Raw genomic sequence first — 121,896 nt, 5'->3', positions numbered from 1 at the left:
CGATAGCCAGCCCCAGTGCAGGTGCGCCGCGGCGGGCCGGGCACTGCCTGAGAGGCTGTACCCTCACTGCACTCCGCGCCTTCGCCTCAAGCGCGGTCAGGACTCAGCAGCGCGTCGACCCGGCCGCTCAGACGCCGTCCGACCCGCAGCCCTGCGCCGCTGCGGCCAGTCGAGCCCGGCTAACTTTGAAGGGGGAAAACTGAGTAGCCGGGCTGGAGGGAGGGGGCTCGGGGCCGCGCGGCGCTCCCTCGGCCCCCCGGAGCCCCCGGGTCCCCCGCGAGCCCCCGCCCGGTCCGCCGCAACCTCAGCATTGGAGCCGGCGCGGGTGTCCCCCCCGCGCCGCCGGGCCGCCCTGGGCGAGACTCCTCCGGCGGCCTCCGGGGCCCCGGGGCGCGCGCAACAGGCGGCCCGAGTCGGCGGGAAGCTGGAGCGCCGGCGGCGTCGGCCTCGGAGGGGTGTGGAGAGGCGAGGCCAGGCAGAGCCCCGCGCAGCCATGGAGTCGCTCCTGCTGCCGGTGCTGCTGCTGTTGGCTGTACTGTGGACACAGGCGGCCGCCCTCATTAACCTCAAGTACTCGGTAGAAGAGGAGCAGCGCGCCGGGACGGTGATCGCCAACGTGGCCAAGGACGCGCGCGAGGCGGGCTTTGCACTGGACCCACGGCAGGCCTCTGCCTTTCGTGTGGTGTCCAACTCCGCTCCGCACCTGGTGGACATCAACCCCAGCTCGGGCCTGTTGGTCACCAAGCAGAAGATCGACCGTGACCTGTTGTGCCGCCAGAGCCCCAAGTGCATCATCTCGCTTGAGGTCATGTCCAGCTCAATGGAGATCTGCGTGATTAAGGTGGAGATCAAGGACCTGAATGACAACGCGCCCAGCTTCCCGGCGGCACAGATTGAGCTGGAGATCTCAGAGGCGGCCAGCCCTGGGACGCGCATCCCGCTGGACAGCGCCTATGACCCGGACTCGGGCAGCTTCGGCGTGCAGACGTACGAGCTCACGCCTAACGAGCTATTTGGCCTGGAGATCAAGACGCGCGGCGACGGCTCGCGCTTTGCAGAACTCGTGGTGGAGAAGAGTCTGGACCGGGAGACGCAGTCGCACTACAGCTTTCGCATCACTGCACTCGACGGCGGCGACCCGCCGCACCTGGGCACTGTTGGCCTCAGCATCAAGGTGACCGACTCCAATGACAACAACCCTGTGTTTGGCGAGTCCACCTATTTAGTGACCGTGCCAGAGAACTCACCTCCCAACACGCCTGTCATCCGTCTCAACGCCAGTGACCCAGACGAAGGCACCAATGGCCAGGTGGTCTACTCCTTCTATGGCTACGTCAACGACCGCACTCGAGAACTCTTCCAGATCGACCCGCACAGCGGCCTGGTCACGGTCACTGGTGCCCTAGACTATGAAGAGGGCCATGTGTACGAACTGGATGTGCAGGCCAAGGACCTGGGGCCCAACTCCATCCCGGCACACTGCAAGGTCACCGTCAGCGTTCTGGACACCAATGACAACCCGCCGGTCATCAACCTGCTGTCGGTCAACAGCGAGCTGGTGGAGGTGAGCGAGAGCGCCCCACCGGGCTACGTGATTGCACTGGTGCGGGTGTCTGATCGAGACTCCGGCCTCAATGGGCGCGTGCAGTGCCGTTTGCTGGGCAACGTGCCCTTTCGGCTGCAGGAGTATGAAAGCTTCTCCACTATCCTGGTGGACGGACGGCTGGACCGCGAGCAGCACGACCAGTACAATCTCACGATCCAGGCGCGCGACGGCGGCGTGCCCATGCTGCAGAGCTCCAAGTCCTTTACCGTGCGCATCACCGACGAGAACGACAACCACCCGCACTTCTCCAAGCCCTACTACCAGGTCATTGTGCAGGAGAACAACACTCCCGGTGCCTATCTGCTCTCTGTGTCGGCCCGAGACCCCGACCTGGGTCTCAATGGCAGTGTTTCCTACCAGATCGTGCCGTCGCAGGTGCGGGACATGCCTGTCTTCACCTATGTCTCCATCAACCCCAACTCGGGTGACATCTATGCGCTGCGATCCTTCAACCACGAGCAGACCAAGGCATTTGAATTCAAGGTGCTGGCCAAGGACGGCGGCCTGCCCTCGCTGCAGAGCAACTCCACTGTTCGGGTCATCATCCTCGACGTCAATGACAATACCCCAGTCATCACCGCCCCACCCCTGATCAACGGCACCGCTGAAGTCTACATACCCCGCAACTCGGGCATAGGCTACCTGGTGACCGTTGTCAAAGCAGACGACTACGATGAGGGCGAGAATGGCCGGGTCACCTATGACATGACAGAGGGCGACCGCGGCTTCTTTGAAATAGACCAGGTCAATGGCGAGGTCAGAACCACTCGCACCTTCAGCGAGAGCTCCAAAGCTTCCTACGAGCTTATTGTGGTGGCCCACGACCATGGCAAGACGTCTCTCTCCGCCTCTGCGCTCGTCCTAATCTACCTATCCCCTGCTCTCGACGCCCAAGAGTCGATGGGTTCGGTGAACTTGTCCTTGATTTTCATTATCGCCCTGGGCTCCATTGCTGGCATCCTCTTTGTCACTATGATCTTTGTGGCGATCAAGTGCAAGAGAGACAACAAAGAAATCCGGACCTACAACTGCAGGTAGAGCCAACTTTTCTTTCTTTCCTTCTTTGTCTTGGGTGAATAATGTGTATCTGTGTCTCTGTGTGAAAACCCCAGTGCTTTTGTTTCCTATTTAAATACATGCACCCTACTTACAGCGCTTCTTTTTGGAGGGAGGGGGGAGTTTATGTCAGCCCAAGTTGATCAATTCTTTTGAACTGACAGTTTTCTGGAAGACAATCATTTACTGTTCGAATGGATTCTGTCACATAATGATGATGAGCAGAATAGCAATTATCATTTTAAAATTTGCACAGCTGTCTCCATGAAGTTATGGCAGAATAAAATTAATATGAGAGAGAAAGAAAGATTGATTGATTTTTAGCAGAACCTTGAAGTACCACAACTTGATTTGGGGGCTGTAGTGTTTTGGGGACAGGTACTGAAAGGAAAGGGAGTACTGGCAGCTGCCCTGTCCTGTTGTAGAGAGAACCTCTGAAGAAAGCCTGTGAGTGGGAGTCTAAGGCAGGAAACAAAGTTGGGGGAAGAGAGAACAGAAGTGTGTGGGGAAGCAGGCGATTAGAGTTTTTTAGTGTGTTCTTGGCTTATTTTGTATCCAGTCCCCAAACATCTGGCTATGTGAAGTGAAATTCTACTAGTCATCTATATGTTTTCAAATATCTGGTTATTGGGTAGAGACCAAACATCCCAATGAGGAACAGGACTTTTGCATCCAGATGTTTCACTAAAAGTAGCAATCTTCTGGAGTTGATGGTTCTTTCCTCTAATGTGGAACTCTGCTGTGGCCCTAAGAGCTGGTCCTTACCAGTGGATGTCACTATGGGCTGTGGTGTTACAGTTTCCCTTGAAATGTGTGCAGAATATGTGTGTGGTATGCCTGAGAGAGAGGGAGGTGGGGGAAGGAGGGAGGGAGGGAGGGAGATAGAGAGAGAGAGAGAGAGGGAGGGAGGGGGAATAGAAATGTGGAAACTGAAATGACACGTAGTAATTTTTTTAGAAAAAGATTTCCTGATAAGCACTTTGGAGGGTCTTACTGAAGCCCTTCCTTACAATATCCAATTTAGGATAATACATGTAATTTTTTTTCAGCAGTGTCTCATTGAAACGGTTGAAAAAAAAAGTTGTTTCTTTAGTTTGCTGAAAATGAATGATGCTGCTATTTCCAACCAAGGTGTGTGTGTGCTTTCAACACACCTACACATCCAGTGTGTCTTTTGTGCCATCTGTGCTTGCATGTTAATCAGTCAAAATATGTTCCTGTAGGTCCAATTTGTATTTGACATCAACTGAAATGCACACTTCTGTGAATCAGAGCCCCCTGAATATGTAACAGCCATGCAATTATTGTTTCCCTTTTACTATTCTCTGCGTTACACAAGTTAGTAGACAAATGCTAACCACACATGAATATCAATCAGGTGCCATAAAAGAGCAGCTGCAATGCCTCATAAATGCTTTAATCCTGTTGCTAGTGAAATGGCCATGACTTTTCTTTCCTTCAGCTCCGAGTCATTTCAGATGGGAGAAATGGAAATTAATATTACTCTTACCTTTGAAACCTGTGACTGCCAGTGGCATTTTTTATAGGAGAAAAATGAGGAGTCTATAAAATTTTATTTATATGGAGATAATGATAGAGGGGACTCTTAAGCCATTTCCTCAGCATAAAGTAAATGCATAAGACCCTTTCCTTGATGAAAAGAAATCAGGTTGAAATAAAGATATTGAAGGCTTTGCCACCTCTTGGTGATGTATGACTCAAAGTGAGAGCTCTTTCTGAGAGCTTGCCAGGGAGATCATTAAACAGAGAGGAGAGCATTTGAAATGAAAAGAAAAAAAAAAACAAAAAAAGTGAATCTCAGTGCTCTTCAACTTCACTCATATGTGTATTTTGTAAAGAGCTCTGTTTCCTGCGCTGGTTTGGGATTAATGAAGTACAGTTTAATTAAATAATTGCTCGATACAGAAAGGGCTGTGCAATGAATGCCTCAGCTGAATAATTGGACGGGGCATTGCCAAACTTACCCATCGTGGGTAAACAAAATGATTAGAACTTCTCATTGATTCTAAACGATTAGAAAAGAAAATCAACCCCAGTCCTGGGGTCTTTGGGATTTTATCTGCTCCCAAGCCCCAATAGCATCAGCTTGCCCTCACTGCAAGTCTGCCTGAGCACAGAGAGAAAGGGTGAGGGGAAGGCAACTGCTCAGCTCTAGGAAGATCCCTGGGACATAGCAAGAATGTGCCTCTGGAGATAGGCAATCTCCTGGTCTGATCACTTTTTAGAAACCTAAAGTTTAAGAGCTTGTCTTTCCGTGTATTAAGCAGAGGTTTCTTGTTCTCAGCCTCTGCAGAGCCTCTTCCTGAAATGCATTCATTTATGATACTTGCGAGATGATCTGCACTTGCTGTTTGAATTGGGCTCCCTTTTTGTATTCAGACAATTAGCTTTGTCGAGGGAGAATACAGGCACAGTCTTTCCCTTGTAAAGATCAACCTGTATTATTTATTAACCCTATTGTTTTGCTGATTATTGCTCAGAAATGGAATTTCCAGACAATAAGCTGAATCATTGTGTGCAAAGTAATAAATGACTTTGAGAATCTGGCTACATTTAAATGTATTTCTTTTGACAAGTCTCTTAATGCTTGGTGTCTTTGGTGCGCGTTGCTGGGTCTGTGTCAGTGTTAATTAAATTGAGCTCTTTATGTTCCAGCACAGCTGCTTGTAGGTACACCTGAATGGAGAGGGATGCTGAATGCACTAACCTTTAAATTCCTTTGCAGTAATTGTTTAACCATCATTTGTCTCCTCGGCTGTTTTAAAAAAGGACAAAACAGCAAGTGTCTGCATTGCATCTTGGTTTCTCCCATTAGCAAGGAGCAAGACAAAAAGGCTGAGGAGAAAGTGAGCCTAAGGGGAAAGAGGTAAAAAGTCTTTTCCCCTCGTTCAAATGGGTTTGGCTATCAGATTTCCTGAGGAGAGGTGGGGGGTGGGGTGGGGAGTAGAAGGGAGCAGGGCTAGGGCAGTGGGAACGAGGGTGTGGAGGAGAGGAGCTGAGAATTTGTCAAAGGACAGGGTCTGATTTGCTCCCGTTCAAAATCGATCAGTTCAATCACCAAGGAACCTGATTGAGGGTGTTCGTCACATGGCAATTGCTTGGAGGAACTGGAAAGGGGATTAGTTTTTATTTCTTTCTATCTCCTCTTCTGTTAAATTAGAACTAGCTTCTTATTTCACCCAGGAGTTCCTTTGGCTTCCAGAAAAGCTCCCGATTTGAGCATTTTCATGCTTTCTCTCCCATAGGCTCAACTTTCCCCGTCCCCACACCCTTGTTAAATGGTCACTCACAATGAGGAATTCCAAATCTAAAGTATAGAAACTTTGGGGAGGGGTAGTGGGAGGTTACTATGTTTAATATAAAAACTTTACAGCCCTCAGCTTGGTTTCACACGTAGAAAGCACAGGGAGAAACCTGATGATGTAATGCACCAGAATAAGAAGCTGGAGCGGAGATGGGGTGCAACCCTCTGGGGTGCTTAATGTTTATTAATCGATGCGTGGTTTGGGAGGGCGTTAGCGATACATGCTGCCTTTTCTGTCACATAGAATCGCTGAGTACTCCTATGGGCATCAAAAGAAATCAAGCAAGAAGAAAAAAATCAATAAGAATGACATCCGCCTGGTACCCCGGGATGTGGAGGAGACAGACAAGATGAACGTTGTCAGTTGCTCCTCCCTGACCTCGTCCCTCAACTATTTCGACTACCACCAGCAGACCCTTCCTCTGGGCTGCCGCCGCTCTGAGAGCACTTTCTTGAATGTGGAGAACCAGAATACCCGCAATACCAGCGCCAACCACATCTACCATCACTCTTTCAACAGCCAGGGCCCCCAGCAACCAGACCTGATCATCAACGGTGTGCCTCTGCCCGAGGTGAGTGCAGCTAAGCGGCTCTGTGAGGTCCTCCGAGGCCTCTTTCCCATGCTGCTCGCTGGACCCCATCAGCCTCTATGGTGGCACATTCCCTGGCAGGGGTGGGAGAACTTCTCTGCCTAAGCCCATTTCCAAAGTCAGGGTTTACTACCAGTGCTTCTTGGGGCAGAGGGTAACCCAACATATTGAGCCTTTGTAGGGGTGGATGTTGGGAGTAGGAGCTCAAGGTCTGAGCCTTTGAAATACCTATATGGTATTTTGGCGTAATATGAATTGTACCACCTGTTGCAAATACAGTACGCTTGCCAGCCTGTTGTACCAGTACAACAGTTAAAGTGGCTAGGAATCAACAAGTAGTCTTAAAGATAGATGAGCCCTAGAATGCTCGGGGGCCAGTTTCCTAGTGTGAGAGTGATTCAGCCTTCTGAAGCCCCCTTTTGCTTTTTCTTTGGTCATATACGTGCTTTGCTGAGAATATGGATGGGCCGGTTAAAGGGAGGCAAACAAAAATATAAAAAAGCCACATTGCTGTTTCTTAATAGTTCTTATGGTGACATTTGACAAATGACGAGGTTGAAACTGTCACTAATAATGAAAATTTCAGGAATTAACTATGTATTTGAGTTAGCTCTGTTTCTCTTTACCAGGAATGAATGTTTTCAAATGGAAGCATTTTTTTTTTTTAGACACTACGTGGTCCGGTGTTTGCTGTCTATTGAAATTTTTCAGGGTAGTAGGGTAGTAACATGGATGATGGTAGGTTGGTGGCTGGGTGGAAGGCTATAAATAACAGCTCTTAAGTTAATTTCATTTTTCCTTGAATTGCTTAAGTCCCTCTTTGGTTGGAAATTTAATGCACTGGGAGGCATATGCCCTCTTCCAGGCCACTAATGAAAGGAATACTACATACTTGGAGAGTACTTCACAACCTTTGTCTTCTTTGATCCTTACAGTCAGGTATCTTAATAGGTTGCCTTCAGTAGATGATGAAAGGAGGTCCAGAGATGCTAAGGGACTTGTTCAGACTCACTGGGCAGGGATATCAAGAGAGAGAGAGAGGAAGGACTAGGTTGCAGGGCTCTATAACTCTGGCGAGTGCTGTTTCAGTGACACTTCCCTGCCTCAGAAATAATTCAGCCTAACATACCTGGGCTGGGATGCATATAAAATGGCCTGATAGTATTTATATCAATTTCATAGGGCAAAGGGTTTTAGGATCACTTTTATCGACTGCTCCTCCTAGTTCCTGAAAAATATTTCTCATCAGAATTAATGGGGCCAAAAAGCAGTGCTTTTCCTTAGAAACTGATGATTTTCTTCTAGCAACAGAGACACCAATATTGTCAATCTATAAGTAAGGATTTATTGAAAATCCAGTATTATGCTAGGTAGGCTCCGTTATAATTATGAATGTCAGTGGATACTACTAGGGACTAGACCATAGACTTTCTGGAGGACTACTCATGGACCACCAAGAGTTCAACAACGGAGAGGGAGAGGTAGTGCTATGTAGTGGAATCAGATAGACCATGATTTTGAATCTGGGGGACATGTCTTGCTATGGTATCCCTCTGAATCTCTGTTTCCTCATCTACAAAATGGGTACATCTGTCATGCAAGGTTGGTCCAAGGAATAATATGGCATTATGTAATGTAAGGAGACTGACACATAGGTACCCCCTGAATCGTAGGTCTCTTCACCAGACAATAATTGAAGAGTGACTATTGTAATGGCCTGCATACCTGAGTGTAACTCCCTAGGCACTTATAACCAAAGAGGAATTTAGGCTGGTTCTGTATAGAGAAGATCTACAAAGTGGTGCGGTTACCGTATTCATACTGGACTTTTAAATAATGGAGGTAAAAAATGCCAAGGTTTTGGGTTAGCTGACTGCTGCTGCCAGTGGAGATGGACAAAAGAATTGAATCCTGAGGGCTTGGTGACTATGCAATCAATTCAAAGTAGTAGAGAAACATAAGCCCTGGTGTCTATGGGATGCTTTGAGGGGGCAAGAGATATATGACTATATCTGCATGGTTTACTTGAGATCTTGGTGTTCTTTCTGAGATTCTCCTGTGGACAAAATTAAACAAAGTATTGCTTCAGTTATTTAGAAAAGCCATTGAAAGTCTGAATTCTGATCCTATCTCTGACTCACAAAGCAAGATACTCTCTTATTTAACAAAGTCATGCAGACCTAGCGTCTAGGGCTAGTCAGGGCCAAGACAGCATATATTAGGTATGGTGAGGTTGTGTATTTCTAACATGCAGTCCCGGAGAGTTCAACTGACAAACCCATTCAGAAGGAGAGAGACCCACTCACAGCAGAGCATGAATCAGGCCATTTAAACCTGCATCTGTCACAAAGTCCTGCATGGAGAAAATGACACTTCTTTTCTTCCCATACCAGAGGCCCTTGAACATGGACTAGGTAGAATACTTAGGTACAGTGAAATCTGTAGAGGTGTAGGGATGATTGATTCATACATTCAACTAATATTTGTTGTGTGTCTATTCTTTGTAAGGTTCTGTTGTAGGCTCTGGTGTTAGAGAAATGAAAAAGATGTCCTCTGATCTCAAAGAATGCACATTCTAGTGAGGGAGATAAGCAAATAGGTGATTTGCGGTATGGAGTGATAGATGCTACTATCAGGTACAATGGGATAGTCTCCATTACTAGGATAATAATATCATAATGTATTTCCTACCTTTTCTTTATATTTTTCCTAATTAATTAATTGATCCATCTAAGAAACCAACAATTGTTAAGCAATTATAGCACAGAGTGTTAAGTGCTACCATGTGATACATATAAGATTCTGTGGAAATTTCTGTATTAAATCTTATTATGTCATGTACATTTTTCTCTATATTATTTCATTAAACCATTTTTTATTCATTAACTCAACCCAGGAGCATTTATTGCACACTTAGAACATGCCAGACACTGTATAACTTGCCAAGGATACAAAAATAAAACACTTGATCCTTGACCCCAGGGAGCTTACGGGGAGACAGACAAGTAAATAGGTCATTTCAGTTCAGGAGAACATGTCTTTACTGAGCACATATTACATTCTTACTCACCAGACTGGGACCAAAGGTCACTACGCATTAGGTTCCTTTGCTGGGCTACCTTGTGGACAAACTCACTCCCTTCATTAGCTGCAGCGTCGGTTACAGGGCTTACTGGCAATGGCATTACAGAGGAGTGAGAATTGCTTCCCTCACAGCGCTGCATCACACTTTAAAGTTTATCACCATGGCATTAAATCAAATCACTAAACATTGTTTGAGTGTCCACTGTGTGCTCAACTGTGTGGCAGGTACCATGGGGATCCCAAATAAATATAAGATGTAGCATCTGCCTTCAGAGTTCATAGTTTGGTTGGGGAGCTAAGATCACCCACATGATTTCCCTGTAAGCAACACAAAAGGGTTTCTAACCTCCAGTCACTTTGCAGCCTGCTTAGTACTCTCCTGCTACTCCTTCCCTGGCAGCGCAGCCATCATTTATATGTAGATTTACTGTTGAGCTCTCAAGTTTGGTGCTGATGTGAGGGTAACTTTTGCATCAGTGTGCAGACCTAGCCACATTTGAATATTGTTGGCTCTAGAAACTGAAGGGAACGTGACTTTAAAGGCAGTTAGGTAGGAAAAGGCAAAGGGAATGGAGCACTGAAACATTCAATATTAAAAAACTCAAATTAAAAAATGCCTCACCAAAGAGACTGGATGTTTGGCCATTTCACCCCTCCTGAAGGCAGGAAGAGGTCCCACCCAAGTCTCTATTAATTACCAGCAGAAGAAATGAGTTGCATTGGAACTCAGCCTTTAGAATTATGGAGACCATCTTGCCTGGAATTCTTTTTTTGTTTGTTTTTTTTTTGCGGTACGCGGGCCTCTCACTGTTGTGGCCTCTCCCATTGTGGAGCACAGGCTCCGGACGCGCGGGCTCAGTGGCCATGGCTCACGGGCCTAGCCGCTCCGCGGCACGTGGGATCTTCCCAGACCAGGGCACGAACCCGTGTCCCCTGCATCGGCAGGTGGACTCTCAACCACTGCGCCACTAGGGAAACCCTTGCCTGGAATTCTTTGTCTTCATTTACCTGTCCTCTGATGTTGGTCAGGAGGTCAGCTGTGTGGATTTTGTGGTTTTGTACACAAATTTGATGAGGGAACGTGGAGGATGCTTTTGCTGTTTACAGAAGACTTTTGTAGGATTAGTGATGTCAAGTATCACTTAAATATTTTAAATTGAAGGTGAGATTTGCATTCTTTGGCATCCTGGTTTATTTAGTCCATAGATTTAGTGTATATGTAAGTGAATGTGTGTGTGTGTGTGCACATGCATATGGGTGTATGGGGTGGGGGGATAGTGAAGAGAGGGGAAAGGAGGTTGAAAAAATAGATAATGGAGAAGAAAGTAAGTAGTTTTGCCAGTTTGCTAAGATTTTTCTAAACTTAGTCCAGTTTTTTTTATTATTATTATTTTTTCGATACACGGGCCTCTCACTGTTGTGGCCTCTCCCATTGCGGAGCGCAGGCTCCGGACGCGCAGGCTCAGCGGCCATGGCTCACGGGTCCAGCCGCTCCGCGGCATGTGGGATCTTCCCGGACCGGGGCACGAACCCATGTCCCCTGCATGGGCAGGCGGACTCTCTATCACTGCGCCACCAGGGAAGCCCTAGTCCAGTTTTTTTAGAGCCTCCTCAGTACGGCAAATAATTTTTCTTCCAATCTTATGGAATGGTGGCATGCCTTCTGGGTGTCTCTGTATGCTACAAAGTATTACTACTTTGTACATCAGCATTCCTGCATTACCCTTTTTGTCACCCAGGCCATGGTCATTGTTGAAGGAAGAAAATGAAACTCATTTCTTCTGCTGGTAATGGAGACTTGGGTGGGACCTCTTCCTGCCTTCAGGAGGGGTGAAATGGCCAAACATCCAGTCTCTTTGGTGAGATATTTTTAATTTGAGTTTTTAAATATTGAATGTTTCAGAGCTGACAATTCTAAGAGAGTGATAGTGGGCAAGAGCTTCCAGAATTCTAGTCATAGGGTGCATAGGGATTTAATTTTGGTTTCAGACTCCATCTTGAGCTCTCTCTTTTTATTTTTCCTTCTTTCACTAGCAAACTGTAACATCTTTGATATAAGACATCCTCAGGGTGTGTGCGTGGTCTGCTATGGTCACTCACGGAGCAGTTTCATAAGTAGCAGCGCGGTAGCAGTGGATGAGTTTGCAGGACAAGGATGTATGTGGCAGACCAAATTGAATGCTTCCAATTATCCTACTGAAAGTCTCAGTGCGTGCTATCTTAGTGCAAATAATGAAACTAAAGCATCAGTTAGGCTTTGAAGAAAAATAAGAAAGAAATAGCATGCTTTGGTCCCTAAAAAGAGTTTTAAAAGTTGGGGATTTGCAGTGATCTGAGTGAAACTCTGAGCTAAGGAGCTAGAAAAGCAGCCACAAACCTATCAGGTGTCAGGTTCAGAAGTCACTAGAAAATTAATAGGTACAATGAGGCTGGTTAGGATAGCAAGGTAATGACACAAATCACCCCCTCCAATTAAAACAAACCAACAAACGCTTCAGGAAGCAATTTTATTGTAATTTCCTTGTTTTGACAGGGTCTTGGAACCATCTGAGTCTTATCCCTAAGGGTCAAAAGTACCCCTCAGGCTTCAGAGGGAAGCAATGCAAAACAGTGCAGCCCACATATTTTCAAGGCTCACTCCAGTTTTCTTAAAAATCAAAGGCTCCACTTTTACTGAGAGACAGTCTAGGGCCACCCATTGCCTACATTGCATCTTATTGGCCCGTTTCACATCTAGTCTAAGCAGTGCGTTTCCCATGGGGATCCGCTTGCAAGATGTGTTCCAGAATAAACTGTTCCTCTGTCATCTCCATGCAACTGCTGCAGAACTGAGTTAGTTTACATTAGTATTTGCTAATTTATTATTATCATTCCTTATTGGCAATTAACTGGTTACCTTAGAGATCACCTCTCTCCCCATACACCACTAAAGTTGAGCTCAGCCAGAGAGCTTGCTAATGATCCTGAGATTTCTCTCCCTAGGGAACTGGAGGCAGGACATTTTCCATAGAGGATTCTGAGCCTTTGGAATTCCTCTTATCAGAGGACCACTTGCTTTGGGTCCCAGTCACCCTACCTGGTTTTTCTCTGTCAGTCAGATTTATAAAGTGGGAGGAGCTGCAGACCTCTCCTCCCCTAACCTTGCCCTAGTCTTTGCTGTGGCTTTGGTATACCATGCCCTGAGGCTGAAGCAGTAGGGTTGGGGGATTTCTTGCTCGGAATTGGAAGACTGAAAGAGGATGAAGTCACCTCCTGGCAAAGCTGGAGTCTTTCAATTATGGTGCTGCGGTGGATCTGAGGCGTCTGCTTGGAGTTTGAGATGTTGACCCCTCTGCATGTGTATCTCAGCTTCTAGGGCTTAGGGGAGGCCAAGCTTGGCTGGATCAAGTGTCTCAGATGTGGGTAAATGAAGCCATTTGTACAAAAGGCCTGTGTATAAGAGGCGGGAGGCTGGCTCTGGAGCAGCCATTTTCCCCCACTGAGAGGAGGCTTGATTTCTTGATGTGTGACTGGCTGGCCTTTAATGTGAGCCTCATTTACTTCGAACAATTGATAGGCTTGAAGTGAAAAGTCCCAGAGGATCAGTTGTTTGTAGAGGGAAATGCTCTTCAAGTTACATTTCCTCTTCGGCTGTTGTGTAGTTAGGAGTGGTTTTTGTGTGGGCTGCATAGTGAGGGTCACTCTGCTTCCAGTGGGTGTACCCAGGCTGCTAGTGCCTTCGTATGTCCCCCCAGAAAACCAGGAGGAAAGTACTGCAGCCTGAAACTGGATAACAGCTCTGCCAGCTCTAGGAACTTGGGGTCCCATGAGGAAATCTCATTTGCCATCATTCAGCAGCATTCAGGATACTGGTTAGGACCACACTGCGCCACAGCACTCCTGGAAGAGGTGTCAGAAGGGACCAGTATTTCTACTCTATAATCATGAAAATGGAGTTGCAGAGAAGGCAGATGAGTTGCCCAGGCACACATCATTTGGGGCCAAACTGGGTCCCTTTGGATCGATAGCAGTTCCTCTGTTGCAGTTTCCAAGTGCTTTCTGTCACGTAACAGAAAACTTGACTGGATTCCACAAGAAGACCTGTGGCTATACATTTGGCCCTTAGTTGTGTTCCTGAAAAGTTGTGCAGCAGGAAGTGTTTGTTTTGTAAATTAGACCCCCTGTTAACCACAGTAGTGGCATTCCGTATAGAAACACTGTGGCGGATTCCTTCATAAAGGAAAGAACCCTTGTGTAATGTGAGTAATCAACTCCTTACCGATTTCCTTTGTAAATCTGGATTTTTCACATATCTTGTTTGCTTAAAGTGCAATTCCTCACATTGGCAAGATTTACAAAGCCTTTGAAAGGTGGGCCAATTCATTATTCCCTTGACTTCTCACTGTTTAGCCTTCCTGGTTGAATCTCACTTAATTACAAAATGTAATTATGTAATATCTAAAATACATGGTGTCCAGAGAAGACAGATAATATCTCCCAGATTTAACAAATGTTAACATTTCATATTTGCTCCAGATTTAAAAAAATTAAAGGTTACAGCTATCCTCTTCCCATTCTATTCCTCTCCCTCTATCCATTCTTTGTAAGTCTGTAGCTGGAAGAACAGCAACCCATCAGGAATGTTTTTGGTGCATTTTGTCTTAGCCTCATGAGCTTGCTTCTGAAAGAGATGGCTCTCATTTTGCAGCCCCAGGTCCTAAAAGCTCCCCAAGTTAATATGGGTCTCCTGGATTGAGTAGAGCCTGGGAATTACTTTGGAAAATGAAAACGCTCTCTTAAGCTTGCTTTCAATTCAGCCTTTGGTAGTATATAAAGATGTTAAAAAAATTTCAGCCTTTGGTAGTATATAAAGATGTTAAAAAAATTTCAGCCTTTGGGGAGGGAGAAAATTACTTTTTGGAAAGAAAATAAGTGAGAGTGAGAGTTAGACAGATTGACAGACAGACAGGTGTCAGGGGCAGCTATCTTGAGTTTTAAGCAGACCATTTGGGATTGAAGCAGGCAAGAAGCTTGGTGTGAAGCCTGCATTCTCCTTGAGCTCAGTGTACATGGACTAGCACTGGGGCTTCTCCATGTCAGATGCTTAAGCACTGCCTTGATGTGCATAGTCTTCGGATGCTCCATTAAGTCTCCGAATGCCAGGGTGGCCAGTTTTCAGCTTCTCCCACCGGGCCCCATCTGGCCACTGTTCTGTGGCAAGCTGCTCTCCCTCACTGCCACCAGCACTGGTTTTGGCAGTCTCTGCTTTCTGGATTATTTTTGCTTGTAAATTTGATTTCCAGAGCATGAAGGGCACTTCATCTCAGATTGTGTAGTTTGCTCTTCTGAACAAAATGGATTCCCTGTGTAAGCTGGTGGGAAGATAAGTTCAATACAAAGGCCAGACTCTCCCTTTAGGGGAGTGTGTGTGTGTGTGTGTGTGCGTGTGCGTGTGTGTGTGTGAGAGAGAGAGAGAGAGGGAGAGAGAGAGAGGACATATCTACTTGTCTCACCCACTTATTCTGCCTCTGAGGTGATGGAGCCTTTATGAGCTGGCCTGATTGTATACATATCTATGAGCTTAGCTTCTCAGAGCTCCCCTCCCCACTGTGACACTCTGCTGGTTATCTCCCTGAGGAATGCTTATAAACCTCATCACAGCAGGGTGTGATCCCCCAAATGTGAGGCCAGGGCACCCCAATTTGATATAGCCCAGGGACAGATATCCTGGGGACTATTTTTAATTGAGAGCTCTGAGTAGGAAGCAGTCAAATAAACATTGCTGTGCATACAACCTAGCTTAAGAAAACCTTACAGGGAATCTCAGTTCCTTGGAAATGATTTTCTGAGTCTCAGTTTCTCTTTCTGTCTTTTTTGGGCATAATTCTGTTTAAAGTCTTCCTCTTTAATTCACTTGGCTCAAGGAAATCTGGTTTGGGCTGCCTATGTGTATAGGTACTTTGCTATAAAACCATATCTTTTCTGAGTGAGATGTATGAGTAGGGAGACTAGATCAGACTGCATTCATAGGGATTGACTTAACCTTTAAGCAACTTTTTTTTTTATAACTAAAGATGCCTGTAATCTAGCATTCATATTTGAAGCTTGACATGCTTGAGGGATACAGGGCTCTGGAAATGCAGGGACAAGCAGAGGCATCTGGCTGTAGGTAATGTTGAATGACTTGTTGGAAGACTGATTCCCTTCTCTGTGCTGCCAGGCACAGAGGCCATGGTGAGGACACAGGCATGCTGCCCTCAGAAGACTGTCACTGACTCTGATCTTGCCATCCTGGTCATTTCTTTAATTAGTGCATTTCTGTTTTCTCAAGTATGGACTTTCAAGTGATGGAGTATGCTAATGGCAACATTTGTTCCTAAGACCTTAGGGGAGAGAACAGGATGGCATTAGTATTAAATAATGTCCTTTTCATAGTGAGATTTTGCCTGATTTTTAATTGCAAAACAATTTATGATAGTTATGACTCTTTAGAAACAAATCTCAAATGCTATATATGAAACACCAATTTTCTGTGTGGCTTGTGAGCCTGCTAATGGGATGTGTGTCCTTACATCTCTAGGCCACTCTTTCTAATTTTGCCTCTACTGGTAATTCTTTAGAAACAGAAAAAGGTGTGTGCTTTGTTGCAGCAAGAAACACAATAAGGAAATGCCTGAAATGGAAAGAAAGTTAAACTGCTTTTGCACGAACTCTATGTAGGGGCCTGATAGAGCAAAATCTTATAAAACTGGTAAAGCTTGGTGTTTGTACATCTGATCATCTAGCACTCTCAAGAAGTGATCATGGAAGGTGGAGAGAAACTGAACTGCAAGGGTTCATCCGGAACTGCAAAGGTTTGTGGCTGTGCATGGTGTCATATTTGGAGTCAAATATGTGTGTGACACTTGCAATACCTTGTTTTCCTCACCCTTTGAGCCTAGAAAGCTCCATTGGGACAGTTATCCCTAATGTGTGTGTCACCCCTAGTCACTGTATTCCCAAAGATAATCTAGAAATCTATAATTCTGGGATAGGGGAGGAGGAGGTCACTAGCAAAACAGGTGAAACAGAATTAAAAACCTCATAAAAGAAGAGCTTTAATTTATTGAAATCTATTATTACTTAGGAAAGCAGACTCCAAGACATTGAGAATTCTGAAAAATCCAAACAGATGCCAAACGGCACCAATCCTGGAACAAACATATAAGGAGACTGGGTCAGGGGATCTCCAAGTTCTTTTGCAGTTCTGAGTATAATTTGAATTTTGCAGTATTGGTTTGAAGGGTTTCATATAACTGCATTAAGGTTTGAGTCTATGATGACAATGGCTGCTACAATGGCTACCACAATGGTGGTATTGAGACTAAGGAACTTAGCTATGACAGGTGACACAATAGATACGGCCCTTTAGCTTTTACATGAGGGCAAGATATTCTGTGTCTAATGTGAGTTGTATGTACGTCAAAAGTCAGTAGCCTCCCTATTCAAATGGGTCTCCTTGTCCAATGTGAGTTCTGTCATAAAGGCAGCAATGACCTGGCTTCAGTTGGTCTGTACTTGCTCTAGGGATGAGTAGGAGATACACTTCTCTTGCCTGGCCAGCTAGACCTTTCAGAAGAACACAAATTCACTTAAGTATAAATTATGTTGATTATCATGCTACCGAAAAATTCACAGGGCTGTAAGTCACCAAGACCTCCTTTTTAAGTTAGGTATTCTTGAGAACTGTTTTGTATATCATGATAAATTATCTAACCTTTCATACTTTTGAAGGCCAACATTATGGAAATAAGCAGCTTTTTATTCCATTCTAAGGTCAGTCTAACTAAATTATGCAACTTCTAATGCAATTGCTTGAAGCTTCAACTTTGAAAGTTTTCTCATTTTAATACCTTGCAACAGAGATAAATATTTTTTAGCTACTATTCATGCTTAACAATATATTTCCGTGATTGTCCATTTTTTTGGTAGCATTTGTTGGCATGAGAGGCAGTTCACCATGGCTTTGCTTATTTTGCTGTTTGCTATAGATAATCAGCAAAGAGCCAGAATTCAAAAAAAACATGTATTTTTGTTTTTGCTGTTATTTTTAAATTTCAGGCCATAGGAGGCTAACTGAGCCCTACAGAATCAATATATAGGGGGCACTTGGGGTTTTCCTTGAGAATCAAAAATGAGGTAGATTTTCTTTTAAAGTAGATTTGATTCCAGAATTATTAAACTCAATGCATGTTGGAGGCTGGCGGATTGCATTTAGCAGGATTTGGGGCACTCTCTGTAACAAAGCAATCTACTTCTTTCAGAGAGTTAACTGCTATTTCAGGGGAAGGAGAGGTCAGTAGGGGAGCTTTTGGGAAGCTCTGTTTTACTTTTAAGCCCCCTAAAGAATATTTTTCAGGGGCTCCTTGAAGGCAGGGCCAATTCTGTGCAATTCCTTGTGTACAGTGTCAGGTGTTATTGTGTTTTGTTACTCGTGAGTTATATAGTTTCTGTGGTGGTTATTGTGCCCTGATCTTAAAGGGTATTCATTTACTCTAGGTAAAGCCTGGCCCTCTATGTGGATTACTTCCAGACTTTAGTGAATGGACTTCCTGTTTAATTAGTTAGACTTTTTTTCAAAAAGATATTTTGGTTTGAAAATATTCACCCATTCGTCCATCCACCAAATATTTGTAGATCATTCTTTATTGACCAGCCAGTACTCAGCTCTGAGGGACATAGAGCAAGTATAAGCAGTGCCTACCCTCATAGCTTATATTGTCATTGAGGAGACAAACTGAGAAGTTAAACATTTTAAAAAGTCAATGGGGAAACTAAGGATTATTCACTAAGTGGTGACATGTAATTGATTAACAATTAAAAAAAGTTTTAATTTCCCACTATATGTCAAAATAAATTCCACATGGCTTAAAGAGTTAAAACTTTAAGATGAAAATTCAAATAATACAATTATTAAAAGAAAACAAATAAATATCCATCTAACCTTGAAACTGAATAGGACTTCAGAAGCGTAAAAGCAGTGTAAATGAATGCAAAGAAAAATACCAGCAGCTCTGGCTAAGTAAAATTTAGAAATGTCTGTATGTCCCAAAATATCAAAAGCTAAATAAAAAATAAACTATAAGCCAGGAAATATTTTCAATTTATATAGCAAAGAACCTATATTTATTATTTCTACAAATATTTATAGAGTGCTTACTGTGTGCTTATCACTATTCAAAGTGCTGGGGATGCAACAGTGAACAAAACAAAGTCTCTGTCCCCATTGAGTTTATATTTTTATGGGTACAAATAATAAACAAATAAATATATAATATGTTAGGTGGTGATATGTAGAAAAATAAGGAATGGTAAAGGGCACATGCTCTGCCAGGAATGAAGGTTCTCTGGGAGGTCAGGGAAGACATCTTGGATAAGGGGACATTTAAGCAATGCCCTTCAAATATAAAGAGCTCTTACAAATCAATAAGACAAATACTACAATATAAAATTTATGGGACTTCCCTGGTGGTGCAGTGGTTAAGAATCTGCCTGCCAATGCAGGGGACACGGGTTTGAGCCCTGGTCTGGGAAGATCCCACATGCTGCAGAGCAGTGAAGCCCGTGCGCCACAACTACTGAGCCTGCGCTCTAGAGCCTGTGAGGCACAACTACTGAACCCACGTGCCACAACTACTGAAGCCCATGTGCCTAGAGCCTGTGCTCTGCAACAGGAGAAGCCACCTCAATGAGAAGCCAGTGCACTGCAACGAAGAGTAGCCCCCACTTGCTGCAACTAGAGAAAGACTGTGTGCAGCAACAAAGACCCAACACAGCCAAAAATAAATAAATTAATTAATTAAAAAATTATGCAAAGGACACAAATAGGTAATTCATAAAGAAGCTGTACAAATGACCAGTATATGAAAATATTTCAATCTTAATAACCAAATAATAACAATGGAATGCCATTATTAACTTTTAATTATGGACACTATATATACTTATTAAAAAGTCAAGCAGTACAGGAGTGTACAAAATAGAATTGAAGTCTTCACAACTCTCTTCTCACCCATCCATTACCTCAGGGGAACCACAGACAATAATTTGATGTGCAAGATGTCATTTTTTACTTATCAAATTAGGAAAGATTAAAAAAAATATACCGAGCATTGGCAAGAGTGTGGTTATCATACGTGGAGTATAATTGATAGAACTGAAATTAATATAATCTTTCTTGGGGTGCAATTTGTCGATATTTAAATGTCCTTGAGGGCTTCCCTGGTGGTGCAGTGGTTGAGAGTCCGCCTGCCGATGCAGGGGACACGGGTTCGTGCCCCAGTCCGAGAAGATCCCACATGCTGTGGAGCAGCTAGGCCCGTGAGCCATGGCTGCTGAGCCTGCACGTCCGGAGCCTGTGCTCCGCAACGGGAGAGGCTACAACAGTGAGAGGCCCGCGTACCAAAAAAAAAAAAAAATGTCCTTGAATATGTAGTGTTTCTTCTTCTGGAAGTTATCCTAAGGAAATAACTTTAGATTTGCTTAGAAATTTATGTTCAAGGGTGTCAATCTCAGCATAGATTATAGAAATAAAATATAGGAAATATCCTAAATATCATCAATATGTGAATGACTAAATATATCATGGTACATATATTGCTAGAATTCTATGAAACCATTAATATAATATTTTGAGGAATATTTAGTGACACAGGAAAATGCTCATGTTTTACATTAATTGAAAAAAATAAGTAAACAAAACAGCATGTATAGATTGATTCCAGTTGTTTAAAATACATATGCAGAGAAAATACACTGGAAGGTAAATTACCAAAGTGTTAATAGTTATCTCAAGTTCAGGAAATCAGGTGATTTTTACTTTTTATACTTTTTAAATATACTTTTCTAATTTCCCTATTTTTCTACATTGAACATGTATTATCTTTGACATCGGAAAGCAGTTACTTTAAAAAGTTAACTACTATATTATACAGTAACTATTAAGGAACAAAGAGGTGGCATAAACAGGATTGTAAGTTATTATGAGGAGGGACAGATCAATTATTCTTTTCAATTTCATTTTTCAGTCAGATTATACCTTCTGAATTTTTCTTCTTATTTTTCCTTTTTTGGAGGTCTCTCTCAGATGATAACAGGTATGAAGGTTTATATTTAAAAATAACCCTTTTCTTTACAGTTTACATTTTAAGTGTGAGAAATAATGTTATGAAAAATATATTTTCCTCCTTCATTCTTCTTACCCATATGTATACTCTTGCAAAAGTAGATTTATTTCACCAGTGTTAGACATCTGGTTCACAAAATTTATTTTTAGAATGAGGGATTTTGAAATAGTAACATTTAACTTTAATCCATACAGATTTTTAATACTATAAAAATGGTGTAGACTTTTTCTAAGGGCCAGTTTTCACAAAATATATTTTTCAGTGCCCTCTTCAGGACCAAATAGCCAATTCAAAGGAGAACTTTTTTATACTCCTCAGTATTTGATTTCATGTTTGGGTTTGTTGGCTCTAAGACATAGGATAGCCCTGACAATTTGAAACAATAAAAATGAGGGAGTTGATGAGTTGGTGGTCACTGAGATACTCAAAATTTCAAATTTCAGCCTTGACTAAATGCACTGTTTTTTCCCCCCAAAATTGAATGAGTTCAATCCTTTTAAAGAAATGCTCATTTATTTGATTGCCTCCCCATCTAGTAGCCTAACTTAAACAGCATAAATACTACAAAACCCAGTATCCATTGGGACACCTTTTAAATGATGGCTGTGTAAACTTCTCACATACTAAGTACTGCACTTAGTATGTAAAATGACTATTCAGTGGCCCTGTGTAGATAGCAGAACTATTTAGATATTGTAAAGAAAATTCTCATTACAAACAAACAGATGCTCACCCCACCACCCGCCACCATAGCTAATAGATGAGAATGTCATCTGTACAATGTCACCCTGATTGTAGATGAAGTGTTTGCCAGCTATGGGAAAACATCTGTGGCCTAATTCTGTAGTCTGTCCCTTGGATAAATGGAGACTATGGACTTCAGTAGAACTGTATTTCTTATATGTGCAGTCATTTAACTAGATGAGTTTCTATTCAAATTGTGTTTTTCATGTTATAACATGGAGTATTTGATAGAAATAAATAGCTGTTTCTTTTTTTTTAATAGCTGTTTCTTTTTTGTGAGTGTGGTCACAGGAGGAAGGGCAATTAAAGGAAACACCATTACCTTCCTCTCAGCCCTCCTCTTTTCTATCTTAGATCTTTAATGAAAAAGTCCTCATTTAAAGAAATATTGAGAATGCTTGAAACGATTATGAGGCAACTTAAAAAAGATTCACATTTTTCCTTCATATGGCTTGAAGATGAGGTTGTTTGGATTAGAAAAGAATTCCCAGGAAATTAAAATATTTAATTGAAAGAAGTTAATGTGATAAAGCAGAGTGTTCTACCTGAAAAAATAAAATGTAATACTATGTAAATTCGTATCACCACTAGAGTGTAAATCTCCAGAAGGTGATAAGAAGATTGAAAGCAAGGAATTTTGTTTACTGAATTCTGATCCTATTGGCGGTTGCCTATCTGTGGGGGTTTGGTACTGGCTCTGAAGAAGGCCCTACTAAACACATGCTGCTGCCTAGTATGTGTGTGAAGTTCTGATTCTGAACTTGCCTATGGGCCATGGATAGGTCTAAAGACCTTGAAGTTCTCCCTACCCTCCACTTTCTACACTGTTGTTGCCTAGGGCCCAAGAACAGAATTGATTAGACTTTGTGGCTGAGAAGTTCTTGTTTACTAGTGCAATTATGAGGGAGATTGAGCCATGTAGGGAGATATAGGCACACAAAAGCCCCCTGCCACAAATGGTAATCTCACAGGTTAGTATCTTTAAAGACACATCTGTTAATGTCCTGAGTGAATGTAGAATACTAGCTGACTTTAACTTGACAATTATTAAGAAACCTGTTGCTCTCTGGGGGAAAAGTAGTCTGGGGCCACAGGGCTTGTGGTACCTTTGTTCCCTGACGAAGGATCAAACCCATGCCCCCTGCAGTGGAGGCGCAGAGTCCCAACCACTGGACTGCCAGGGAATTCCCCCAGTGTCTTTTTTATTATTGTTCTTATTGGTTACTCATTACAAAATCAATTCATTTTCATTGTGAAAACAATGGAAAATAACAGAAATATTTGAGGAAGTTGGAAAATCATCCATAATTCTACCACTCAGGGGCAACCACCATTAACTTTCTCTTCAGTGCCTGACACAAAATAAATGCTCAATAAAAGTTAGTGAATTAATGAAAAAACTTCCACGGTTTTACTGTTTTAAAATTGGAATCACTTTAGTTGCGATCATTCTGTTTCTTTTCCCATCTTTACATTATATCATAAGAGTTTTTTTCTATATCAGTAGAAAATATTTATAAGCAAGATTTTTTTAGTGGTTGAATTGTATTCTTTTCTATAGATAGGATTTATTTTACTCAAATAACTTTTAATGTGGATCTTTTAAGTTATTTAAATTTTTGTCATATTATAAATAGCACTGTAATAGATATCTTTATGTATAAATCTCCTTGTTATCTCTGATTGTTTCCTTAGAATAAATTCCCTAGAGGTGAAATTGTTTTATCTGAAGGCTTATATATTTTTAAGACTTTTGATATATATATTTCTCCCAGAAAAGTACCAATGTACAGTCCCACCAACAGTGTATAAGAACCCATTTCACTGTACTCACAAAGCATTATTATAAAATATCATCACCAATCTGATGAAACCATAGGGAACCAGACAGTCTCATACATTGTTGTTGGGTGTATAAATTGGTACCAATCCCATGGAGGACAATTTGACAGCATTCTTCAAACTTGCAAATGATATATTTTGACCCAGCAATTATGTTTTTAGGGTATTCATCCTATAGATATGCTTGACCATGTGCAAAATTATGTAAATACAAGATTATTCGTTAATGTATTATTCGATATAGCAAAAATTAAAACAATATGTATGTCAAGCAATATAACCCTTTCAAAAATGAATGTTTTATGTATTGATAGTGAAAGATCTCTAAATATATTGTTAACAAAAGGAAGATTCAGGAAAATATGTAAGCACACTATCATTTGTGTGAAAAAGGAGAGAAAAAATGTACATTTTATTGTTTTATATATGCATGAAATTGTATGAAACGATAAACAGGAAATTAATTAGAATGGGTACCTGTTGGGAAAATGGCAAATGAGAGTATAGGGCACAGGAATGGGAGGAAAAATTATTAGTTCCATAGATGAAAATGGGTATCTAATTTTAGTTTAAATTTGTATTTCTTTGATTTTTCAAAAAAAAATCTCCCTTATAATTTGTTGCAAAGACTTTTTTTTCAGTGCGTTGTATGACTTTTAACTCTGTTTATGCTTATTTTTTATTTACAGTGTTTTGGAATCATTATATAGAAAAATATATCAGCCTTTTAGTCTGTGATATCTTTTGTTCCTTTTAAGCTATGAAACTTTCTTCCAACCCCGAGATTATATATATACAGTTGTCCCTCAGTATCTGTAGGAGATTGTTTCCGTGGATGCTCAAGTCTCTTTATATGTCACAGTATTTGCATATAACCTACACATCCTCCCGTATACTTTAAATCATCTCTAGGTTATTTATAATACCTAATAAAGTAAATGCCATGTAAATAGTTGCCAACATGTGGCAAATTCAAGCTTTGCTTTTTGGAAATTTCTGGATTTTTTTCAAATATTGTTCATCTGTGGTTGGTCAAATCTGCATATATATATATCACATTTTCCAATATTCTTATGAATTCATTTTTTCATTACATTTTAAATTCATTAGGAATTTATTGTGGCATGTGGTTGGAGGTGACTGTAAAAAAATATTTTTCTAGATGGTTAGTTGGTTGACTTTGTATCATTTATTGTTTATTTCTCCTCCATCTCCACTGCTTTCTGTTGCTTCTTAAAAACATCATATATTAAGTTTTTATATATACTAGGAACTTACCTGAGTTGTTCATTTTTTCCCATTGACCAGTTTCTCTACTTTTGTACTAATACCACACTGATTTAATCACTGATACTTTATAATAAATTTTAATAAATAGTAGGATTTGTTTCTCCTTATTTATCTTTGCAAAAAAAACTTTTAGTTTTTCTGTATTTTTTTCAGATAAACGTTGGAATCATGTTAAATTTAAAAATGATTATGTTGGGATTTTGATTGGAAATAAATTTAGGAAGAACTGATGTACATATAGTGTTTAATACCTTTTTATAGGAACATGATATCTTTTCATTTAGTCATGTTTCATTCCATTGTCATCATTAAATTTATACAGTTCTCCTTACATTTCTTGTTAACCTTATTTCCAGCTACTTTATAGTTTTGCTGTTATTTTGAGGGGGCTCTTTTCCCCATTACATTTTCTTTGTTTTTTTTTAACATCTTTATTGGAGTATAATTGCTTTACAATGGTGTGTTAGTTTCTGCTTTATAACAAAGTGAATCAGCTATACATATACATATATCCCCATATCTCTTCCCTCTTGTCTCTCCCTCCCACCCTCCCTATCCCACTGCTCTAGGTGGTCACAAGGCACCGAGCTGATCTCCCTGTGCTATGCGGCTGCTTTCCACTAGCTATCTATTTTACATTTGGTAGTGTATATATGTCCATGCCACTCTCTCACTTCATCTCAGCTTACCCTTCCCCCTCTTTGTGTCCTCAAGTCCATTCTCTACATCTGCGTCTTTATTCCTGTCCTGCCCCTAGGTTCTTCAGAAGCAATTTTTTTTTAATTCCATATATATATGTTAGCACATGGTATTTGTTTTTCTCTTTCTGACTTACTTCACTCTGTATGACAGACTCAAGGTCCATCCACCTCACTACAAATAACTAAATATCATTCCTTTTTATGGCTGAGTAATATTCCATTATATATATATGTGCCACATCTTCTTTTTTTTTTTTACATCTTTATTGGAGTATAATTGCTTTACAGTGGTGTGTTAGTTTCTGCTTTATAACAAAGTGAATCAGTTATACATATACATATGTTTCCATAGCTCTTCCCTCTTGCATCTCCCTCCCTCCCACCCTCCCTATCCCACCCCTCTAGGTGGTCACAAAACACTGAGCTGATCTCCCTGTGCTATGAGGCTGCTTCCCACTAGCTATCTATTTTATGTTTGGTAGTGGATATATGTCCATGCCACTCTCTCACTTTGTCCGAGCTTAACCTTCCCCCTCCCCTTATCCTCAAGTCCATTGTCTAGTAGGTCTGTGTCTTTATTCCTGTCTTACCCCTAGGTTCTTCATGATATTTTTTTTCTTAGATTCCATATATATGTGTTAGCATACGGTATTTGTCTTTCTCTTTCTGACTTACTTCACTCTGTATGACAGACTCTAGGTCTATCCACCTCATTACAAATAGCTCAATTTCATTTCTTTTTATGCCTGAGTAATTTTCCGCTGTATATATGTGCCACATCTTCTTTATCCATACATCCGATGATGGACACTTAGGTTGTTTCCATCTCCTGGCTATTGTCAATAGAGCTGCAATGAACATTTTGGTACATGACTCTTTTTTTTTTTAATATTGTTACTCATCTTTATTTTCTATGTTTTCAAATAAATGTCATGCCACATGACTTTTTTTTTTTAACATCTTTATTGGGGAATAATTGCTTTACAATGGTGTGCTAGTTTCTGCTTTACAACAAAGTGAATCAGTCATACATAAACATATGTTCCCATATGTCTTCCCTCTTGCGTCTCACTCCCTCCCACACTCCCTATCCCACCCCTCCAGGCTGTCACAAAACACCGAGCCAATATCCCTGTGCCATGCAGCTGCTTCCCACTAGCTATCTACCTTACTACGTTTGTTAGTGTGTATATGTCCATGACTCTCTCTCGCCCTGTCACAGCTCACCCTTCCCCCTCCCCATAACCTCAAGTCCGTTCTCTAGGAGGTCTGCGTCTTTATTCCTGCCTTACCCCTAGGTTCTTCATGACATTTTTTTTCTTAAATTCCATATATATGTGTTAGCATACGGTATTTGTCTTTTTCCTTCCGACTCACTTCACTCCACATGACAGACTCTAGGTCCATCCACCTCATTACAAATAGCTCAATTTCGTTTCTTTTTATGGCTGAGTAATATTCCATTGTATATATGTGCCACATCTTCTTTATCCATTCATCCGATGATGGGCACTTAGGTTGTTTCCATCTCCGGGCTATTGTAAATAGAGCTGCAATGAACATTTTGGTACATGACTCTTTTTGAATTTTGGTTTTCTCAGGGTATATGCCCAGTAGTGGGATTGCTGCGTCATATGGTAGTTCTATTTGTAGTTTTTTAAGGAACCTCCATACTGTTCTCCATAGTGGCTGTACCAATTCACATTCCCACCAGCAGTGCAAGAGTATTCCGTTTTCTCCACACCCTCTCCAGCATTTATTGTTTCTAGATTTTTTGATGATGGCCATTCTGACCGGTGTGAGGTAATATCTCATTGTAGTTTTGATTTGCATTTCTCTAGTGATTAATAATGTTGAGCATTCTTTCATATGTTTGTTGGCAGTCTGTATATCTTCTTTGGAGAAATGTCTATTTAGGTCTTCTACCCATTTTGGGATTGGGTTGTTTGTTTTTTTGTTATTGAGCTGCTTGTAAATTTTGGAGATTAATGCTTTGTCAGTTGCTTCATTTGCAAATATTTTCTCTCATTCTGAGGGTTGTCTTTTGGTCTTGTTTATGGTTTCCTTTGCTGTGCAAAAGCTTTGAAGTTTCTTTAGGTCCCATTTGTTTCTTTTTGTTTTTATTTTCATTTCTCTAGGAGGTGGGTCAAAAAGGATCTTGCTGTGATTTATGTCATATAGTGTTCTGCCTATGTTTTCCTCTAAGAGTTTGATAGTTTCTGGCCTTACATTTAGGTCTTTAATCCATTTTGAGCTTATTTTTGTGTATGGTGTTAGAGAGTGATCTAATCTCATACTTTTACATGTACCTGTCCAGTTTTCCCAGCACCACTTACTGAAGAGGCTGTCCTTTCTCCACTGTACATTCCTGCCTCTTTTATCAAAGATAAAGTGACCATATGTGCGTGGGTTTATCTCTGGGCTTTCTATCCTCCCCATTACATTTCCTAATTGGAAAGCTGGTAGAGTATGTAGGAGAGCTCTTGACATTTGTAGCTATTTTGCAGCTATATTTTGTATCTAGCTTTTTTTTTTTAGACATGGTTTTCACTTGGGTGAAAAGTTCCTTTTGTGGAGACAAAAAGGCAGGGCTTGGACTTATACATCTAGGCATAGAATAGGCAGGATAGTGGAAAGAGCTTGGATTCTGGATGCAGACTATAAGAATTCTAACCACGCTAGTCTTTAGCCAGTGACTTTAAGGGAAGTTACTCTCTGAGCCTCAGCTTCCTCCATTGAAAATGAGAATAATACAACCTACTTCATAGATTTTTGTGAGTATTCAAGTACCTGGCACATAGTAAGCCTTTCATAAATATCAAGTAGCTATTATTATTATCATCATCTCTTTATGCCTAAGAAGGTATCTAATTTGTACCTCTCTATTTGAAAGGAAGCAATCAGAATCTCATGTCCCTAACCATGTACTGTAGAGGGCAACACAATCCAATTTTGAAATTAAGGAAAACTTCCATTTGCCTCTATTTAATTATTACAAATAAATTCCACCCCAGCATACGTTTTTTGCTATTAGTTACATGAAGTCCCTTTTGCATGACAATATTTAGTTTTTTCATTAGCGGCTCCTTCAAGGTTTCTCATTGCTCTTTACTATGATACTCATCTCTAGTTCAACTGTGAAGTTGCAGGAGGTCCTACACGTATCAGAGTTAGCTAGTTGTGCTGGCAGGAGAGCAAAAAGCTCTTCTCTGATGTTATCTCCTTGTATTTTCTTTTCAAAGTCAGTGGATATCAATTTAGGCCTTAATCTGGCATTTTTCAACCTTTCTCCTGCGTGACTCTGTGTTGGGCATCTCCATTAGCTAGGAAGCTCTAGAGATGGCAATTTCATGGACCACTGGCTTGGGGTTGTGACTTGCACTTCAATAAATACTGCCCCAAGCCTTTCTTCTCCTGTGACCTGCTGCTTCCGCAGACCTGGGCTCTGTTTGAGGCCCACTGCTTTTTCTTCTCTCTTTCATGCAAGTGACTTACAAATGAATTTTAAATAGCCAGTTCATGGTGAGGAAATTTTGAGCTCACGTTCCCAGGACTGTGCTCTGTGCCAGACATGCCTTCCTTCCACCCAGGAAACCAGTTCCTGGTGTCTCTTTTTGAGGGATACTTTATACTCTTTTCTCAACTTTTGGGAAGGAAGATAAGGGCCTAGGACAGGGTCTCCAATTCTACTTTGGCCACTTGGGGACCATTTTATACTTTTGGGAGTTTCAGGGAAATGCCAGGAAGTTAGTGGGAGTGGGAGTAGGAAGGGAGAACAAAGCTTGATTCTCTAGTATAATATTTAATGTGAATGAAAAGTGTGAACCTGGCAAACATGGCTTTACTCTGAGTGAATATATTTCACCTGAATGGAAAGTGTGAACCGTGGCAAGCATGGTCTCACTCATTGATTGATGCCAACAAAACAATAGGTAGCTGGGTGCCACTATTTCCTAATCAGGTTGTACGTAGTCCTGATACACTAGTTTGCTTTTTTAAATGACTAGATATTGTTCCCTATAGAGTCAGAAGCTGAGTATCAATCACTTTCTGTTTATTTAAATACAGGCTGATCTTTTTTTCTTTTGTTTTCCTTTCTAGCTTATAGAGTTGTAATCCATGTGCATACAATTAAAATAATATCCACATACAGCTCAGGGTTTCCTGCGAATTTGTAGTGGCTTTTGTGCGTAAGGAAGGTTGTTGCTTTGCTGTAAACCACAGACCCAGCGTAAACCTCAGCTGTGCTGTAGCTATTTTGGACTACAAGTTTCTTGTTGCTTGTGTGTAATTGCCCATATTACATCATCCTAACCATTGTGAACTGTGCAAAATACAAAGCTTATCTGATGATTCATTTCAGGTGGATAGTTCCTTTTAATGTAATTTTAGAAGTGATTCCCTGCACAAAGCAGATTCCCCCCTTTGCTCTTGCTTTCTTGTTCAGGCACAATGTAATTTAATGATTGATAACAATGTAGCAGAGAGAAGTGTATCATATACATTGTGCTCCATAACCTTGACAGTCTACCTAAAACATTCTATGGGATGTAGTTTCTCTTGGTGCAAGAACCAAGGGGGAGAAAAATTCCCTCTACATCAAATCAAGTAAGCATTAACCCCAAATGAAATTTGATTTCCCTATGGCTGAGTGGAAGAGGAAGAAAAAATCTGCTTTCAATGACGACAAGAAGCTTGGATACAAATCACTCACTGGTTTTACCGGGGTTTCAGTTTGTCAGATTATGCTGTCTTTTGTGATGGTAAATGTATGCCATACAGAAGACTTTAAAATGTCTCTGTTGGTGGATTGCATTAACCCATCTTTAAGTCAGGTAGGTGAAATTCCACTAAGCTAAGACCTTCTGGCATTTTCTTACCAATGTTAAACATTTGAAGACTAGGTAATAGGTCATGTATACTCATCTATTAGTAGGAAGGATTTTTTTAAAATAACATTTGTCTTTGGCCATGGACTTTATATACTGCATACAGAGTATAATTTGGTGAAAGGCTGTATAGATAATATTTCAAAGTGGAAAAAAAAGATTTCTTAGAACATAAAAGTCAGAAATAGATCAAATGATTCTAGGCCTTTTTATTGCTGAATAATGGACTATGTAAATACTGTATGTGACTATTAGATCAAATGAGAATACATAGAGTTCAATATTAATTGGTTAAGCATCAGCTGATGGCCTGTTTGCAGGATACAATGAAATTATGTTATCAATATGTTTTATTGATTCCTTGGTTTGCAAAATTAAATAAACATAGCATAAGCACTTGGAGTGGTAAGTTGTAGCAGGGAACAGGATTTTGATTTGGAATTTGAAAACAGAATTAAAGGTAATTGAAGCAGAAAGCAGGCTGTGGCATAAGGGTTCTGCCAGCATTTCTTGATGTAACTAAGTATATCTGGGTGTTTGGGAGGAATAAGAACCAAAGAACAGAGATTTTGGGGGAAGTGTTCCAAAATGCTTTTTAAGGCTTATGTCAATATTAGAAAATCCTTTTCTTGCATAGTTTAGCTTGCTTTGCTATGGATATATTCATTTATTTTATTCTATACTTTTTCCCCAGTGTTTTCTTAGTGTTCTAGATACTGGTTAAAGAGCGGTGACCAAAACTGACATAATCCCTGCCTTTGTGGAGTTGGGAGACAAAAACCCCAATATAAGGTCATAGTGCTATGAAAGAAGGATCATGTTATTATGAAAGAAAATGGGAGAACCTGAGCTAGTCTGGGGGATTAGGGAAGTCATATTTGAGTTGACACTTGAAAGATGAACAAGAGTTGGTGATGCAAAAATGTGTGGAGATGGGGTGATAGTTGAAAGCTGAGAAAAGGAGTAGCTTGTATGAAGACCCTTAGGTGGGAAAGAGCTTGCTGGAGCCGGAGTGAGAGGGCCAGGGAAATCAAAGCAGGTGGGTAAGTGGGAAAACATCACATGCTGTGGCTGGTGAGGTGTGGATCTGGAATGAAACCCTTGGCTGAATTTCAGGAAGTTGTTCTTTCCCCCCAGGTGGTGTGAATCTGAATGCTGACGTCTGGAATCCCACACATAGCGGTTGGCTGAAAAAGGGAAAAGGGGTTGAGGCAGGAGGGTGATGCACAGAGTCTACTGTGAATTCTGCAGAAAACAAATTCATTTCAGAGAAGTAGCCATGGAAAGGATCGATTTTAACGTAGAGAAAGAAGCAGCCTGCAGCCAGATTCAGATGGATGGTTTGTAGTTCAAGCCCACTCTGCTTCATGGCCTTTTGTGTTCATGCTGCATCCACACACATTAGTGAGTGGTGTACTGATGAGCTCTGTGACATAGTGTTTGTGGCACACTGCAGGCTTATCAAGTTACATTTACAACATGAATCAGTAGTGTCGAGGCATTATTTATGATTTTATCTTCTTTCCCGGCTGCTCTTGATAGAGAAGAAGGCAAAGAATTCCTCCTTTTCATCTTCCCTCTGGATAAATAAACAGCAGGCCCCAGAGAAGAAAGAACTCTTTCTTCCCCTATGTCTCGGCTTCTTTTTCTCTCTTCCCTTTCTGTTCCTTCTTCTTTTTCTGTGAAGTTCTGCCCAATAGCCAGTAGAGGGCGCACAAATGCACTAAAATGCAGCCTTTATTCCTCTGGCCACAGTAATTTCATTGTCTTTATCTCTTCATCTTTACATTCCTCAGAGATAGGGATGCATCTTGGCCTTTTCTCTTTTAATATTTTCATCAAGGGTAACCATTTCCCCACCTATTTTGTAAAGGTGGGAAAAAGCTACTGTCTACATTTTTTTAAAAAAAGAGAGAACTGGATTGTATTCCTGAGATCTGGGAGCATATTGTGTGTGTGTGTGTGTGTGTGTGTGTGTGTGTGTGTGTGTGTGCAACTGTGACAGATCTCAGAATTGCTGGTACCCTCTGTGACTCATTTGGGAAGGACTCATTTTGCCAATAACAAGGCAGAATGTCTGGGCTCCTCTTCTTTGCTTTCCCTGGGTTGTTGTCCTCATAGCAGCTGCCCTGCTTCCTGACATGTCTTAATAATGAGGATGATATGGCCAGGGAGAGATTCACCTTCTTCCCCAAATATGACCTCTTCATTGAGTTTGCTCCTTGCTGAAGTCCAAAGAGGATTGTCTCCTTTTAACCGTGTGCTCTGTTCACTCTGCCCAAGGTCAGAGAATCCAGCTGGAGCCTGTCTGCCTCCAACATCACTGGCCGTAGAAAGCAAACCACATATGCCTGTGACAGTTCTGTGTGTGATGTGTGAGAGGCAGAGGAGAGCTAGTTTAAGCTCCTCTGAAGATGTCTTGGCATGGCAGTGCTGACGAAGGTGGAGACTTGTTTGTGTCAATGACATAATCGGAGAAGACATCCACAGCCCAGCTGCAGGGAGTGAGGAGGTGTGCAGCTTAGTACCAACTTCTGACAAAAGCCCACGCACTTCACGTTCATCTGCTCCTAGTGCCAATCTCCTTCTGATGTCTTAACCTGACTTTTGTTCTGCTTTGCTCAAATGATTCTGGTGTCACAAAGAATTGCTTGGCCGGGGGTAGTTATACTGGCTAGCACATTGATACAAGTGCAGGGAGCTTTATAACTAACTAGTTTTGTAATAACTCCACACGAGGAATGAACAAGGTTTAGTTTAGCATGTTCTGCCTATTGTGAAGCACCAGGCACAGTTATAGCTTTCTCATAAATAATAGCGATAGCTCTGAAAGGCCATTTTCCATGTAAATTTTCTGACTGTTAGCGAGTTTGGAAAAGAGCTGTGTTGAAGAACAGGTTATTTAAAAAGCAGAATGATTTCCCAATAAAATGCTTTTCAGCTTTTCCCCTTGGGGCTCTGGGCTGCCCCCCTTGTTTCTAAGATCCACGTGGGTAGATTGCATGTTAGTTTATGAGCCCAGTAGAAGTATTCTTCTTTTCTATACCAGCAAAACACTAATACTTTAAACACAAAGGGCATTTAACACAGTAACTGTTACTGATGGAGTGAGTGGTGCTGCCAGCTTGCTCTCTCTTGGATGGCTTCCGTATAATGGGAGCAAGATTAGGAGTCAGGCCTAGGCTACTACTCCTTGGTTTGTGTGCTATAAATGAACAACTTAAAAAAAAGTGTTTGTATAGTCAGGGTCATTCCTGCCCTTTCTCAATAGACTTGCAATCCTGTGTTGAATACTTATCCGGCTTGGTTTTGTGTCTTTGGAACAAGGGAAACTTCCAGTGACCAGTTTGGTTAATCACTGTGCTTATTCCCTGTTCCCTACTATTCCGTATTGGGTTTCCTTCTACTCCAGTACATTGGATTTCCAATCACATCAAACCCTATTAGGCTGCCATCCATTCATAGTAGATTAGATTCCCTTACACCTCACTGCCTAGCAGGATTTTCCTCCCCACAATGTGGAGAGTATTAGGTTCCCTTACATGGGTCGCTGCTTGTTAAGTTGTGTTTGGTGCTGCGTAGTATTGAATTTTCTTTCCCATCAGCAGTCACTGAGTTGTTAATTACACACTTGCAGATTCATTTCTCTTGAACCTTCTTTAATGTACAGCTCTCCATGAGCTCTGACTGCACACTTCAGTGCCTCAGGCAGCCCTATCTGCTCACGGGTTTGGTTCAATTCAGCTGTGTGGTATTGAACACCTGTGCATCAGTCTGTGCTCGAGGCTGCAGAGTCTACAAAAGTGAGTGGGGAATAATCCTTGCCTTCAAGGAGTTTACAGTCTACTGGGCGGGGCTAGGACAGGGCAGTACATAAGATGAAAAACTATGTGCATGAAGAGTAAGTGTTGGTTTTACCACTTCCCTAATAACAGTTTATATTTGGCCTAATTAAAGCACCTTAGAAGGCAACTTGTTACTTATAATGCCATTATTGCCACCACTCTGTTCCATAATGAAAAAAAAATTATGAAGCACAATTGAGTGAAATATGGACATTTTACCGGGTTCCACTGCAGGTATTGACAGAATTGCGATAAAAGTCTCTTAACACACTCAATCCTGCTTGCATATGTACCTAGTATGATATTAGAACTCATATGATTCTAAGAGATTCCCATCAGGCATAGAGTAATAAAAATTCATATGTAGATTACTCTCTAACAGGCCTTGACATTACATACAGACTAGGGTCTATATCTTTTTCTTTTGACACCCAAATATATACAATTTAATTCATCCCTGGAAGGGAGGGAACCAAAAGGAATGGAAAATGGAGTCAGTTATGGTTTCCCACAAGCATCAGCAAGGGAACAGGTGTTACCAATTGTGATCTTAATGCTCAAGAGTCTCAACCTGGTGGCAAAATCACAATCTGTGTCCCACATTAGTGTAAATATTACCTAATTCCTTCTTCGTGTAGCTCCTCATTCCTTGAACACTCACCACATGCCAGGCACGGTTCCAAGTGCTTCATTGCAGCATCTTAGTAATTGCTCACCATAAATGAACCTTCTCTGCATTTGCTGTCGATAAAAAAATCCAAGTTTACTGGCAACAAAGGGATGTGTTTTGTATCTCTGCCAACTCAACCAGAGCGCTTCATTAACGCCAAATTTCTAATTTGATGTGAACAGTACTTAGAGCACAGTCTGAAGCCTGAAATGACAGTGATCTCAGAAGGAATGCAGTTTAGAAAAAGACCTAGCTAATAAATACAATTATTTGATATAGGAATGAAACAAAAAACAAAACTTTGGTCTAATTTTTTTTCTTTGACACCAAAATATTGTGCCATTTAAAAAAATCCCTGGAAGAGAGGGAAACAAAAGTAAGGCAAAGTAGAAAGAGGAGGCAGGACCAATGTTTTTGCAATTGACTCAATCTTTTCTAACTAGTCAAATTTATAGTGCATCTAAAACCCAGAGTATGATATCTGTATTTCCTATTCTAATTGTGGAGTGTAAAGACATTTTACTAGTATGGAAAAGTGACAGCGACATTCAGAACTCATTTTTCAAAGATGTGTTACTTTTCAAACATGTGGACCATAACAGTGTTTCATTAGAATAATAAAACATTGATCTTTCAACTGAAATGCCTTACCTCCTTACTTGACCAAGGTCATCACCAGTTGTTAAGGGGACTTTTCTGAGGTTTGTCCTTATTGCATAGGGCTTAACATGCACATCTGGACGCAGACTTTATTATCCCTGAACACTGTTCCTGAGGCTTTACTGAGCTCCTACTACGTGTAACACAGCATACCTACCCTCTCAAACCCTCTTACCAGGGTATGTACTTCCATAACTCAACTATTTCATATTTCATCCCCTTTTGAATCCAAGACTGTGACCATCACTTATGGGTTATGGATTCAGAGGAAGAGTCGGTTACAGTGTACCCTGCCATTCTTTGGACAGGTCTTAGTTCATAGTACAGTTACCACTTTCCCCCTGTTGCTCCTTTTTAGCGATAAAGACCATAGAGTCAGTCACTGCCTCAAATTTGGCCACCTCCTTCCACATTAATAGCACAATGGTGAACATTCTGTACATTGCCTGTGACTCACATAATCACCATGCAAAATGCATCATTCATAAATTGTTTAGTGTGACCTTTTGCACAGTAGCACTAATTATTATTATCACAGAAGCCCAGTAAACTAGACGGGTAATTATCAGGGATTTATTTGAATGGACAGCTAAGCTATTCTTGGCAAGTTAGTCAAAGCAGTTGTCATGACAGCCATACAAATATGTCTCATGAATTGCGTTAATTAGGGTAATTAATAACTGTTATTTGGCCCCCTTTTCCCAAGGTATTGCCTATGCATTATCAAAAGGGGAGAGGTAAAATTTTAAAAAAAGTTTGTTTTCTGGAAGGCAAAATCGATTTCCCCCTGTTTCTTCCATAAAGCTTTCTTCTAAGAAAGCTACTTTTTAAATCAATGAAAACCACCCAGCCTCCAAAGGTGGCTCCCCTAGAGAAACCCTTATTTTAGGGAATCTTCTCTTGCTTTTGGAGGTTTCAGAGCCAGCAAGCACAAGCCACACTGGAGAAAAATGTAGTTAAAAAGAGGAGCTTCCCTGAGGCTGCTGCTTTCCTTTTAGTCACCTGTGAGAGCCCCCAAAGGACCATCCCTCTGGCTTCCACTTTTGGCAGAGCCCTGCTTTGTTTTCTTTCTCATCTAGAACTTTCTTGCCTTGCTCTCTAGCCTGTCCATTGTATTGGTTTTCTTATTTTTCCCTCACAAGGAAGTTGCCCCTCTGAGGTTTTCCAAGTTTTAGTTTTGTTGGAGGCCTTTTTTAAATTTAATGCCTTGGGGACTATCTAACATTGCCTGGTGGTGGTTTGTTCTTTTTTCAAAGAAAGGAAAAGGGGCTAGCTCTGAAGAGCTTTCTCCTGGAAGAGTAAGGGGAAAAAGTCCAAGTTTCTTCTCTGTGCATCTCAGCATATTAAGTTGTTTTCCTTATTATAGTGCAAAGAAAAGACAAAGGGAGACGTTAAAAATGAAACCAGTTTTCCCCAATGAGATCATCCTTTCAGAGGATACCATTGTGCGCAACAAGAATTCAAGATTTTTTATAGTGCTTTTGAATAGCAAATCGATTTCCCCCTGTTTTTCCCATAAAACAAGGAGAAGGGATCCAAGGAGGGAAGGGAACTGAGGACATTAATTGGACACTGAATCAATTGAATCACTGAATCAGTTTTTGGGCTTGATCCTTTCTTATATTAACTAACGATAGTCACAACAACCCTTTGAGACTGGAAACAGTATTATCCTATTTCTACAGATGAAGAAACTGAAGTATTTAAAGGTTAAGTAATTTTCCTGAGGTCACATATATATCAGGACTTGAACCCAAGTCTCTCTGATCCAGAGTCCTTTCTTCTGCAGAAAGCTAGCAGAGTTTTCCAGAAAAGCGAGAGGCTTCTAGTAGTTCTAGTACAAATTCCAGATCCCTCTTTGACATCTGGAATTTGCTTCTCTGCCTCTTTGGCAATTGAGACTTCTAGGACAGGGGGCAGCATTCTGGCTGACTCATAAAATTTGAGTTGGGGAACGATTCTAGGAAAAACTTTTAGTAGAGGGCATTAGGCTAATACTTTAGAAATGACCACAGCACTTTCTTCCCATGTCGCAACGGAATCTCATTACCAGGAAAAGGCAGTTTCCTTCTCTATTTTACTTACAACTGCCCTGTTAGGAAAGAAAGGCGTTGTGTTGCCTGAAGTGGCTTGGTGATGCTTGGAAGACATAGGACACATGGGAAATGGAGGTGGGTGGGGTCCTCTAGTAAAACAGGACCATGTTCTGACATCTTAGGAAGCCGAAAACTGACAAAGGGGGCTAGTGTAGGCCCATTTCTCTGGTGTGCCCTTACAAAATTTAGAATGAGTATCACACATTTACTATGAAATTTTTTTGTGTGTGTGTAGCCATTTGCCTAGTCCATAAAGAACATTAATTCATTCAACAAGTAGCTATTGAATACCTACTTCACGCAAGGCAGTGTTTTCAGGGTTCCAGGAAGAGCGGTGAACAAAACAGACAAAAATTCCTAAGATCATGGAGTTTACATTCTAGTAGGGGGAAAGAGATAATAAACAAAATAAATAAGTTAAATATATGATATTTTAGAAGATGGGTGTTATGGAGAAAGACAGAAAAGAGGGACTGTGAGTATTGGAGAAATTTTGCAAATTTAAATAGGGTGGTTAGGTAAGGCTTCAGTGAAACCTATTTTTATTCCTTTTCACTTCACACACAGACTCTTCTCCAGCCAGGCCCATAGTTCATTCATTCATTAGGACCTACCCTACCTACTACCTTTGTATCCTACATGGGATATGCATTTAAGAACAAAACAGATATTTCTCCTACCCTTATGGAGCCCAGAGTATAGTACAGGAGACAGTAAAAAATGGTTACGCAGATAATTACTTGCAATCATGATAAGTGTGATGGAAAGCAGTACAGCGTACTAACATGTACCACACATGGAGGCCAGGACACAGCTACCAACTCTGTGAGGCTAAAGGCCATAGACAAACCACTGAACATTTGATCTCACTGGATTATAGTAGGAAGGACCATGATGACATGATTATAAAACAGCAAGTCTCATTTGATTTTGGTTGTATCTAGGGATCCACAAATTTGTGATTTCAAATGTCTGATTGCCATAATTGCATATAGATACCTTCAGCCTCCATCCTAGATAATTACTAGCATTTGATTTTAAACACACACACACACACACACACACACACATATACGACTGTATTTTTCTGGAAAACAAATTAATGACTGTTTGATGTGGTGAATTTGTGGGGCTACTAGATAAACTAACTTAAAAGGAGGGAAAGCTTTAATGAAGTAATGGCTGACTTTCGGAGCAGAGTGCCTATTTATTTTTTCTTCTCCTTTCATTGTGCCTGCAAAGATTCAAAACCCCCTAAAATGAAAGATTGTAGGATAAAATGCATCCTTTTTATTTTTAAACCATGGAGAGCAAAGTATTTTCATGAAATATTTTATTCTCCTATGAACCAAGGGCTAATATCCTGGAACTGGTACTTTGGCTCCCTAAAAAGACCAACAAGACAAGCCAATTACGGACTCTGAAACATTTTTATTTTCAGTTCCTTGTAATAGCGATTCATTCTCTGCTATGGTACATTAACTGGGAAACAAGTTGAAATGAGAGTTTGGGCACCTTTAGAATAATTAACTATATTTACCAAATTCTTAATAGTGTAGAAAGGCTAGTGGGTGGAGAATAGAATAGCAAAAGGAGACATGAGGGGAATGTGTGTCCAGGAGAGCATGACTTGCAATAAAGTTATGACTTTTAAATTGACATCTGTGGAATATAGTTTAGCTAACTTTTTTTCTTTCCATTTATTCTTCAAGTAGACAACAGTTTGGTTATTTACGCTGATCTCTGCCTTTATGTGCTATGTGGTGTTACTTTTTTTTTTAATGTTCCCTGCATTGTTGGTACAATTTATTCTTTTAATATTTATTTATTTATTTGGCTGCACTGGGTCTTACTTACGGCATGTAGGATCTTCATTGCTGCACGCGGGATCTTCGTTTGCGACATGTGGGATCTTTAGTTGTGGCATGTGGGATCTAGTTTCCTGACCAGGGATTGAACCCAGGTCCCCTGCATTGGGAGCGCAGAGTCTTACCCACTGGACCACCAGGGAAGTCCCTAATTCATTTTTTAAAAATTGAAGCATAGTTGATTTACAATATTGTGTTAGTTTCAGATGTACAGCAAAGTGATTCAGTTATACATATATAATATATATGTATTCTTTTTCAGATTCTTTTCCCTTATAAGTTATTACAAAATATTGAGTATAGTTCCCTGTACTATACAGTAGGTCCTTGTTGGCTAATATTTTATATATAGTAGTGTGTATATGTTAATCCCAAACTCCTAATTTATCCCTTCCCCCTTCCCCTTTGGTAACCATAAGTTTGTTTTCTATGTCTGTGAGTCTGTTTCTGTTTTGTAAATAAGTTCATTTGTATCACATTTTAGATTCCACATATAAGCGATATCATACGATATTTGTCTTTCTCTGTCTGGCTTACTTCACTTAGTATGATAATCTCTATGTCCATGTGGTGTTACTTTGGTGAGCAGGAGTAATTAGCTGTTTACAAGTGAGGAGTGCAACAGGCAAGGCTATGACATTCTTCTCCATGTCGTCAAATCTGGCAGTCTCCAATTGTCCTCTTTATCTAGGTAACCTATTAGCTGGTAACCCTATTAGCTAGCCTGTTCGCTTTCCTTTTCAGGAGAATTTCTTTTGTTTGGGAGTTCTGTTACTTTCCCTTTTGGTCTACTCTTCAGTGGCTCTGCTTGCCTATCTGGTGGTTTTTTTGAAAGTTCCAACCCAATGTCAATCTGGAGTGGGACTGGTAATGCCAAAATGGAAGGAGTCTTCAGGAAGGATAGAAATGTTATGAGGAGAGCAAGTTGAGGTTAAGTGGATTGCTAAAACAGATAGGATCTTAGGCCTCATTAATGAAGTATAGTTTGCCGATTATAGAAAGGATTAGCTCCTCTGAACTCTTTGCTGCTCAGATTACATCTGGAGTATTATGTTCAATCCTGCATCGCCTTATTTTAAGTAGGACACTGACAGACTAGAGTAAGCTTCAAAGAAGGTTAAGAAACTGATCAAGGAAACCACGTCATTTGTGGAACAACATTTCTATTGCTTCATTATGATGGAGGCAAAAAGTCAGTTGCATGAAGCCAACATTATCATTGGTCTGCACTGGGAAAATGTGTTGAAATGCAGATACTGAAACCAAAATGTCACAAAAGTATAAAACATTCTTCTTCCTAATGTTTGAACTTTGAATTAGTTACTTTGAGTAAAAATATATACTGTTTGAACCCAGTACTAGCTAATTGTTCGACCAGCACAACAGCCTTTACGTACTCAGCCTGGAAGATCAGTTCTCAGGTATAAGGCTAAAACCTCATGGATCCTTGGGTGATCATGGGGATTTCCCTTCCTCTTGTAGAGTGCTATATTTAATATTCTCATCATTTAAAAAACACCACTGCCAGAGGCAAGGTCCTAGAAAGGATGGACTGATTGCTAGTATGCTGTTTTCCATCTTGACATCCTTTGCAGCTTTGTAGTGGTGTGCTTTTATTGGAGTTAGGAAGGAGTTAGTATCTTGGAATAACCTTGAATGTTGTTTGTTTTCCTCTTAGGAATATTGAGAAGGTGAGCATGTAGTGGGAAATTTTGAGATTTTCTGGTTTATAGGCTCTTTTTCTAAAAAACACTTCTAATCATCATCATCATCATCGCAAATGGCAGAAGAAATATTAACTTATGAAAAGAAATGTTCAAAAGGCAAATTTTATGAAATGCTTGACCTCCATAGGATCCTCATTATTTTTAGAACACGTAGGGAGAGGTCACTCATACCTTTATTTATTAATTGTCTATCTTCTCATGCCTTATTCATTTATTTTTTAAAGCACAGGGGAGAAAACTTGTGAGGGAAGAGATAAAAGTAATCTTTTGTTTGCACAGAAACACAACGTGTACATGTTGGCTTAAGGCCTGTAGTAGACAGAAAGAGTCTGGCTTGAGAGTCATCCAGAGCAGAGACAGTGTTTGTGAACAAGCCAAGATTTCCCTTGTTTCCTCTTGTGACCTTCCCTCACTTTGAGGTACTGGATGGAATCAGGGCTCCAGGGATGGCACTCAGTTACCTGGTGATAGGGAGGAACTAGGGATCCAGTAGTACCTGGAAGGCAAGAGGTGACCCAAGAACTTTCAGCTTCTTCTGGAAAAAACGCACAATGTCAGGCAATCAGAAGAGGAATGGAAAAAGCATAAAATCCACATTCTTAGATTCCATGAAAGGAGAAAAGAAAGTGCTCACTCTGCTCCCCACCAAATGTGCAAGTTTTATGGTAATCTCTTGTAAGGCTGAGAGCAAGTGGGTCAGCCATGCAAGGAAAGTGAAAGTCTCCACCTGCAGGCTGCTGTAGGAAAGAGCTCCATCTTCTTTCCTACCTCTGACAAGTGGACTAGGGCACCTTTTAAGAGATTATCCAAGCTAGGGTCGACTTGTCTCGGGACTCATCTTTATGCAAAGGCTGCAAAAAAGAATTTGAAGGTCATGAACATCTGACCACTGGTGAAAACCTTTCCTGGCTCAAAAATAAGTCTCTGTGGTTTAATTAGCTACCCCTTTGGACATTGATTTTTTGAGCACTTGTACTGAATTTAACTTGTCTTTCAAACTTGACAGAAGAGCCAACCCAAATCCAGTTGGATTTGTGGCTGTAGGGAAGTTGCTTGCTTTTATTAAGCATGGCTTATGCTCTCTTTCTCTCACACCTGACACTCACACGTAGCTTGCAAAATCAAGAATTAGAGCTAGAGAGAAGAAAACTCTTCCCCCCAAACAAATGATTTCCCTAGTTCCATCCCCCACCTTAGATTGAATGTGTCTGAAAGCAGTTCTGATGTCAAGTGTCACCCAGAGGAAACTTCTTCTCTGTTGCTCTCTCCTCTGTGCTCCCACACATATATACCCTTGTCATAGCACTTACAACATGGCATTATTAATTCTGTCTTTACTTACATGTCCCCAACACTAGAAATGTGGACTCCTTGAGGGCAGGAGTGGAATCTGATACATCTCCATACACTTAGCATCTACTATGGGTCCTGGCACATAGTTTTAATAGTATTTGTTGAATTGAATTAAATTATTTCAGGCCTGAGCTGTGTATTGCTTCCATTTGTTCTAAACAGCAGTCAAGGAGAGCCAGGGAGCATGAGGCAACTCTTTTCAATTGTGGGGAAGGCTCTGAATGATCTTTTTGCTTTTCCCTCTATCCCCCCTCCCCCATTACTCCCATCTACCATTTTTCACTGCTGGGTGCTTATAGTTTGTGCAAAGAAAAGTCTTAAACATAGCGCTGGATTTTCTGTGACTTTTTTGTCTTTTGACCTGGGGCTGATGGCTTTGTCATTTTACTCAGCCTTTATTTAGTACAGTCAAATCTGATTAATTGAGACTAACTTGAGGGAAGGCCAGTCGGAATTATAGATAGAAATGAAATGCAATTTTATTACTTTCAAGTTCATAGAGCAATAAGAAGTAGACTAACAAAGCCCTTGCCAGGAAGTTTTGCCAAGTAGAAGTCCTTGGATCTTCTTTAATGAATAAATAAGAATGATGTGCAATTAACATATTTATTGTTTGTAAATTGCTTCTAAAGTGCTTAAAAACAATTTATTCTCTTGAATGGTTTAAACACTTCCCTTGTAATCTTGTTTACACCATAATTTGCCCAGCAAACGTTTTAAAAAATAGATACAGCAGCCTAGCTCTTCTGATGATCACCAAATGTGAATTAGTGACATCTGAACTACAAAGGTATGACTCCAACACGGTGAAGCAAGTAAGCCTGAGAATGATGCTTTGAGGAAGTGGGCAGAGCAGATTCCTCCTTTCCTGCTTAGTTGTTAGTCACAGAGGCAGGACCTCAGTCCTATGCAGAGATGAGAAAAACTCCCTCACCAGGAAGCAACACTTGCTATCAGTCTAGCCCCCCTCAGTGGTCTAATGCCAGTTTCCACTGAGGCAGTAAAAATGAGCAAATTTACCTTTTCAATAATTTCAGTATGATCAAACAATCCCCAGTGGGCAAAACTAATAGAAGATACTGTATTTTGATTGCAGTTTATCTCTAGCAATTATAGATGAGCAATTTAAGTGGCAACAAAGCAAGTCATTTGCTAGAATGAGGCTGTATTTCATTGAGCTTTATCATTAGACTTTTTTCGGATCACTCAGCTAAAGACAGTCTGTTTCCTTGGGTGGATCATACATCCTCTTTCTGCAGTATCCTGAGGAACAATTACTTTTCTTAATGATAGGACATTGACAAAAAATGATTTACAAACATCATTTGCACTAAATTTTACTTTTCCCTCCCTTTAGAAATTTTGTTGATGGAATTTACAGCATTAGGTTTTACTCTTTGGGGACTTCTTAGAAGAAATAAGAGGAAGGAGCTGGGAAGGTGGAAAGGGATGAGCCCTGGCCTGGGTGCCCAAAGAGATGAGTTCTAAACTTATGTCTGGGTTTCTAATAACCGGCTGTGATGCTTTGAGGGTGGTGGTGAGGTTCCCTGGGCCCATTTCCTTGTCTTAAAAATATTGACTGTGTGTGCGTGTGTGTGTGCATGTGTGTGTGAGAGAGAGAGACAGAGACAAAGAGACAGAGAAACAGAGAGATAGCGAGGGAAGAGAGACAGAGAGAAATTAGATACTCTCTAAGATCTTTTTGAGCTTTAATGCTCTCTGAGTATCTGATTCTGTGACGGTCATGAGGCCAAAAGGGAATTTTTCAAAGCCTAGGGCATAGCATGGTCAGACTGCAATAATGATTTCAAGAACCTTTGCAAATGACCACATTTGGCAGAAAAGCAACTGAGGGCTCTATCATGATCTGAAGAAATAATTAATATTGCATAAAAGGATGTATTTCTTTGTAATTTATGAAAGATAGAACTCAGAAGAGGCTATAGATTGAAAGCAAAAGCAGTGCTGGCCAACTGGGTTTCCATTTCCTACTGTCTATAAAGTTAGACTGGGTGGAAGGTCCCCTGGTCTGGGAAGCAAGAGTCTCAGGTTCTTGCTCTGACTCTGCCAAAAATTGGCTATTGATTTTGGATTCAAAAACTCTCTGGGCCTCATATTTTCCATCTGTTAAAAAGGGAAAATAATACCTTGCCTATGTACTTCTTAAGACTGTTGTGGTTATTGGAAAAGAGCATAGAGAAAGGCTGTGTGAAAAACAGTCACCATACTGAAACAAGGTGCTATTTAAGAAAATAATTTTTTTTAATTGGGCCATTGAGAGACACAGCCCTACAGGTGTTTCTCACTGTATTAGATTGTAAAAACTTGCTTTAAATGTGTAGATTGTATCATGTTCATCATGACGTGTATTATACACTGGTATCTTAATGTTAATAAACATACCATTCTAATTTTGTAGGTTCACAAGTGATTCTTTGGATGAATGAAAGAGATGGGTTTACAGGGGTGGGAGACAGAAGGGTAGTTTTAACTTAAGCCAGTCCTCCCTATAATCTAAATTCTTGAGAAATGTTGAAACAAATACAAGTCTAGGAAGCAGAGTAGCCTTTCTTAAAAGAATTTTGCAAATCCTTACATTTCATCTATGGAAGAGACAAATGAGCTCTTCCTATCTGATGGACAGGTCTAACATCAGCTGTTAGCTGACTAGCAAGTAGTGGGTGAGTACGTGCTCTGTTCCAGGAATGGTGACAGGCACTGAAGATACAGACACTAAAGACGTGGTCCTTGCCTTCAAGGAGTTTCCAGTCTCATGGGGCTGACAAATAGGTAATAAAATGTATTACATGATGTGATAGAGGTAAGTCTACTCCTTATATTTCGTTAGGTCACCAAGAGCATCACATTTCATAACTGGAGAGTCCTGAGTCACAGGCCAACAGTCTCTCTAAGGCAGCACTGTTCAATAGAACTTTAAGGGATGATGGAAATATCTATATCTGTGCTGTTTAATACGCGAGCCACTAGCCACATTTGCCTACTGAGCACTTGAAAGATGGCTACTGTGATTGAGGAACTAAAAATTTAACTTGATTTTTGCTAATTTAAATTAAAGTACTACATATATTTGTGCTATTGGACATGGTATCTATGCCATTGGACAGCACAGCTCTAAGGAATGGTAGAATGAGCCCACAGTAGGCTCCAGGGTGGTCCTGAGTTGAACTCTCTCATTTCTTTGGAACTTAGAAGGCCCTGGTCAAGCTGCTCCAGCCCTTTAACCATGTTTTTCTATCCACACACTACACTAGGTTTTGAATGGCTCCTTTCCAGCTGACTGCTCTGAATTATGCATGCTAATGTGCTTTACTTAATCCTGGGATGAGGTTTTCTTTTTTTCTTCCTTCCTTCCTTCCTTCCTTTCTTCCTTCCTTCCTTCCTTCCTTCCTTCCTTCCTTCCTTCCTTCCTTTCTTTCTTTCTTTCTTTCCTCCTTCCTTCCTTCCCCCCTCCCTCCCTCCCCCTCTTCCTCCCTCCCTCTCTCTCTTTCTTTCTTTCTTTTTTCTTCCTTTCTTTCATCTTCCCTTTCCCTCCCTCCCTCCCTCCCTCCCTTTCTTTCTTTCTTTTTCTTTCTTTCTTTCTTCCTTCCTTCCTTCTTTTTAAAAAGAGATTCCATGACAGTTCAATCATAACAGGGGAAGCAAATGGGGCGAAGGAAAACTAGTTTATAAAGGATTTTAAAGTGTCTCAAATCTTGCCTTTCACATAATTTCAGATGTTATGAGGTCATTTCAACTCTCTTTAGATGAGTTGTCTTTCTCTCTCTCTCTCCACACACACACACACACACACACACACACACACACACACACACACTCCAGCTAAGGTGTTGAATCAGCAATTAGAGAAGTTGGGTTCATGTATATATATTTTTATCTCTCATGCCAGAAAACAAGACTGTTCACTGCATTCTTTCTTTTTCTGATAGTACAGTTAAGGGGAGAATGAGATAAAATATCTTAGTAGGAAACCTCAGAAAAAAACTATTCATGATGTTGAATGGAAATTTAGTTGCAAATAGAAATGAGTATTCAAGAGAGATCAAGTTTATAACCTGATAATCAGATGACCTGTCACTTGTCTGGAAGTTCACTTTTAGAAAGCACCTGCACATTTATTATTTTATTTGATCCTAATAACAACTCTGTAAGATAGTTAGGACAGGTGCTATTTCCATTTTATAGATTAAGAAATTGCAGGTCAGAGAGGTTCAGTGATTTCTGTAAGGTCACACAGCTATTTTTACCTTGAAGGTTCTGTATTTGGAGGGTTTCTAGGACTTTTCTTTGAATAGTCTGTGTTCTTTTCTAAGCTTAAAACAACCTGAAGAAACAATCACCAGGGTGACTTATGGCCCTAACTGAGCTGTGTCGACCAGGAACAAGCATTTTTTAATATGGAGATACAAAAACACAACCCTCTTTCCCTCACAAAAATTATATGTAATCTGCATGTACCTGTATGTGTGTTATGAATGAAGATATGACTGCCCGCACCTGTTTGTACTGGTTGAACCCCAAACAAAATCTTTCTTTGTTATCAAGTAGACAGAAGTATTGGGCAGACCAGGATGAGGAGTGAGTGTGCTAGAAGTGGAGAAAGAGCTGAGAAAACCATAATTCAAAAAGAGTCATGTACCACAATGTTCATTGCAGCTCTATTCACAATAGCCAGGACTTGGAAGCAACCTAAGTGTCCACTGACAGATGAATGGATAAAGAAGATGTGGCACATATATACAATGGAATATTACTCAGCCATAAAAAGCAATGAAATTGAGTTATTTGTAGTGAGGTGGATGGACCTAGAGTCTGTCATACAGAGTGAAGTAAGTCAGAAAGAGAAAAACAAATACCATATGCTAACACATATATATGGAATCTTAAAAAAAAAAAAAGGTTCTGAAGAACCTAGGGGCAGGACAGGAATAAAGACAGAGATGTAGAGAATGGACTTGAGGACACGGGAAGGGGGAAGGGTAAGCGGGGATGAAGTGAGAGAGTGGTAGTGTATATATGGACATATATACACTACCAAGTGTAAAATAGATAGCTAGTGGGAAGCAGCCTCATAGCACAGGGAGATCAGCTCAGTGTTTTGTGACCACCTAGAGGGGTGGGATAGGGAGGGTGGGAGGGAGGGAGATGCAAGAGGGAAGAGATATGGGGACATATGTATATGTATAACTGATTCAGTTTGTTATAAAGCAGAAACTAACACACCATTGTAAAGCAATTATACTCCAGTAAAAATGTTAAAAAAAAAAAGAAACCAACGCAGCCAAAATAAATAAATAAATTTATTTATTTAAAAAAAAGGAGTATTTGGAAGACTGGCCAGGAGAAAGCTGGGGAGGGAGGACACTAAGAACTGTGTGGAGAAAGCAACATAGAAGTTACTTGTACAGGTTGAGTGGTAGGACTCCCAGGCACAGTACAGTGTTATGTTTCTGACAGCATTAAGTTTTTTTTAGACAGTTAATTTTGGAATTGTTCCTGGTTTTTGCTGCTGAGAGTCTGATGGGAGAGGGAAGGTGAGGTGTTCCTCCTCATTATTTCTTAATCTTCCTGCAGGAGGAAATTGCTCTAGTTGTGTTCACTGCCCTTGAACCTGTCATGTTCAAGCAGGCTAGGGTATTTTTTTTTCTCCCAAATAGTACATCCAGTCAGCCAGTCTTAATTACTTCTATTTCATTGCATTTCCAAGAATCCTAATGAGGTGTGGCCTAGTGGTGTGAGTGCAGGACCTGCAGTGAGAAATCTTGAATTCTAGTTGCAGATGTGACACTGCTTCTCTTTAGCAGAGGGCAAGTCTCTTAACGTGTTTTGTCGTGCTGTTAATGGGGTTACTAATATTTATTTAACTTATAGTAGCAGGAGAATTAACTAGTTAATGTTGGTTAAAAGGGAAAAAAAGAAAAAAGGGCAAGTTTTTGTGTATCGTGTTCATTTCCAAATGCTAATTCTTTCAGGATGATATTGACAGGAGGCACCTGCTCTATTGCACTTATCAAGCACCTCCTGGAAGTCTTGCTGGATGGATGAGAAGCAAAATTGTGTGCCATGACCTCTGTAGAAAATGTAGCTACCTTCAGGCCCAGTTTCTAACCTGGGTGTCTGTTTTCTGCCCATCTAAGAATATTCCTCTATCTTATGGTTTCTCAAAGGTTAAGTACATTTTTTTCTCTCTCCTGAAACTCTTTTTAAACTTTCTGAAATTCTTTGTGAAAAATGTTTCATATACATGCAAGGTGCTTTAGTAATTGTTCTGTTGGTGCATTGCATAACTACATTACAGATTTCTGATACTCTGACAATTTCAAACTGCTCATAATATTAGCCACTTTTCAAGGTGTAATCATGGATTTACTGTGCATGGTTGCCAGCATTCTTAACGTCAGATAGTAGCCTTTTGATTAATCTCTGTTTAAAAAATCAGGTCAAATTCCAGCCTACCCTCACCACCCCCACCCTGGCATAAAACAAGATCTGTTAGGATTTGGGAGGACAGGTAGGGGTTTTGAAAGAATGAGTAAACATTTCCATTACTTCCTTGAATCAGTCCTCTTCCTATTGCTTCTCATTGATGCTTCATAAGGTGATGCCGAAGTGTAAGCTCTGTCTTGTCTCCAACACTGATTTGCTGCAATGCTTGTTTTAAGTCACTAGAAATTGGAGGTTACTGTGGATTTCCTTCAGTGCCTAATAATTTCAACAAAACCAAATGCCTTTATTTAAACTCCAGTCATAATTAGAGGGTTGCCAATGTTAAGCAACCAATGGAGTCTGATTTTGAGAAATGTTTATTGTGCCTCATTAAATTTGAAATTAGTACTTAAGATCAGAAATAAATAATCTGTTTATATTTTGGTAGTGGATGCTGTGTGTGCACACCCTTTCCTCTATGCATCCCAGTGAACTGAGACACCCCTGTGTTTGCCATGGTGGTAATCAAAATAGCTACACCAAAAGAGGACTATGGAGGATTTCATTGACGACAAACAAGAAAACGATCTATTGAGTTGCATCTAATTAGAAAACATTAATATTAGAAGCTAACACATTCACTATTTCTAAGATGGTATATAACTCGGTTTTTTTTGTCAGCATGATCACACATTACTGGCTTGAGCAACAAGCCAATACAAGGGAAATGAATTAAGAATGGTATGCCAAAGGCTGTTACTCCTTCACGCTTAAATAAGCTTGTGGAGACAACTGGGTTTTAAGTGATGTATAATATAAATAATGAGATTGGGGCTGGAACTGGATTTGGGGGTGTTGTTTTGGCCCACAGGCACAGGGCCACACACTGCTTTCCCTCCAAATATTATGAAAGTTTTTCGGCTGGCAAGGCTTGCTCAATAGAAATTGTACTCTGCAGGCAGTCAAGGCTCTGTAGCTGCTAAGTAGTAGAGAATTGAGACCAATGAAATAGAATTTAGCAGAAATGTACCAGCTCAGAGTGCTGGACCTTCTCTAAGCCAGGAGGGCTTAAAGATAGGCTGGATTCAGGAGAGCTCATACGGTGGATCCATGGGCCATTGCTTGTGGGACATCTTATATTGGTTTCTAACTGTCAGTTAGACCAGCTTTACCAAATCATAGCTTCTGAAGTTGAAGCTACCCCATAAGTCATCACTAGTCATCTTAGGTCACCTTGTAAAGATGGTTGTAAATGCCTCTAAAGGACAATTGAAATGGTCACCAAGGTTGCAGGGAAGAAAGTGGCTCATTCCTGGATCCTTTGGGCTATGTGACTGGGTCCTCCATCTAGGTCTGGAGAACTTTCTCCAGTTAGTGTGTGCCAAATTTTTCTTTTGTCTATCTGCTACACTATACTCTCCTGACCCACTCACTGAAAGTAGCCAAGAAAGTCATTCAGAGAAAAATAGGTATAAAGCCGGCTAATCACTTCCCTGATGTTTCCATCTTGTGTTTTCTTTCCATCTCGGTAGTAGGTAATGCCAAGAACAGTGTTCCTGGGGATTTTTCTTGTTTTTGTGACTTGTTCTAGCTGAGTCAGTATTTAACGTGGCTGTAGCACTTAACCTGTGTATTTGTTTTCTTGGCTGTTTAAGGGGGAGAGTAACAATTGGCACCTGCTTGTAAAGTACTTTAATATTTGGGGATGAAAGGCACTCTGAGCCTGCAAAATAGCTTTAATGTGTTGTAGTTATGTATTTGGGGATGGTGATTGGTCTTCAGGGTTTGTTCCATTGGTGAATGTGGTTGATAGCTATTTACTTCTCAGGTTGAATTTTGTTTATGTGGGATGAGATAGTATGACTCATGTGATTGGGTTAGTCATTTTATTTAAACTACTTGTATCCACACCGAAGTCTTGTTGATTTTGCATTCCTGTGTAGAATAGGCATTAACTGGTTCCTCAGAGCTTTTTATAAGCAGATATTATTTTAAAGTGCACTGTGCCCCACAGAGGACTTAGAAAATGGTCCCAGAGCCTTATTCAGAAGCCTGTTCTTATCTATATAATGGGGTGGTGCTTAGCCTGGTCATTCAGTAGGCTCTTTGCCTCTGAATTACATGGATTCCTGAAGAAAGCTGCTAGGTTTCTCAAGGAGGCCTTTGTAGTAAAATTTGCACTGGGTTGCTCTTCTAAAGTCACAACTTTGACCCAATAAAAGATGAGGGTGGAGAAAAGTGATTTCCCTAAGCTGCCTTTGTCACCTCTATGTAGTCTGACCACATCAATGGTGCCAGTGGAATTTTAGCAGTGATGACAAAAGGCCACCAAGAGGGGAACTCTTTCAACTTGACTTGGATGTTAACTAAATGGGCTGTGTCTACCACTGATAGCCCTGTCCTGAAAGCCATTGGAATCCTAGAGTTCCCTTCCACATGCAGAAAAGTAGCTGCCACGCTGTCAATCTGTGGCTCAGAAGTCTACAGATAAGGCAAAGCCTTATCACAGAAATTTTATCTACCCCTGGTTTGGAAACAGTATCATGTGTCACTACTGCCATTCCCAGAGATATGGCAGGACTGATGGATGATGGGCAGGAAGCACCTAACTGTGGCATCTTATCCTTGGCAGTTATATCCAGACTACTGTGTATTTATAAGGTCATAGTTGAAAGTGAGGAGAGAAAACAAACTGTAACTACAGAAGACAGTGGGCAGAATAGATACTTTCTGAAGAAACAAGACCACCTTGGACTAATAGAATTGGTCACCTGCTTTAACTGCAATAAGAAGCTTCATTCTAAACCTCTTCCATTTATTCTCTGGTCTTTCATTGATGGATTCATTACATGAGTACTTGCTAAGTGTCCAGCATTGTGGCAGTGACACTTCAAATGAAAGCTTCCAATCCAGTTGGAGGATGAACTGACATGCTACACACTGAAGTAATCATAGAACCTGAGGAAATTCATAACTACATCACACAGTCTGTACACTAAGTGCTGAGAACATGCTAAGCTATGTGGGATGATCAGGGATGTAGACATATTAGAAATGAAGGAAATGAGATATGAGAGAAATAGAGGACTTGTGTTGGATGACTGCTTAGCTAAAGATTTAATTTAGATTTAGTGCTAAATGTAACAAGGAACCACTGAAAGGGTTCTTTGAGGCCTTGCAAAGAGAAATGCTGTGATGAAAATAGTGGGTGAGGAATATTATCCACATAACGTTTTGCAAAATGGGCTAGAGGAAAAGGCAAATGGAACTGAAGAAGTAGTGTCACAAGGTGATGAAAGCTGTTGAAGTAGAGCCAAAAGGACGTATACACATGCTATTTCTAAGAACTTCATAAGTTTTATAACTCATTTGATAGGAGAGGGATGTGGTTTGTACTTGTGATATGGGTTTGTACATGTAACAAATATAAAGGCCAAATCCGCCTATGTGCATCACCTACTACCATCAAGCCACTAGGATGCTACTTAGTTCCATAAAGTTGCAGTGTAATTCCCAAAGTTGCACTCCATAGCCTCTGTACAAGTATATGCATGTGTCTGCAGGTGTATGTGCCTCTGTGTGTGTGTGTTTCATGTTTTTCTGAATGGCTGACATTTTAACCATCCCCAGCAAGAGGTCTATCAATTTGTGACCTCCTTACCGGTACAGCCTATATCTTTTTTTTCATCCTCAGGGTTTGGTGCATGTGTTTTGAATGGATGAATGAATAGATGAATCAGTGCGTGAACAAGACCCATTTTGTTTTAGAATCCTACAATTTGAGGGGGCTCGAAGGGAACATTGGCATCATTTGGGTTATTCTCTTCATTTCCTAGATAGATAAATTAAGGCTTCAAGAGGAATCAAGTGATTTATTCAAGGCCATCAACGAGTCAGTGACAAACATGAGGAGGGAATTCAGGTCACCCCACTACACCACCTTGCTTACTATTGTCAAACCGCGTGTGTGTGTGCATGAGAATTAGTGCTGGTGTGTACATAGGCATGGCTAGTGGAAGTTTATTTAGCTTGTTTTCCAGTTCAGGGTAAATATGAGCTTTCTAGTGATGGCAGCTCTGGGGATGGTGCCTTTTATTCCATCTTTACTAATTCCTCCTCCAGCTTTTGTTGTCTGGATGGATGTCTTTGAATATACATTCTAACTGGAGGCATGTTGACTTTGTTTTTATATAGAATTTACATTTTAATTTTTATGTGTTGAGGATAGTAAGGAGGAAAAAGTCATTTTTCAATTCATTTTCTAAAAACGCCTTTGTGAGGAGATGCCATTTGAACATCTAAAGCAGCAATCGCTTTTAGAAAAAGGTTATGCATCTTATCATTATTGATCAAGAACCAGCATTTAAAAATCATTTTGCTGTGCATCTGATTTAGGATTCCAGTTTTCCTATTTGTTTTGATAAGATGACTGAGTGAAAAATTAAAAAGAATTAGTTAGCAGATCGCAGTTATAATGCTTTTCAGTTTGATGGGACTTTTAAAGTGTAATTTAAAATGGCTGTTCATTTTCAAATGAAAACCTTAAGGTTTGATGAATCTCTTGTTTTCATCTCAGCATCTGTAACCTTCTTTAACTTTGTAGCATGACCTGGGGATTTGTGCCGCTGGGCAAATATTCTAGTCCTGGATATCTGCATTTATTGGGCTTGTTTCTCCTTAGGGCTGAAGTCTCTCCTGGTGATAAATGTGGTGCTGAGAGAGTCGCAGTCACTCTTCCAGAGACTAGGGCACAACTTAGTGAACTGTGAAAGTAATGCAAAATGACAGTTAAAGTAGGGCATTCTGGTACCTTGGGGGCCTGACAAAGTGGAAGTATTTGACTTCAGATGTGCCAGACTCATTAACATAATAACATACTACCCACCCCAAAGTCTCTCTAGAAACCTCCCATATCCAGAAAGGAGCTGCGAGTAGAAAGTAGTTAGCAAAGAAGGCTCCTGAGCAGGTAAAAAAACAAACAACAACAAAACCCAAAACATTACACAGAAGTCCCTATAGTAAAGATCACGTCATTTCCCTCTCAGAAAAACATCTCAGCTCTCTACCCAGAACTTAACTCTCGTTTTCTAGACTGTTCTAATAATTATATAGTTTCCAAGACAGCAGAGTGGAAATATCAAACTTGAAACAGAAGAGGAGCTGCTTTTGATATACTAATAGTACTGAGAAGTAACAATATTGAGTGTTTTATAGCAAGTTGGTGGGAGACATATGTTAAAAATTAAAGGTAAGAACTCAAAAAACACAGTGCTTTGGGGTCAGTGAGTGTACAGGCAAAACCTGCATGGTACAGTGATTTATGTTTAGAAAGGTTCTTCTAAGGAACCAATAAGGAACTGTGTGATAACGTTCAAAAAGAAGGCAGAATGGGTAGGATTTTAAATCAAAGTTTTAGTCCTTAGAGGAGAAAGCACTAAGCTATCTAAAAAACTGTGCTATCCAGGGGCTTCCCAGGCTTCCCTGGTGGCGCAGTGGTTGAGAATCCGCCTGCCAATGCAGGGGACACGGGTTCGTGCCCAGGTCCGGGAGGATCCCACATGCAGCGGAGCAGCTAGGCCTGTGAGCCATGGCCGCGGAGCCTGCGCGTCCGGAGCCTGTGCTCTGCAACGGGAGAGGCCACAACAGTGAGAGGCCCGCGTACTGCAAAAACAAACAAACAAACAAACAAAAAAAACCAAAAAAAACCCCTCTGCTATCCAGAAGTATTTATTCTTTAGGTTTTCAGAAAATCAAGATTTTATTAAACCTAAACAAAGTGAGAAGTCTGCTCTCAGTGAATCCTAGGATAAGGAATTCTAATTAGAGAAGGGATTTGGGAGAAATATATTAAATGATAGGAAAGTGACTCTTATTTACCACTGAGACAGAAAATAAAAGTTTGCTCTAGACCCATTTTTTTTTCTAATGTCAAGATTTAGGTTTTTCAGAAACAAATATTCTTGTCTCTTTGTTGTGTTCCTGTGTTAACTTGGCTGTCTCATTAGAGATGGGGACATTTCCTAGTGAAATTAATGTGACATTTAGAGAAAATTTCCCCTCTCAAATGTTTTTTGTTATTTGCCATTTAGAATACTTAGAGAGGGGATTGGAATAATGTCAAGCAAATTTTGATTAAATAAGGCTAACCAGGAGCCAATACATTCATGCAAAAAAGAAAAGCTCTTCTATTATTTCTTAAAAAGTGTATTTCTGTTGTCATTCTTTATCTTCTATTGAGATCACCTTGGCAGATAATCTGACAAAAGAGATCCATCTTCTAAACAGCTGAGCTTGCCTTAGAAAACACAGCACATCAAGTCAAAGCCTGTGGCCCATCTTTTGCTCAGGAGAGTTCTCCACTCTGGATGTCTGTTAGAATTACCTGGGAAGCTTTTAAAAAAAATACTAATGCCTGGGCCCCATTCCATGCCAATTACCTCAGAATCTCTTGGAGTGGGACCTTCACAACAGTATTAAAAAAAAATTCCCTAGTTGATTCTAATGTGCAGTTAGGGCTGAGAATCACCGGCTTAAGGCATGCAAACTATTCATTAAGAAAAGATTATTTCCTTCTTCAGGGTGGTCTGAGTCTCATTGTTTGCTCTACCTGAAGTGTGAAAAAAATTTACTCTTTCAGTGCACAGTTGGGTTTGAGCACACGCCTTGAATCGGTATGAGCAAGAACACTTGATGTTAGTATACCCTGACCCATAAAAGGCCATCTATGGCCAGTTAGCTCAGTTGTTTGGATTATAGTTCTAATGAGGCCAGAATAGTGTATCCTACCCAATTAGAATAATTCTGTTGCATACGTTGTTTCCATAACGCTAACCAAGCTGCCTCACAAAGAAACCTGATACTGATTAAAGAGGCAAAAGACAATGGATGACTCAGTATAGTACCATCCATTATGGGAAAATCAGTTCTAGTAACCTGCTTCATGAACAGTACTTCTAATTGCATGAGGATGCAGCATGGGCCATCTGTCCATTATGGTTGGTGCTGGTTTGGGGAATGGAGTATTTACATTTGAAGGCCAGGACCCACGAGAATGGGAGGGGGGTTTACTCTTTTAGACTAAGAAAAAGGAGAAAGATAGGAAGGTGATAAGCTTCAATGATACTCTCCTACCTACAGTGGCAGATCATGGCTGGCTTTTCTGCCCAGGTTAACCCATCTGTATATCACAGCAAGGGAAAGAGAATTGTTAAGGTTTCCATAAGCAAGCCTTTTAGACCTGTGTCCTCTTTTAACTCAGTGCCTGTGAGTGGGAATCCTCAAGGTGAGATATATTATTCCATTAGGACCAAGAAGTAGTACAGTCACCAGGGATAAATTTGTATGGTTTTGCTTATTTGCCCAGAGTTCTGGCACCGTGCCTGGAGGTCACATCTCCACAGGGCTCCATATTTGATGCACAGTGCACACAGATTGGACACCCTCATATGCAAGTCTATGTAAAATATTCTACTTGAAAACTGGCTTCTTTAACATGACAATATCTTGGGATGTTGCTCATGCTTTCCCTGCAAAGCCAGTATCCTCTTTTCTTTTACATCTGTTTCTCTATCTATTAACTTTCTTGAAAAAATGATTTAGGAAGTTTGGAGGCTGAGATGGAATGTATGCACGTTACTCTTTTATTGCCCGAATGTGGTCAAATCCCTGCTCCTACTCAGGGATCCAGGTTCTGTAGAAAGCAGAGGATAAGGGTTTCCATCATTCCCACAATGAGTCATGATAAATACACTTGAAATTCCCCTTTGGATTTGTGTTCCATTATGCCTATTTTATAGAGGAGTAAAATGAGACACATAGAAATTAAGTAATTTGTCCCGGTTGTACAAACTAATAATTAAACTCCTGAGTGCTTAATCAATTCCCTGTTTTATTTGGATAGAATGCTTTTGGGGGGGCGGTTAGGAGATTTCCACTTATTAAATTATATATTGTACTGAATATCATAGAAAAGCACATTTACCCAACACCATTTTTGCATTTTATGTTTGTATAAAAATCAGTTCAAGAAGTGTTTGTTGGTTGACTGACTGATGGACAACCTCTTCCAGCATTGTATTCCCCATGCACCTTCAAGTTTGCTTCCTCCTTCTGTAATTATGTTTGCAACAATTTCAGCCTCCATTTTCTTATGAACAAATTAGAAATGAACTAACCCTTTTGATTTTCACTCTCCCAACCCATTCCTTCCAACAGAACAAAAACTTACTTGTGGTTTTCATTAAAGGGGATTTTATCCTTTAGATAAAAGCAGTGTGGGTGGATATTATACAGCTCATCTTCAAATAAGGGGCATGTGGAGGGCATGGGCATGCCTGAGTAAGTACAGGGCAGTGATGGGATTTAGTTTTCTTCTCCATACGTTCTTCCTTCTTTCTCTCACCTACTCGCCACCCCCATCCCCACTTACTCTAGATGCTTAGGGTCCCTATCCTGACTATTGGCTGTTTGGTGCTCATGTGGTAGTTAGATCTGCTATCACCTGTCCTGTTTTCCCCTCTACCAAATTCTGAGCTCCTTGAAACATAAAGCTGCATCTAAGAGCCTAGCGACAGTAGTCATCGGAAAGGAATGTACTATTTTGTTAGCTCGACAGCTATTGTGTTTCCTTTCCCAGGCACTTTCAGTTGAAGTGATTTCAGAAGGCCCTAAGGAATGGTGAGAATGGTGAGAATTTCTGGTAGACTGGCAGGAGAGTGGAGGAGATGTGTTTGGACATTTTTCAGTTTATACAATGGTTCAAGGAGAGTAGTACTTTAGTGTTAGAGGTAAGATCCACTTTACTGGACTTTCAGTTACTTCAGTGTTGACTTTTCCCTGTGTTCCCCCTTCTAAGGCTGCCCCCCCTTCAATCCACCCCCAACCTCTGGATGCTCATCAGCTGTTAGCCCATCTCTTTCATCTGGCAGGTATTCTGCATTTGCTTTTGTAAAACCATTGTTCAGGCAGTCTGCTGTAACCAGATTAGACAGTGGTGTTTTAATGATAGGAACGTGCTATGATAGGTTTGCTTGCAAACTTCATGTTTCACATGAAAGGCTTTGGCACCCCCTGTGGACTGCCCTTCATCCCGTTTTAGGCATAATACTTGTTTGCCTTTATGTCTGTGATAAAACGAAGGCCTTCCTGTATAACCAGTGCTGAGCAAAATGTCTTAAAACAAAGGGAAGTGCAGTTTAAATCCACAGTGATTACCTTGCTTGCATTTCCATATCTATGGAATACATATTTTAACATGTTAATTATCTACTACTAATAAAAATACCTTTGAACTTCCAGTCAATTTGATGGGCACAGAATTGTGTCCACTGGGGAATGGGAAGCAATTAGTTTCTGTAAAGATTTTGGGTCATGCTGTATCTTCCCTAAGTGGTTGCATGGTCAGTAGCCAGGCATATTCTAGGGGATGTTTGTGTCAAGTTCATCTTCATCTGCCTGGGAGAGCTGCCTCCACAGAGCCCCCAGGGCCCCAAGGAGGTGGCAGGCATTTGTCAGGCTGTTGCACCACTATGGCCTTGGTTTCTGATTCATTCATTGCCTCTTGCCCAGTAGAAAAATTCCTCCTAAGCAGGAGAGTTTAGCTCTTTTCATGAGTCATCTCTGTAACCTTTTTAATCTTTTTTTCCCCCCACTGCAGACTGAAAACTATTCTTTTGACTCCAACTACGTGAACAGCCGAGCCCATTTAATCAAAAGGTATGTTGGTTTGCTTGCCTATTTCTACAACTAAGCTTGATTTAATATAAAAAGCAAAAAGATTAAGTATTTTTAATGGTGCCGTTTTCAGATTTTGAAATGAAAATACCCATCTGTTTATTGTAGAAAATTAGGAAAATTCAGAAAAGCATTAAAAAAAACTAAGTAAAAATCACTGGTAATTCCGCCACCTAGAATTACTGTCGACATTTTATCATGTTTATTTACATAACTGTATACAGAAATAATTAACAAAATAAAAAAAATTGGGGTCATATTAAAATACAGCTTTATGTGATGATTAAGAAATCTAATATTAAAATTTTCTCCTGTGGAACTTCTAGTGAATTTCAGCATGGCTGTTATTTTGACAACTTTGAAATCATTTTAAGGCTATTTTAATGACAGATAAACTAATTCCTTATCTTTAAAAAACTTTATAGATGAGAGAGGGAAAGAAAAGGTATTTGCCTAATTCAGTAAATCTTGAAATAGAAGTATTTCAAATGAAGCGTTCAAAGTTGAGATTTGTGTGAATGGTTGGTCATAACTCAGTTATCCATGGAGCCACAACGTATGTGAATACAGAGCTGAATACTGCCAAGGAAGATTTCTATCTGGTGCGGTGGGCACTGAGGTGCCCAAGGCAGGCAAGACAAGGGGTTCAGGGAGTCCTCTAAGGAGAGAACTTGTGCAGAAAAATTGGTACTGACCATTCAGATGATGCCTTTATTACTGTTTGATGCAGATATCCTCTTGAATGGTCCAGTGGTTATTCTGCAGCTAAAATTGAACTCTGTGTGTGATTGTTAAAATAATAGAAATGAAATAGAGAAGCAAGCAGGGTATGTTAGAGCTGCAGTAGAGAAGATCTGAAAATTCTATTATTTGCTGGCTCTAATTCCATAAATTTACATCACCAGAAGTGTAGGATTCGAGGAATAAACTAGTTTGTTGTACAAACAACTTTAATTCAGATCTAATTTAATTCACGATGCTGCAGTAACCCTGAAAACATGCTAGGTTTATCCGTATTGGTCTGGAATCGCTTGTGACCTTAAGTGTCGATCGTTAATTATCTGAAAATGGATAGCCCAGTATTAACAGTCATAGCATTGTTTGGAAGTTTTTGAGGGGTTGGGAGGAATCCATTTTGAATATTTTCTTGGCCTACAGAATAAAAGCAGAAGGGGAGGAATTCAAAATTATCCGACTGATCTATTAGGAGGGAAAAAGCCCTCTTTTTTGTGCACTTATTAGAGTAACCACAGCAGAAATTTGCTTTCTTTCTGCTTCAGAACTGTTATTTCATAGCTCCTTTTTTAAACTTCTGGTAAAAACAGTGACTTACCTTATCCTCATAGATCCCTTGGGCTAGCTCTGGGTACCCGGGGATTCTACGACCAGGTTAAACTAATAGCATAAGCCTGATTTTCATAGCATGGCAGAAAGCTAAGACTCCTGGGGACCCTCACCGTCTTAGGTCAGACCTGAATATCCAATGCACAAGGCAAACTGATGAGATGAAAACTTATGTTCGAACATTTAGCTGTCGGGACACATGTATTTCCACAGCAGCTTTGGGACTCACTTGAACTTCTGATTTTGATTAATTACTTTATATGTTTTTGTTTGCACACACAGACACACAAAAGGCACAACCTGGACTCAATAGGATCTCAGTGGAAAAATCTCCTGATGTTGCCTGAAATCAAAGATAGTGGCTTTTTACCAGGGACAACCTTGATTAAGAGGAAACATCTGAAAGCTCAGGGACACATGCATTTTTGCCAGGTTCTGTTTTTGGAACCCTGAGGGCTTTAGAAAACCACAAAGGCCTTGGAATTTATAGGATCAATTGAATTTAGACAAAGCACAATACCTGGAAAGACACAGGGAATCTTGTGTGCTATGCTTTTTGGGGGGACTAACTATTTTAAATGTAAAATGTGTGGAAAATGTTAAGAGAGTAGTGACTAGGTGATAAAACCACACAAACCATGTTCAAATAGCTCACAGTGATGTTTGAAAGGTGTTTCGCTGTATGTGGTTTCTTGAGGATCCATTTACATGCATGGAAAAAGCTCCTGACCAGGACATTCTGAATCTGATTATCAGTTTTAACTTTATTATCAAGTCCTTGTTTCTTTAAATGCCAATCCAATTTCAGGCCAACCTTGAGAACTTCTTTTCCTATCCATTTTTTCTTCCTCTATTCACTTTCTACCCATCCAAGGATGCTTCTTGGACCCTTCTTTTTAGCATTCTCCAGCAGTTGTTAACTGTCTTACACTCAGACTCCTTTTATTCTCTCATCTGTCTACCTAGGGTAAACCAAAGGAAAGCCAGAGGGCAAGGGGGTTCTCCTAGCACAAATCAAGGTTGAGAAGGGTGAAGAGTAGATCTGGAAGGGTAACGGAAGATATATGGCACATTCGCCCATAATCTTCTGCACTGAGTAATCTAGCAATATATTTCTGTAGTTTTTTTTTTTTTTCAGAACGTCACCTGTAACCTGCAGGTATACCCAAGGTTTATGTCAGAGTCCAGATTAACAAGCCAAGACAGTTAGGATTTTTTTCTGGATAGATTTCCTTCCTGCTATGTTTGTTTCCTTGCTGTCATCTCAGCAAGGAAAGCCAGCAGTGCTACTTTGTCCCTGCTGCAACACTCTTTCCTCATGCCAGTTTTCTGTGCTGCTGTCTGATACCTGCTTCTGCAGTGCTTTTTGAGCAATATCAAGCAGTGCATGTGGCTATAGCTCAAAGAAAATAAAACAGGAAATGAACATGGTACTGAAGCAGTGTGGGGAAAAAAATGAGCATTGGCTCCTAAACCATGCGTAGTGCTTTCCTTTTCCACCCAAATTGTCCTGGGGTTTTGCAGCACCTGGTATGGTGCCTTGTCTATAACAAATGCTGGTACATGTTTATTGAAGGAATGGAGGAAAAAAGTTGAAAAAAACGCCTCAGCATTTTTCCATTGAAAACTAGCATTAAATGTTCCCTTAAACCTGCAATTTCTGTCCTTTTATGTGCATTAGAATCTCCTGGGAGGCTTGTTAAATGCAGAGTCTCTAGCTCCATCCCTGGAGAATCTCCAGTTTTCACAGATTCCCAAGGTGATTGTGATACAGGTGGTCTAGGAACCACTCTGGGATCTTCCTTATGTTTCTTAAATATAGTTTCCCTTCTCTTTTGACTTTCACTCTTTTCTCATTCTCAGAAGGTATTTCCTGGGTATGTGGTGTGACCTACTAGGAAGATAAGACCTGTTTCCTTTCAGATTTTTTTGTCTTTTGGAAAGATTTCTAATATTTTAAAGGGTAAATACGGGTCAGAATGTTATTAATGATCATTCATCAAGAATTTTATGAGTAATTATTGTGTGCAGAATCTTGTTCTAAGTTTTCTCAGACAAACTTGTCCCTCTGTTGGCCACCAGAGCAAGTAATAGAAACATTTGTATTTACAATACCATTGCAAAAAGAACCCTAATTTATTGTCCCACAAAAGTTGGTTTACAAGTCGTTCATCTACCAAGAAGTACACAGGTAATAAAGCAAGTGGAATCAGCATTTTTTATGCCTGGCATAAATTGTTATTTGTTTTGGGTGAGTGGCCGTTTACCAGGCTGTTTTACAATTTGCAGCATCTTACTTACTGTCTTAAACTGCCTTACAGAAATCCATTCATTAAGCCACTAAATGTCCTTACAGGATGAGAGAGAGAAAGTGGTACTTAGAGAGTAAGTGGTACTTAGTTTGTCAGATGGGCAAACTGAGCTTTAAACAAGTTAACTATTCTAAGGTTTGGGGGAGGGGGTTAATACTCCTTGCTTTTTCTTTAGAGAATATATGACTTATTCTCTCCTTACCAGTCCCTTAAGTCCTAGTAGCCAATTCTTCACTATTTTATTATTTCTCTTCTTTCTACCTAAAAAACCAAAAGCTCCGAGGTGGTTTATAATATTTAGATGCATATAAAAACGATGATCAAAAATTTAAAAGACAGATCCAAAACCAATTACAAGAAGCTAAATAGAGATCCCTGACATGTAACTCACTGCAATTAAACATTATATTTTCCTTGAAGCTTTTGAGAAGCCAAGACAGAAAGGTAAGTATACCAGAGCGTGTCATTCTCATTTTTTAATAAAGGAAGGATACACATTTGACAGGAGAATTTTTTTCCTGTCCCTGAATTTTAGAAGAAATTAACATAGTGGACAATGTCTGACTATAGTTTATAGAAGATATAGAAACATTATTTATATATACATTTCCTATATCAATCCTATAAAAAGACTATGGGCATAATATTTAATAGTAACTCAATGAAAGCATTACCATATATGGAAGTAATGATCATATTAAACAATAACCATTTACTGAGCATTTGTGTATACCTGGTACTTCATGTGAACTATCTCATTGAGTCCTCAAAATGGCCTCTTGAAAGAGGTTTTAGCAAATGCATTTTATTATTTTATTTTTTTAAGTTTTTTCTTTTTCTTTCTTTTTTTTTTAAATTGGATTATAATTGATTAACAGTGATGTACTTAGTTCCCCAACAAGGGATTGAACCTGGGCCCTTGGCAGTGAAAGCATGGAATCCTAACCACTGGACCGCCAGGGAATTCCCAGCAAATGCATTTTACAGACAAGGAAGTCTAGGCACCAAGACATTAGCTCTCAGGCCCAGGTTCCCATAGATGAAGTGGCAGATTATGGATTATCACTTGTTCTAATGACTCCAAGTTCAGTGCTCTTTCCACTACAGTCAGGAAATCTAATATGCTACAGGAATAGAGTTTAAAGAACCTAGAGCAGTGGTTCTCACCTGGGAGTGATTTGGCAAAGTCTGGAGACATTTTTGGTTGTAACTTCTGGGAGAGGCACTACTGGCATCTAGTGGGTAGAGGCCAGGGATGCTGCTAAATATCCTACAATGCACAGGACACCCCCCCAACCCACAACAAAGAATTATGCATCCCAAAATATCAATGGTGCCGAGGTTGAGAACCTTGCTCTAAGGAATGGTTAATTGCATTGTTCTTATTCTACACCCCTCACCATCGTATGTCTCAAGCAAGTTTTAGCAACTGCTGAAATGCAGTCAATTCAGGGTTGAATTCTGTGGTTTAAGGTAACAATTTTGCATTGTGGATTAAAGAAATTTTCACATGCTTCAGATAGCAGAAATGCAGGTCAAAAAATTATTTGTTATAAAAATGTAGGAACTAGTAATACTATCCAGGCAGGTTTCCTTTCTCCTGAGGTGCAGGGGTGCATGTGGGCAGGACCAGATTTTTTTCTAAAAAACAAACTTTGAATCTGTTCATGCTGTGTGATTAGTATTTACAGGAAGCCTCCAAATCTGTGCCATAAAACTAGAGGTGGTGACACACTTTAAAGCATGTGTTTCCATTTGGTCTTAATGACCATAAAAGACTCATAAGATGATTGATTTTTGAATAGGACTGCATCCTGGTGGGTCCATAGGGCTGAGTAGCTGCATGACATAATTTGGAGGAGCTGAGTGAGTTGGCCTATTGAATGATTTTAGTTTTAATACAGTTGATGCTCAGTTATTCTTTCTGAAAATAATTAGCAAACAGGTCAATGCTTCACCCCCTTCTGCCCTTCATTTTCTGACAATTATGGCTTTCCAGTTACTGCCCTTTTGGTCTTTTCCTTTTCATATTCAGGGCAGCAAGCATTCTACATCTAGGATGGTCATATGTTAAAAATCTGCTGTGATTTCCTTTTGACCAAGTGTGGAGATTGACAATGTAGCCATTGTGTCCATGGCATAGCTCTTCATCGTATGTACTGAATGTTCTTATCAAAGCTTCAGAGAGCCAGGCCTGTGGATGTTCAAGGTTGAGCAGATCAAGCGAGTTTGCAGTGTCATCTCCACAGGGCTCCCTTTTCAGAGGTAGAGTAGGTCTGTTGAGACTTGTCCTAATTCACAAGTGTGCCACTCTCCCTTGTTGAGACAACAACACATTTTCTTGAGTATGCCTTTGCAGCTTCCTCACTGACTAGGGAATGGATTCCCCATTCACTAGGTATTTCAGATGCATAATTTATGGTCCATGGTGGAGCACAGCTGCAGATTCTGTCAGGACACACAAAGTATTAGAAATAGCAGATGGGGCCTCTATGGATGTACCTAATGTATTGTTCTCTATTTCGTGAGAAATGGTGTGGGGATTTTGGGTAGTATGCTTAGTGCATTGAATGGTGGATTGATTTAATAGGTGCAAGAAAAATTTACACACAAAGTCTTGAGCTGCAAGTTGCCATGTTCTTAGCATAGCTACACTCACAGTTTCCTTAGAGTTCACTCTCTGGTTCTCACTTTTGTCTTACTTTCCATGCGCGAAGGCTCTCTTCTTCTCAGCTCTTACCTCTCCTCTTTTTCTTTGACTCTGTCCCTCAACCTCTCTCAGTTAAAACTGACCTGAGTTCTCTGATCCTGATAACCCTTTCTATTTGAATTGCATTACCTCAATTTCTTCCACTTTCATTTTCACAGTTGGTTAGTAGATATCTTTGGAGGGGTAGTATACATAGTGTTTAAGGGTCCAGGCTCTGCAGCTAGACTACCTGGGTTTGGTCTTAGATCTGCTACATTTTAACCAGCTATGTGACCTTGGACAAGTTATTTAACTTCCATGTGCCTCTCTTTTCTTCACCTGTAAATGTGAATATTAATAGCACCTGTCTCTTATAGAGTTGTGATTATTAAAATAGTTAACTCATGTCAAGCACTTAAAACAGTGCCTCATGCACAGTAATCCCTCAGTAAACATTAGCTGTTATTATTTTAATTTGATTATGTAAGAAGAGAAAAAAACCTTCTGAAATGATGATATTTTTTGCAGGTGGTTGTTTCAGAGTTGTAGCTTCTTCCGCCTCGCCAGTAGTGATGCAATGAAGATAAGTGAATGAAAGTATTAGCTGCATCAGCATCCAGTAGTGGGAACCTCTCTACAGTGTTAAGTTCCGTGATCTTTAAACAGAAATTTCTCTTCCTCCTGCCCTGTTGGACAATCCAGTTGCTGTTGGCCTCACCACAGAGCTGACATCATCCTGGCTCTGAAAGAGTTTTAAAAATCAGATCTATCACAGTTATAAATTATCATTCTTTCTTTAACCCAGCAGCTCCACCTTCAAGGACTTAGAGGGCAACAGCCTGAAGGATAGCGGCCATGAGGAGAGTGACCAGACCGACAGTGAGCATGATGTCCAGCGAAGCCTGTATTGTGACACTGCTGTCAATGATGTGCTGAACACCAGCGTGACCTCCATGGGATCTCAGATGCCTGACCATGGTAAGGGCTGATCGGCTGTAAGTTGCAACCATAGATTCCAAAGAACCCAGGATGTTTGGAGGCTCACTGCATTACTTTACTGTAATGAGTGTATTTTCCTACAGGGTTTTGAGATGTCCTGACACCTGTCCAGACTCTTCTTCACCCTCCATGAGTGGATCCCGTATGATCATATAACGTTCAGGCATTTAAAAAGCCAACTACCTATACATATTGTATACATACTCATCGATCATAACTGCACTGCACACATAGGAAATTAACAGATGCCTTCTCACTAGGAATAAATGCCTCTTTTTGCTTTAGTACATGAATTGGACTGATCAGTTGAGTTGCAGAGAGCACAGCACTTATGACACCAAAGGGGTGAGTTTTATTTCCATATCAAGTTGGTTAACTTTACCCAGAAAGAGACTCTGTTCTCTGACCACAGATTGCATAATCTTTACTGAGGAGAGAGTACAAAACTTCCCATTTTGTCTATGGGGCTGTGATGCCAAATCCCACTAGCTACCATGCAAATGCATGCCATTGTTCATAGGAGAGACCAGGGTAAGAAAACATGGCTGACTTAATGTAACATTCTGTGCATGTCAAAAATGCCTCAAAGCACAAGTCAGGAACGGCATCCTCATGTATGAAGAAGAGTCTATTTTTGGGAACTCAGCCACACATGCTTTAGCAAGAGGAGCCAAGCATAAACCAGGGTATAAAAACATTAGCAGAGTTCAGCTAAGGCAGAATGTTCAGATGGACTTGAGCACAAATGTCATTTTCAGTGTTTTACTGATGCAAACATGTTGGACAAACAGCCTGTCTTTTTCAATTAAGAACTATGAATTCAGCTTGGTGTTTAGGCTCAGTGAAGGTTCAGAATGCTTGGCTATGTCTTGAGAGAAGCTAGACGCAAGCTCAGCTGGAAGCCCCACTGCTAAAAGACTTAAAGATGAGAAAACAAAATATGGTGATTATGTGCTGGTCTTCAGCTGTTTCATTTCACTGTAAACATCATTAAATGCTTTTGTTTTGGTCTTATAAATGAATCCAAAGGGGAAAAAAATGTAAGATCCACAAAATAAAATGTTTTCTATGGAGAAAAAGTTAGTCACTGTAGATTCTATTAAATTGTTTAGTCCATCCCCTCCCCAGCAGATCCAAGTGTCAAAGTCTATAATATATATGTCACTACCGATTATGCACTGCTGCCTTCTCTCATTGGTGAGTGGTGCCATCCGCAGAGATACTATACTTTCTGGGTAATCTTACTAAGACTAAAGATGAAAAAAATCAAACATTTATATAACTGAAACAGAGGCTATTTGATTCCCAGAGGATTAGCAGCGTGTCACAGGATACAGACTGATATGTATCATTTACTAGTCTTGTGTCTCAAAGAAATGCTTTTTCATTTGTATCAGGAAGGGTTTTAGTTAGATGCTCTCTAAAATGAAATGACTCCAGGAAAAGAAATAGTCATAATTGATTCTCACTTTGTGCCTGGCTAGAACAACATTTGTTTTAGTTTTTTGTCACATGTCTCTAGGAAAATAGTACCAGTGGACTGCAGCTAATTTTTCTGAGTGTTTCTTACAAAAGGGATGTATTGTGTATAGATACTGTAGATTTGTAATAATGAGACTTCTAAAGCAAATGTGTGGCATTATCCCAAGACTCTCCTATGTTTAAGATGGGGATTACACACACACACACACACACACACACACACACACACACACACAGTTTTTTGCTCTTCTGTTTTGGCAACACTTTTACATTTTGTTTCTCAATATTCGATTCTTATCTATGTATCTTCATTTTTTCCATTATTCTAGCAGTGGCTAAACCTTGAACCAACCTTCGGGTTTGTTCTTTTCAATTTGGTTGAGTCATTAAAGTTTAGTTACAAAGGGAATTCAGGCCTTGTTTACATCTCTGGCTCTACATTATGATATCCCAGTACTACTGAGCTTTCCATAATGGTACTTAATTGTATCCCCAATCAACTCTAGGCTAGCCACATAGGTGGTGTCACCAGTTTACTTGGGTTGAATATTGCTATCTCAAACAATAGCAATGATTCAAAAATTAACATTTTCTAGCATTTTCTCAAACTTGGATTCATATAATAAATGTTTTTCATTTTATCCTAAGGCACAGTGGTTGAAAGACAATCACTGATTGCATTTTGATTGCCCCAACCAAACACATCTGTGAGCTGGGTCAGGGTGGAGATATGATGGAATGGCAGGAATCTCTTCTTTCTGGATTATTATCAATCCTGGTATCACTCTCGACAAGGCTAAAACCAGGTCAGTGGGTTGATGAACTGGCTGAGCTGAATTTCCTGGTTGCCAGGTGACTGAATTACATTTATCATCTGCAGTGCCTTTGAATTAATATGTCTCAGCTTGTCCCCCATACTGTAGCTCTTGTCATGGCTTCCCAGAAAAGAAGGTGATGGAACATTCTTTATCCTGTACTTCTACTGGCATATGGCACTTTTTTGCAATGTTTGCTCTCTATAGCTCTCAGAGTGCCTTGAGAACAAGTAAGTGTTATCACTCAGCAGATTTTACCACCTGATCTGGTTCCTGATGTGATTTGGTGCTGAGCTGGGGAGTCGCACTCAAATCTTTTAACCATTGTTTTCCCTCCGTGAATTTGAGTTATTTGGTAAAATTATCACCTTCTGGCAGGGACAAAAATTTCTCCCTATGCAATTTCTGCAGACAATCTCTAAGAAGGATAGCCAAAAAGTAGGGTGGTCAGAGATGCCAGAGGCTCATGGGTTTGTTGCACAATTGGGGGTTTCACTGGGCTTGAATCTCTTCCTGTCAGGGTTATTTTTGGATTGAATAGTGCTGGGTTAAGAGGCTTTTGTCTCCTTGCTTCTTTGCATGCCCATTTGTGATGACTTGGATATCCCATTATGCATACTCAAATGTGTAGTCCTGATATGAAATTAGAGTTTATAGGTTCATGTCTTAGAACCATACATACTAGTCCCAAGCCCAACTAATTTGTTTCAAATCACACTCAATCTCTTACCTTATGATTTTAATTATTGATTATAAATTCATCAGCTGAAAAGATGACTCTAATTGCTGTAATATGCACCTAATTTGGAGTTCACTACAACACTGAATTGGTTTCCCCTCCCATGCTAATTGATACCAAATGGAAGGAACATACAGAAATTTGTGATAACATCTAGCTGATTTTGACATCTAAAATCACCAAAATGCAATATAATGATTGCTTTATTTCTCGGAGTGTAGGTTCTTCTGCATGTTCCTAAACTTGTTTATTTGCTAGTTTCATCGCCTGAATATCATTTAACATGTTTGTTGTGTAAAACATGGATTTGAAGAACTTGATCTGTGTCTAATGTAACCACTGCTTGCAAATTAGCCATGAAAATGTTCTGTAGACTGCATACTATGCATATTCTAGTTTCAACCACAGGTGTATTAAGACGTTTACACTTTCAACACTCTACCAACAATGTGTAATTTAATTTCCTCTAGGCTTTTAAGGAAATTATGATTCAGTGACTAAACATCCTTTCCTTATCCTCTTACCTATCCCCCGACTCACCTCTCACCTCACTAAATTTCCAAACACTCATTTCAATTAATCTCTTAGCAAAATAGGGAGTTCTCAATGGAGAATATTTTGTGACATTGCAAAGCAGTGTGCTGCTGGGCTCCAGAAATGGTAGCATGAACCAGATGTTCATAGAGTAATTGAAAATTCCATTTTATCAGAATAGCATTTGCTGTCAAAAAGTTTTATCTTTACTTCAACAAAGGGGTTGATTAGCTCCCCCTGGACCCGAATTAGCATCTTTCAGGCTAGATATACTGTTTTGCAATTCATGTGGTTATTTCTCCCCTGGTTTTGCTCATATAGAATCTTTTAAAGGTGTGTTTAGCCTCTTGAAAATATACCAGGTAAAATGTTTAATTACTTGAACACAGTAATGTATATGTATACAGTGTTTCTATATATATGACTTGCAGGTTTTTTTCATCTTGCCTTAGGTATACAGCATTCTAACCAGACAGGAACAATCCATGCATAGATATATATTATTCATTCATTCAGCAATATTTTGGAGTGCCCACTATATGTCTGGCTCTGGGAATGTGTCAACTACTTCTGTTATTGACTGTAAAAGTTATTTTTTTAGCTATGCTTATCCGGGTTTTACTGGGGTGACCAAGGTCAGCTCAATGATGAAATGAATAATTCTTTCTGATTTTAGAAATCATCGTAAGAATGGAGCCTGGGACTAATAAAAACCTTATTAATATTGTGCCAATAAAGCAAAAGAAACAATAAAAGAAGACTGTTACACTCAAGATCTTATTTTTAGTAAGAGTATCACGAAAGGTTCTTGATGTTCTAATTTGAACAGTGTCACAATATTAAACATTTTCTTTTTAAATCCATCTACTCTGAGATTGAACTTCCTGCTTACTTTTAGTTACTGTCATTGTAAGATGGTTGGTTTAATCTCTGACATGCCCAGTTACCTTGCTGGTTAAGAGGTATTCAGTGATACTCAATACCCAGTCTCCCTTTCATTCTGACATCCAGGACCTTTATCCATTCTCAGTCTCAGCAATGGCTGGGTAGGTGGGAAGAGAAGTGACAGGTGGATGCTTTTATTTATTTCAACTACATTGCTGCACCAGATAATTGAACTCCTTCCAAAGCATTATTTACATTTTATTGGCAAGGTAGCCGCTAGAATAAAATGTTGTCCTTAATTAATGGAAACATCCATGCTCTTAGCAGTTGTTTACTAGCATTATTTTGGCCTGGGCCTTTTGGTCAGAGAATTCTTTTAGGACAGCTCTGTTCATCTGCTTTGAAATAAAAGCGCTATTCCTTTTCTTAATATAATAATGTTTTCCTGATCCACTTGGAACTTTTAGTTGTCTCATAGTCATTGTCTATTTTAAAATTTATTATTATTAATAATTACCTGTAGTATGGGATTCATTACTCATCACGAGAGTAAATGTCAAGGGCTTTCTTTACTGGTTGGCACTAAGAATTTCTATATTTCTGAACACTCGGAAAGCATTGGAGGATGGAGGCTATATAAAGGGAGCACACTGAACAATTAGCAGTTTCATTCTCTAGGAGTTTATGATCCAATAGCACAAATGGTCCAGTATGGAATAGACTGCATATGATCAGTGAAGAAATTAATTAAGATTATTTGAGCTGGAAAGCAAAGTGCATTTCAAAAGACAGTTTGGTGTAATGGGATCCCTTTGGAGGAAGAGTGGAAGCCAGGCCCCGACATAGTATGCAAGATAAAATTATGCTCTATGTGATTTGCTAGGTGAATTTTTTCCCAATTGCTTCATGATGAAGCAAGTTCTATAGGCCATGATAAGTAGGGACATTGCCAATAGGACAACAGATGAGAAGCAAATCAAGTTGTTGTATAGGGCTAGATCATATGGTTGATCCACATACTCAAAAAGTCCATTGAAATGTCAAGATCATTATTTTCTTTGGGTCTCTCAATCTATTTAACATTATTTCTGTCCTATCATAAGGTGGTTAAGGACCATAAATAAACTCCATCAGGATGGGAAAACATAAATCTGAACTTTCTGTTCAAATATTTATGAAGTATTTTTTCTGTCATCTTCCCTTTAACCCTTTTATTATGAAATAAATATGAAGAATTGAGTCATAATTTAAAAAGCAATTTCAAGAATACCAAAATCATGTATTATTCCTTTATTGCACTGTAGGCAAAATACTTGTGAGATGGCTTTCCTTTCTTACTGTAGATGCTTTTTGTCATCCAGGATCAGGTCTTTGCCCCAGGTATTTTGGTCTCTGTCTTCACTAGATGGCTCATTGCCTGTTTGTTCATTATGGGCCAAGGAAAGCTAATTTGACACATCCACTTTTGAAATGTGGCTTGACAAGAAAGTCTATTCAATTTCTATTCCTACCCCAAGGCTTACCCCCAATAAAACTTCAACCATGGAAAAATCACCAGGCACCAAATTGGAAAAGGTTTGAACTGGACTTTAGAGCCATCAGAAAAGTTACTTTTTAGAGACTTACACACAGCTTAAAGTGGGTAGACAAAACAGATGCTTTTGCAATTGGGCAGAATGGAACCCCCTCCCTGCCAACTAGTTATTCTGCCATGCAGAGAGAATACAAAGCAGTTCCCCACGGCTTCTCATAAAGATTATCAGTGAGATACCAGTCTCTAGAGTTGTTTTGGAGCAAATCCTTTGGGACTAGACATTTGTGTGCAAGTGACAAAGTCAGAAGGGTGTTGTGGGATTTTAGGTTTTATGATGAACACTGGACTTCACCCCAAAACGTGCACCCCAAAGATCTACTCTTGTAGTTAGAGGAATAAGTGAGATGGTAGGTAGCAGAGGTGATTTGAAAGGCACTGAATTCAGAAGGGGCCAAAGGAGTTTGTCATAAAATGAACTCTGGATGAATTCATTCAAAGTTTTGTCTCATTGAGGTGGCCTCATGAGAGACACTTTGTCTTTTGTGGGTTCCTTGTTATCAGAAATAATAATTCTACTCCATTATTCTTCACAACAGTGTAGACAACAAACTTGTAAACTGTTAAATCTGAAATAATAGACGACACCATCTTATTGTTAGTTCTTTTAAATCTTTAATATCCATTTTCATGGCAAATGAGACTCTTTATGTTCCTTTCTTAGTTGAACGGGGAGATTTTCAGTTTGGAAGAAGTTAAAACCTTAAAAACACATTCATCTCCCCCTACCCCAGTTAGCTAAGCCTTAGATTCTTTCTAATTTGTGGTTTAGTAACTAGATTCTAAGTCACGCAGGAGTGCAATTGTAATCTACTTTAAAATAAAAGCATAACCTATTATACTGCTTCCCTTTGAATAGATATCTGTAAACAAACACTACTATAATCACCTGGAGAAACTTGGTAATCTTAGTTGATTACAGCAAGGCAGCTTCCCAGCCATGAGTTTGCAAATTCAAATCCAGTGTCAGAGATACATTTTTCCAATGTGTGGCCGCTTTTGCCACTTCTAAGCTCATATAGTCTCTCCTTTCTGTCCTTAGGTTGCATAATAATAGATGTTTGACCACTTGCTTTCTTCCCTCCTCTTTCACCCTGTGGAGTTTCCAACCTGTGTGAACAATAGAATCTTTCCTTTTTAATACGTGTAAAAGGGGGAAAAGAGGAATGGTAGAGGTTCCAAGATACTCAGACTGGTCAAACTGTTCTAAGACATCACCACCTGCTGTTTTTAATCATTAATGAGGCTGTCAGTTGCTCTAATCTGGGAGGTGAACAAAAAGAATGGTTTTGATTTTAATTTAATTTAAAAATCAGCTTATTGGAAAAAAAATGCCTCCAGCTTGTAAGAGTCAGGTTGCCCACTGTTGATAAACTAAAGTAAGTCAGATGCAGAAGCTGAACCATGATTCATATGCAAATGTGAACTATTTTAAATTTGGGGAGCTATTATTATTATCATCACTAGCTAGAAAATTTAGTCCGTTTAATTCAAGGACCCATTTTATTGCAGAGACATGCTTCGTATAAATATCTGTTCCATTTTTTTTTTTTCTGGAAGAAAAACTGATGCACCAAGAATTTGAAAACTTTATTCACATCAGAACACAAATCAATGGCAAAGTCCAGAGTGAAACCCAAAGTGCAAATTCTTTTGCTTGACTCACTGCCCATCAAACTGTACATTTTAGAAGTTGAGTGATTATCTGTGAGTACTCTATTAAGTTTGGGTTTTCTTACACTGGATGATTTTGCTTAGCAGCAAAATGAGAATTCAGAAATATGGTGTCGATGCACAAATTGGATATTAAAGACCTGGAGCCAGACCTTTGTTTGTGCCAACTGTCAACTTAGAAGGTTTCATTATGCCTCTCAGAGCTTCACCAAACACTTTCAGATTTATAATTGATGTCAACTGAAGTTGAAGGCAAAGAAAACCTGCCTTATTTGACTGCAGAAAATGTTACCTTACTGTTGGGCCCTAGTTAGCTGTAGGGTAGGTGTATCGAATCACACTAACTTTCTGCTAACACAGCAAGTGAGCACTTCCTGAATTCAGCTGATAATCAATCTAGGCAGCTAATGAGTTTGCAAACAGACTGAGCTGCTGGAGCTGGCACCAGGAAACCACCATTCCAAACTAACCATCTCTTATTAACCTTTTGGTGTTTCCTTTGTGATGCTAATTAGAGACTCATAAAACTATCTGCTTTGTATCTTTGGTTTAAAATCCAGTTTTCAAAGAAACACAGTCTACTTTAAGGCTTCCATTAGTATGATGCCCCTCATGGAGGAAAATGACTGACTTGCCATTTAAGTAAAGTTTGCTTAATTAATCTCTAATGTTCCAGCAATTAAAATGCCAGAAAAAGTTGCTTCTGTAGTTGGTATAATTTATAATGCTCTCCAGATTCCGGTGGTATTGAAGTGGGTGGCAGATGTTTCTACCAACATTATAGGTTGATGGTCTGAAGGTACCCATTCCCAGGCTGTAACCCTGTCTGCCAGACTCCCCGTCTGCCTTCTGCGTTGAGCTAAATTCCTCTTGATTGCCTAAGGGTGTTAGAGGTGTGTTTTGCTTATTTTCTGCAGGATGATGAGCCAAGGAATGAGAATTGTACTGTCAGGAGGGGGGAAGTCTTCTATATTTAAAGAGCTGTTTAAGTAAAAATGATAGTTATCAACTGAGCCTACCCAACATTCAAACGATTACATCTGCATGATGAAGATGAAGGAGCAGCATTCCTTTCTGCTATTGTCCCCCATCCCACTGCCTTGTTGATAGTTTCTACACTCAGAAATAAGTGTCACTGAGGAAGGAGCATTGTGAGATAAGCGTTCAAAACCTATTGGACTCATGTCTTCATCCTGTGCTTTTGTTTATCCATCTACAGCACCTTTAACTGCCTCATTTCTCTCTCATTGTCGTAAAGAAAAATTATCTAAAATGAACAACTTACATGATCCTAGGGGACAGAACCTTTAGATGAGGAATTGGCTGTCTATTAAATAAGTGAGATTTGCAAAGTTAGACATTGTTTTATTTAATTTAGAAAAGTGGTACTTTTTCCAGAAGCCTAATGTTAATTATGTAGGATCCTTTAGAGATTAAAATACCTATACCAGAAATGCAGACACAGAACCTAATATTCTACCTGCAGCATTACTTAGAGGCCCCTTTGGTATCTTAATTTTCCACTTAACATAGAATGTTTGAAGTCCTGAAAAGTCCCCAAAATCATCGTGAAAGGGAGTTCATGTTATATCATTTATCTATTACAACAACCCTGAGAGGGAGACAAGTGTAGAATTTTAAAAAGTTAACAGAGGAGTGACAGCCATTTAAAATGAGACTCAAAATCAGAATCTTAGCTGATTAAGAAAGGTAGACAAGGTTAGAATGAAGAGTTGAGAGAAATGAAATAAGACACAAATATCTGTGGTTGAAAGTAGGGTTGGCAGGGACAGGAGAGGCATAGTCCAGACAGACTATCTAGCTAATCCTCATAGGTAAACCGGAGAATGCTAATTGTCATTAGAGTTTTCCAGACAGACAGTGTCCCATCAATTCAGGCTCCAACTAGTATAAGCAAGTCCAACTTCTACCCTGTTCCATTCTCTTCAAGATCGACACCACTAGTCTGCCTGTAAATCTGGAGGCAAGCATAGCATCATAGTGACTACAGATTTTGGAATAAGACAGATCTAAGTTCCATGCTTATCTTTGCTTCTTAATAGCTATTAACCTTACTCAAATTACTTATTTTTTGGAACCCTCAATATTCTCATCTATGAAATAGGAGTAAACATAGAAATTACTTATCAGGATGGTTGTGAGATGATCCAGGTAAAGCACTTAGTGTTACTTCCTGGCACATAGTAAGTGCTCAAAAATAAAAAGTGCTGTTATTACTACAGAGATTCAGTCAGTGAAATATCTACTTTCCATGATTTCAGGGACACCACTGTCCAGAGCCTCTCATCTGCTTGCTGCTATCTATGATACCTTTAACAGAGGGTCAGGCATTTCATTTTACAATTATAGCTCAAATTTCAAGCAGCCCATGGGAAGAGGGAATGCATTTATTCAAATTCACACTAAGTTGTAAATGACTGCTATTAGATTGTTTCTAAGTTTGGAATTTGGTGTGTGTGTGTGGGTGGTTTCTAGAATATTGAAGACTGAGTCTCAGCAGGTGGAGGGAAGCACAGAAAAGGAGTGCCAAAGATGACAACCTCATGAGTTCACCCACAGCTATCAATGTCCAAATGAATGCTGGATAATTATTTGATTTACTTGCTGTGAAATATCTGAATGCTGAAAAGCTGCCTTCACTATCACATCATGTTTCTGAATTAGCCCAGACTTTGGTTTGAGAAATTAAAGGATGTCCACTAAAGGTTCTTATCGATGCTGAAATCTTGGCCTCGGTGCACAGGTGCCAAATAGAATCTTCGAGACAGAGTTTTGGGTGAAGTAGAAAAGAATATCTTTGTTGCTTTGCCAGGCAAAGGGGTGCACAGCAGACTCGTGCCTCAAAAACTGTGTGTCCCAACCCAGGAGGATTTGGTGAGGAGTTTTATAGCAATGGTTCAACAGTGGGGTTGCTGATGAGGATCAGGGTGCGTGCAGGGCCTGCACTCCTTTAATCTGGTTCAGGTGGTCTCCTGATGAGTTTCTCTAGATATTCAAACTGTGATCTTCTCTGGAATGAAGAATGCTAAAATCTTCCATTTGTTGGGGGTTTTATTTCTTTACAGAGCTCAAAGATATTGTTATGTGTATCCTTGAGGCAGAAACAGGACCCTGCCATAAGGCTGCACTATTGTTTCTTGGCTGTTCCTCCTTTGTCTCTGCATCCCCTCCCTTCCCTGATTAGCAACTGTTAGAATCTGCCCTTTGAAACTCAGGGAAGGTCATGGAGGCTGGATTCTATTCTCTACAAACAAGAAATGGGGGACATGGAAAGGCTTCTGTGCCCAGGAGCCCCACAGTGTCCTGCTTGGTTTCATTGTGGAATTTGAAAGAGAGGTCCATGTTAATCTATGTTACAAAATGCACATATTCTTGAACACCTGTGGTGAGGCAAGCAAAGTTCTAGTTCTTTTCTGTTGGCATTGACTCTGCTTTGCTTTCCCTCTGCAAAAATGTGCATGTTCCAACCCCCAGGGGCTTTATCCTTCCCTGCTCTCCTTCTCTTGCCTCACTGCTCTTAAATGGCTAATGGGCCATCATTTTGATTCTTTTTTCTTTGTTTGTTTCTACCTCATGCCCAGACTTTCATTAAAAAATAAATGAGGAGATACATTTTTCATTTCTAGTTCTCCTCTAGAAGTCACCCTGCAAAGGATCATTTCTATTCTTTTTTTCTGCCAATGGACTGAAAAATGCCCAGCTCCTACCTGAAAGGTCATATCTCCTTGTCATATGAATGAGCTCACAGCAGGTCCATGGGGACAATGTCATCTGAGCAATGATGGGAATTTATGTGCCTTTGGATTTCTGCCTCTTTTTTGTAATGAAAAAAATGAATTTGTTAATGATAGAAAAATACTCAGCCAAAGCCCCTTATAAAATCCTCTCTATATAAATGCCAGGAGAGAGCCACTCAAATACACAGTTGATAAATGAATTTTCTTTTTCTTTTTCCTCATGCCTTGGCTTAGAGCTGTTTGTCTTATATTAAGGTAAGTCAGGTAGCTCATCTTCACTGGTTATAGTGTGTTGAATTTAGCTGGCAGGCTGTGGTTTTGTGACATAAAATGCTTTGGCTTGTAAGGGACCTTATGCTTGTGTTTGCCAATAAATGGAGATGGAGAGAGCAAGAAAGACAGAAAGAATGAGAGAGGGAGAGAGTGAGAACACATACAGAGACTAGTGTGGAATTAGGGATATGCAAAAAAGACTTATAACACAGGAACACGCACTGTGTTTAAAAAAGGCAGATTCTGAAAAAGAAAACCAAACTTCCCTAGCTTGAACATAACATTCTATGATCAGTGTAACTGGAAGGGCATAATTTTTGCCTTTATAAAAATCCAAATCCACATGATATTGCAAAATGCTAAAAAGATCATTATAGCCCTAAAATGATTTAATACTATGTTGCCCAGGGGAAAGAGAATTATAGTTTTCACTCTATTATTTATTCATCACAGAGCCCTGGGTAAGTCACTAACCTCTCAAAATCTTAATTCATATATTTATAGAGAGGCTGATGAGCAATGTTGCAATAATGTTGCTAGGATCAATAACCAAAGTGCTATTTATATGTGTATAATACTTTTTCTTGGTACAGTATAATTGTGATCAGCTATTTTTTTTCTCTGCCCGTCTCCTGCTTGACCTTTTGACCTGAGCACTTTACTATCAGCACAATCTAGTTTAGCAGATAAACACTGACCTGAGAGTCAGGGGATTTTGGTTCTCGTTATATTCCACAAATTCGTAGCTGTGCAACTGTATGCAAGTTACTTGTCCTGTCCAGTCTTTGAGTTTCTCATCTGTAGAACAGAGGCTATTGGTAGTACCTACCTTATAGGGTGATTGTAAGGGTTAAATGAGATAATGCATGTAAAAATCTTAGATAAGTACCTTTCTTATAGTAGACACACAAAGAATCATGGTGGTAAGATGAAGCTAATGAAATCATTCTCCTTCTTGGCTTACTTCCCCTCTTCACTTATCCATATCTCTTTCTTACTTTAAAATCCTCTTGGGCAAAATTTAAGTCCTATAAGAAGCCATTCTTGACTGATCTCTCCTTTACTTAGTACCTCTTCAACAACTATATACACAGTTTATATCACATTAATTTGCATTTTACCTATTTTTTTAAAATGTAAAATGAGGGGGTTGGTAATTGTTAGGACCTTTCAACTTCCAAGCTCTTTTTATTCTGCATTTTGGGTTCTGGGCACAATCTTTTTAGATTCCTGAGTACACAGCCATTTGCCAATGGATCTGTAATGAGTGCCATACTCAAGTTAACAGACGGTATGGTGTGCTTGCTTTGAGGGGTAATTGCTCTTTCATCTTAATTTTCTCCCTTTGGCGTTCCTTTCTTGGAAACTGCTCAATGACAATGTCATGAAGCATGGAGTGAAAATCAAACTGAAGTAACAGGTCACTTGTCTATTTTAGGAAAAATTACAGTTAAAAAGTAAGGAACAGTGAAGTTCTACCAAGGGAGGGGCTTTTCACCCTAGTATTAGAGGCCAAATAAGTCTAAGGACACAATGAACTTAGAATGTCTGTTCATTCCTCTTTTCCTAAGCAAGTTGGCTATATCTAGTTGATAACTGTCTTCATTTTCCTTAAACAATGTTTAAGACTCCTCCTCCTTGGCTACCATGTCACACCTCTCACAGTCAATCTGTTGTTCTTAAAATCTAATACTCTAAGCCAAATCTGGTGTACTTTCTTCTATGGGGTCAGTTGTAAACTGCTCACTTTACTGTAGCCTTTCCCTTCCCCTCCTCCTCTTCCTTCCCCCATCTTTTTCCTTTGATGTTTCTTATTTAGTTCTTTCTCCAACCCTCCCCCTTTTAAACTCAGCCTAATTCCATCCTCTTTTCTTCTAGGGACAGCTTCTCTTTCACCATTATATTTTTATGAAAAACAGAGATGTTTTCAATGACATCGAGTAAGAATTTTTTTGGTTGTAGTGGTTCAGTGTTCCTTTATGGGAGATTTTTATGGCTTCTTTTCATTTAGTAGAGTTGCCTTCTTTATTACTTTTCCCCTCCTCCCACACAGCTCATAGCACACTCCTATGACTAGAGAAGACCCTTAGTGAACAAATGTTGATTAGTTCATTGCTCTGAACACTACCAAACAACGGATGCCAGCCACCAATGTTTGATCCCCAGGGCAGTTCTCATCCACCCCTTTCTACAGATGCCGGAGGTGAAATGATTTACTCTAAGACAGTGCAAGGATCAGAAGAGAGTTTGTGTTTCCTGGACTTGTTATGTGACTCCAGGGCATTGTTCTGTTTTTCCATTTGAAATCTCAAAGGCTATTGGGCTGGCAGGAAATTTTCATTCCTGTTATTAAAGGGCTACCTCCTCCAGTTTAGAAGATATGTTGCTTAGGGAAATTGCAGCAGAATATGGCAGTGAAGCCAGAAAGATCAGGGAGTTAGAAGCATTACTATGAGATGGGAGGAAAGAAATGTGCCTAACTAGCCCAGGGGGCATGTTTGATAGTACCTGGGTGTGTCTACAGTATATCTATATAGATATTGGCCTTTCACTTTGTTTCTTACATTTTACTCTTTGAGATGGTCTGCTGTGTAATCTGTTTCACTGGCAATTCCATTGACCACAACACTTCAATTGAATCACAGCTTGAGTCTTCTTGAAGTTTCCTTCCCTCTGACCTTGATGATTTCTTGCTCATGTTGGGGCTTGAAAAAATGCCTGATGAAATTCAAATCTTTAGCTTCTGTTCCCCTCATCATTTCCTCTGATCTGGGCTATTTTGGGTCAAATGTTTTCATTAAGATAAACGTCCTAAGTTTTATCATATGGTTTCATTCTTTTTCACTTATTGGACTGCAAACTTGCTGAGATCCAATCATTCTAGATTGGCTTGTTCTTTGTGGTATTGTATGGGCATTTTGGTGACAGTCATTTCTCAAAGATGACTTAAAAAATATTTTCCACATTGTTAAAACACCCTGTGATCATTCTTCACTAGAGTCTGTCATACAGAGTGAAGTAAGTCAGAAAGAGAAAAACAAATACCATATGCTAACACATATATATGGAATCTAAAAAAAAACAAAAAGGTTCTAATGAACCTAGGGGCAGGACAGGAATAAAGATGCAGACATAGAGAATGGACTTGAGGACTTCCCAGTATTTATTAAGGTGTTTTCTATTTTTTTTCTTTTTGTTGTGGTTTTTGTTGTTTGGGGAAAAGCCCTGATTCAGGCATCTGAATTCAAGTCCTGGATCTGTTACTAACTCCATTTATGATCTTAAGTGACTTACTTCCTCATTTTGGGCCCCAGTTTCCTCATCTGTAAATGAAGAGTTTGGACTGGAATGATTTGTAGGGCTCATTATTGCTGATATTTTATGACTCTTTAATTTTCATTTAGTATGAAACGATTATTGGGGAAGTAGAAGGCATGTTGGCTGAATTTTCCTTTGTATTTCTAAAGACCAAGCCAGGATGGGAAATATGACTCAGTCATGGGACTTTGGGTTGTAAAAATCCTTCCATCGTGGCAAGTGAAATTAGGGTGAAACATTGGTGAAGATAGCTTGTATTAAACATTCTGAGTTTCTTCCTTGTCTTTGACTTTTGCTTGCATGTGTTTAGCTTAACTCTGCTTTCAAGTGCGTGCATTTTGTGAAAATGGTCCTCCTTTCCTTTTTACACCCGATTCATGTTCTCATCTTCCTTCTCCCTTACTGAATCATCGATTTCTGAATAGTTTGCAATTTTCAACTTAATTAGGTCTTTCCCCTAACTGAAGAACACAGCTGTTCCCTCTCTGATGCTTTGGCAGCTGCCTCTGCCTTTCCCAAAATGTAATGATTAGCTCTTTCTTTCAATTTCTTAGCTGTTCATTAGTTCAGGACTACTAGCCCATCTCCTGGTGATGGAACTCCCAAATCTGATGACCAGAGTTGTTCCCTTTGGTGCCTTTCAATCTTTGGGGGTCTTAATTCACATGAAATGGGGAATTTAGTAATCTTTCAGAGCTCCATTTGCCTCATTATCTCCAGTGATTCTGTTGTTCAGCCTTTTGAGACACTGATTCATCTATGAGGAGAACCTAGGCCAATGTCTCTAATGTGGTTTTGATGGAGAAACAGAGGGTAAGAAAGATCCTAAATATACTTTTCCCCTGAATTAAATGGCTCTCATTTGTCCATTTCACAGATTCTCCACTTCAATTCCTAAGAAACCTTCTTGCCCATTGTTTTTTTTGTTTTACTTTTATGTACACCTGTATTTTAGAAAGAATTGCTGTTTTTCCCTAGGTGCTTTGATGTTATCTGCCCCTCTGGCCTTTAATTTTATGATGACTTACTTCCACTGTTAACTGTTGGGAATTGCACTTATCATAGCTTGCCCTTACATCTAAGATATCAAGTCAGCTTCTCCACTCCACTCCATCTTCCCTCTCATATTATGTTCCCTGTTAATCAACTGAAAGCGTTTTGTATTGTCGGTTTAGTACTGTCGTTCCAAATGTGTGTGGTGCAGCCTGTTTTTGCTTTCCCGCCCCAAGTGCCTCATTCAATTTAATTCCTCATACTTAGCATATTAGGCATCTTGTCAATATTTCCTTTCTGAGGTCTATTTTTTAAATTTGAATGCATTCTGCGTGTGTGGTTTTTTTTTTTCCCCTTAAGTGATGAGCTCTACTGCAGCAGAGAGTCAGAATTAGCTCTGTGCCTAGGAGGAAAAAAAGCACAGAGGGAAAGAGCATTGCTCACATTCTCAGAAGGAGTATGCGAGGGCGAGCCCTTGGCAAAATTGTGTCTATCGTGCCACTATATCTGTCTTCTCCTTCCCCTCCATTTGGGAACACTGGCATCTAATACTCCCCTTGGGTTTTCTTAGTTTCTGTCACCACTCAGGGCCCTGCATTCTCAGGCTTTGTTTCCTACTTCCCACATATAAACTTATCTGTTTCACGTTCCATTTCCCCAAGGTCCTAATTATTCCAAGGGATCTGCTAAACTCATTGGTCTCTCTTTCCATATAGCATTTGATATCTTAATGTGATGATAATACAAGGGAATAATTAATGGTGGCATTTGGGCCACCAAGGCAGCCTGATGAGGGTGATCTCTTTAACATGGGATCTTTCCCAGCATCCCTCCCTTTATATCCCACCAGTAGTTGGCTACATGTTCTAAGGATAAGGCCAGCTTGGACTCCATCTATCCCAAAGAGTTAGAGCTTCTTGACCTAAACATGTATGGAGTTCTTCCTTTGTGCCAGGTACTCTTTAGCTTGGTTTACATGCATTTTTACTTTTAACCATCCCAACAACCCCAGGAGGTCAGTGGGGTTATTCCTATTTTACAGATAGAAGAAAAAAAACTAAGGCACAGAGAATAATTTTAAGTAATTTCCCGATAGGGCTATTAAGTGGTAGACCTGGGACTTGAACCAGGCAGTCTTGCTCCAGAGCCTACAGTCTACACTCTATGCTACACTGCCTCTGGGAGAGAGGGATGGTGCCTTTTTCAAATGCACACTTCACTGAGAGAAGCTGGCTTCAGGTGTGCTGCAGGGTGATAAGCTTCCCTTTGGCAAGGAGCAGATTAAGTCTTGAGTTGCTCCAGTAGATCTGACTTACATACACCTCATTCTATCTGGAGAGAAGCTTGCCTTTGGACACACTGCTGCATCAGCATGGTTTGCCTTTGCTTTTCTGCAACCCCAAAATTAGCAATGCTAAAAATTTTCTTCACCAGTCCCTATGACTTTAGGTCCTCAGCAGGAATGGTTGTCAAATGCCTAGGACCAAACTTACACTCTATCTGTTCTCTACTTTTGGAGCTGATGGAGCTGTGTGGAGGGTTTTCCTTGGTGTTGGCCAGCAGGAACATGACAAACTCAGGGTGGGAACTCTGTGAAGGGGAGAGCAGACTCACCCATACTCTCAAGGGCCGGAATGGCTAGAAACTGTGCCTCACTAAGGTAGTGCCAGTCTCTCCACTAGAAGTAGTTTTTCAGTGTAGTCACACAGTGAATTGTTTTCTGATGTGAATGATTGTGTTTCCTGTTATTACTGCTTTTCCTACTGGACTGAACTTGTATTGGCTGCTGCTTACTTACTAGCAGACATAAAGCCTCACACCTGTGGGATGCTGCAGGAAGGGGAGTTTTCTTTCCTGGTAGCCGTTACCCCAGTGCTGGGAATTTAATACATGCATTTATTCTTCTTTGGATAAACAGGATTAAATCTAGAACGAAGCAGGCAGCAGTCTTAAGCAGTCTGCATTTTGCATGATTTTCAGGGTCTGCACAGTTCCAGCTGTGTAAACATGATTGAAGAACTTAGGTATTATCTAATAGAGGAGGATTGCAATTTGGGAGAGGCCCACCATGGCTGGGCTGGAGCCAGACATTTTTCTACCCACTCTAGTCCACACCCTGTGAGGTTGGCTTGCTCAGCTCCTAGAGTCAGAAGTGAAGATGGGGCAGCTGGTGTTCATTATATTGTCTTATAGCTTCTTATCAGTTGGAGATAAAAACTAGGCAAAGGTTAGGAAAATCTAAAGACACATCCTCAAATATGTTCCAGTTATGGTGCTAGGAAACAAAGAAATGGAAGATGTTGGACAAAATAAGGAACCCTCAAAGATTAAATATGACAGTGAAAAGAAAATATCTAGTGAAATTGTAGCTGCATTTATATTCAGTTTGATTCTCTCCATGTTCACTGGAAGCAAAGGCAGAAGAATACTGCCTTTGGAAAGGACTGATTTGTTATGATATCTGGACTCAGTTTTATTCCTGAGATTTGTTTAAATAATGACTAGCTCAATAATGCTAAAGACTTTTAATATATGATCACTATTATTGTGAAAGGAACTGTGGTTTCCCCATAGCAAATACAAATATTATGGATTATCCAACTTTTCCATTCCCACCCTCCACCCACAATTATGTACAAAGTTGGCTCTGCTCAGTTCAATAGAGTCTGGGACCTAGTAATTGTTCTATCCCTCTAAAGAGGCACATGGGCATGCATATACCTGAGCCCCAAGGTATGGGCTTTCTGAAGAGATGCCAGGTTTCCATGCCTTGGATTTTCCAGGTTATTCTTGGAGGAGGGTCAATGATAGTTAACACAAGGCAGTTGGCTTTCCTCTGGATATGAATGTCAAGATATGGTCCTGATCAAGGAAGAAAATAAAGCAGCACCCTTTAAATGCACTGGGATGCTGCTGCATTTAGGGATAACTCAGTTAGATTCACTCCTGATACAACTAGCTATTGAAAAACTGTTTTCCTGAGCAGCTCACTTTGAAGTAGTGTCTCTGAGATGGAATATTCTTTTATAGGATGGGAAGCCTCTGGTTTGAGAAGAAAAGATAATTTGATAGAGCATTGAGTTTGAATCATATGGGTAGTGTTCAAGAATAGAAAGGGAAGGAAAATTCAATAAATTAACATTTGATGCAATATTAGGATGTTAGGGAAATAAGAGACCCACTAGAGAGTTCTAGGCTATAACATATACACATGCATTCCTTTGTTCACTAGCTGTGGGAGTCTGAAGAGGCAGAAACAGGCCTCCAGACTAGCAGCAGGGCATATGAGAACCCCTACATCTTCCATCATATTTAACCAGGGATGGGAGGGGTAATCCTGTCAATACTGTGCATGTGGTGCCCTTGGAACTCGAGACTGGGATGCCTATTAGTGTTATGCTGAATGCTGTAATTGTAGCATGCGCAGAGCATCCCATAAAACTTAGCTCCTGGATACTTGTCTGAATCATTAGGTATGAGAATTATGGGTGCCATAATAGCACTGGAATTCCTGAAGCTAAAAAGGAAACACATTTGGCTTGTACTTCATCTACAGTCACTTACACTTAAGCTATTGATAGTTGATTGGGATCTGTAGGCTGCTGGGCTTGGGTCTTGGGACTTCTAAGCATATTTGATGGGTGGAACAGACAGGGAGACTGTAGATTTTGGCAAGCTGTAGTTCCCCTTAGTCAGACTGACTATATCTGACACTAGAGATTCCAATTCACCAAGATGAAGCTTACCACTTCTCTAGGCCTTGGCCGATGGCCCAGTGATACTAACGTGAAGGACAGGAGAGGGCCAGTGTTAAATTAGACTGTGTTTCCAGTGAGCAAATAGTTGAGTGGTTTACTGAATACCCTTCTGATTTTTTTTGGCAGACATAAAATTCACGGCAACTTTTTTAGAATTTGAGGGAATTGTCTTAAAATTTTGTTTTACAATAAATGTTAACCATTCACTCTCCTAATAGGGAAATGTGGGCTCTTTTATAGGGTGTGCAGACTATGTAGTTGTACAGATAATATTCCTCTCCTCAAGTTTTTCTTGTAAGGGGTTCTGGTAACATATCTGGCTAAGGAATTTCCAGACACAGCTGTTTCTAATATTCGGAGGGGCCCCCACAGAACCATCAGGCTTACTCTGAAGGTTCCTTGGTGGGAAGTGGGAAATGTCCCAGGGAACAGGCCTTTTTCATATTGGGGGATTTTCTGTCAGAGATTTGGCCACTGCTGTTATTTCTGATTGCCTCCCTGTAGCTTCCCTGGAGGTGTGAGTTTCTAGGCAGAAAGATTTGATGTGATGAGGAAAGGCTACAAAGCTAAAGGAAGAGAAATGAAGTCTGAGCAGAATGGTAAGAAAGAGGATATTTTGGGCAGGGCAGAGATGTGTTGAATACTGTGGAATGGAGACAAAGGAAATGAGATGAGAAAAGAGGAATGAGAATTAATTCATGAGAGCACTTATTATTTATAGGTGGAAATAAAAGGTCCATTGAACTCCAGGGGAACCTTCCTTTATGCAATGCCTGTGAATATGTTAGAAATTTTGTGAAGGCAATTCCATCTTAAATGCAATGGGGGAACCGACAACCTACCTTGGAATATTCTATCTGGTGCATAATCAATCTACTCTTTCCCTGCCTTGGACAGTCTTTGGGGTGTGGTCAGAAGAAAGTAAATAGAACGGATAAAAGATTTCCTCTCAGGACAGTTCAAGAGCTTCTTTAAACAAAGGCGAGATGTCAACGTCCCCTTTTACTCTCCAAACAACCTTTCTGAGAACCATCTTGGCAATTCTTTGGCTTCCGCACAGTTCCTAAGTAATTTCTGAAACACTTGGGTACCCTGATTAGTGTTACTTTTGAAAATAAAACTTGGTTTGTGTTTTAAAAAAAATCATCTGGACAGTCTGTGTCTAGTTGGGTGGTGCAGAAGAAAGGCGAGCTCTTGTATCAATCTTTATTCCCTCTGTAAACACAGATGACCAGAAGGGAAGGCTGTTATTAATGGTAATGCAGACCAGAAAAACGGCTATTATTTTCAGTCTGTTGAACAGTACAAAAATGCTTCTCAAGCACTGTGTTCACATGTTTCTTTTTATTAGCCGTCACACAAGGAATTAGACTCATTTCAAACCGTTCGTTTTCCCACTCTTGTCTCCGTAAAATCATTACTCATGAGTGGTTTCTTTGTTGAAATACCGCTGACCTCCCATATTGGAATGGATAACAGGGTGTTAAACATATAAACCTTTCAGTTTGCATAAACTCTGGAAGAAGGGGGACAAAGATTCCTCAGGAGAATAAAACCATGTGTCAATGTCTTTGTTACTGTCCTATAAGTATCTCATCCAGGAAGCTATGTCAGCATTACAATTCTGTGTTGTGTGTATATGTGTGTGTGATTAGTAACAGCAGAGAGCTCATTGATTGCCAGCAGGAAGTTTTAAAATATAATTCTGCATCTGCCCCGTTCTTTTCTCCTTTCCAACCCTTTTCTAAACCCTGCCCCCAATCCAGGACCATTAGGGTAGTTAAAAGAATTGTGTCACGTCTTCATATGTGAGCAGATGATGATCCTTAGCTCTTCAGCTAGTCACCGTTTGCATTTTGCCAAAGCTGATTATTTTATCTGCAGTTTTAATAACAAGCTAGATTATTTGCTGTTCACTAACTGAGGGAAGCAAAGAAAAAAAGATTGCAAAGTGGAATTAAGGGGATAAGAAAGCTCTAGGGCCAAAGAAGTCTTTTTCTTTAATTATTTCAATTTACTCTTAGAATATTTTTATGCTAGAGTCCAACATCTTATATTAAACAAGTCTACACCCTCCTTCTCTATAACTGCCAAATTGGAATCTCAGAGAATAGAAATCATGCAGGCTTGGCTGAAGCATCAAATTCGCTACTCCCAGTGCTGTCTTGTTTTCTGAACATAGAACTAGACTCCTCAGGGCTTCTTAAGCCACAGCATGGCATTCCTTCATTAGCCCCATGTTTCACAGACCCAGTCATGAAAGATTGGCATATTAACCAACAAGGGGCAAATGCAATAAAATTGGAGTTCAGAAGAGGCAACGTTTTGGAAAAACAGATTATTCCAAGGGTGTAAAGATACATGATCTGTACAAAATGGACAGAGCATTTAAATTTACCAGACTGGTTTTTAGTAATCTTTTGATTTGTTCCATTTGATTTTTTCCAGCTTTATTGAGATATGATTGATATATAATGCTCCATTGTTTTAACTTGTGAATGGAGATGAGTATTCAGGATGATGAGGACTGATAGGGGTGCTGGTGAGTGTGTGTGTGTCCGTGATAGTTTTTTTTATGGCCATAATTTAGGATTAATATGCATCAGCTCTTACACAGATTTTTCTAGAGCCATGTCAGGATGTCTGAACTCAGGTCATCTCAACCGAAAAGCTTCTGCTACTTCTGTATTCAGAGTTCAAGCCAACTCAGAGAAAGCCCTCACAGCTGTGGCCCAAAGAGTTTCTAAGACTTCCTCAATGCTTCAGATGGAGCAGCCATTCTTTCTTTCCAAGTAGAGTTGGACAAGCTGAAGGTCAGGCGGTCATACTGGAACCACCATGTGCTAAAGGTGTAAAGGATTTTTTTCTTCCTAAAATGAGCAGCAGGACTAGCGTCTCATGCTTTCAAATGATCAAGCTTCCTCAAAGAAGCTGACCTCCCATATTGGCTTTGCTTCTGAATTTGTCTAATTGCTTTTGAGGCAACACCCTGAAAAATACAGCTTGTTTTCTCCTACTAGTATGATTAAGTGGACAACTGGAAAAGAATAATTCTAAGTGATTCTAAGGAAAGGAGCAAAAGAATAAAATTAAGCATTGTCCGTGAAAGATGGATAATGACAAGTAAACATAGAAGGTGGCGTTTGATCCCTTCAATTTTGGTATTCATTATTCATAGTTATGATTCATAAATTCCAGCACAAATGTTAGGCCTGCACCTCAGTGACATATTTGCATTTATTTTAAGTTGATTTCTACCTGGTTTTGCAAACAAGGATTTAATGATTATGGTTATTTCTCACTCTCCCTCTGCTGCAATTTTGTCTTTTTCATATACTGGCTTCTATCCCTTTCACACTATCTCCATCATCCATCTCACTCCCCCGTCCAAGATTCATTATCTCTCTCTGCCTCTCTCTCTCTCTCTAATGTTTTAGGAAAAAAGATTTCTAACATGGAAAAGTGATATTTGAATAGATTCCCCTAAGGCAATCAATTTACTTTTAATTTGTCTGGAACGAAGCTTTTCTTTGTTGCTATGTGGAAGGATTGAAACTGCTGTAAAATTTATTAGCTTCCAGGAAGATATTTGAAATGAATATTTTTTAATGATTGTGCTGTTTGCTGTACCCAGAAGCAGTGTCATTGCAATTACAGTATTCCAGATGGTTGCTGAAGTTATGCTGAAATATCAAGATAATGCTAGACTTTTCCATGAGGCTTTTGTTGGTAATGAATAGTCCAACCTAAGGTAGTTAATAGATATTAATCCCTCCGACACTCATTTGCTTCCAGTGACTATTTCTAGTGATTCTTACCTATCTGATGACATGACACACACTATCTTTTTGAATCATTGCAAGAAACAGTGATTGGTTTACTGAACACTTTATTTTTCAAATGGGAAGTAAGTGATTGGAGAATTACTAATGTTGTTTCTTAGCCTCCCCACCCAGTAACAAGAACATTTTGGCAGTCGAGAATCTTTAAAGAATTTAGAAGTTACAGCTGCAACATTTTTCATTGACTCATGTATGGCATTGCCTGTTCCACAAAACTGAATGTCCTGGGACTTGACTGAAGGAAGTGTCAGTTCCTGTTAAGAAGAACACCAGCTGCTGGGCGCCTTTTTTTCCCCACCAACATTAAATTTTCACTCAAAAAGGGAAGGTTTTTTTCTTGGCTAACGTGCCCTGCCCCCCTGCTTTCCATACCAGCCTTATTTGTGACATCCTCACTACGTATTATGTCCAATACCCAGAAACTTATGACCAGCATAAAAGTGGCTTTTTTTCTCATGCTAATGATGTGTCAGCAATTTCCTTAGTTTCAAGGAAAGAGTGAAACTAAGTTGGCAATAACATTAAGTTCAGTGCTACTTGCAAGCATCATCTAAAGCCTTTGTCTTCACAGCGGTACAACTACCTGTAGAATGTGTGAAACGGTCTGTCTGTTTTTCATCTACACAAAATTAAACAGCTGGTTCGAACTCTTCACAGAATTGATGAGGTGTTGTAGGTGTCCAATGGATGTAGGCTAAAGGACTTAATTCTGTGGACATTGTAGAATGAAACTCTCTTTTCTCAGAGTTGCAGTATCTCAATGTTCCTCCTTTGGGGGAATAGTTCAGTGGCCTTCTGTGACACCTCATAGTTTAGTTGTAAAGCTTTTTCAAATGGTTTCGAAGCACCTCTATGAAGTCCAGAACTTTGTCAGGTAATTTGCTCCACATAGAAGCCAAAATACAAAGATTCTAGTCTAGCCAATCTCTGCTTATCTCAGTCACTGTCAGTGCCTCTTATTTATCAGTCTCAATTTTCCAGGCAACCCCAGCTTCATTTCTTTACTCCCCATGCATCAGCACAAATGATTTATACTTATAAACATCTTGAAATCTCTTCTTTATGGATTGAATTGAATTGAGCCCCAGTACAAAAATGAAAACTCCAGGAACTATTGTGATTGCCCAAATTGCAACTTAGATTGTATGACTGTACACGCTATACTCTCATCTATCATAAATATTAAATTCTCAACCACTTATACTTTAATATGTTTTAACTTTATCTTTTCGACCAACTCAGCACTGAAGATTCCATTGAAAATAATTCAACTGCTTTGCATTCTGGAAGGGGCATCTTTTTTTTTTTCGGTACGCGGGCCTCTCACTGTTGTGGCCTCTCCCGTTGCAGAGCACAGGCTCCGGACGCACAGGCTCAGCGGCCATGGCTCACGGGCCCAGCCGCTCCGCGGCATGTGGGATCCTCCAGGACCGGCGCACGAACCTGTGTCCCCTGCATCGGCAGGCGGACTCTCAACCACTGCGCCACCAGGGAAGCCCAGGAAGAGGCATCTTTTTAATCTATTTTCATGTTGCACCAGGAGTAAGTGAATTTCACGTGCATAGACCGTGAATGAGGGGAGAGACCTTTGTGCCATTTGGCATCACAGAGGCCCAATATCGGGTGGCACTTGCTAACTGATGCTGATCTGTCAAATTGTCTAGGACAAGGTTGGGATTCATCAGTCTTTTCAGCCATCCTCTTTATTGCAAGCTAAAGCTAAACTTCACAGAATTCTTGCTGTTTAACTAGTTAGCCATCCTGAAAATGCCAACCTATGCTGATCAAGGCTGACTTTTCTCTCTCTCTGTCTCCTCTCTTTTGGCAACATACCTTTGGCAGTCTCAGGAACGCTGTTCCTATATCCTATCCCCCACCTTGCCTTTCCTGAGGTATCTCTGCCTCCAGACATTTCTAGTCTTTCTTACCCCCATCAAACTCTCCTCTCCTGGTACCCTTTACCCAGGGCTTTGCTCTATGACCAAAGGAAATCTGTTGATATCAGTTTGATAGTGGATCCTCTTATTTTAACAGGGACTTTTAATACCTGTATCCAGATGAATGAAAAATGTGGGAATTTCTCTCCACGTTACAAGTGTTGGTTTTTGTATACTTCTTCTTTGGCATCTGTCACATAAGCGTTTTGAATGCCAATCACAGTTTTTGGTCCTACCCCTTCTGCATGTTGTCTGCCTGGCCATAGTGCTGTAGGTAGGGCTGCTAACTAGCAGGATGTTAAGGAACAGGAGAACAGAAAGAAGGAGAAACCAAAATGGCAGAAGATGCTGCAAGAAACAGAAGAAGAGAATGAGAGACAAGGAGCTGTTTGTAGTGTACATAATTTGTGATTTACTTCTTGTCACACTGGAATGTGTGTAGAATAGCCTGGTGTCATTGGTTCACGACTCTCTAGAAATGTCCCAGCCTTCACTGGTGCGCTCTTGAATATTTTACAAATGGAACTCCATCTTTACTTGCTGAAACTTTGGGTCCTTTAGGAAGTGAGTGTAAATTCCTCCCAGAATTACAGCTGGAAGAGGGGAAGGCTTTGGGAAGTTGTGATTTTACAAAGTCCTGAGCCCTTATTGAATTTTTGCTAGATGCTCAAATGGTATCTAAATACCCAAAAGAAGCTTAGCTCTTAATATGTCAATCAGATCAAAACTAAGATGGAATATCTGAAGCCTAGATAGTGCTTCCTGCTCTCTTTCCTTTCTTCCCTCTTCCTTCCCTCCCTCCCTTTTCCACTGAGCCCATTGCTACTCGTTTGCATTGTTAAGTTACAGATAACGGATGGATGTTCTTTCTCCTGACTCTTTGCAGGCCTTAAAATGCTTTTAAGAATTATTTCCAGGATAATTCTTTCCTTTGGTAATTCCCAGGCATATTTGACTTGAGAAGTAGTCTCTTGATGGGTATTTAAATTAGTTTTGCCAGGAAGAGTCAGCATCTGCGGTGGGTATTTGGACAACAGATTAATTTCATAAAACAGACGCTTCTGCTTATCGTGTTGTTAACTTATGAGTACAGGCCCCATTAACTATTGTTAGAATTAAAAACTCCAAGGTACATGGCAAATGTATTTTCGACTGGACATCAGAGCATAATAGATCTCTTTAAGATCTGTATATAGTGTGCAGGAAACCACTCAGAGGCCAAGATGACGTTTGACTTCAATGTTTCTCAAGTGTTCATTTACTTTATTGCCTTCAGCAAAGCTACATAGTTTTCTTTGCAGGTTTCCTTAGTGTTTCTACTAAATAGAATATACTAGTTATTTCCACTTTTAGGAGTTGTATTAGTGGCACAGTATCTGGTGTGTTGACCAAGATTCTTTGTTCTGTTGCCATCACTTTTTTGGGTACCTTTTTCATTCAGTTAAATTAAACTGTTATTGAGTACCTGCTTTCTGCTGGGCCCTTTGCTAGGTTCTGTGGACATGGGAGGGAACAAAACAGATATAATCTTTGCTCATTTAGAGTTTACAAGCTGGCATTGAATATAGATATTAAACAAGTAACTACAAGTATGATGAGTGCTATATAGGAGGTGGTATGGGACCTACCTTAATCTAAGGAATCAGGCAAGGATTCCCTGAGGAAGTTACATTTAAGTTGAGACTTTAGGGATAATGTATCAGATATGAATAGTGTTAAACTGCTGGTAATAAACATCCCCTTCCCTCACTAAGGAAAATAAATCACTGAATGAAATAAGAGAGAAGCTTAGTTTTCCTCTTATTTAAAAAAAGTTCATGTCTAGTGAGGTAGGTTTACAATATCTTCAGTATCCCAAAGTCCTTATATTTTTTTACTCTGCTATTCATAGGCACATGGCTTCCATCCTCAGAGTTGCCTCATGGTAGTAAGATGGATGCTGTGGCTCCATCTATTATGTCTCCATTCCAGACAGGACAAAGCAGGGAGAAATAAGGACAAAGGTCCCCCAGTTAAGTCAGCTCACCTCTTTTAAGGAGATTTCTTGACATCCTACCTCCATAACATTGACCCACTCTTAGTTACATGGCCACTCCTATCTATAAAGACTAGAAAATGTAGTTTTTTAGCTGGCACATTGCCAGTCCTAACAGAAGTGGGGTTCTGTTTCTAAATGATTCACTTTGTTATAAAGCAGAAACTAATACACCATTGTAAAGCAATTATATTCCAATAAAGATGTTAAAAAATAGATATGGATGTTTGGTAGGCAGTTTGTTTTTTCTGCTTCAGATGAGTAGGAGTTAGCTAAGTCAAGAGGGGACACTTCTCGACAGTTATGTTTTATTGATTAGGTGCATGTGATCAATTTTAACAGCATTTAACCTCTTCATAATCTTTGCCACAATCCCTTCTATTTTATCTTACAAAAAATGGCCCCACTTTGGTCTTAGATTATTTTGTTTATGGGATGACGCAGGGTAAGCTAAGTGGATATATATGAGTACAATCCAGGAAGCTTTTCTGATTTACACATCACTTGCATCTAAGTTATGTTACTGCTGCTACTTAGATGTAGCTAACTACTTGAGCTCTCAGGAACTGGAACTCATTTTAACTTTCCCTTTCTGCCTCATTGATTGCAGATCACTTCTGAGGAGGTAACACATTGCTCTTGTAATTCTTACCTTGAACTATTTTAGTGTTGGAGTTTTGTCTCTGATCATTGGGATCTTTGAGTTAATACACCAAACTCTGAATCATGGTAAAGAACTGCCAGCATTATTGAACACATCCATTGTGGCTGAACATCTATACAAACCCAACAGAGCCTCTCAACCCTTCTATTATACCAAGACTTTGAAAGTTTTAGCAAAGCCTGAGATGGTGTTTTCATCATTTTCCTTTTTTACTTTGGTTGGGACCTTGGGTAGGCTCTTTCTAGTGTGTGGAAACATATTGTTTGCCCACATCTGAAGAGACAGCAGTTTCACGTCCTGAGGAGGGTAGTAATTGCTGCAAAAAGTTTTGCTATTATCTGCACAAAGTAACATATTCTGTTCTTTTTCTATTTGAATTACTTCCTTATCCATCATGACTTAGGCGTTGCAGCCTCTTATGCCTCCCATGTTCTCATAAGACTGATGCATTAAGATTTATTTAATTTTTCTTTTGGCCAGAGGTTTTGGGAGTCTCTTACAAAAGTCCCTAATAACAGATTGTGACCAAAAATATATTTATTACTACCTAGATTGAAGAAGCTTTATTTTTTCTCTATATTTTATTTATTTTTTTGTCTAAAATAATCTGATCTGTTTTGAACTAAGGAGTTCCATGGCCTCAAGATTTGTGTCCTCTTCCAAACTCATGCACTCTCTTCATTTATTTATTTATTTATTTATTTGCAAATCCTAGGAACAAGTTCAGAAGCAGGGAAAACCAATTTGCAAATTCATCTTTCACCCATAATCATGTGTGTATTTGAATTAAAGACACCTGCTTTTATTCATCTGTACATGTTAGTGTGTTTAAATTTCCACAACTTTGTGTGGATTTTAGTCTTAACATTTTGCTTTGCCTAGTCTCAGGGTAATGCTTTCAGAGAAAGATGTAGCAAGGTATAGAGTCACAGATAGGCTCATAAGAGGAATCTTAGCCGGGAATTAGTGAATTGTTAGCTTACCTCTATTTCAGCTGGAGCCAGAATCTTGACAGTTAATTTGTGACAGTACAAAATGATTCCTGTCTAGTCGCATAGCTCCATCCCCAGCCACAGAACTACATGATGGCAGGCACATAATCTCTAACAGTTCTAGGCAATTCCACAAGTCGTCTCTACTTTTTTACATCTGGTTTGTCATCATTGCTATTCTTAAGGGACTTTGTGTTGTGACTTTCTAACATTTGTTTTTTTTTTAACATCTTTATTGGAGTATAATTGCTTTACAGTGTTGTGTTAGTTTCTGCTGTATAACAAAGTGAATCAGCTTTATGTACACATATATCCCCATATACCCTCCCCCTTGAACCTCCCTCCCACCCTCCCTATCCCACCCCTCTAGGTGGTCACAAAGCACCGAGCTGATCTCCCTGTGCTATGCAGCTGCTTCCCACTAGCTATCTATTTTACATTTGGTAGTGTATATATGTCGATGCCACTCTCTCACTTCGGCCCAGCTTACCCTTCCCCCTCCCCGTATCCTCAAGTCCATTCTCTACATCTGCATCTTTATTCCCGTCCTGCCCCTAGGTTCTTCAGAATCATTTTTTGTTTTTAGATTCATATATATGTGTTAGCATACGGTATTTGTTTTTCTCTTTCTGACTTACTTCACTCTGTATGACAGACTCTAGGTCCATCCACCTCACTACGAATAACTCAATTTTGTTTCTTTTTATGGCTGAGTAATATTCCATTGTATATATGTGCCACATCTTCTTTATCCATTCATCCGATGTGGACACTTAAGTTGTTTCCATCTCCTGGTTATTGTAAATAGAGCAGCACTGAACATTGGGGTACATGACTCTTTTTGAATTATAGTATTCTCAGGGTATATGCCCAGTCGTGGGATTGCTGGATAGTATGCTAGTTCTATTTTTAGATTTTTAAGGAACATCCACACTGTTCTCCATAGTGGCTGTATCAATTTATATTCCCACCAACAGTGCAAGAGGGTTCCCTTTTCTCCACACCGTCTCCAGCATTTATTGTTTGTACATTTTTTGATGATGGCCATTCTGACTTGTGTAAGGTGATACCTCATTGTAGTTTTGATTTGCATTTCTCTAATGATTAATGATGTTGAGCATCCTTTCATGTGTTTGTTGGCAATCTATCTTCTTTGGAGAAATGTCAATTTAGGTCTTCTGCCCATTTTTGGATTGGGTTGTTTGTTTTTCTGATATTGAGCTGCATGAGCTGCTTGTATATTTTGGAGATTAACCCTTTGTCAGTTGCTTCGTTGGCAAATATTTTCTCCCATTCTGAGGGTTGTCTTTTGGTCTTGTTTATGGTTTCCTTTGTTGTACAAAAGTTTTGAAGTTTCATTAGGTCCCATTTGTTTATATTTGTTTTTATTTCCCTTTCTCTAGGAGGTGAGTCAAGAAGTATCTTGCTGTGATTTATGTCATAGAGTGTTCTGCCTATGTTTTCCTCTAAGAGATTTATAGTGTCTGGCCTTATATTTAGGACTTTAATCCATTTTGAGTTTATTTTTGTATATGGTGTTAGGGAGTGTTCTAATTTCATTCTTTTACATGTAGCTGTCCAGTTTTCCCAGCACCACTTATTGAAGAGGCTGTCTTTGCTCCATTGTATATTCTTGTCTCCTTTATCAAAAATAAGGTGACCATATGTGTGTGGGTTTACCTCTGGGCTTTCTATGCTATTCCATTGATCAATATTTCTGTTTTTTGTGCCAGTACCATACTGCCTTGATTACTGTAGCTTTGCAGTATAGTCTGAAGTCAGGGAGCCTGATTCCTCCAGCTCCGTTTTTTATTCTCAAGATTGCTTTGGCTATTCAGGTCTTTTGTGTTCCATACAATTGTGAAATGTTTTGTTCTACTTCTGTGAAAAATGCCGTTGGTAGTTCGGTAGCAATTGCATTGAATCTATAGATTGCTTTGGGTAGTATAGTCATTTTCACAATGTTGATTCTTCCAATCCAAGAACATGGTATATCTCTCCATCTGTTTGCATCATCTTTAATTTCTTTCATCAGTGTCTTTTTTTAACATCTTTATTAGAGTATAATTGCTTTACAATGGTGTGTTAGTTTCTGCTTTATAGCAAAGTGAATCAGTTATACATATACATATATCCCGATATCTCTTCCCTCTTGTGTCTCCCTCCCTCCCACCCTCCCTATCTCACCTCTCTAGGTGGTCACAAAGCACCAAGCTGATCTCCCTGTGCTATGCGGCTGCTTCCCACTAGCTATCTATTTATGTTTGGTAGTGTATATATGTCCATGCCACTCTCTCACTTTGTCCCAGTTTACCCTTCCCCCTCCCAATATCCTCAAGACCATTCTCTAGTAGCTCTGCATCTTTACTCCTGTCCTGCACCTAGGTTCTTCCTGACCTTTTTTTTCTTTTTTTTTTTTTTAGATTCCATATATATGTGTTAGCATATGATATTTTCTTTTCTCTTTCTGACTTACTTCACTCTGTATGACAGACTCTAGGTCCATCCACCTCACTACAAATAACTCAATTTCATTTCCTTTTATGGCTGAGTAATATTCCATTGTATATATGTGCCCCATCTTCTTTATCCATTCATCTGTTGATGGACACTTAGGTTGCTTCCATGACCTGGCTATTGTAAATAGAGCTGCAATGAACATTGTGGTACATGACTCTTTTTGAATTATGGTTTTCTTAGGGTATATGTCCAGTAGTGGGTTTGCTGGGTCGTATGGTAGTTCTATTTTTAGTTTTTTTTAAGGAAACTCCATACTGTTCTCTATAGTGGCTATATCAATTTACATTCCTACCAACAGTGCAAGAGAGTTCACTTTTCTCCACATCCTTTCCAGCATTTATTGTTTGTAGACTTTTTGATGATGGCCATTCTAAGTGCTGTGAGATGGTATCTCATTGTAGTTTTGATTTGCATTTCTCTAATGATTAATGATGTTGAGCACTCTTTCATGTGTTTGTTAGCAATCTGTGTATCTTCTTTGGAGAAATGTCTATTTAGGTCTTCTGCCCATGTTTGGATTGGGTTTTTTGTTTTTTTGATATTTAGCTGCATGAGCTGCTTGTCAGTTTTAGATATTAATCCTTTGTCAGTTGCTTCATTTGCAAATATTTTCTCCCATTCTGAGGGTTGTCTTTTGGTCTTGTTTATGGTTTCCTTTGCTGTGCAAAAGCTTTTAGGTTTCATTAGGTCCCATTTGTTTATTTTTGTTTTTATTTCCATTTCTCTAGGAGGTGGATCAAAAAGGATCTTGCTGTGATTTATGTCATAGAGTGTTCTGCCTATGTTTTCCTCTAAGAGTTAGACAGTGTCTGGCCTTAAATTCAGGTCTTTAATCCATTTTGAGTTTCTCTTTGTGTGTTGTTTTAGGAAGTGTTCTAATTTCATTCTTTTACATTTAGCTGTCCAGTTTTCCCAGAAACACTTATTGAAGAGGCTGTCTTTTATCCATTGTATATTCCTGCCTCCTTTATCAAAGATAAGGTGACCATATGTGTATGGGTTTATCTCTGGGCTTTCTATCCTGTTCCATTGATCTATATTTCTGTTTCTGTGCCAGTATCATACTGTCTTGATTACTGTAGCTTTGAAGCATAGTCTGAAATCAGGGAGACTGATACCTCCGGCTCCATTTTTCTTTCTCAAGATTTCTTTGGATATTCAGGGTCTTTTTTGTTTCCATACAAATTGTGAGATTTTTTGCTCTAGTTCTGTGAAAAGTGCCAGTGGTAGTTTGATAGGGATTGCTCTGAATCTGTAGATTGCTTTGGGTAGTAGAGTCATTTTCACATTGTTGATTCTTCCAATCCAATAACATGGTATATCTCTCCATCTATTTGTATCATCTTTAATTTCTTTCATCAGTGTCTCATAATTTTCTGCATACAGGTCTTTTGTCACCTTAGGTAGGTTTTTTCCTAGATATTTTATTCTTTTTCTTGCAGTGGTAAATAGGAGTGTTTTCTTAACTTCACTTTCAGAGTTCTCAACATTAGTGTATAGGAATGCAAGAGATTTCTGTGCATTAATTTTGTATCCTGCTACTTTATGAAATTCATTGATTAGCTCTAGTAGTTTTCTGGTAGCATCTTTAGGATTCTATGTATAATATCATGTCATCTGCAACCAGTGACAGCTTTACTTCTTTTCTGATTTGGGTTCCTTTTCGTTCTTTTTCTTCTCTGATTCCTGTGGCTAAAACTTCCAAAACAGTGTTGAATAATAGTGGTAAGAGTGGGCAAACTTGTCTTGTTTCTGATCTTCGTGGCAATGGTTTCAGTTTTTCAACATTGAGGACGATTTTGGCTGTGGGTTTGTCATATATGGCCTTTATTATGTTGAAGAAAGTTCCCTCTATGCCTACTTTCTGGTGGTTTTTTTTTTTATCATATATGGGTGTTGAATTTTGTCGAAAGCTCTCTGTGCATTTTTGAGATGACCATGTGGTTTCTCCTTCAATTTGTTGATATGGTGTATCACATTGATTGATTTTCATATATTGAAGAATCATTGCATTCCTGGGATACACCCCACTTGATCATGGTGTATGATCCTTTTCATGTGTTGTTGGATTTCCTTTGCTAGTATTTTGTTGAGGATTTTTGCTTCTATGTTCATACGTGATATTGGCCTGTACTTTTCTTTCTTTGTGACATCTTTTTCTGGTTTTAGTATCAGGGTGATGTTGGCCTCATAGAATGAGTTTGGGAGTGTTCCTCCCTCTGCTATGTTTTGGAGGAGTTTGAGAAGGATAGGTGTTAGGTTTTCTCTAAATGTTTTGTAGAATTTTCCTGTGAAGCCATCTGGTCCTGGGCTTTTGTTTGTTTGAAGGTTTTTAATCACAGTTTCAAATTAGTGCTTGTGATTGTTCTGTTTATATTTTCTATTTCTTACTGGTTCAGACTCATAAGTTTGTGATTTTCTAAGAATGTGTCCATTTCTTCCAGGTTGTCCATTTTATTGGCATAGAGTTGCTTGTAGTAATCTCTCATGATCCTTTGTATTTCTGCAGTGTTAGTTGTTACTTCTTTTTCATTTTTAATTCTACTGATTTGAGTCTTCTCCCTTTTTTTCGTGATGAGTCTGGCTAATGGCTTATCAATTTTGTTTATCTTCTCAAAGGATCAGCGTTTATCTTTACTGAACTTTGCTATCATTTCCTTCATTTCTTTTTCATTTATTTCTGATCTGATCTTTATGATTTCTTTCCTTCTGCTAACTTTGGGGTTTTTTTTGTTCTTCTTTCTCTAATTGCTTTAGGTGTAATGTTAGGTTGTTTATTTGTGATGTTTCTTGTTTCTTGAGGTAGGATTGTATTGTTATAAACTTCCCTCTTAGAACTGCTTTTGCTGCATCCCATGAGTTTTGGATTGTCGTGTTTTCATTGTCATTTATTTCTACGTATTTTATGATTTCCTCTTTGACTTCTTTAGTGATCTCTTGGTTATTAAGTAGTGAATTGTTTAGCCTCCATGTGTTTGTATTTCTTACAGATTTTTTCCTGTAATTGATATCTAGTCTCATAGCGTTGTGTTCGGAAAAGATACTTGATACAATTTCAATTTTCTTAAATTTACCAAGGCTTGATTTGTGACCCAAGATATGAACTATCCTGGAGAGTGTTCCATTAACACTTGAGAATAAAGTGTATTCTGTTGTTTTTGAATGGAGTGTCCTATAAATATCAATAAAGTCCATCTTGTTTAATGTGTCATTTAAAGCTTGTATTTCGTTTTTTATTTTCATTTTGGATGATCTGTCCATTGGTGAATGTGGGGTGTTATAGTCCCCTACTGTGATTGTGTTACTGTCGATTTCCCGTTTTATGGCTGTTAGCATTTGCCTTATGTATTGAGGTGCTCCCTTGTTGGGTGCATAAATACTTACAATTCGTATATCTTCTTCTTGGATTGATCCCTTGGTCATTATGTATTGTCCTTCTTTGTTTCTTGTAATAGTCTTTATTTTAAAGTCTATTTTTTCTGATATGAGAATTGCTACTCCTGCTTGCTTTTGATTTCCATTTGCATAGAATATCTTTTTCCATCCCCTCACTTTCAGTCTGTATGTGTCCCTAGGTCTGAAGTGGTTCTCTTGTAGATAGCCTATATATGGGTCTTGTTTTTGTATCAAATGTTGGTGTGTTTAATATTGTCCCAGAGGTCTCTGAAACTGTCCTCAATTCTTTTCATTCTTTTTTCTTTATTCTGCTCTGTGGTAGTTATTTCCACTATTTTATCTTCCAGGTCTCTTATCTGTTCTTCTGGCTCAGTTATTCTGCTATTGATTCTTTCTAGAGAATTTTAAATTTCATTTATTTTGTTGTTCATCATTCTTTGCTTGCTCTTTCATTCTTCTAGGTCCTTGTTAAATGTTTCTTGTATTTTATCCATTGTATTTCCACGATTTTGAATCATCTGTACTATCATTCCTCTGAATTCTTTTTCAGGTAAACTGCCTGTTTCCTCTTCATTTCCTTGGTCTGTTGGGTTTTTAGCTTGCTCCATCATCTGCTGTGAATTTCTCTGTCTTCTCTTTTTGCTTAACTTACTGTGTTTGTGGTTTCCTTTTCACAGGCTTCAGGTTCATAGTTCCTGTTGTTTTTGCTGTCTGCCCACAGTGGGTAAGCTTGGTTCATTGGGCTGTGTAGGCTTCCTGACAGAGGGAACTGGTGTCTGTGTTCTGGTGGATGAGGCTGGATCTTGTCTTTCTGCTGGGCAGGACCATGTCTGGTGTTGCATTTTGGGGTGTCTGTGACCTTATGATTTTAGGCAGCCTCTTTGCTTATGGGTGGGGTTGTGTTCCTGTCTTGCTAGTTTTTTGGCATAGTGTGTGCAGCACTGTAGCTTGCTGGTCGTTGATTGGAGCTGGGTCATAAAGTTGAGATGGAGATCTCTGGGAGAGCTTTCGCCATTTGACATTCCATGGGCCTGGGAGGTCTCTGGTGGAGCAATGTCTTGAGCTCGGCTCTTCCATCTTAGAGGCTCAGGCCTGACAGCCAGCTGGAGCAACAAGACCTTGTCAGCCACATGACTCAGAAGAAAAGGGAGAAAAAGGAAGAAAGAAAGAAAGATAGAAAGAAAGAGAGAGAGAGAGAAAGAAGGAAAGAAAGAAAATGCAATAAAGTTATTATAATAAAAAATTAAATTAAAAATTTTTAAAAAGTAATTAAAAAAGAAAGAAAGAAAGAAGAGAGCAACCAAGCCAATAAACAATTCCACCCATGATAACAAGTGCTAAAAACTATACTAAAAAAAAATCCGAAACAAAACAAACCCAACCAACAAAATCTGGACAGAAATAACCCTAGGGCAAATGGTAAAAGCAAAGCTATACAGACAAATTCACACCAGGAAGCATACACATAAACACCCACAAAAAGAGGAAAAGGAAAACATACACACACACACACACACACACACACACACACACACATATCAAAAAAAAGGAAGAGAGCAACCAAATCAATAAACAAATCTACCAATGATAATAAGCTCTAAATACTAAACTAAGATAAACATAAAACCAGATACAAATTAGATGCAGAATGCAAAACCCTAGTTTACAGTTGTTCCCAAAGTCCACCACATCAATTTTGGGATGATTTGGGATGATTGTTGTCTCTTCAGGTATTCCACAGATGCAGGGTACATCAAGTTGATTGTGGGGATTTAATCCACTGCTCCTGAGGCTGCTGGGAGAAATTTCCCTTTCTCTTCTTTGTTCGCACAGCTCCTGGGGTTCAGCTTTGGATTTGGCCCCGCCTCTGCATGTAGGTCACCTGAGGGCGTCTGTTCTTTGCCCAGACAGGACGGGGTTAAAGGAGCATCTGATTAGGGGGCTCTGGCTCACTGAGGCCGGGGGGGAGGGAGGGGTATGGAATGTGGGGCGTACCTGTGTTGGCAGAGGCCGGCATGACGTTGCACCAGCCTGAGGCGCGCCGTGTGTTCTCCCGAGGAAGTTGTCCCTGTATCACGGGACCCTGGCGGTGGCAGGCTGCACAGCCTCCTGGGAAGGGAGGTGTGGATAGTGGTCTGTGCTTGTACACAGGTTTCTTGGTGGTTGCAACAGCAGCCTTAGCACCTCATGCCCGTCTCTGGTGTCCGCACTGTTAGCTGCGGCTCTCGCCTGCCTCTGGAGCTCATTTAGGTGGTGCTCTGAATCCCCTCTCCTCGCACACCCTGAAACAATGGTCTCTTGCTTCTTAGTCAGGTCCAGACTTTTCCCCAGACTCCCTCCCGGCTAGCTGTGGTGCTCTAGCCTCCTTCAGGCTGTGTTCACACAGCCAACCCCGTTCGTCTCCCTGGGATCTGACCTCTGAAACCTGAGCCTCAGCTTGCAGCCCCCACCTTCCCCAGCGGGTGAACAGACAACCTGCTCAGGCTGATGAGTGCTGGTGGGCACGGATCCTCTGTGTGGGAATCTGCCCACCCCCCTGTCTCCCTCGCACTGGTGCAGGTCCCATCCCTATTCTATTGTCTCTGTTTTTCCTTTTTTTTTTTTTTTTTTTTTTTTTCCTTTTTTGCAGTACGTTGGCCTCTCACTGTTGTGGCCTCTCCCGTTGCGGAGCACAGGCTCCGGACGCGCAGGCTCAGCGGCCATGGCTCACAGGCCCAGCCGCTCCGCGGCATGTGGGATCTTCCCAGACCGGGGCACGAACCTATGTACCCTGCATCGGCAGGCGGACTCCCAATCACTGCGCCACCAGGGAAGCCCTGTTTTTCCTTTTCTCTTTTGCCCTACCCAGGTACGTGGGGAGTTTCTTGCATTTTGGGAAGTCTGAGGTCTTCTGCCAGCATTTAGTAGGTGTTCTGTAAGAGTTGTTCCACATGTAGATATATTTTTGATGTATTTGTGTGGAGGAAGGTGATCTCCATGTCTTAGTCCTCCGCTTTCTTGAAGTTCCCCCCTCTCACTTTTAAAGCACACTTAGTTTCCTTACTAAACTGAAGTTTTGATTTTTAAAGGTAATTCATCTGCATTGCATTTATGAATGTAAGTTACCTTGGGCTGGGAAGACATTCTTTCTGTCCATCTATATTCTCCATATTTTCTTTCATATTTCATATGTCTATAAACACTAAAGCTAGGTTAGATTTTGTTTCAATAGTATGGACACAAATGCCACTGAGTGTTGTTTGATACTAAAATGATAAGCAGCAAGTCACTGCCCTTGTTAAGGGTTTAAGGAAATAAAGAGATCAGATCTAAACCAGGAGTGAGACATTGTGAGTAAATGAGTCTTTCAGATTGAAGTCTTCACTTGCATGGGGTAAGAGCAGTGTACCTAATATGTACACATAATTAACCAAAGAAAATTGTATATTATTCTAGCTTCCAAAGGGCTGAGGTGGGCTTATTGAGATTGGTGTGTAGGCTTAGACCGATTGCGTTCCTGGGGGTGCTGAGTGAGTTTACCTTTTTCTCTTCCCGGAGAGTGATCTATTCACTTAGGCAGTGGGTAAGCTGAAAGCTGAAAGCAAGCACTATCTTTGCAGAGAAGCTTCTGAGATGATTGAGTTCCCTGCTCTGGTCTTTGTCAATTCATAAGATCTTAGAGGTATCTACCTCTGGGGTCTCTGCCCTCTGTGTATGCTGGGGATCCAGGTCTCCTTATGTTGTTCATTTGAAGCAGCCTACCATAGGGAAGGAGCACTGTATGTGGGTTTGGGGTGACACATGAATGGTGTTCTCTTAATGAATTGTGTTGAGAAAAGAAGTACCTCTTCAAATTTGAAGATAGCTACTTGAAACTAAAAACTTAAAAGAAACTTAAGAGAGCTTTATGTTGAGCCTATTGAGAAGATTCTACTAGATTGTCATTCATCACTGTTCTGCTCTGGGCATATGAGCAAGTGGCCTGTAATATCAGTCTGAAGGTCAGCTGGGATTTCCTCTTCATAGCTGGTCATATGGCTGTGGTTCCATGGCTCAAAGGTTAAGGCCTCTATGCCTCTGTGCCCTAAATTGTGGACAAAAAGGACAGGGATCCCACAGCCTTCCAGACATTTTTTTCTTTTCTTTTTTTTTCTGACTTCCAGGGAGCTCACTCAGTTATAGAAATGGAAGTTAGTTATTGAACTGTTCCCCCACTTGCACCTCCTTACTCCCCACCTCCAAACAAACACTCAAACTAATTCTTTAGAGCCATTACTTAGAGAGTTATGAGATAAGCCTCAGAGGAAATGTTGAGGAAGAAGCATCTTTTGGGGAAACTCTGAAGAAGCATCTTTTGTGAAACTCTGTCCTACTGGAGGGATACTGGGGTCATCCACTAGATTTGGATGAAATTGAATGTGGGTAGATCAGCTATAGACTCTTCCACTCATAATGTTTGGGTCTACACAAAGTGTTTCCCAAGTATATCCCAACATGTTTCCCATACTTTCATACTTTCTGCCTCCGAGGAACATATGTGTATTTTTTAAAAAAATATTTGTTGGAGTATAGTTGCTTTACAATGTTGTGTTAGTTTCTACTGTACAGCAAAGTGAATCAGCTATACATATACATATATCCCCTCTTTTTCGGATTTCCTTCCCATTTAGGTCACCACAGAGCATTGAGTAGAGTTCCCTGTGCTACACAGTAGGTTCTCATTAGGTTATCTATTTTATACATAGTATCAATAATGTTTACATGTCAGTCCCAATCTCCCAATTTGTCCCACCCCCCCTTTCCCCTTTAGTATCCATATATTTATTCTCTACGTCTGTGGCTCTATTTCTGCTTTGTAAATAAGATTGTCTATACCATTTTTTCAGATTCCACATATATGCATTAATATGCAATACTTGTTTTTCTCTTTCTGACTTACTTCACTCTCTAAGAACATATGTGTTTTGAATAATGATAAGTTATCAGATGGCAACACTGAGAGTTTTCAGGGAAGAGGCAGAGAAAGGGCTTTTGACAAACCCTCATTTTGCAGAGGTGGCCAGGCAACCCTGACATGGAACTGTGCTGGAGATTGCAGAAGCATTGTCCTGTGTATGGGGAAGGCACTTATCTTCTTGGTGATAATGCTCATTTGCTATTTGGTTGCACCTCTGCAAAATTCTGAAAGTTTCATTCTTCAGTACTGAAAGGGGGCTTAAAATGGCCATCTTAAAGATAAGTCGGCAAATTGTGTCCAGGTGCATTGAAGGAGGTCTTACCTTTGGTTGGCCTTTCCATACTTTAGACTAGGTTAAAGGCCATTTCCAGAGTTGTGTTGAAATCTAGACTCAGCCTGGATTAGGCCTTGATGTTTAGCTGCTTCTAACACTTTTTCTCCAAATGATGAAGTGTACACCCAATTCAACCATTATTTCTTGAGCCCCCCTCCCAAGTGCCCCTTTACCAAAATAACTTTTGATGATTGAGGCAGAGCAGTGCCTCTTTGCTCCGTCATTTACTCTTTAAAAAAATCAAGAAACAGACTAAAACACAGAAATACAATTGTATAAGGAAGGTGTGTTATATATAGACTAATATCAGGCAAGACCCTGAATTGCAGACTTCTTCCTGCAAAAAAAAAAAAAGCGGTCACAGCACATATTTATAACTTTTTTTTAACATGTACTTTTTTGTCCTTGTGATCTCTTGTGGTCTCCCCACCTCCTCTGATCCTGCCCCAAAGATTTCTATAAATGTTAAGCTGCTAATATTTTGATGCATTGTGCAATGTTATGAAAACCTTCATTAGGTCATCCTCATGCAAGAATGTAACAAATATAAATTGATCTGGAAAACTAGAGCTGTAAACCAGACATTAATAGTTTTCCAGTGGACAGGTAGACGTTAACCCTGGGTCCATGCTTTAGTGAAGCCCCTGTAGAAAGCCTTTCTGAGAGCCAAATTAAAACCTTAACTCTAAATGAACCGATATGAAAAGAGCAAAGCATGTCTTGCCAATAATTATGAATTCTATTTGCTGAGATCTTCTATGATAGGGTTAAGGTAATCCAAGAAAGAATTATTTTAAGAAATATGACCCTAATGAAACTGCAGATAAGAAAGATAAGGAGGGATGGCTAGTTGGGTATAATTAAATGATGTTCAATCTATGAGTGATGTGTGCATAAGGCCAATTGAACCTTCTGGGTCACATGTAAGGAAGAGATCTCAATATATTCCTTCTGATGGGAAATGAAATTATGTAAATCGTTTAGTGAGGAGATTGGCTGGTGGGACTGGTGGTCAAAAAGAAGTGACATGATTGGGTTTTCAAAGAAAGCATGTTACTAATCTAAAATTAAGCGTTGCATATCATTAACAGGTAGGGTGGGAATGTGGTTGACAGCGCTACTGCTCAAAAACATGGCCAAGACTTCTCAGATATACTGACTGTTGGATTCCCTGCTCTGCCTCCACTCCCTCTTCTGCTGGAACCAGTTTCAAACACAGTTGATTTTTAACAAGAGTTGTTGATAAAATTGCTGACCCTCAGCACCTCTACAGTCAGGATAAACTTCTTAAAAATATATTTTTTCATCACACTGTGTTTTCCTTTAGGTTTTTAGTTTTGTCAGCAGTGGGAACAGCAACAAAAATAAAAATAAAAAAGAAGGGGAGAGTATTGAGGGGGAGATCTGCAGCTTTTTAAAAATCCAATTCTTCACACTTGTTCCAAAAGGCAATAAAGGACTATCTAAAAGTATCATTTCCCAAAAGGGCCTGTGGGTACCTAAGAAACCAGAACACTGGGGACTAACAATGATTCCTGGGAAAAGCTGATGAAACTGACATTTTATTTTCTCCAAACAGATCAGAATGAAGGATTTCATTGCAGGGAAGAATGCCGGATTCTTGGCCACTCTGACAGGTGCTGGATGCCCCGGAACCCCATGCCCACCCGCTCCAAGTCCCCTGAGCATGTGAGGAACATCATTGCACTGTCCATTGAAGCTACTGCTGCCGATGTTGAAGCTTATGATGACTGCGGCCCCACCAAGCGGACTTTTGCAACCTTTGGAAAGGATGTCAGCGACCACCCAGCTGAGGAGAAGCCCACCCTGAAAGGCAGGAGGACTGTTGATGTGACCATCTGCAGCCCCAAAGTCAACGGCGCTATCCGGGAGGCAGGCAATGGCTGTGAGGCTATTAGCCCTGTCACCTCCCCTCTGCACCTCAAGAGCCCTCTGCCTACTAAGCCTTCTGTGTCTTACACCGTTGCCCTGGCGCCCCCGGCCCGCGATCTAGAGCAGTATGTCAACAATGGCCCTTCTCGTCCCTCTGAAGCTGAACCCCGTGGAGCTGATGGCGAGAAAGTCGTGCATGAGGTCAGCCCTATTCTGAAGGAAGGTCGAGACAAAGAGTCTCCTGGCGTGAAGCGTCTGAAGGATATCATTCTCTAAATCAGTCTTGGGGAAGAAGAGAGAGAAACCATGCTGGCTAGCAAAGAAGCAGGAGCTGATCGTTTTAATTGCTCACCAATGGTTGGTTCTTGAGTGGCTGTATTTCAGAGCTTTCCCTAAATGTATTGTTTATAAGTGACTATCATTCTGTGACAATCCCTCTCGTTTCAACAGGCAGCAGGGGTGTTCCGTTGGAGCAAATTAGCTTTGGCTTGAGTTGTTCATGGGGCCTTGATGTTGGGGAAGCAGAGACAAATTCAGTTGTGAAAAGTATTATGTATTAAGTGTTTGGATTTATATATTTTTGTATGTCAAAATTATAATAAAAATTACCATTGTTTGTGGAGGATTACATTTTAAAAAAGCAAAAAAAAAAAAAAGCTCTGGACACCTTTAATAGGCTCGCCACTGTTTTGTAGTGTAGACAAGTTAATGGTCATTTATTGTGTACTATTCATTGATTCAGTGATGTGAAATCAAGCCCCCAAATGGTTGTTTCTGAAGCTCGAGTACTTTCCAATGCCACTACTTTGCTGTGGACATCCCTGCTTTAAGAACCCTTTTGCTAGCTGTGCTATTGTCATATTTGATATTGCAAATTGCTACGTGTGTGGTGATGGCAAAAGGCTTTTAGAAGTTGGTGTTTTTTTCTTAAAAAACTAAAATAAAACTACAGATAAAAACAAAGTGCAAACAACTGAGACAACAAGTGAATGAGTAACACCACACATATAGATTGAGTACTTGGAGGATACTCACTCACAGAGTCTACCCACGGAGTGGTTGCTCACCACGTTGCAGGGTATTTTTCCTGACTTTCAGTCTTCTGCCCAGATCCATGATAGATCATTGCAGAAAGACATTCTTGGATATTCTGCTATCTAATTTGCAGCTGTCAGAAATACTGTGCTGAAAATTTTATGAGATCAATTTTTCTGATTTTCAGGCCCTGAACAGGAAAGCTGCTCCTGAAGTTATCAGTTTCCAGGCTTAGAAATTCCTTATCTCCAATCATCTAAAACTCAAAAAGACTGAATCTATTTTGAGTTCTAAATAAGCATCTTTTCAGACACACACTTCCTGATTCAGTGTTTCCCCGTCATGATTAGAATTAGACTGCAAAGCATGTCATGGGATGGAATTGAGAACTCCATGTTGCTCTGTATCGTAGGATTATAAATAGGGATAGAGTAAGCAGTACAAAGTGTACATTTAGGAAAAGACAGGTAACAGGTAACAGCATCATTAACTCAATTACTGTGCCTTCTAAATGGAGACACTTGGACACTTGAACTCGTCTTTTTATGACTAACACTTTTTTTTAAATTAAAAATGTGAACAGGAAACTATCAAAAATGCATTACATTTAGCTAACTCTTTGCTGTAGGCTAGGAATACATCTTTTTTATTAACAAGTTTGTTACACACATTCTTTTTTTGTTTGTTTAACATTCCTCGAACTCCCGTTTATTTACTGTCTATTAATATTCACTAGCCAACATAGTATTCTTGCAGCCTAAGAGTTCATTATTTAAAAATAGACAAATATGTCACCTTTGCTCTGCCTTGGTCTTAAAAGAGTTGTTTCTAGAGAAACAAGTTTTGTGGTTATGTTCTCATTTGTTTCATTTTTTGAAATTCAAGAGTATCCAGCAAAAAAAAGCTTAGAGGTTAGAGCACTAAGAATGCAAAAGAGGATTTATTTTCTTAAATTTAGGTAGATAAGTCTGATCTTTTAAATGTTTTAGTTATTTTTTGCCTGAGTTCCTGGCTTTATACATTACTAGGAATATTTTCTTTTGCAGGAGGGATGGTTTTGGGGAGGGTGGGTAAGGCAGTGGGGATGGGGTTACGTAGGGGAGAATATTTCTGAAAAAGAAGTTATAATGAAGCTACAAATTCATCCTTATTTCTTATTCAGTGATGAATACTACCTCATGCAAAATATTGGTGTGGCTGCAAATTTCCCTCTGAAACTGACACAATTAGAAATCAATTACCATAGCATCTTCATTTTGGATCATTTTATTCTCTTGCTTTTTTCCCCTTTGATTCATTTCATTTTAGTAGTAGATTTTGCATTAGGTATTTATTTCTGTTTGCAAGTGAATAGACTATTTGAGTAACACATTAAAAATTAATTTTTTTCCATTTAAGTTATGATGGCTGCCTGTAGAATTTAGACTGTTCCTCACCTGATCCATCCTGATATCATATTGTTGGCTACCACCTCAAGGTCGCTTTCAAGTCAGATTTGACAGTTTTTGTATAGGTGTATTTCTTATTATGCTCAGTCAGAATGAGGGAGCTGAAAAGATTGTGGCAAGTGGGAACATTCAATATTATGTGGCTATTGAGCCAGAGGGGCCACTGGCTGCCATGTCTTTACACTAACCATTTTAAACCAGCCAAGTTTAAAATGTTAGTGTAGGGGTGACATTGATTCTGCTTTTCTCTTGTGTTTATTTTCCTCCAATTTTTTTTCCAGAATTCAGTTTTAAGCGATAGACCAATCCTTTTTCCTTCTCAAAATACTTGTTCACAATGGGCAGTCAGACATTTTTTTGGCTTCCAAACCCTTTATTGAGCATGTTCAGAGAATTCCCTTCATTAAGAAAATATCTTTTTTTTTTCTCCTCTACAGTTGTTTGATGTATACATCCTCCCAGAAGCACAAGTGCATCCTAGGAGGGCTTTGTAAGCTGGTTTTATAGGCAGGCTGTGGCTGCAAATAGGAATTTTGTGCAAGGATCCTAAATTTCTCTTTTGGCTCATGTTTTTCTCCCCTTCTTTTGAGCATGTCTGATGAAAAGCCACAAAGGCCAGAGGGCCAAATATTCTCTTCTTTTCCTCTCTAAACATGTTACACATTTAAATATGAGGCAGCAATTTCAGTTCCTAAATCGTAGGGAGTTCTATTCCATTTATTCTGATGCCCCTTTTGGGGAGGAGTTGGTGTTGAGACGTGACTTGCTTTACTAATAACTGTTCTGGGCACGTCCCTGAGCAGATGAACATCTTCATGCAATATAAAGGTTTTAGTTTGCATTGATTGATTGCTTCTCCCCAAATATGGGAATACACTACATACAAGGAATAGGAAGAAGGGAGCCATGCTGTGTGGAGTCTCTTTTTTCTTTTCCCTATACTGACTAATCTATGAACCTGTTCAGAAGGAAACTTACCATCCCTTTGATTCTCTTAAAGTCAGCAGAGTAAATTATGGCCCACCTTATTGCCCAAATAGGTAATGGGCCAAGGGACCCCACAGTTCCTGATTTTCAAAGTGTAGTCCCTGGACCAGCAGCACCAACATCACTTGGGAACTTGTTAGAAATGGTAACTCTCCATCCTCATGCAGACCAACTGAAGCAGAACCTCTGGAGGTGGGACCTAGCAATCCATATGGATCAGATGCCCACTAAAGGTTGAGGACTAGTTAAAGCATGGGTTGATGGGCCCCGCACTTAGAGTTTCTGGTTCAGTAGGTCTGGAATGGGGCCTGAGTCTTTGCTGATTTCAAAATTCCCAGGTGATGCTGATGCAGCTGGTCCAGGGACCACACTTTGAGTATCACTGCTCCAGTGTGAACCTGCCTGATAGAGCTAATTGCACCTAAGGTGCCCATTTAAACTGATTAGTCGGTGACCCTCTCACCACTAATCAAAAATATTAAAGGAATACAACTTAGAACTCTGAAAATTGGAACCACCCAGAGTGTCATCCCAATAGTGTTACTTCAGCATACAACTGATTGTCTGAAGGGAATTCAGCTGAACTTTTCGTATAGCTCTATCGTATTAACAAGCAAAACAAAAGCAGTTCACTTGAAGCAGCAAGGATAAAGGGCAGTTCTGGGAGAGGCAAGGGTGTAGCGATAGCTTGACTGTGCATTCAGGGTGGGAAAAGGATTATTATTGTACATAATAGAAGTTCTGGCTGTGATTCCAATTCACTTTATGGGGATCATTTTGATGTTGAATGTTCCCCAAAGCATCCTGACAAGTATGGTCCACTTGGCTCTTTACCCAGGGTAATAAGAACCTGCCTTTGAAAAACTGGCATAAATGAGCTTAAGAAGTCCATTGTATACAGTCCTAGTGTTTGCCTTCTTGGTAAAATTACATTTAGGGATGTCATTTCATGAGTCAAATTGTATCTGCTGACACTGAAGTGTATTGAGATGTTGTTCTTTAGTTTAAGTATGTAACAAAGTAATATTCAAAGGGGATGTGTGGGGGTGGGGCTGGGACTGGGTGGCTTTATATTGATATGAAATATTCCAGAGCAAAACACATTGTCCTAATGAAGTTATTGCAGCTCTCTTTGTTTTCTTGTGAGGCTGGAATTGGCCTGTGGGTCACATGTTGTGCAAAGTGAATTAATTTCCAATAGAACTCATATTGCTTTTGTAAAACAAAGAAAATCAACCACCTTGTCTGAAATATATATCGTAAGGCGCTCTTGGTAAAGAACAACCCACAAAAACTTGATCTTGATTGGAAAGCACTGTAGGTCATTAGGGAAAACTGATGATGCTGATTGTTGCTCCAGCTGTGTTGGCAATTAAAGATGACCTTGTTACTAACTGAATGTTGCTGTCAACCTTAGCAAACAAACCAGCTAACACCATTACAGCACTGGTTAAGTAGATTTTTACCGGCACTGGCTGGCGTTCATCTGAGGAAGGCTAGGATACAGACTTTAATGACCAAGAGCCAGACTAGCTCGAGCTAGAAATTCAGCAACAAATACCTCCTGTGCTATTTGAATGCTAAGGTATTAGTTGCAAAAGGCTTACGCCTTCGCTCCTCTAGTGAGGGGAATGAGCCTGATGACACTATTACTGTTTACGTGTCAAACCAGGGTGGAAATTTAGAGGGATGCAAGTACAGTATGTCTCATTAAGCAGTCTCTGTTGCTGACTATATGAAGATGAAATTGTTGTATATGCTGATCTGTATGTTATGTACATTTTCACAGTGATTGAATCATTGTAAAAAGAAAAAAGACAAAAAAGAATCACCACTCTATTTTATGAAGATGATAAAGCAGCTTTATTAAATTATTACAGTTATGTTTTAGACAGTGTTATCTGCCACATTGTTTCCTTTTATCTGGTGGTTCTCTGTTTTCCCCTTAATGTGTTTTCTCTGCTTCAAAAATTTAATGCATTTTAGTATTAAAGGCTATTATGGAAAAATGATTGTTTGGTGAAATCTGTCTCGGAGGGTGTTGGTTGGCTAGGGTGTGAGGGTGACTATAAGGCCCAGGAGGGAACCAGCCCTTGGTGGGCTCACTGATGTTCAGACCCAAAGGATTTCTTTTGCCTTTTTCATTTCACATGATCACCAATTCTCCAACTAAGAGGAGATTCTTCCTTCAGCCAGGCTCCAGTCATTTCCTTAGTACCTCTCTCCTTCCCACCCCAGTCAATACCTTTTTCTGAGGAGGGAGACCCATTCATATCCAGAGTGGTAAACAACTTTCCTGGGTGGTACTTTACACAAGAGCACTAAAACTCTTCTTTAAAATAAACCATTTCAGGCCAACTCCACAGTGGGTCTTCTCTGAAGAATTAATTTTAAAAAAGGTGAGAAATAGTAGAGGCTGACAGCAGGGGGGAAAAAAGAGTTTAAAACAAAGATGACCTGGCTGCCCCTTTGATGCCTTCAGGTTTGAAAGAAGCAACAGGAGAGACTTTGACTTTGCACATAACAAGGCTGCAGTGAAAGCCCTGACAAGCTTTCTTTATCCAAACTATTATTCTCTGAGATTTAGCACTTGCGCTGTAAGTATTCATTCTGGCTGCAACTGGCAGGAAAAAAAAATCAGAGTAGAGGAAAAAAAGGGAGCATGGCAGACCATTTCCAAATACTGCCTTTAGTGGTTAAAGGCTAAGCTGCTTCAGCATGACCTACTCTCTCTGGACAATTAAAAAAAAAATGATCTCAAGGAAATCCACTGCTTCCCCGGATCTCCATCTTCCTGTTATCGCTACCAACATGTATTAAATTGAGATTGCATCTTATTTCCCAGAATTAGCCCTAAAGCTGCAATAGCCAGCTATTTGGTGCTGCAGTTTAGCAGGTGTTACATCAGAAAGCAAACATGGACATGGGGGGACACGCAAGTCACACACACTGGTATAGGTGCAGATGTTCACACAGACTCACAGATGTTCATAAACGTGTATTGGAGGGAGGCTGGTCTGTCACTTGCTTGGAGGACATTATGTCTTAGAAGGCCATTATGAGTGCTTCTGGGTTAGTCCACACTAAGAGGGCAAAGAAAAGTTTTTTGACTCTCTTTCGTCTACCTTTTGTTTTTTGGTCCCCAAAGAAATGGAAACTCCTCCTTTAAAATTAGATCCTTCAAAGAATGGATGAGCAATAAATAAATAAGTAAATAAATTCTCATGTAATGAAGGGCATTCACATATGTAACATAGGTATATCCAAGGTCATGGACCGCTACTATGTACCTCTACCTAACATGGGAGAGTGACCAGATTAGAGGCGTAACCTCAAAACTATTCAAATTTATAAAGCACAATAAAACAAATCATTAAAATAATCCCCTCTTCATTTTGGTTAACAGAGTGCTTTTGACTTACCTCAAATGTGTCACTGGTTTGCTGTGTTGGGAGTCAAGAAACCATGTTGGGAATTGATGCCTAAGAGGGTGTTTTCTGATAGGAGGTGACAGCTGCTCCAGGAACAAAGATAGCACTAACCATTTTTACTATTTTGGTTTGGGGGTAGAGATATGCCTGAGAGAGGAGCATCTTGGATGCACTGCCACGGCTTGTAAGGGGATCAGACCCTTAACCCCCAAAACAAAATTCTCCAGGATGGAAGCAGAGAGGTGTCCTCTTAGAGTTTTGGGTCCTTAACCTTCCTTCATGTTGGCAAATGACCTAGTTGCACATGTCTGACACTGCATTCTTGTACTGCTTTTTTTTTTCCTTAACATCTTTATTGGGGTATAATTGCTTTACAATGGCGTGTTAATTTCTGCTTTATAACAAAGTGAATCAGTTATACATACACATATGTTCCCATATCTCTTCCCTCTTGCGTCTCCCTCCCTCCCATCCTCCCTATCCCACCCCTCCAGGCGGTCACAAAGCACCGAGCTGATATACCTGTGCTATGCAGCTGCTTCCCACTAACTATTTACCTCACGTTTGGTAGTGTATATATGTCCATGCCTCTCTCTCGCTTTGTCACAGCTCACCCTTCCCCCTCCCCATATCCTCAAGTCTGTTCTCCAGTAGGTCTGTGTCTTTAGTCCTGTCTTACCCCTAGGTTCTTCATGACATTTTTTTTCTTAAATTCCATATATATGTGTTAGCATACGGTATTTGTGTGTCTCTTTCTGACTTACTTCACTCTGTATGACAGACTCTAGGTCTATCCATCTCATTACAAATAGCTCAATTTCGTTTCTTTTTATGGCTGAGTAATATTCCATTGTATATATGTGCCACATCTTCTTTATCCATTCATCCAATGGTGGGCACTTAGGTTGTTTCCATCACCGAGCTATTGTATATAGAGCTGCAATGAACATTTTGGTACATGACTCTTTTTGAATTTTGGTTTTCTCAGGGTATATGCCCAGTAGTGGGATTGCTGGGTCATATGGTAGTTCTATTTGTAGGTTTTTAAGGAACCTCCATACTGTTCTCCATAATGGCTGCACCAATTCACATTCCCACCAGCAGTGCAAGAGTGTTCCATTTTCTCCACACCCTCTCTAGAATTTATTGTTTCTAGATTTTTTGATGATGGCCATTCTGACTGGTGTGAGATGATATCTCATTGTAGTTTTGATTTGCATTTCCCTAATGATTAATGATGTTGAGCATTCTTTCATGTGTTTTTGAGGTGGAGAAGGAGGATAGGTGGGAAGTGATACAAGATTCTCTCCAGTACATGCAATTCCTGGCTCACTGGCCATAACCCCATCCCACTCTCTCAAGGCTCAGTGCACTGCAGGGAGTCCATTGGGCCCTGTTAGGAACACCTGCTGTTTCTGCCCAGAAGTGAGGTGGGAGCTGGGCTAATGGTCCCAACACTTCCCTACTCTCCTTTTCTGTGTGTTTTTGCGTCTTGACTTTCCTCAGGTGCCCAAAGCCTGAATTTCTTTTAGCTCTCTAGGTTTTCCAGTATACCCCATCTCCCCAACCAGAGGTCTCATCTCTCTTGTAAGGGTCTCCCTACTTCCCTCTCTACATTATCTCTAAAATTTATCTGAATCCCATCTCTTCTACGGTTTTTTTCTGCTAGTGTTTAAGGGAGTCAAATGTTTATTGAGCACCTATTATGTATCAGATGTTTTACAAACATCATCTCATTTTATCCTCACAGTAACTTTATGTAGTAGATGATGCTATCTCCATTTTATACACAAATAAATTGAGGCTTAGAGAGCTTAGGAGACTTGCCCAATATCACACAATTACTAAGTAGCATAGCTACAATTCAAAACCATGTCTATCTACTTAGAAATTATTACTCTTCTCAACTACTCTTAAGGGACAAATAATCAACCTGGTAAGTTCTTCCTTACTAGAGTAATAACAATGGATGCTAATATCTTAAGGCATTTATCCATCTGAAAAACATATTGACATTTTAACTGAGATTTTTGTGAACTCAGTGTCATGGTCCAAAGAAGTGATTGCAGCAGTGGGATTTTTAAGCTGGGGGCTTTTGATCAGCCTCATAGGCAACTCCCTACTCCTTCTATAGCCAGTACCTGCCTTTCAAGTTGCATTAGTCATGCACGACACAACTATGGCTCCTTTTAGAGTCTGTGCACACTAGCTAGTAAACAGCCCATGAAATGAAGGTCTGGTAACCCTATGTTCATCTGTCTCTCTGGGTTTCAAGCAATCTGTCAAGGATGTATTCATGTGTGTTACAGGTCAGCACAGCTGGAGTCAATCCCAATATATGTTCACAACAAGCCTTGGTGACTTTTTTAGGTCCAAAAAGTTGATTGAAAGTGAGGTAGGTTGAAGGCTAAAACAGGGTGGTAGTGAGGGTGGGGATGGGTGGCATGCTTGAAAAGAAATTGAAACCCAGGCTATTGCAAAGAAAGATGTCAAGGAGTCAAAAAAATTAGCTGAGAAAAGTGGCTGCACTAGTTGTGAACACTTGGCCACCAGAGGCCTAGGAATTTGTTCCCATGCCTGCCTCATTGTTCAAGTGGGGTCGAAGAGGTGTTGATAGGCCCCCAAAGGCCCTTTATCTGGTCCTTCTTAGTCAGCAAGGGCCTTAACACGGAGCTAAACTAGGAAGTGAAGCCAGACAAAGAAAAATGGGAAGGGAGGAGAGGAATGATCCCAATTACATGCATGAAGTTTCTGGTAATGAATATACCAGGTTTCCCAAAAGGAGGCCTTGATATAAAGAATTTAAAGACAAACCTATTTTAAAATTCCTGTTATTGAAATGATCTTGTCCAGCTTGCCTCAGTGGTCCAGAACTTCGTCTGGGACATAGTTCTTTAGGATTTAGGATGTCAGAATTGAGTTACAGGGAATGCTATGCATGGAGATGTTTTACCAACACTGTTCTAGCATTCATTTTTTTTCCTTTTAGCAGAAAAATATGGAGTGTCAGAGACCAAGACAGAGGCATTTTATGTCCCCAAATTAATACAGAGGAGCTTTTCCCCAAATATCTGATAAGCTTTCCTCTGCCACCACTGTGATCCAGGCCACAGCATCCCTCATCTGAATGGCTGAAATAGTCTCCTAGTTGGCCTCCTCTCATCCACCCTGCCTCTATTTATCACATTCTTCACACTGTAGCCAGAAAGATAGTGCTAAAACAAAATGCTGGTTAAGTCACAACTCTGCTTAAAACCTGTCAATGATTTTCTTAAGATGAAGTCCAAACTCCTTAATATGGACAAGAGTGCTTTTCAATCTGGGGGGATTGCTCCGCATAGTAAGAAATGCATTTTGCATGATGACTCAGTATCACACACACACATAACTAAAACAAGCATTCCACAAACAATTATCCTTGTTACCTGCAATGCACTCAGATATTTTCTATTCGACTCTGTATGCCAATGATCAGCAAACTTCTTCTGTAAAGGAACATATGGTATATATTTTAGGCTTTGTAGGCTGGATGATCTCTGTTGCAACTACTAAACTTTACTGTTGTAGTGGTGTGTACAAGACTTCTGTTTACAATTCCCAGGACTTTGTGCATTCCCCAAAGATCCCCCAGTTTTCACATGCAGAGCAACTCATCCCCAATCCCGAGTAGTAAGTGCTCTAACTAGAGATATTTCCATATCATACAGTGCCTTACCCATAGGCCCAGATCTTGAGAAGCTCCATACCAGTGTCCCCTTTATATGTCATACTTCTTATTTTCTACATTTCTTCCCCTCGTAGTACAACTGAAGTGTTTATCTAACCTCGATTAGCAAGCAATGAGCTAGAAAATAATTTTCACGATCACTAAAGAGAGAAAAAACCCCAATCAATCAAAACAAATTCTATCTCTTTCTCTCTTTTTCTTTCTCAATATATACAATGGTCACATCTCTGTATGAAAATAAGTACATACATATACACGACAAGTAAAGCACAGTTTAACATAAATTCAATCTCCAAGCCAACTTCACAAAATGAATCTTTTCAAAGAACACAACTCAGAGGAAGAAAGAGACACTCTTGTTTCATAGCACATTAGCTTGAATTTTCAGATGATGTTACCTATATACTTCACAAGTTTTGAGGAGAATACTTGTCAGTACACTTGAGCTTTATATTTCACAGAGAATAAAGGAGAATTGGAACCCTGGGTAGACTGTGTCTTTTGGAATGCTGACATTTTAATTTCCCTGCAATCAGAAGATTCAGAGTATAGTCTGGTCCAGAAATAGGAGACATCTCCAAGTTTTGCAGACTGAAGAACATCGAGGGGCAGAGAGAAGGAAAATGATAACTTTTAGAATTAGGAAAAAATCTACTAAGGAAAAGTACAAAGCCCTGAGCTGCTGGTGGAGTGTAACCCTCTAGAGGTTACGAGGTTGGCATCTAATGGTTAACTTTTCTCTTCCCAAAGTTTTCAGCTCAGTTTAGTCATTCTACTTGGGGTGTTTCCTCTTTTTCTTTTGATGAAGCATGAGATCATTGTTATATTTCAGCAGTAAAAATCCATAGGAAAAGTAATTTACTTTGCAAGTAGTTGTTTTTCACTCACCACTTTTTTTTTTGCAGCATGTTGACTTTTAAAAGTTTAAGCTCTTGGGCTTCCCTGGTGGCGCAGTGATTGAGAGTCCGCCTGCCGATGCAGGGGACACGGGTTCATGCCCCGGTCTGGGAAGATCCCACATGCCGCGGAGGGGCTGGGCCCGTGAGCCATGGCCGCTGAGCCTGCGCGTCTGGAGCCTGTGCTCCGCAATGGGAGAGGCCACAACAGTTAGAGGCCCGCGTACCGCAAAAAAAAAAAAAAAAAGTTCAAGCTCTTTTTTTTGTTGAAAGATGTAAGGTCCTTACAGTTTACAGTAGTGCCTTCTCATAGGAAAAAATGTCACAATTAACTTTGTACCATCTTCAGTTTTCTTATCCCTGAAACTTGATTGCATTGGAGACAAAAAAGCTGTGTATATGTGTATTTGTGTGTTTGTGTGTGAGTATAATTATGTGAGTGTGTGTGTTTGGAGAAGTGTGCTTAGATGGTTCTAGGATGGGGTAAGTGAAGGGTGGAGTAACTACAAAAGTTTACTTTCTTTTGATAAGTAATTGTTGCCAAAGAGTGATCCAACTGATAACACTGTTATACTTTGGCTTACAAAATAGCCAGTTTAGAGAGACCTTCAAGATGGCGGAGGAGTAAGACGAGGAGAGGACCTTCCATCCCACATATACATCAGAAATACATCTACATGTGGAACAACTCCTACAGAACACCTACTGAATGCTGGCAGAAGACCTCAGACTTCCCCAAAAGCAAGAAACTCCCCACATACCTGGGTAGGGCAAAAGAGAAAATTAAAAACAGAGACAAAAGAATAGGGATGGGACCTGCAGCAGTGGGAGGGCGCTGTGAAGGAGGAAAGGTTTCCACACACTAGGAAGCCCCTTCATGGGCGGGAGACAGCGGGTGGTGGAGGGGGAAAGCTTCGGAGCCACGGAGGAGAGCACAGCAACAAGGGTGCGGAGGGCAAAGTGGAGAGATTCCCGCACAAAGGATCAGTGCCGACAAGCACTCACCAGCCCGAGAGGTTTATCTGCTCACCCGCCGGGGTGGGCGGGGCTGGGAGCTGAGGCTCGGGCTTCCGTAGGAGCGCAGGGAGAGGACTGGGGTTGGCGGCGTGAACACAGCCTGCAGGGGGATAGTGCACCACGGCTAGCTGGGAGGGAGTCCAGGAAAAGTCTGCAGCTGCTGAAGAGGCAAAATACCATTGTTTTGGGGTGTGTGAGGAGAGGCGCTTCAGAGCATTGCCTAAACGAGCTCCAGAGATGGGCGTGAGCCTCAGCTATCAGTGTGGACACCAGAGGCAGGCATGAAACGCTGACTGCTGCTGAAGCCACCAAGAAACCTGTGGATCACTATCCACACCTCCCCTCCCAGGTACCTGTGCAGCCCGCCACCGCCAGGGTCCCATGATCCAGGGACAACTTCCCCAGGAGGACACACGGCGTGCCTCAGTCTGGTGCAACATCACGCCAGCCTCTGCCACTGCAGGCTCGCCCTGCATTCTGTACCCCTCCCTCCCCCTGGCTTGAGTGAGGCAGAGCCCCTTAATCAGCTGCTCCTTTAACCCCATCCTGTCTGAGCCGAGAACAGATGCTCTCAGGTGACCTACATGCAGAGGCGGGGCCAAATCCAAAGCTGAACCCCAGGAGCTGTGCGAACAAAGAAGAGAAAGGGAAATCTCCCCCAGCAGCCTCAGGAGCAGCGGATTAAATCTTCAAAATCAACTTGATGTACCCTGCATCTCTGGAATACCTGAATAGACAAGGAATCATCCCAAAATTGAGGCGGTGAACTTTGGGAGCAACTGTACACTTGGAGTTTGCTTTCTGCATCTAATTTGTTTCTGGTTTTATGTTTATCTTAGTTTAGTATTTATAGTTTATTACCATTGGTAGATTTGTTAATTGATTTGGTTGGTCTCTTCCTTTTGTTTATATATATATATATATATATATATATATATATATATATTTTCCTTTTTCTCTTTTCATGAGTGTGTAT

General features: G+C 40.2%; 1 protein-coding gene across 3 annotated transcripts; it reads left to right on the top strand.

The window, feature by feature from the left end:
• The first annotated feature begins 470 nt into the window (after positions 1 to 470).
• Positions 471 to 108,715, top strand: PCDH19 (protocadherin 19). Of its 3 annotated transcripts, XM_079911372.1 has the most exons (6): positions 471 to 2,640; positions 5,409 to 5,549; positions 6,232 to 6,559; positions 58,590 to 58,648; positions 65,817 to 65,989; positions 108,066 to 108,715. In XM_079911372.1, the coding sequence occupies exons 1-6, from the start codon at positions 494 to 496 to the stop codon at positions 108,653 to 108,655; spliced, it is 3,438 nt and encodes a 1,145-aa protein (XP_079767498.1). In that variant the 5' UTR covers positions 471 to 493; the 3' UTR covers positions 108,656 to 108,715. The 3 variants fall into 3 exon arrangements, with proteins under 3 accessions (XP_079767498.1, XP_079767500.1, XP_079767499.1); XM_079911374.1 differs by lacking the exon at positions 5,409 to 5,549 and having other exon boundaries at positions 65,820 to 65,989; XM_079911373.1 differs by lacking the exon at positions 5,409 to 5,549.
• The last annotated feature ends 13,181 nt before the right edge of the window (positions 108,716 to 121,896 follow it).

This window comes from Stenella coeruleoalba (genome assembly GCF_951394435.1).
Source record: "Stenella coeruleoalba genome assembly, chromosome: X".
NCBI lineage: Eukaryota > Metazoa > Chordata > Mammalia > Artiodactyla > Delphinidae > Stenella > Stenella coeruleoalba.
The sequence above is the reverse complement of the archived record's forward strand: the minus strand, read 5'-3'. Positions and strand labels throughout refer to the sequence as shown.

Excerpts from the sequence above, each read along its gene's own strand:
- PCDH19 (XM_079911372.1), top strand. The coding sequence starts at position 494 with ATGGAGTCGCTCCTGCTGCCGGTGCTGCTGCTGTTGGCTGTACTGTGG. Across the intron at positions 2,641-5,408 it reads ATCCGGACCTACAACTGCAG|TAATTGTTTAACCATCATTT; the intron begins GTAGAGCCAACT and ends ATTCCTTTGCAG. Across the intron at positions 58,649-65,816 it reads CGAGCCCATTTAATCAAAAG|CAGCTCCACCTTCAAGGACT; the intron begins GTATGTTGGTTT and ends TCTTTAACCCAG.